The sequence below is a fragment of the Dendrobates tinctorius genome, unplaced genomic scaffold, assembly GCF_039654945.1.
Source record: "Dendrobates tinctorius isolate UK_male_01 unplaced genomic scaffold, ASM3965494v1 ptg000003l, whole genome shotgun sequence".
Classification (NCBI taxonomy): Eukaryota; Metazoa; Chordata; class Amphibia; order Anura; family Dendrobatidae; genus Dendrobates; species Dendrobates tinctorius.
Genome location: NW_027361671.1, coordinates 96,998,305 through 97,142,483, shown reverse-complemented (window position 1 = coordinate 97,142,483; position 144,179 = coordinate 96,998,305).

Genomic DNA, 144,179 nt, shown 5'->3' with positions numbered 1-144,179 from the left:
TGTCTTTGGTAATCCTTATTGATCTCCATGACGACGACCCTGATGACGACGACCCTGAAGACCACACCAAAGAAGACCAGAAATATGACCCTAAATAATAAGACCAAGAGGACAAAGAACATGAAGACAACCACCAAGATACAGAACAAAAGGCAGAAGAACAAGAAGCAGAAGAAGCAAAAGCAGAAGAACAGAAAGCAGAAGAACATTAAGCATAAGACTAAAAATCAGCATAGAAGAAATCAAAATTATAAGCAGAAGAAGACTAAGCAGTAAATGGGGGTGAGTCCGCTCCTCCTCGTGGTGCCCCTGGAAAATGCCTGCTGCTGCAGGCCAAACTGAACGCGGACAAATCCTGTTGTAAATCTTTAGTGACAGGCAGAACGTAAGGTGTAATCTTATATCTTTTATAGATAAGTACTACAGGAATGCCTGTCACCATAAGAAAATGAAGACAAAGAAGAATAGGAAGAAGATGAAGAAATAGCATATTAAAATTGATAATAGCTGAATAAGAAGAATATGAAGAATGGAAAAAAAAATTAATGGGAAGAAGATGAAGAAGAAGAAGATGAATATAGTGAAGAAAAAGTTGATGAAAAAAATGCTACTGCTGCGGATCATGAAGGAGAAAGTGTGGGAGAAGTACAAAAGAACGTGAAGAGCATGGAAGTTGTGAAACATACATATCTGACAAAATATAAAAAAGGTTAACATAGTCAATATCTTTTTAACTCCGAACGTACTGAAAAAAAAAATTGGAATTAATGCTATGCCATGTGATTTGAATAAACCACTATGCTTTTAATGTCTCCTCCATCTCCCACAATACATTCTACATGATTCTTATTTGTTTTCAATTATGTAGAATTAGCCAACAAGGAAATAAAGGGCTTTTTTTAATTCCGATACCGGAAGTCCCATTGACTTGAATGGGACTTCCGGTATCGGAATCGGCGATACCCGATATTTTTTTCGTATCGGGCGATACCATCCGATACGATATTTTTGGGTATAAAACGGTATCGCTCAACACTATTTATAGATGATATTTTTTGCATATGGGAGGGTCCACTACATACCTTGGAGGAATTTCATAACACACTGAATACAGCCTGGTAGGGTTTATCTTTCACCATCACCAGTGATCTATGCGAAGTGAGTTTCCTTGATACAAAGGTTATCAAGAATGGGGAGGGTCATTTAAGTACTGACCTTTTTATCAAAAGCACAGACAGAAATAGCCTCTTACACTATAAGAGTCTACATCCTCTCTCTACTAAAAGATCCATACCCTCTTCACAATTTAAGAGGGTAGAACGGATACTCTCTGATTCGACTATCAGTAAAACTAGAGTCAATGAGATGTACAATAAATTTAAGGATAGAGGCTATCCCACTGACTTATTGGACAGTGCATTACATCCTCCTACCTCCACATGCAATTCAGTGAAAGGACGAATTCCTTTTGTCCACACGTTCCACCCTTATGCTCATATCTTACATCGATCCATAAGGAAACACTGGGGACTTTTGAGGGAGGCACATCCAGAGGTCACTGAATTCCGCCAAGATTTCTTACCCTGTTACAAGCGTCCCAAGAATATTAGGGACACTCTGATCAAGGCCGACACTGGCTCGGGTGCAAGATCGTCCACACAAAGATTTCTCTCAACCCCCAAAACGGGCACCCATCCATGCTTACATTGTAATCAGTGTGGTAATGTATTGAAGGGTGATCACTTCTATCACACACGCTCAGGCAAACGATATTAGATCAAAGACTTTACCACCTGTGATACTTCGCATGTGGTATACCAGAATAAATGCTCATGCAGGCTCCTACATATCAGTGAAACTACTCAACCTTTAAGGGACCGCATCAGTAAGCATAAGTCCACAATTAGATGCGGCAATACATTATTGCCATTACCGCAACATTTTATTACAGCTGGACATACTATCCCACAATTAAAATTTTTAGTCATTGAACATGTCCCTTCCCCCCGGAGAGGTGGTAATCGTGTCCAACTACTCAAACAGAGAGAGGCATTTTGGATACACGAGTTACAAACACTAACACCAAAGGGCCTCAATAGGGAATATGACCTTTTATCATTTTTATAATTTGCTCTCCATATTTAAGGGGGAATGTATTTAGGTTGACAGTTTCTCTATATAGTTTGTGGTATCCGCTGCGTGTTTGTTTACTGGACTTGAACGTATACAATTGGATTAGGGCTATGGTTATGATGGGTTACTGTATTTGTCATTAAATATGTGATCTATACAATATGATTCTAATATATTGACTTATCTTCACACAGCCGTTTATATTGATCGTCGCGCAAATGTCACTCCTGGTCTCCTTTTTACCCCTCGGACTCTCCCTTCCTGCCTCCCTCTGTTCTGATATATTTTTTCGAATATTTTTGAATATTTTTGTCTATTAATAATTCCTTATATTTTTTCATTTTTTCAATTTTTCTTTTTCTATAATTTTTCTGAAACCCCCCCTTTTTTAATGAGTATATACTTCATTTATAGGATGGCATCTGATTAGCAATAACATGGGCACTTCTACTTTGATGCAGGCCAGCGTCTCAGTTGTTATAAGATATATACAACGTTGACATAACAAAGACACTTTTTGACACCGCCCCCATTAGACGTCAGACATAAACAATGCCTCCCATGTGCAGCTCCATTACACAGGCTCATAGGGCGATGACGCTACTAAGCACCGCCCCTGCCTGATGTCACAGACAGACAACCCCTCCCATGGGTTGCCAGGTTACACAGACTCACAGGAAGATGAGGCGTGCTCCAGCGTCACTTCCTGTGACACTGTCCTATCAATCTGGGCGATAGTCCCACCCATAGTCTATTTAGACCACAGCAATGCTGACCACTAACACCTGCGGCACTAGCGGTGAATACTGCGTTCCTCCAGGCCACACAGAGCCACCACTCACCAACGGTAAGCTGGCTCATTCACACACTTATACATGTTACAGCGGTATTAACCCCTGTGTTACTTTTACCTTACAGACCGCTATCCACACACTACCAAAGCTGTCACCTTCCAATAGCTGATATAAATATATTAATCCCATGTGTGAGATTGGTAAGTCTCAACATCATGCTCTTTCTGGCAGATCATAAATCAATACTTATGGTGTTTGTTTTTTTTCCCTCCATTAGACCTTTCAAGGGATTCCACTTTATAATACATACTGATGTCCATTCTTCTAATTTTCTGCCCAGGTCAGTTTAGCATTTATTGAACCCAGATGACATTCATTAAATCGGTTCCTATGCCTAATGACACATTATTTGTATTTAGATCTCCAGAACTTTTGTGGACATTTTGGCCCATATTTTTCTTATGAGTGGTGCTTCATTCAAGTGAGTTATATAGACCTAGCCCAGATTGATGTTAAATACATTCTTTCACTTATGACTACAACGGCAACTTATACTTGCACATTCTTATCTTATCCTAGATATTCAATGATTCTTTGAACGTGAGCAGTCTTGGTAGGTCTGCATGTTTTTCTTTTTCCTTTGCCTCTTTTTTTTTTTTAAATCCCTCCCTCCAATACCTTCAATCTGCCCTGCCTAATCACTTGTGCACTGATTTTAGTTTCTTTCTTTGGATTACTATTGATTAAAAAAAAAAATGTTCTTGTATTTCTGTGCTACAAGTAGTGTCTGATTTGTTTGCATGTATGTATTTTGTCAAATTTGCAGTGTACTGATGAAGGCTTATTGTCATAGCCGAAACGTCTAATACTTGTGACTGCAAATAAAATCCTTCACATATCGCAAAAGTTGAGTGCCAAAAATTTTTTCAATGAAAGATTTTAATGACCAGCTAGTTTTTGGCTTTCTTCATTTTAGCAGTCATCAAATTGTATTTTTTCATTGATTTCAAATTTTAAAGGCTCTTAAAAACTACTGTTCATGATTCACGCTAAGTAACCAGAATAACTGATTATGGTCATGTGAATACATAACATTGGTATTCAGTGATTTTGATGCCAACACTGTCTGAATGGTCTTATATTAAGTTTTTGGTGCCGATTAACCCCCAAGGGTTACAATTCTGACCACTGTCCCTTTGTGAGGTAATAACTCTGGAACGCTTCCATGGATCCCAGTGATTCTGACATTGTTTTTTCGAGACATATTGTACTTCATGCTAGTGGTAAAATTTCATTGATATAACTTGCGTTTATTTGTGAAAAAAATGGAAATTTGGCAAAAACTTTGAAAATGTTGTAATTTTCCAATTTTGAATTTTTATGCCCTTAAATCAGAGATATGGCACACAAAATACTTAATATGTAATGTTTCCCATATGTTTACTTTACATCAGTACAATTTTGGAACCAATATTTTTTTTATTAGGAAGTTATAAGGGTTAAAAGTTGACTAGCGATTTCTCATTTTTGCAATACCATTTTATTGTTACAAACCACATCACATTTGAAGTCACTTTGAGGGGTCTGTATGATAGAAAATACCCAAAAGTGACACCATTCTAGAAACTGCACCCCTCACGGTGCTCAAAACCACATTCAAGAAGTTAATTAACCCTTCATGTGCTTCACAGGAATTTTTTGAATGTTTAAAAAAAAATGAACATTTATCTTTTTCTCACAAAAAAATTATTCAGGTCCAATTTTTTTTATTTTACCAAGGGTAACAGGAGAAAATGGACGCAAAAGTTATTGTGCAATTTGTCCTGAGTACGCTGATACCTGATATGTGGGGGGAACCACTGTGTCGGCACATGGCAGAGCTCAGAAGGGAAGGAGCACAGTTTGACTTTTTCAATGCAAAATTGGCTGGAATTCAGATCGGACGCCATGTCACGTTTGGAGAGCCCCTGATGTACCTAAACAGTGGAAACCCCCCACAAGTGACCCCATTTTAGAAACTAGCCCCCCCACGGAAAGTATCAAGATATGTGGTGAGAGCTTTGAACCCCCAAGGGCTTCACAGAAGTTTATAACGTACAGTCGTACAATTAAAAAATCATGTTTTTTCCACAAAAATGATCTTTTCACCCTCAATTTTTATTTTTCCAAGGGTAACATGACACAAAAATTATTGTGCAATTTGTCCTGAGTAAGCTGATACCCTGTTATTGTGCAATTTATCCTGAGTACGCTGATACCCCATATGTGGGGGTAGCCACTATTTGGGTGCATGGCAGAGATCGGAAGGGAAGCAGCACCATTTGACTTTTTTGGCTGGAATTAAGATCGGACGCCAAGCCGCATTTGGAAAGCCCCTGATGTGTCTAAACAGTGGACACCCCCCACAAATGACACCATTTTGGAAACTAGACTCCCCAAGGAACTTATCTAGATGTGTGGTGAGCACTTTGAACAGCCCAGTGCTTCACAGAAGTTTATAACGCCTGGGCGTGAAAAGAACAAAATCATATTTTTTCCACAAACATGATCTTTTAGTTCCCAATTTTTTTATTTTCCCAAGGTTAACAGGAGAAAATGGATGCCAAGATTTGTTGTAAAATTTGTCCTGAGTGCACTGATACCCCATATGTGGGAGAAAACTATTGGAAGGGAAGGGAAGTAGTGACGTTTTGGAATGCAGACTTTGATGGAATGGTCTGCGGGTGTCATGTCACGTTTGGAGAGCTTCTGATGTGCGTAAACTGTTGAAACCCACCAGAAGTGACCCCATTTTGGAAACAAGACACCCAAGGAACTTATCTAGATGTGTGGTGAGCACTTTGAACCCCCCAGTGCTTCACAGAAGTTTATAACGCCCGGGCATGAAAATAAAAAAATCATATTTTTTCCACAGACATGATATTTTAGTCCCCAATTTTTTTATTTTTCCAAGGGTAACAGGAAAAATTGGACACAAAAGTTGTTGTCCAATTTGGCTTGAGTACGCTGATATACCATATGTGGGGGTAAAACACTGTTTGGGTGCATGGCAGAGCTTGGAAGGGAAGGAGCACCGTTTGAATTTTTGCTCTGCAGTCACTGAGGAAGCCACCTCCCTGCAGGCCCCTGAAGGCCCCTGTGGCCATATTGGATCCGGGGACCTGCAGGGAAGGAGGCCCCCAGAGCAGCTGTCCAATTACCATGGACATAGACAGTTGAGAAAATGGAGAAGAAATTAAGTTCTCCATACCTGTGATACGATTCTCATGTTAGAGAATCAGATCATAGGAAGATAACACACAGCTCAAACTCTGACTGCATTATCGGCCTGATTCACTTGCATGAGAGAATCAATGGCCGTGTGACCCGAGGCTAATAGTGCAGATATGAATACTGAAACCTCTACTGGTTTATCCCCAGCTATATCTGTGAGTTGAAACCTGACCCACTTCTGTCAAATTAGAGAAGCGTTAGGCTGCGTTGCCATGGAACGTATTTTCTGACGTCTGGCAGTGGAGGTCCCATAGTGATAGGTTCCACTATGGATAATATTGTGAAAAACGGCAAAAATTTTAGACATTTTCGCACTGTGGGAGATTAGTCTTAATTCGGCAACACAGAAAGATGTTTCTGCAAACTTAGAACATGCACCAACCACAATAGAAAGTGCAGTCAAAACACAGCTGGACGTCTTTAAGGAACTGATAATCTAGAAGTCTTTCTCAATGTTGTACCTTAATCACAAAGAACAAACACCTCTGTATAAAGCTCCCTAGATATCAAAGATATCACACTTAGATTTTGCCTTTCTCTCCTTTACTTTTTACCGAACTGTCCAATTGGTCCATAAAACACTGCAGGTCTTACTTCTTCATAAAGCGATGCCTGCTTGAAAATTAAGACTTTTTCACAGCCTGTCAGCTCCCCAGTTGTAAAAATGGAAGCTGGTGGAGGAGGCTGATGGACAGATTTGATATGCTCTTTTATTAACTGCCATTTTTGAAACAGATGCTCTATGCAGTCAGTGAAGAAGATTGTGCAGAACTTGTATTACTGGTATACAGTTGTGGTGAACAATATCTGTATCTTGATTGTTTATTCTAAAAAGCCAATATGCTTAGAATTCAATATGATATCATTAAAATATTATATTTTAGTAGCATGTTCAAAAAATATTTAACAGAAAAGTTAACCTGCAGTAATTTTAAAACGGTATTAAGGGTACTTGGCTGCACAGCCTGTGACAACAGTGGCAGCCTGTAAACCTTTTTCTGCTCTTGCACTTGTTTGCTGGGAGTTTCTTCAATTAGATTGAGATCTGATCTCTTTGCTGGCCAGTTTAAAACAGTACATTTTTATTTTCTTTACCATTCTTGCATACTTTTGGATGTGCCTTTGAATATCCTGCTGTAGCGCCAATTTTGTGAGATTCAAAACCTACATTCAAACCTACATTTTTACGCTTGGATGTACATTTTGCTTTAGTTTGCTCTTACTACAACACATTTATGGTCTCTAGTTCAAGAGACCGTACATGTTAGAAAATTAAGCTTCTCTTTTTTATGTTTTCATTCAGTTGGGTTCTCTTTGTCCTCCCAAAACCCCCTATTTTGCATATTGTGCGGCCTATAGCACAAGTGAAATTCCTCACTCCAGATATTTCCGGCTCAGCATTATATTCTTTGGATGATGTATATGGTTGCTTTGCCACATTTTAAGTTAACTGTTGTATGTCTCTCTCCACAATTTTCCTCTTTCCATGAAGTTCTGGAATGTTCTTGCTTTTGGATATAATCTTGTACAGTATTGTAGTATTCAACCACTATGTGGAGGTAATATGTGGTCTGGTCATGGTGTGGCGGTATTTGTCCCTTATATGTGATATAATAATATCACTATGGTCACTATGAGGTGGAAATATGTGGTCTGGCCATGGTTTCGTGGTATTTGTTCCTTGTATGTGGTATTATTTGGTCACTATGTGGTGGTATGGTCATGGAGTGGTGGTATTATTGGTCATTTTAAAAAATTTATGTGAGACATCGCCTTAAAGAAAAGTAAATAAAAATATATCTAAAAAGAGTATTGGGTATAATAACAAATATTTAATAGATTAAAGTAGGGCCCTATCAGAAGAGTCTTTGTCGTGGTGGCAGGTTTAAAAAAATCTTTTGACCAAAACAAAAGTTGATCACTACACACATAGTCAAAATTCTTGGTACCCCTCGTTTAATGACAGAAAAACCCACAATGGTCACAGAAATAATAATACATCAAAAATCTATGAAAATGAACAAATGAAATTCAGACATTGCTTTTCAACCATGCTTTCACAGAATTTAAAAAAAAATAAAATTCATGAAATAGGCCTGGACAGAAATGATGGTACTCTTAACTTAATGTTTTGTTGCACAAACTTTTGAGGCAATCTCTGCAATCAAACAATTCCTGTAACTGTCAATGAGACTTCTGCACCTCTTGACAGGAATTTTTGCCCACTCCTCAAGAGTAAACGGCTCCACTTGTCTCGTGTTTGAAGGTTGCCATTTCCAGATGGCATATTTCAGCTCTTTGCAAAGATCCTCAATAGGATTTTGGTGAGGGCTCATTGAAGGCCACTTCAAAATAGTCCAATGTTTTCCTCTTAGCCATTCTTGGGTGTTTTTAGCTGTGTGTTTTGGATCATAATCCTGTTGCAAGACCCATGACCTGCGACTGAGACCAAGCTTTCTGACACTGGGCAGCACATTTCTCTCTAGAATCCCTTGATAATCTTGAGAGTTCATTGTACCCTGCACAGATTTTAGACACCCTGTGTCAGATGCAGCAAAGCCGCCCCAGAACATAACAGAACCTCCTCCATATTTCACAGTAGGGACAGTTTTCTTTTCTTGATATGCTTAATTTTTTCATATGTGAACATAGAGCTGTTGTGCCTTGCCACAAAGTTCTGTTATTAGTCTCATGTGTCCATAGGACATTCTCCCAGAAGCTTTGTAGCTGGTCATCATGTAATTTGGCAAATTCCAGTCTGGCTTTTTTTTTTTCATTTTTTTCAACAATGATGTCCTCCTTGGTCGTCTCCCATGAAGTCCACCTTGACTCATACAACGATGGATGGTGCTATTTGAAGTTTTTTGGGGCTCTTTTGTTACCACTCATTTTATCCGTCTCTTTGATTTGTCATCAATTTTTAACCTGCGGTCACATTCAGGGAGGTTGGCTACAGTCCCATGGAGCTTAAATTTCTGAATAATATGTGCAACTGTAGTCACAGGAACATCAAGCTGCTTTGAGATGGTCTTATAAATTTTACCTTTAATATGTTTGTCTATAATTTTCTTTCTAATCTCCTGAGACAACTCTTTCCTTCGCTTCCTCTGGTCCATGTTGAGTGTGATACACACCATGTCACCAAACAGCACAGTGAATATCTGTAGCCCTTTATACAGGCCCACTCACTGATTCCATGATTGTAGACACCTGTGATGCTAATTAGTGGACACACCTTGATTTAACATGTCCCTTTTGTCACTTTATTTTCAGGGGTACCATCATTTCTGTCCAGGCCTATTTCATGAGTTTATTTTTTTTTTTTTAAATTCTGTGCAAGCATGGTTGAAAAGTAATGTCTGACTTTCATTTGTTCATTTTCATAGATTTTTGATTTATTACTTTTGTCAGATTCAAGTTATTTCTGTGACCATGGTGGGTTTTTCTGTCATTTAACGAGGGGTACTAACAATTTTGACCGTGTGTATGTATGTAATATGGTGTTCAATTGGAACTGTTATTGTGTGATTGGTGAGAACGTGATGCAGAAGGGGAATTTTTCCAAAAATAGTCAGTGACACTGTGGAAGGTATGCTGACTGGAGGCGGAGCTGGGTTGGAGCCTGGCCGGAGTCTCAAGAGGGCCTTAAAATTTTGTCAGCATGGAGCCCTGAAACCCCTGGTGGCAGCCCTGATGCTGAACATCCCTGTGTTAGCCTGTGCCACACAAAATATGTCCCCAACATCTTTGTTAAAGTAAAGATATAAGTCCTAATTCATTGAGGCCCCAATTCATTAAGACCCGCATTTCATGAGCTGGTCTTTATAAGGGGAGTGCAGCAATAAGGTACTTGAATTTCATTAAGGGGTTCAAGCCTATGTGTGACTTCCCAGAAATGTAATTCCATTCAGGGACTTGAGTAACATTTTTGGTGTAAGAAACACTGCCAAATTTAATTAATTTGATTGGTGCAGCATAGCTCAGCCACGTGCTGCCCCATCTCAGCTTATTTTTTCAAGCTTCTTTTATCTGGCGTGAAAAGATCAAAAGTCCATATTGTGCAAAATGTTTCTACTATTCAAAGTATTTGACACTAGAATTCTGGTGTAAGCACTTTGATGTATCATCTCCCAAATTGTTCAACCAAGGTAACATTTTAGCCTTGGTTTACATCATTAGCTGTAGTAGGACAGACAGACGCAGACTTGTGCCTACTGAGGAATGTATTGATATTTTCTGAAAGAAAAAAAAGTAAATAACGTAATGCCAGAGAAAATAATATAATAGTTTCTGAATTTTGGGATAATTTGCTGTAGAAGATTGTTTTGAACTGATGCATAAAATTTTACTGCTTACTCAGCAGCAGCAGTAATATAAGATTTTTATTTCATAAGAAAATATCAGACAGAAGTGATTTTAAAGGCAAGACAGATCTAGTCTTTCTGGCTAAGAAAAACAACATTCAGATAGTCTGAGGATTATATCTCTTCATAAAGCAGTGTCCTTTTCTGCGAGGAACACATGAAAACAAACATGCCTGAGAACACAAGCGAAGCCTATCTATATGCTATAGTTTTCTCCGGAGGTTATGTTTGCAAAAACACCTTTTTGTTTTTACCTCCTCTGCTGGAAACTTCTGGATTATGAACTGAGCTGGATATAAATATCTGTAAATAAAAGGGACTAGATGGTGTTTTCATGGTATCTTCATACTTCAGTGTCTTTTAAGACCCTTGCTAGTACTTAAATGTTTCTACTCTGTCATTGTGCACCTTTTCAAGCATGCATTTGAGAATGGAAACTGTATGGCCAGATATTTCAAAAAATAATTTTACTATTTGAAATCTAAAAAAAGTACATTGCCCTCATTAAAGTTTATGACATTCAAATTGATACCTTTTAATAAATGTTAAGGTTTAAAAGGATAGTAAAACAACAAATATTTGCAAGATAGATACATTTACACAATTGATTTTTCTGCCATATTTTTCAAATGTTTGCATTCATTTTTTTTCAAAAATACTTATTGTATATAAAACTAAAGTAAATAAACACCATTATAAGGGGAGCATCTAGGGGGGGACAAGTGAGGTATTTTCCCTAAGAGCCACCAGCAAAGAGGACGTCGTCGACCTGCTCAATGCGGCGGTCTGAGATGTCTCCCAGGCGGCATTTTCCAGTCCCCCACAGGAGTGGGATTCCACCATTATCCTTGCTGGCTGTTAGGGCTCCATTACACACAACGATATTGTGAACGATATCGTTGCAACGTCACCAGTTTGGTGACGTTGCAGCGATGTCAAAACGACATTGTTGCGTTTGACATGTAGCAACGATCAGTTGGCTGATTGTTAATCGTTGCCTAACGGTCTGGGCCATAATTCTATCGTTGGTCTCCCACTGGGCAGCACACATCGCTGCGTGTGACAGCGAGAGACCAATGATCAGTGACGCTGGGAGCTGGTATCCAGGGTAAACAGCGGGTAACTAAGAGCCGCGTGGCTCTTAGATACCCGCTGTTTACCCTGGATACCAGCTTGCTCGCTGGTCCTGATGGCTGGTGAGTCTGTCTGTGACAGCTATGTCCCAGCGATCCTAAAATCCCAGCCTTCTTGGAGAAGATGCATTATGCTGGCTCCCTGCACTCAGTTGTACTTGTGTCTTTCAGGAATGAGTATAATTGAAACTCTGACCACACTTTCAGGGTTATGTTGAGGTCAGCAGCATGATTCAGTCATCTGATCACACTGATGATGTCATGCATGCGCTGAAGAAGAGCACTAGGACAAATTAAGTGCTGCAATGGAGCTGAACAAACAGTTTTATTGGATGGGGTGGAATCTTGTGAGGGGGACACTATGGGGGAAATAGTGTGAGGTGATAGTTTAATGACCAGGCCGAATGTTCCCTGCTATCCACCCCCACATGGTGTCCGCAGCCGAAGGAATTATGACACACACCGGTCTCGGGGATAACAGTTGCTTTTACTTCAGCAGGAACAGGAATTATAACTGGGAACAAATAAGAAGCAGTCTCTCATGGGTCGTCCACGGCAATTACAGTTCACACCTATATGCTGAGATGTGATTGGGGTCTGGAGCTTTAAGAGCACTGGATAATGTCTTTTGGTATTTTACAGTGGGAGGTAGACGCAGCAATTAGAGGTTACAGACCTGTACTTGGGGTTATCTCCACAGTGTGTCATGGCATATGCACAAGTACTTATAGGTGAACGCAGAAACTGAGGTGAATCCTGTCATAAAGACTTTAGATGTGTTGAATCCTGTCAGCAAGTCTTTAGATGTGGTGAATCCTGTCAACAATACTAGAGAGATGTGGTGAATCCTGTCAGCAATAGAATGATTTCTGTACATGTTAGAGGGAGCTCAGGCTTTTATGCCTGCAAGAGATCTTGAGGTAAAAACCTCCTCCACGTGTGTTCTGCTCTCCCTGAATGCATTCCTCAGACTACCGAACATTCTAGACTTGCCTGGAAAAACAGCTCCTCCTATTGACCATGTGACTAGGAGCTAGCCAATAGGAGACCAAATTCACATCTCAGATCCTTACAAAACAATAATTCAGTCATTGTACACTTTCACCATTAGATGGTGACAGAACACAGCAAACGAGAAATGCATTGCATCTAAAATGAAGGTGACTAGAAATGGATAATTACAGCTCACAAATAATGTAAAGAGCCAGATAGAGTGAGCAGTAGTGTACAGAAGCTACTCACAATTCAGTATTACTTAAAGGGACAGATACACTCTGGACTGGGTCACTACATACTTCCCCTCTGATGATAAGCCGTCCTCGGCGACTGTGCGAGTGGCGGACTACTAAAGTAGGAAATATATAGGTAATGTAAAGCAACACCAAGGCAATCATGCTCAGATATATGGGAGAACAATATGCAATAAACAGCTGCAAAACATGAAGGTGGAACTGCCAGTGTGAAATAGAGTGTTAGTCGTCAGGTTTCTGCTTCTGCTCTGCAGGTATCCAGAGCCTCACATTCTGCGGTCTCCTGCTGTCTATCTACCACAGAGGAGATTGCTTTGCAGCAGATTGCTCCAGAGACTAAGTCCCTCTGTTTTCCTACTGGGCATTTTCATGAGACGAACTCCCATTGGAGATCGGGAGTCATGTGCCCAGGTCCTGCTCCAGATCTCATTGGTCCATCTCTGAGATCTGCCAGAGAATATGGGAAGCAAGATGTGCCACAGTCCGCGCTGCTGAATCCACAAAATCACCTGGGATGCAAGATGTAGTAACAAAGTACTTCTTTATTCCTTCCTACGCGTTTCGGCGCCCTTCCTGAGGAAGGTGCCAGGAAGGGCGCCGAAACGCGTAGGAAGGAATAAAGAAGTACTTTGTTACTACATCTTGCATCCCAGGTGATTTTGTGGATTCAGCAGCGCGGACTGTGGCACATCTTGCTTCCCATATTCTCTGGCAGTTTTTCCACTTTGGAGTGGTCGGTGGAGGTCCTGCAGCAGCTGATACTGTGTTATGTCTTCAAGCCAGTTGTGGGTCACACAACTGGAATAGGTGAGTGGAACTGCATTACACCACTCACATCGTAGTGTCACTAGTGATAGGGCACTATTGCGCCTCTTGTTCCCCCACCCTTTTTGTATTGATATCTCTGAGATCTGGAAGCTTCCAGAAGGTCCCGGCTATAAAAAGCGCGCATGACAGTTCGGCCATGCACTAGTATAGTCTCTAGTTGCTACTGTGTGAATGATGATGATGGATGTATGAACCTGCGAATGACTCATTAAGATCCACTTCCTCTGATATTATGAATGTGTACAGGGACTTAGATTAGAGTCAGCGCCAGCGGGTGGCAAGCCTCAAGCCACTACAGCATCATCCACAGTGCTAACATCCGACATTGCGCCTGCTTCCTTGCTTTGTCGACTAGCGGCAGTGTTCTATGCTGCGCTGCAGTTGCAGGCCTCTTTAGCGTCCGCAGTAGCAACGCCGCATGCACGGTAGGTCTAGATGGACGCAGCTCCTCTGTCTTGGGTCCTGCTCCTGTGACCAGATACCGTGTGTGCATTTACCTGAGACCTGTGACACTAACAGGCTCAGCTTTTGTGTTTACCTCTGCTGACAACTCTCTGAGAAAACAGAGATTGCTTACCATACTTGGGTGACGTTCAACCCGCGTCCACATTTCCACCATATTGCTCGTCTCTCACTACTTAGCTGCAGTGTTCACATCTACTGCATGGTGGACCCGAGCGGTGAACGCATTTTATTTATTTTTATTTAGTGCGTTCCGCCGTTCCTAACATAGAGTCTCTTTCCGCAATATACTATCGTCCATATGAAAGGCTCTGGAAAGGCAATTTAGTGGCAACCACCAGTCCATAATAAGTCCACGGCTGCATAGGAAAATAATGCAAACAATAAGCAAAGTGCATGGTATTATCTAGGTGCAGAGGCATAAACATTACTAAACTGACTAGCTAACTAAATATACGTATGAAACAGGATATTATTTTTTTTTTAGTCTCTGTAGTGGGCTGGAAGTGTTCCCTTTGTGCTTCGCTTTGAACGCCTCAACCTTTCATCTTCCTCTTGAGCAGGAATGAAACAGTCTGCTGGTTCAGGTGGGATTGGCAAAGGAGCAACAACTGGAGCAGGAATCGAGACGGGGACATATTGATAGCATGGGAGGATAAATTGATAGTTGAAAGGAGACTCTTCCACCGTGGGTTGTCTGGGTGGTGGCTCCAAGTTAGGATTTGGTGTGCAAACCGGCATGATTTGTGGAGGAGATGAGGACATCACCAGTGGATCCTCTTTTGTACATAACTTCATGCAGTTTCTGTGCACCGTCTGTAGGTCCATTCCGGGTTTCTTCACTTCATATACATCGGACTCCGGATATATGATAGCTGTAATTGTGTAGGGCTCTGCTTCCCTGAGTGAATTGAGTTTCCCTGTACGATTGCACTTCTTTAGTCACACTTTGTCTCCAAGGTGAAGTGGGGAAGCATTAGCTCTTTGATTGTAGCTCTCTTCCTGTTGAAGGTGAGCTTCACCCATGCGGTGATCAATGATCTGCTGGGCTTCATGCATTCTTCGCTAATGCTCTGAGACCCAATCAGTTTTAGGCAGGGGATTGATCACATCGGGAACCTGGTTTCCCAAAGCATGATCTTTTGGGAGTTGACATGTCTTCCAAACATCAAGTAATATGGCGAGTAGCCGGTAGAACAATGGATAGTATTGTTGTTGGTTTCCACTACCTCTTCAAGTAGTTGAGGCCATTCGGCTTGTTTGGTAACAGATGCTGTTCGCAGCATACTGATGAAGGTCTGGTTGACTTTCTAACAAAGGCCATTCCCTTGTGGATGATAGGCAGTGGTTCTTAGCTTCTTGCACCCATGGAATTGGCAGAGTACTTGAAATAGTTGGGACTCAAAGGCAGGTCCACGGTCTGTGAGGACTGCTTCAGGGCAACCGTAATGTCCCACATATTCGTGGTAGAAGGTGATAGCTGTAGTTCGAGCTGTAAGGTCTTTCACTGGTATAACGGCAACCCACTTAGTATAGTGGTCCACCATGGTAAGGGCATACGTGTAGCCCGAACGAGTTGGAGCTAGCTTCACGTGATCAAGAGCAACTAATTTGTTCAGTTTCTGAGAATGGATTGGATGAAGAGAAGCTCTGGTATCTTTCTTTCCAGCTTTAGTGAGATTGCAAGCTGAACATGCGCTACACCAATTCTCTATATCTGAACGCATCCCAATCCAATATTAGCGTTGGCGTATGGTAGCTTCAGTTTTGTGTATGCTAAAGTGCCCAGACTGGTCATGGTAGGCATCGAGAACAATTCTGGCATCTTGCCGTGGGATTAGAATCTCAAGTAATCTTCCACCTGAAACAGGGTCCAGGGAATTGTGCAAGATCAAGCCCTTTTGAATGAAGAGTCTTTTGCGCTGTCTCCATAGACGATTAAGCTCAATAACTGGATATCATCTGCGTAGTCGGGCAATTATTCTCCCAGTAGTCAGGTATTCATAGATCTCTCCTAGGACACGAGACTCCTTTTGAAGGGTTTGTCATCTCAATGAATCTTGGGATGAATCCAGTTTCGGTTGAGAGATTGCATCAGTTTGTGCAGCAGCAGTGGTGTTCTTTGTAGCAAATCTTTGATAGAAGGGAGGCATCTCGACTTCTTCCCACAGATCTTCCTCAGGAGGCTCTTCTCCTATGGGCAAACAAGATAACAGATCTGCATTGATGTTGATCTTGCCACTGCGATGCTTAATGTCAAAGCAAAAACTCGCCAATCTTGAAGACCATCTCTGCTCCAGAGCACCTAGCTGTGCAGTATTAAGGTGAGCGAGAGGATTATTGTCCATGTAAATGGTGAAGGGGGTAGCTGCAAGGTAATCTTTGAACCTTTTGGTGACGGCCCACACAAGAGCTAGCAACTCTAACTTGAATGAGCTGTACAGTCATGGCCAAAAGTTTTGAGAATGACACAAATATTAATTTTTACAAAGTCTACTGCTTCATTTTTTCTAATGGCAATTTGCATATACTCCAGAATGTTATAAAGAGTGATCAGCTTAACAGCAATTACTTGCAAAGTCAATATTTGCCTAGAAAATGAACTTTATCCCCCAAAACACATTTCAACATCATTGCAGCCCTGCCTTAAAAGGACCAGCTAACATCGTTTCAGTGATTGCTCCATTAACACAGGTGTGGGTGTTGATGAGGACAGGGCTGGAGATCAATCTGTCATGATTAAGTAAGAATGACACCACTGGACACTTTAAAAGGAGGCTGGTGCTTAGCATCATTGTTTCTCTTTTGTTAACCATGGTTATCTCTAAAGAAACACGTGCAGTCATCATTGTACTGCACAAAAATGGCCTAACAGGGAAGAGTATCGCAGCTAGAAAGATTGCACCTCAGTCAGCAATCTATCGCATCATCAAGAACTTCAAGGAGAGAGGTTCCCTTGTTGCCAAAAAGGCTCCAGGGCACCCAAGAAAGACCAGCAAGCGCCAAGACCGTCTCTTAAAAGTGTTTCAGCTGCGGGATCGGGCTACCAGCAGTGCAGAGCTTGCTCAGGAATGGCAGCAGGCAGGTGTGAGTGCATCTGCACGCACTGTGAGGCGGAGACTCTTGGATCGAGGCCTGGTCTCAAGGAGGGCAGCAAAGAAGCCACTTCTTTCCAGGAAAAACATCATGGACAGACTGATATTCTGCAAGAGGTACAGGGAATGGACTGCTGAGGACTGGGGTAAAGTCATTTTCTCTGATGAATCCCCTTTTCGATTGTTTGGGACATCTGGAAAACGGCTTATTCGGAGAAGTCGAGGTGAGCGCTACCACCAGTCTTGTCTCATGCCAACTGTCAAGCATCCTGAAACCATTCATGTGTGGGGTTGCTTCTCAGCCAAGGGAATGGGCTCTCTCTCAGTCTTGCCTAAAAACACAGCCATGAATAAAGAATGGTACCAGAATGTCCTGCGAGAGCAACTTCTCCCAACCGTCCAAGAGCAGTTTGGCGATCAACAATGCCTTTTTCAACATGATGGAGCACCTTGCCATAAAGCAAAGGTGATAACTAAATGGCTCAGGGAATAAAACATAGAGATTTTGGGACCATGGCCTGGAAACTCCCCAGATCTTAATCCCATTGAGAACTTGTGGTCAATCATCAAGAGATGGGTGGACAAACAAAAACCTTCAAATTCAGACAAAATAAAAGCACTGATTTTGCAAGAATGGACTGCTATCAGTCAGGATTTGATCCAGAAGTTGATTAAGAGCATGCCAGGGAGAATTGCAGAGGTCCTGAAGAAGAAGGGTCAACACTGCAAATATTGACTTGCTGCATTAACTCATTCTAACTGTCAATATAACCTTTTGTTACTCATAATATGATTGCAATTATATTTCTGTATGTGATAAAAACATCTGACAAACACACATAAAAACCAGAGGGCAGCAGATGATGTGAAAATATAATATTTGTGTCATTCTCAAAACTTTTGGCCATGACTGTATTTGTTATCGTTCCTCTCAGCACCTCTCAAGCTTTGGCTAGCATAGGCAATGACTCTGTTTGCCATTCTGGACTTGTGATAGTACCGCCCCAGGGGAAGCTGCTTTAAGCAAGATACGCGTGGGGTTGCTCCTCACACCCCTGCTCCATGTCTTCATCCCTGTGTTAGCTTTATTTTGGATGCCTATGGGCATTATTCCCTTGGCTATCCACAGACTTCATGGGTGCCTGGCCATCCACCAGCACATCATCTGGCAATATTGAGCTGGCTTTCAGGGTTTTTGCTCATTAGGTGGTTCAGTGAGTATGTAGCTACAACTTCTCTTTCATTTCAACAGCCTTATTTGTTTGCAGGCTCCTGAATTGTGGTCCTGGAAAGTTTGTACATTGGGCTGGTATATAGGAATCAATTTGGAGACTACATATGTCTCAGAAAAAAACTCTGCACACATGGTGTATTGTGATGGCTTTTCATTGTCTGTACTCTTAGGCTACTTTCACACTTGCGTTTTTTTGCGCTGCGTGCGCAGTGCAAACGCACATAAAAAATGCATCATGCGTTTTTATGAGTTGTTTTGTGTTTTTGCGCATGGTTTTTTAAAAAAATATGCATGCTTTTTTTGCGCTGACGTGCGCATTACCATGCGCACGTCAGCGCTCCCATAGACTATAATGTGTTTTTGGGTGAATTTTGTGCGCATTGCGTACACATGCGTTTTTTTGAGCCAGGTCAGATGCACAAAAAATGCAACAGGATGCATTTTGTGCGCCCGGGCGCACACTACAAAAAAACGCATGCTCATACAAACGCGTACAAACGCATGTCTATGCGCACCCATGTTAAGTATAGGAAAAAAAATGCATGCTTTTTTTTGTGCAAAAACACAGTGCAAAAAAACGCAAGTGTGAAACCAGCCTTAATGATACAAAAAGGGCTCTATACCTATTATGGCTGTATGTGATTATTTTATGCAGGGGTGTTACATGGACTTCCTTTGTCCTTTTTAATTGTTTTTAACACGAGTGTTGTGTTTTCCAATAAAGCATTTTTCTACGGTTATTATGTGTTATCAGATTTAATTGGCGTGCAGGCCATTCTTTGCTTGGTCTTTTTTCTCTTACATTTCATGGTTCTCTCCATGCAAGGCTTTTGCACCCTCATATATAGAACCCATTGATTGTTTGGTGCACCCCACACCTTTTTATACAACAGTAGTCAGGATACGCCAGAATTAGAGGGGAAGTTAGTAAGCTTTTCAGCATCTGAAAGGCAGTTTCTTGTCGTTCAGACCAATCAATTGGAAATCTTCTGTTGTAGTGTTCTCTAGGGCAACCTAGTAGCAGTTCTGTAAGGGTTTCTGCTATTTGCGCAAAATGAGGAATGAAGCGGCGGTAGTAGCCTGCAAACCCTAGGAAACTCTTGACTTCTTTAACAGTTCTTGGAGTATCCCAGTCATTCACAGCTGATATTTTGTCAGGATCAGGCTGGATACCTTCGGCACTTACAACATGACCCAGGTATTTGACCTTCGGCTTGAGCAGATGGCACTTTGATGGTTTTAGTTTCAGGCCATGTAAAATGAGTACCTGGAATGCTTCTACAAGATGGCATAAGTGTTCTTCACAGGTACGGGAATACAAGATCACATCATCGAGATATAACACAACACTTTGGAAGTTGAGGTAACCAAGACATATCTCCATGAGTCGCTGAAATGTAGCAGGGGCAGTGCATAACCCAAAGGGCATACCGTCGGGGTGCCGAAGGCTGTCTTCTCTCTATCTTCAGGAGCCATGGGTACCTGCTAATAGTCACTGGTCAAGTCAAGAGTGGAGAACTATGCAGCTCAGCCAAGAGCCATGATGAATTCTTCAATCCATGGAAGAGGGTAGGCGTCTTTGTGCGTAACGCTGTTCAACTTTCTGTAGTCGACACAAAGCCTGATGTTACCAACCTTCTTCTTCACCAGGACGATTGGTGCAGCCCATGGGCTTTGACTTTCTCGAATAACTTTAGAATCTTTCATCTCATTTAATGGCGTCTTTACTTGCTGATAGTTAGCAGGAGGTACTGGACGGTGTCTTTCCTTGATAGGAGGATGATCCCCTGTTTGAATTTTGTGTTGCATCAGGGATGTCCTGCCAAAGTCAAGTGGGTGCTTGCTAAAAGCTTGGCTGTGTCGTTTAGCAACTTTGGTGACACCCTGGATGTGTTTGATGGGAGTGTTAGCATCCCCGACATTAAGTTCATTCAACCAGAAGGTAGTGGGTGTATTAGAACCTTTGGCAGTGGCTTTCATTGACTTTTGATGAGCGAGCATCTCGTCATCTAGGATGTCTTCAGGATCAAGGCTGTACAGTTGAGCAACTGAATTAAACTTGTATAGCTCGATGGGTGCATCATTCAGGTTGATTAGCCGTACTGGTACTCTACCATTTGAGACAGTGATGATACTTCTGGCAGCTTTTATCAGGGGCTGTCCTTCAATTGGGATGGAGTCGAGAAGTGCTTCATAGTCTTCATTGTTAATTCCTGGTCGGGCTTGGCACCAGACTAAAGTCTCCTGTTAGCCGACAAGGCAACTGGTCATGCGTCGGTGATACGCACATGGCAGATCTCACCTTTACAGTTTGCAGACTTCTGTTGGGCGCAGAGCACTTTGATGGTCCGTTGAACAGCTTTCCTGTAAGGGGAAGAAGCAGAAGGGAGAGAAGCATGCAAGGCAGCGAACAATTCAGGAAACACATGACGCATAAAATTCATGCCTAGCACTACTGCTGTTGTATCTCTCTTAGCCTCAGTAACAATTACACCTTGACCTGGTAACTTACGATACCCAATTTGGATGATGGGTTCCCAGTAGCCAAGCTGAGGAACAGATTGACCATTACTTGCAATCACATGTAACTTCGCTTTGCCCACTGTATTCAGAATATCATAGTCCCAATTCTTCTCAAAAGTTCGGTGGTCAATAGTGGTAACTAGAGTTGAGTGAAACTAGGTCGGTCAGATTGAAAAGTCGCCGACTTTCGCCAAAGTCGGGTTCCATGAAACGAAACCCGACCACAGTGTGAAGTCGGCCATGCGGTCGGCGACCCAAGCGCCAAAGTCGGGTTTCGCCGCATGCTTGCACGTGACTTTTTTCAGCCAATGAGAGAAGCGTAGCGGGTGCGTAGCAGGAGCATAGCTGGAGTGGGAGTGGGAGGAAGAGAGAGATTTTGCCGCCTCTAGGGTTAAAATTCATGCCAGGTGTGTTTACAGTACTCCACTCACTGCCGACTTTTCTCCCCATTGACTTGCATTGGGTTTCATGTTTCACGACTTTTCACGACTTTTCCCTATAGTCGGCCGATTTCATTCGACTCGACTTTTGAGAAAGTCGGGTTTCATGAAACCCGACTCGACCCTAAAAAAAGGCAAAGTCGCTCATCTCTAGTGGTAACTTGTGAACCAGTGTCTAACAAAGCTTCCAAGGGTACACCATCAATCCATATGGTTATAATACGGGCATTTGGAGACAAACCGGGAGACCCATTGTGACGGTCCTTCTGGGCCTTTGGATTCACCTCCCGAGGGGCGGTCTTCGGCCCGAGGGGAGACCCATTTAACTTATAGCATTGATACTTATAGTGCCCAGGACGCTCACAATAAGTACAGTAGACACAATCTCCAGATGGAAACCCTCCAGCACCTGGGCGACTAGAACATGGTTTTCGTGGTCCGTTGAACAGCTTTCCTGTAAGGGGAAGAAGCAGAAGGGAGAGAAGCATGCAAGGCAGCGTGCAATTCAGGAAACACATGACGCATAACATTCATGCCTAGCACTACTGCTGTTGTATCTCTCTTAGCCTCAGTAACAATTACACCTTGACCTGGTAACTTACGATCCCCAATTTTTTATGATGGGTACCCAGTAGCCTAGCTGGGGAACAGATTGACCATTACTTGCAATCACATGTAACTTCGCTTTGTCCACTGTATTCAAATATCATAGTCCCAATTCTTCTCAAAAATTTGGTGGTCAATGGTGGTAACTAGACTTGAGTGAAACTAGGTAGGTCAGATTGAAAAGTCGCCGACTTTCACCAAAGTCGGGTTTCATGAAACGAAACCCGACCAGTGTGAAATCGGCCATGTGGTCGGTGACCCAAGCGCCAAAGTCGGGTTTCGCCGAATGTTTGCACATGACTTTTTTCAGCCAATGAGAGAAGCGTAGCAGGAGCGTAGCTCGAGTGGGAGAGGGAGTGGGAGAGGGATAGAAGAGAGAGAGATTTTGCCGCCTCTAGGGTTAAAATTCATGCCAGGTGTGTTTACAGTACTCCACTCACTGCTAACTTTTCTCCCCATTGACTTGCATTGGGTTTCATGTTTCACGACTTTTCACGGCTTTTCCCTATAGTCGGCCAATTTCGTTCGACTCGACTTTTGAGAAAGTCGGGTTTCATGAAACCCGACTCGACCCTAAAAAAGGTAAAGTCGCTCATCTCTAGTGGTAACTTGTGAACCAGTGTCTAACAAAGCTTCCAAGGGTTCACCATCAATCCATATGGTTATATACAGGCATTTGGAGACAAACCGGGAGACCCGTTGTGACGGTCCCTCTGGGCCTTTGGATTCAGGTCCCAAGGGGCGGCCTTTGGCCTGAGGGGTGACCCGTTTAACTTTTAGCATTGATACTTATAGTGCCCAGGATGCTCACAATAAGTACAGTAGACACAATCTCCAGATGGAAACCCTCCAGCACCTGGGCGACTAGAACGTGGTTTTGGGGACACAGCCTGACTTACGGATGACTTGCGTGGTGCAGGGGATTGGCTTTTTAGTTCCTTTAAGGCTTTCCATACAGAGTCAAGGACCTGGACAAGTGCATCTGTGGTAATAAGAGTATGACCGAGAGTAGGGGCTGACACGTACTGTGTGGCCTGCATAGATGGAGCAGGTGAAGGTGGAGATACAGTGGATATTCCAGCAGCCAGATCTAGAGAACAAGGAGCAGGAGCATAGTTGGGACCAGGTGAGTCATTACCCACTACCCACAAGGCTAGAGCTTTAAAGTCTAAGAAAGTCATGCTGGTGTTTTGTGCTGCTAGCATGCGGAGTTGACTTTGTACAAGTCTGGAATCCACACCTTCTATGAATCTTTCAGTGATTATGTTTTCTGTAACAGCAGGATCTATTTTTGTCTATATTTGCTGTAAAGCCCTGTATGCAGACTGAAGGGCTAGTTCGTAGTCCTGGAGGGTCTCGCCTAGTTCCTGATGTCGGTTGTAAAATTTTAGACGAACCTCAGTAGGCGACTGGCGCTCAAATTCTCTTCTCAGGCGGATGAGGATCTGTTCTATGCTGGTCTTTTCAGTAGATGGCCATGAACGGACATCTTCACCCGCTTGACCATGTAGTATGTATGTACAGTGGGGAAAAAAAGTATTTAGTCAGTCAGCAATAGTGCAAGTTCCACCACTTAAAAAGATGAGAGGCGTCTGTAATTTACATCATAGGTAGACCTCAACTATGGGAGACAAACTGAGAAAAAAAATCCAGAAAATCACATTGTCTGTTTTTTTTTCATTTTATTTGCATATTATGGTGGAAAATAAGTATTTGGTCAGAAACAAGCAATCAAGATTTCTGGCTCTCACAGACCTGTAACTTCTTCTTTAAGAGTCTCCTCTTTCCTCCACTCATTACCTGTAGTAATGGCACCTGTTTAAACTTGTTATCAGTATAAAAAGACACCTGTGCACACCCTCAAACTGTCTGACTCCAAACTCCACTATGGTGAAGACCAAAGAGCTGTCAAAGGACACCAGAAACAAAATTGTAGCCCTGCACCAGGCTGGGAAGACTGAATCTGCAATAGCCAACCAGCTTGGAGTGAAGAAATCAACTGTGGGAGCAATAATTAGAAAATGGAAGACATACAAGACCACTGATAATCTCCCTCGATCTGGTGCTCCACGCAAAATCCCACCCCGTGGGGTCAGAATGATCACAAGAACGGTGAGCAAAAATCCCAGAACCACACGGGGGGACCTAGTGAATGAACTGCAGAGAGCTGGGACCAATGTAACAAGGCCTACCATAAGTAACACACTACGCCACCATGGACTCAGATCCTGCAGTGCCAGACGTGTCCCACTGCTTAAGCCTGTACATGTCCGGGCCCGTCTGAAGTTTGCTAGAGAGCATTTGGATGATCCAGAGGAGTTTTGGGAGAATGTCCTATGGTCTGATGAAACCAAACTGGAACTGTTTGGTAGAAACACAACTTGTCGTGTTTGGAGGAAAAAGAATACTGAGTTGCATCCATCAAACACCATACCTACTGTAAAGCATGGTGGTGGAAACATCATGCTTTGGGGCTGTTTCTCTGCAAAGGGGCCAGGACGACTGATCCGGGTACATGAAAGAATGAATGGGGCCATGTATCGTGAGATTTTGAGTGCAAACCTCCTTCCATCAGCAAGGGCATTGAAGATGAAACGTGGCTGGGTCTTTCAACATGACAATGATCCAAAGCACACCGCCAGGGCAATGAAGGAGTGGCTTCGTAAGAAGCATTTCAAGGTCCTGGAGTGGCCTAGCCAGTCTCCAGATCTCAACCCTATAGAAAACCTTTGGAGGGAGTTGAAAGTCCGTGTTGCCAAGCGAAAAGCCAAAAACATCACTGCTCTAGAGGAGATCTGCATGGAGGAATGGGCCAACATACCAACAACAGTGTGTGGCAACCTTGTGAAGACTTACAGAAAACGTTTGACCTCTGTCATTGCCAACAAAGGATATATCACAAAGTATTGAGATGAAATTTTGTTTCTGACCAAATACTTATTTTCCACCATAATATGCAAATAAAATGAAAAAAAAAACAGACAATGTGATTTTCTGGATTTTTTTTTCTCAGTTTGTCTCCCATAGTTGAGGTCTACCTATGATGTAAATTACAGACGCCTCTCATCTTTTTAAGTGGTGGAACTTGCACTATTGCTGACTGACTAAATACTTTTTTCCCCACTGTATGTAGTATGTATATATGTAGTATGTAGTATATATGTATGTAGTATGTATGTAGTGTATATATATATATATATATAGTATGTATGTAGTATGTATGTAGTATGTTTTTTTTTTTTTTTTACATTCAACACGTTAGCGGGATGATGAGACTACTACTCTCCCATCATTGGCTAATGTGTCAATCACTGTCAGTGTAGCAGGCATCGCCCGATGGGACTTGCAGACACACAAGACCCCCGGCAGGCCCGCACAGACCACCGGCAGCTGGCACAAGCCCCCCGGCAGGCCCGCACAGACCCCCGTCAGGCCCGCACAGACCCCAGGCAGTCGGCACAGGCACCCGGCAGTCGGCACAGACCCCCGGGAGGCCCGTACAGACCACCGGCAGTCGGCACAGACCCCCCGCAGTCGGCACAGACCGCACATCATGATGACGTCATTTCAGCAGCCAATCACAGCCATGCCAATAGTTAACATGCCTAACAGGATGTGCCCACACTTCTGAGGATTCCCATTGGCTGAATCAAATCGAGCAGGCTGATAGCTTTATGGGAACTTCCGATTCCAGTATCCGATACGAAGAAAGTATCGGAAGTCAGTATCGGAATTCCGATACCGCAAGTATCGGCCGATATTAGCTGTATCGGAAAGCTCAACACTAGTGGTGACGCAAAGTCAGGCCCATTCCATCCCTTGTTCATTTTTATAAGAGTCAGCCTGTCTGCATTTTCTGTAGAAAGGCGAATGTGCTTATCTGTGATAATGCTACCAGCAGCACTAAAAACGCGCTTGGACAAAACGCTAGCAGCAGGAGAGGCCAGGACCTCCAAGGCGTAGAGAGTCAGCTCATGCCACGTGTCCAGCTTTGATACCCATTACTTAAAAGGCACAGAGGAATCATGGAGGATGTTGGTACAGTCAGCAAGGTACTTCCTCAGCATCATAGAAAAGATTGCATTCCTAGTGAGATTACCCCACGCCTCAATGCATGGGCGATGGGAGGGTCTTAGAAAACTGTCCCAGAACTTTGCCAGTGTTCCCCTGCCTCTGCTGGAGTGGACTTGTGTCTGTGTCGCCTGTCCTGCTTGGTTAGCCAATGAAATGTTATCTCTGCCGCCTGCGTTTTGAGAAGGGAATTTTTTTAATAATTCTGCAACAATGGCCTCATTTTGGTACACCTCTGAAACAAGAGATTGAAAGTTATCCTTGTAGCCTTTGTCTAACAGTGTCACTAGCCAGTAATGACTGTTACCCAACATTTTGACAATACAAGACATCCATGCTGAACAGATGGTATGACAGTTGTGGTTGTAGTCCCGTCTGTAGCACATGAAAGTAGTTCCTGTTCTTCCTCCTCCTCCTCTTCCTCATTGTCAACCAATCCACATTGAGATGACATGAGGCTGTGCTGTGTGTAATCACCTTGTATGGTTCCTTGATCCATGTCCTCATGCTCCGACTGCAATGCATCCTCTTTCATTGTGAGCTGAGAGCTTTTCAGAATGCAGATGAGCAGGATAGTGACATTAATTATGGCATCATCGCCACTCACCATCTTGGTGGACTCCTCAAAGTTTTGGAAGATGCTACATATGTCTGACATCCTGATTTGGGAACTCCACAATATATAAAAAAACAAATGTTTTATTGGTTCAAGACACATATACAACACAGCAAGACATTAAAAACATTTAAAAATGAAAGAATGCAATCATGTCAAAATCATACAATAATGATATAATGACTCTCTCACAACAAAAACCCCATATAATGAAGGTCAAAGAGTAATGAATAGATAGCCAACAGATCAATTTAAATGCATAGATAATCACACAATGTGTGCATAGAACAATGTCTTCAGCATCCAGGGACACCTCTTCAATCATTTTGTCCAATGGATGCTTCCCCCTATGATGACTTGTTTGGACAATCGACAATTGCACTCCTGAACTTTTTAGCGTTCTTTGGGATCTATTCTGGGATTCATTCTGCGATATATCTCACATTATGGGTCCATATATATCTATTGGTTCCTTTCAGTACCATTTTTTTTTTATTGGTGCTATGTGGAGCTTGTCCCCAAGTTTACCAAAATGTTGACCGATGGATGCTTTTTTGATGATGACTAGTGTTGAGCATTCCGATACCGCAAGTATCGGGTATCGGCCGATACTTGCTGTATCGGAATTCCAATACCGACTTCCGATATTTTTTCAATATCGGAATTCGGCATCGGAATCGGAAGTTCAGTTGATTGACGGCCTGACGTCATCATGATGCGCGGTGTGTGCGCATCATGATGCGCCGTCATTTCGGGCCTTCCGGGGGTCTCTGCCGGCCTGCCGGGGGGCTGTGCCGGCCTGCCGGTGGTCTGTGCACCCTGTGGGGGTCTGTAACGGCCTGCCGGGGGGCTGTGCCGGCCTGCCGGGGGGCTGTGCTGATGTCCGGGGGTCTGTGCAAGCATCGTCCGATGGGACTACAAGTCCCATCGGGCGATGCCTGCTACCATGACAGTGATTGACACATTAGCCAATGATGGGACAGTAGTAGTTCCATCATCCGGCTAATGTGTTAAATGTTAAAAAAAAAAAAAAAAAAAAATACTACATACATACTACATGCATGCTACATACATACTACATGCTACATACATACTACATATATACTACATACATACTACATACATGCTACATACATACTACATATATACTACATGCTACATACATACTACATGCATGCTACATACATGCTACATACATACTACATGCATGCTACATACATACTACATACATACTACATACATGCTACATACATACTGCATGCTACATACATACTACATGCATGCTACATACATGCTACATACATGCTACATACATACTGCATGCTACATACATACTACATACATACTACATGCATGCTACATGCATGCTACATGCATGCTACATACATACTACATATATACTACATGCATGCTACATACATACTACATACATACCACATATATACTACATACATACAATACATACATAGACATACAGTACATATAACATAGAGTAACATACTTACCAATACTTGTCACATTGTTCCCCGAAGCCATTGTCTTTCCGGAATTTCCCACACAGCAATGGCATAAAGTGAGACTAGGGACTTTTTTTTTTTTTTTAAGTGGCGGAGGAATACAGTGCGGAAGGATACCTACCTTCCGTCATTGGATTCCTGCAGCCCGTAGAGAACGGCAGCATCATCTGATGCTGCCGTTCTCTACCCAAGATCGACGTGGGACACACTCGTGGACTGCTTCGGATCGTGGGTGAGTATTTTTGTGGTTTGTTATGTTAATATTTATTCCGGAAAGACAATGGCTTCGGGGAACAATGTGACAAGTATTGGTAAGTATGTTACTCTATGTTATATGTACTGTATGTCTATGTATGTATTGTATGAATGTATTGTATGCATGTAGTATATATGTAGTATGTATGTAGCATGTAGTATGTATGTAGCATGCATGTAGTATATATGTAGTATGTATGTAGCATGCATGTAGTATGTATGTAGCATGCATGTAGTATGTATATGGTATGTATGTAGCATGTAGTATGTATGTAGCATGCATGTAGTATATATGTGTTATGTATGTGGTATGTATGTAGCATGCATGTAGCATGCATGTAGTATGTATGTAGTATGTATGTAGTATATATGTAGCATGTAGTATGTATGTAGTATGTATGTAGTATGTATGTAGCATGTAGTATGCATGTAGTATGTATGTAGCATGTAGTATGTATGTAGTATGTATGTAGTATATATGTAGTATGTATGTAGCATGTAGTATGTATGTAGTATGTATGTAGCATGCATGTAGCATGCAGTATGTATGTAGCATGCATGTAGTATATATGTAGTATGTATGTAGCATGTAGTATGTAGCATGCATGTAGTATATATGTAGTATGTAGCATGTAGTATGTATGTAGCATGCATGTAGTATATATGTGTTCTGTATGTAGCATGCATGTAGCATGCATGTAGTATGTATGTAGTATATATGTAGTATGTATGTAGCATGCATGTAGTATATATGTAGTATGTATGTAGCATGCATGTAGTATGTATGTAGCATGCATGTAGTATGTATATGGTATGTATGTAGCATGTAGTATGTATGTAGCATGCATGTAGTATATATGTGTTATGTATGTGGTATGTATGTAGCATGCATGTAGCATGCATGTAGTATGTATGTAGTATGTATGTAGTATATATGTAGCATGTAGTATGTATGTAGTATGTATGTAGTATGTATGTAGCATGTAGTATGCATGTAGTATGTATGTAGCATGTAGTATGTATGTAGTATGTATGTAGTATATATGTAGTATGTATGTAGCATGTAGTATGTATGTAGTATGTATGTAGCATGCATGTAGCATGCAGTATGTATGTAGCATGCATGTAGTATATATGTAGTATGTATGTAGTATGTAGCATGCATGTAGTATATATGTAGTATGTAGCATGTAGTATGTATGTAGCATGCATGTAGTATATATGTGTTCTGTATGTAGCATGCATGTAGCATGCATGTAGTATGTATGTAGTATATATGTAGTATGTATGTAGTATGTATGTAGCATGCAGTATGTATGTAGCATGCATGTAGTATATATGTAGTATGTATGTAGTATGAATGTAGCATGTATGTAGTATGAATGTAGTATTTATGTAGTATGCATGTTGTATGTATGTAGCATGTAATTTTTTTTTTTTTTTTTTTACATTTAACACATTAGCCGGATGATGGGACTACTACTGTCCCATCATTAGCTAATGTGTCAATCACTGTCATGGTAGCAGGCATCGCCCGATGGGACTTGTAGTCCCATCGGACGATGCCTGCACAGACCCCCGGAGCCTGCACAGACCACCGGCAGGCCGGCACAGCCCCCCGGAGCCTGCACAGCCCCCCGGCAGGCCGGCACAGCCCCCCGGCAGGCCGGCACAGCCCCCCGGAGCCTGCACAGACCACCGGCAGGCCGGCACAGACCACCGGAGCCTGCACAGCCCCCCGGCAGGCCGGCACAGCCCCCCGGAGCCTGCACAGACCACCGGCAGGCCGGCACAGACCACCGGAGCCTGCACAGACCCCCTGGCAGGCCGGCACAGCCCCCCGAAAGGCCCGTACAGACCCCAGAGAGGCTGTACAAGGGCAGGAAAGGGTTTTTCTTATTCCGATACCGGAAGTCCCATAGACTTGAATGGGACTTCCGGTATCGGAATCGGCGATACCGATACTTTTTTTAAAGATCGGCCGATACCATCCGATACGATACTTTGAAGTATCGGACGGTATCGCTCAACTCTAATGATGACCTCTTTTTGATTATTTGTACTGGGATTATAATCATTCCGTTATGTTTCCATCTGGAATGTTTAGTAACCATCCATTGACAAATCTAATATTATGCGCTCAAAAATTTTTTTTAGCCTGTTCTGGCATCATGTGACATTCCAAATTAACACCGCACAGCTTTTCGCTGTGTCTAGGATCACTATCTGATTATGGGTCTTCTTTTGGGGATGGCTTTCTTTATTTCCCTCATTTTAGGGAATTCTGTATATTCACATCTCCATGTGCATCTTTTTGGAAACCTGTTTTGTTTAACATAGAATGATTTGCTCATTTTTACTATTCATAGCACCTTGTTATATATTTCCTGTATCCTCTGTAATAAATCATTGAGATTATGTCAAATTGTCTCTTAGCTTATATCTAGAGAATCCATTGTCCTTTGATTTCCACCAATAAATAATTACTGTGTGATATATTATGCTTGTATCCTACATTCTTACGGTGTCTTGAAAACAACATAGAAGTCTATTTGAGGCCATTTTAGGCATTGTAGCTCTCTATGCACCATATGTATGTATTGCTCAGATAGCTTACATCATGTGCATGTGCCAATGGTCTGTTTGTATATCTTGGGAGGCACTGTGCATATTTGCCCTTTATACATCATTTTCTGTCAATCTTTTTCTGCCTTCTTTTTGGACCATACCCACGCTTCTTGCGACTTTATATGCGTTTGTTGCATTTAGGCATTTTTCTAACTATCATATTTGAGTTAGGTATTTTAAGCTGTACTAGTTGCCCTGAATGGTTGTTTTCAACCGCAGGAGCTTATTGTCAATATTCAAATTATATTTACTTTGTTTTTTCGCTTTAATCGCGTCGATGCTTCCCAATCAGTTTTTCATGTTTCAATATCTGTGGCTAAACTTATCTATAAATTGCCGGTCACGCAAGTGTGGCGCCCCTGAGGCTTCAGTCGCCACAGAGGTACTGCACCTTCTCCTAAGGTGTAGTGCCCCACCATCCAGGTAGGCTGGGGACTCCTTTCCGCATTCCAACACCTGCACCCCACACACAGGATAGTTCAGCAGGGACCCATCCCTGCTTTATGCTGGAAAGCTCATAGGGTGCCTTTTGTGGTCCCTGGCTTCGTAACACAAGAGGTGCTGGGGAGGCGGGTGGAGTTAGATATAAAAGAGTGGGAAGAGTGAGAGTTAGTGGTTAGTTGGTTAGAGGAGAGAGGATAGAGAATCCTATCCTGCCTGGAGGTTGGCTGGAGCCCTGACCTGGAGAACACGATACGGAGACAGGCAGTTGAGTGAACTGCAAACAGTGAGTAAAGCTTTGGAACTGCATACTCGGGTGTCCTCCAGTTATTCCCGCACCACTACACCTGGGTACCAGCATCTATACCATTCTGCACCTCTCCACATCCATTGCACCTACACTGCCCTGGGACTACAGCTCCATCTGTGGGGAGCTACACCATCTTTGCTGCACCACACCATCAGTCCCAGCGGATCTGCATGCAGCGTTGGCTCAACATCATACTTGCCAAACATCACGGGTGGCGTCATGAACTATTCTAATAAACTTTAACACCATTAACATCACCGCCATTGATATTGGGCGCCCAGGGCCACGGACCGGGTCACTGCTGCTGTGACACATTCCCACCTAGACACCGGCCCGGTACCGAGTACCCCGCTGCCCTGGGTGTGCGAGGGCGACCCAATTTTGGTGTCACGAACAGGATGACGAGACCCGATGCCATCGGGTTCTGTGTGCCTTGGATTTACAACTTTTGAAAATGTGCAGAAGACCAAATTTAATAGACTGTAAAATGGACATTAGAAATGGCCGCTAGACTGTAAAATGGACATTAGAAATGGCCGCTGGCGCGGAGAAGAAGGGCGTGAAGAGATGGGAGGTCCTAAGAAAAGACCGCAAAGAGTCTTGGGCCATCCCTGCCTGAATTACTATGTGACCGATGCATGGCCCACCCCCCGAGGGGTTCATATACTGGCTTAGTATGGAGGCGCTGGAAAAAGACGCCGCCCCCGGAAGGAGGGGCAGAGGAAGCCAGTGGAGAGCAGAAGGGCGGAGCAGGGAGAAGAACGCCAGAATGCCATGATGAAAGCAGATGAGAAGACAGAAGAACAAGGGGGAGAAGCCACTCACCTCTAGGCCACCCCTGTGGAGGCTGCGACCGCTGATTCATCCTCAGCTGCGTCTGCCACCGCCTCACAACCGATACTGTCATTGGGTGAGCCCCGTCCGGGGGAGATACATGAGGGCTCTGGAACAGAATGGAGGACCAGAACCGCGTCTCCGCCTGGACCGGGTGCAGTGGCACCGACCTCCGCCGTCAACCCCAGCTGAGACCAGCCTGATCCTGGCACGGATCCAACTGTGGCCTACTCCACCAGTCACTCCGGGAGTTGCGGCTGTTGCCATCTACCACCAGGCTGGCGGCCTCGGGCTGTGGCACCATCTCCTGAACTTCCTATGGAACTGGAGGGACCCATATCCCCGCAGACAGTAGAAATCTCCATGGCCCTTTCCTTGGGCCCCACCAGTCCCTATCCCTCTCTATGGGAGAATGAATATATGTGGCTAGCAAGTAATCAACGGGACGAAGATACCACCTCTGAGAACAATTCCAGTTCAGCTTCCAGAACCCCAGGAGGGGATAACCAGTAGAAGAATTATAATTTTCCAAATCTCGTTACCCAGGAAGGTTTGTTGCACTAGTTGTGCCTTTGCCTTTTTGTTCATCATGGTGCCCAGTTTTTGATTGGCAGCGTTGTTTTTGAAATGGAACTGTGGAGATCATAGACGCTGATTGATCCAAAACTTTTATTGTAAATAGTTGCACATCTTTAAGTGCCCTTTCTTGGTTTTACATATAAAGACACTTTGCGAAGATAATGTTTTTGCATGGACACTTTTCGAAGAATGATGTCTACCTCAAGGGACACTGAAAGAAAGCCCGGCTGGGAGCAGTGTTCAGCACCTTACAAGAATTTTGAATGTTTTATGATAATGTATTTGATAATGTTGTGTCTTGTGAAAAGTAAATGTCTTTTATAGAATATTTGATACAGCGATTTAAATATTTTTTTGAGATAGAATGTGATAATTGAATAAAGACTGAAGAATTGAAAGTGACAGGCCAAGTACAGATGGTCAGTGTCTTGCGTCCAGTAGAAGAAAGAAAGAAAAAGAGAATAATTGATAGAAAATGTAATAAAGAAAATGTGAGTATAGCACTTTGAATTAAGAATTGCACTTAAGTAAATTTTTGATACTAAGATAGGAAGTTAACCTGTTTGTAACATTTAAGAAATGTGCCTCCTACATTAGGAAGATTAGATAAGTATTGTTGAATAGCATTTAAAAAATTTTTGTGTGTTCCTGTATTGTACCTTTTGTCTTGCAGCCCGCGGACATGCTGTGTTTAACAGGGGGGTATGTGGCGCCCCTGAGGCTTCAGTCGCCACAGAGGTACTGCACCTTCTCCTAAGGTGTAGTGCCCCACCATCCAGGTAGGCTGGGAACTCCTTTCCGCATTCCAACACCTGCACCCCACACACAGGATAGTTCAGCAGGGACCCATCCATGCTTTATGCTGGAAAGGTCATAGGGTGCCTTTTGTGGTCCCTGGCTACGTAACACGAGAGGTGCTGGGGAGGCGGGTGGAGTTAGATATAAGAGTGGGAGGAGTGAGAGTTAGTGGTTAGTTGGTTAGAGGAGAGAGAAGAGAGAAGATGGGTGTCTGAGGGACGTGCTGCAGCAGGTCCCAGTGATCTGGGCTGCTGGCACGAGAAAGACCAGAGAAAGAGACTGATAAGATTGATAACCTAACCTTCCATAAGAGAGAGAGAGAACAGATCGTAACGAAGGAGAATAGAAGGACGGTGGGAAGCTGGTTGAAGAAAGATAGAGAACCCTTCCAGTCCAGAGAGCGCAAAGGCCGGGGCCTGGTCCCCGAGGTTGATTGGATATTTATGTCCGGCAACAGACACCGGAGGAGTAGTGAGCCACTAACGCCTTGCTCCCATCATAGACTTGGGACACAACATCAACTGAATAGAGAGCCGGGACGCAGTGAGGAGTCCCCGAAGCAGGCTACAGCTGTCTGTCATACAAGTAAAGACTAGGAACACCTAGAGAGAGGCATTCCAGGGTAACTAAGTACTGGAGTGCTTTGCACCTAAAGGCGCATTGAAGGAGTCGTTCAGTAAGGTACATGTTGGCGGAGTGTGGAGGGGAGAATCCTATCCTGCCTGGAGGTTGGCTGGAGCCCTGACCTGGAGAACACGATACGGAGACAGGCAGTTGAGTGAACTGCAAACAGTGAGTAAAGCTTTGGAACTGCATACTCGGGTGTCCTCCAGTTATTCCCGCACCACTACACCTGGGTACCAGCATCTATACCATTCTGCACCTCTCCACATCCATTGCACCTACACTGCCCTGGGACTACAGCTCCATCTGTGGGGAGCTACACCATCTTTGCTGCACCACACCATCAGTCCCAGTGGATCTGCATGCAGCGTTGGCTCAACATCTTACTTGCCAAACACCACGGGTGGCGTCACAAACTATTCTAATAAACTTTAACACCATTAACATCACCGCCATCGATATTGGGCGCCCAGGGCCACGGACCGGGTCACTGCTGCTGTGACACATTCCCACCTAGACACCAGCCCGGTACCGAGTACCCCGCTGCCCTGGGTGTGCGAGGGTGACCCACAAGCATTTTGTATTCGGCAGTGCTATCTTTATTTGCCTTCAAATATATCTTTCTGCCAACTGTAATCATACAATGACCGACATATTTTGAACGCATGAGCTATAGCCTTTTTTCTTGCTGGATTATGTAGGTGTCACCCTATTCAGTGATGTCATTAACGATATATGGGTCTACTACATATACTTTGAAATACATCTATTGTTTATTCTTGTAGCGCCACCTTCATTTGGTAGCACCATTTGTATTTGCCTTCAAATATGTTTTCGTGTCAGTTGCGATTATACAATGATTGACATATATTGGACGCATGTGCTACAGCTCTTTTGTTTCCAATGTGTAGGTGTCACCTTATTTGTTGAGATCATCAACGGTTTATTGTCCACATCACAAATTGCATCGATTTTGTATTTGTTTACATTGCGCAGGCGCCTGCAATTCAATTATGTGTATGTATCTGCGGCTGGATTTATTAACAAATTCGCTCCTTGCTCAAGCGCTCTGTCTCTGATAACGCTATCTATACTATACACTGATTGATGTGAATTGGACGCATGCGCTATAGTCATTATGCCTCCTTGCTTTCCACTGTGCAGGCGCCATCCTGCTTAATGATGTCACCATGTGAATTGGACGCATGCGCTATAGTTATTATGCCTCCTTGCTTTCCATTGCGTAGGCGCCATTCTGCATAATGATGTCACTATGATTGAATAACTTTATTCACCTATTAACAATGCCGACAAGATGGCCATGACCATGCCTCGCTCTCTACCTTGTGGGTCAGAATTTATCTAATTATTTACCAGGTGTGATTGTTCTATATATAGTCAGGACATGTGTACCTCTTCAGCGCTTTATTCTCCCTTGAAGAAGCCACTCAGAGTGTGGCGATACGCGTGGGGCCTTGCTCCCCCCACTCTTTTACCCCACAGGTCATCTTCAGCATCCATTTGGCATTCCACATTTTTTGTCATACTGGATACAACTGTGCTCTTTGGTGATCCATTGTTTTAGGGGTTGGTATGCCTTCATCTTCATTTCAGGGCTTCCATATTTTGGTTTTTGAACGTTTCTGGGGCTTATTACATTCTCAACCACCCCTTTGGTGTACATGGTGCTGTGAATAGTATATATTTTTTCAATTGCCATTATCAGGCTGCTTCATTCACCTATGACATTGTTCTATGCACACATTGTGTGATTATAGTGATGGAGATTATAAGATAAAACGTGTTTAGGGACAGAAGGAAATGACTGATTTATCTAAATAACTAGCATCTTCGTCCAGACACGAGTCCTGCAGACTAGCATGTCTGCGTGGTTTAACTAGAATAGATTTTGCTCTCTCCTTCAAGTCATTTAATGAATATAAATCCCTTTTGCACATTCGATGTGTTCCAAATAGTGATATATGGATTGTGGACTGGAAATCTGTAAATATAAATACAATTAATCATGTCTGTATGTATGGCACATTACCCAGAAACACTTGACTGTGCTTTCTTCTCTGATGCTATCTGCTCACCATGTCTGAACAAGCGAAGCGAAATGATATATATCCCAATGTTCTGAACAAACTGCACATTGTCGTTGAATTATTAACTTGAAAATAAAGACAAAGAATCATGGGACGTGTTGTACAGAGCTGCTGGAAATGCTTTTCTGCTGGTGGCTTGGCACTGAATGCATAACTGCTGAAGGTTTCATAACCCCACTGGAAGAAAACTCGTAAAAAGAGAAGGCAATAATTAGTTGAGTGGTACACCTCAACATAAATAAATAATTGCCAGTTGTAGCCGAGATAAGTACTTCATTTGGCAAACTATCATCTTTTAAAGTATAATTTATGATTTTGTATTTAAAGTTAATAAAGTAATTTTCTATAAGACTTCAATTTATAAATAATGGCAAATTTAAATGTCTTTCACCCTATAATTAGGTTATACATTGAATTATGTTTAATGTCAGAACATTCTCTTATATCTCTGATTTTTTGTTTAGCATCATATTCGGGGTGTTTAAATAATCAACCCACCTATGTAGTTACTAGATGTTAACACAGTGAATGGGGAGGATAGATTTAGAATGTGTCAAACTTTCACATGGGTTTTTCCCATCCAGGACATTTATGGTATATTCACAGGATGCTATAGTTTCTGACTGACCACTTTCTTACCTTGACGCCCCCAGAAGAAGCTAATGTGAAACGCGCGTTGGGGTGGAGGAGGCAGCGCCATGCACAGTCATCAGCATCTTTTTCTCACAGGTACAGTCTATCCTGAATTTCTTTAGGCTTGCTGATTTTGGCATTAATATTGCAAACCTTTAGGCTCTGACAAACACAATTATTTGAGATACTAGGCTATTTATTGTATTGTTTGATTGCCTTTATCCTTCTAAATCCTGTTTTAGATATCTTGTATATTTATGGAGATGATATACTCCTTTTATTATAACTAATATATATCTAAATGTTATATCCAGGATTTATGTTTGGATGCACTATTGCATGGCTTATGTGACTACATTATTTATTGGTGTTTGAGCGCCTCCTGCTGGGCATTTTGTTATTTTAAACTTCTTTTAATAATATTCAATAAAATATATTTTATTCAAGTACTGGATCTCTTCATGTTTTTCGGTTCCATCTTGTGATATAGATCTGAAAACCTTTGTTTTGACATTGTTTGGAAATGCCAGATATTGTATATTTTTGGACTAATTTTGGCATATACACTTTCTTACATTGTACAAAAAGAAGAACCTTGCCATCTGTAGAAAAATCATATTTCTGCATGACAATGCATCACTTCATGCTACAAAAATTATGCACATTAAAAGAGCATATCTGAGAGACTAGTCTGATATACTACAAATAAATTCAATATGAAAACAAAAAATAGTCAAAAATAAGCATATATAAATTATAATAAATACTGAAGAAAATAACTTCAATCCAAAAAATAAGGCCAAGGCCTAACAATAATAAGAAAAGGAAATGCTCCCATTAGGAATAAACACAGAAAAAATGGAGCAGAGAACAACATCCAATAAAAAACAATAATTTATTGATTCAAGTAATTAACAATACAAAAGTATACATATCAATAATGGCTTATATAGTAAAAAGGAAAAGGAGGAGTACAAAGGCCAAAACACAAAGGTACACATAGTGATCCTGTGACCAAGGGTTATAAGATATATAAAGCGACAATATGATATAACATGATAAATCCCAGGCAAAATACCCATATAGAGTGTAGTTAATATTGTCTAGAGCATTTAAACAAGTCAAATGCCCCTCAGTATCTAAATAGTATCACTTACTCATGATCGCCAGTATGCCAAAGTGCACCTCTGTGACCCCCTGATGCGCGTTTCGCGTTGAATGCGTTCTCAAAAGGGGTACCCTGTACCCTAAGAGACAGTCATCTCAAAGAAAGATTACTGAGAGAGGAAGACATGACTTTAGAGAAATGCATGCAAATCTGCAGGGCTGCTGAACTGACAAAACACAGCCTGAAGATGATGGCAGGCTCCAGTGATAATGATGATGATAAGGTACATGCAGTATCTATGAAAGGAAAGACAAGACCAAGCTCCCCTATAAGCACTGTCCACTGCAAGTATTGTGGGAAAAGACATGAGCGAGATAAAACCAAGTGTTCAGCATATGGTGAAACCTGCAGATTGTGTGGAAAGAAGAATCATTTCTCAGCTGTCTGCAGGCAAGGAACAGGCAAGCAGTACAGACAGCTCCACACTGTGACACCAGACACTGACAGTGCAGAGGACATTACATGGCTACAACTGCAGCCTGCAGCAGAGAAAGTCAATGTAGTCAGGCAGTCAGTAGGCAAGGATGCCAAGCAGCTTTATGCAACATTCTTGTTGGATGAGAAGCCCATTAGATTTCAGCTGGATTGTGGAGCAAGCTGCAATGTAATTCCATCTGCTCTGCTGAAAAAACAAGTTTCTATTGAGCCAACTGACAAGGTACTGGTGATGTACAACAAAAGTGTTCTGAAACCGATGGGGACATGTAAGCTCAAAATACGGAACCCATGTAACAGAAAGAGTTAGAGTTGAATTTACCATGTTGCGTGGTGGTAACCATGTACCATTATTGGGAGTAAAAGCTGTTCAGGCAATGGACTTAATAAAAGTACAGTCACAGAATATTATGTCTGTTGAAGTTTCCCAGGATATACCAAATCCCAAACTAAATGCAGAGCACAACTTGGATATTCAGAAAATAAAAATGATGTATGCTGATTTATTTGAAGGTGATGGGTGCTTTGAAGGTAAATATAGGCTAGAAATTGACACCACCGTGCAGCCTACCAGATTACCTACAAGGAGAGTGTCTGTAGTTTTGATGCAACCACTGGAAGTAGAACTGCAAGATTTACAGAGAAGAGGCATGATAGCACCAGTCCATAAGAGCACAGATTGGATCAGCAGTTTGGTCATAGTGCAGAAACCATCGGGCAAGTTAAGAATATGCATTGATCCTAAGCCACTCAACAAGGCGCTGAAAAGAAATCATTACCCCATGCCGACATTAGATGATGTTCTACCAGATATATCAAAAGCTAAAATATTTTCTGTATGTGATGTGAAAAATGGATTTTGGCATGTGGCACTGACTGAAGAATCAAGTTTATTGACAACATTTTCTTCACCATTTGGACGTTTTAAATGGCTGAGAATGCCCATGGGACTAAAACCTGCTCCAGAGGTGTTCCAGCAGACATTAATGCAGGCTTTGGAAGGACTTCCTGGAGTGAAGACAATAGCAGATGATATACTAATAGTGGGAGAAGGTGAAGATATGGAATCTGCAATCAAGGATCACGATCAGAAGATGATACAATTTTTAGACAGATGCAGAGCAAAACACATAAAGCTGAACTTGGACAAATTCAAACTGAAAATGATAGAAGTTGCCTATATTGGACATCGTCTGACTTCAAACGGTGTAAAAGTGGATCCTGAAAAGGTGAGAGCAATACAAGATTTGCCTACCCCTACTGATGTTTGTGGAGTACAACGATTTTTGGGCATGGTAAATTATCTCTCCAAATTTTGCAGTCATCTGTCAGACATGTGTGAGCCACTGAGACAGCTAATCCACAAAGATGTGCTCTGGGAATGGACGGAAATCCAGGAGACTGCTTTCCAATCAGTAAAGAAAGCTATTGCAGATGCAGCAACCCTAAAGTATTTTGATCCAGATCAAGAAGTAGTGGTACAATGTGATGCTTCAGAAAAAGGCCTCGGAGCTACATTAATGCAGAACAAACAGCCACTTACATTTGCAAGCAGAGCCCTTACACAACAGAGCAGGGATATGCTCAGATTGAGAAGGAACTACTGGCTGTGGTATTTGGGTTGGAGAAGTTTCACCAATACACCTATGGTCGACAGGTAAGAGTACAGTCGGATCACAAACCTTTGGAGAGCATTACAAAGAAACCACTACTGAATGCCCCAAAGAGACTACAGCGCATGCTGTTACGACTTCTGAAATATGATTTTGACATTGGGTGCTGTCCAGGAAAAGACTTACTGATTGCAGATACGCTAAGCAGAGCTTACCTTCCTATCACAAATGATGAGGAGAAAGACATTGAAACCATCAATATGTATAACTATCTTGCAGTGTCAAAAGAAAAGTTGAAGAAAATCCAGACTTTCACAGAGAAGGATAAAAGTCTCCAGAGTTTAAAGACAGTCATCTTGCAGGGCTGGCCAAAATAAAAGCAACATGCTCCAAGGGAAGTTTCAACATTCTTCCACATAAGAGATGAATTGTCAGTGCAGCAAGGAATCATCTTTAACCCCATTCACCCCCAAGGGTGGTTTGCACGTTCATGACCAGGCCAATTTTTACAATTCTGACCACTGTACCTTTATGAGGTCATAACTCTGGAACGCTTCCATGGATCCCGGTGATTCTGACAATGTTTTCTCATGACATATTGTACTTCATGATAGTGGTAAAATTTCATTCAAATAACTTGCGTTTATTTGTGAGAAAAACTGAAATTTGGCGAAAATTTTGAAAATTTCGCAATTTTCCAACTTTTAATTTTTATGCCCTTAAATCACAGAGATATGGCACCCAAAAAACTTGATAACTAACATTTCCCACATGTTTACTTTACATCAGCACAGTTTTGGAACCAAAATTTTTTTTGTTAGGAAGTTATAAGGGTTAAAAGTTGACCAGCGATTTCTCATTTTTACAACACCATTTTATTTTTACGGACCACATCACATTTGAAGCCACTTTGAGGGGTCTATATGATAGAAAATACCCAAAAGTGATTCCATTCTAAAAACTGCACCCCTTAAGGTGCTCAAAACCACATTCAAGAAGTTTATTAACCCTTTAGGTGCGTCACAGGAATTATTTTGAATATTTAAAAAAAAAATGAACATCTAACTTTTTTTCACAAAAAAAGTACTTCAGGTTCAATTTTTTTTATTTTACCAAGGGTAACAGGAGAAATTGGACTGCAAAAGTTATTGTGAAATTTGTCCTGAGTACGCTGATACCTGATATGTGTGGGGGAACGACTGTTTCGGCGCATGGCAGAGCTCAGAATTGAAGGAGCGCCGTTTGACTTTTTCAATGCAAAATTGTCTGGAATTCAGATCGGACGCCATGTCACGTTTGGAGAGTCCCTGATGTACCTAAACAGTGGAAACCCCCTACAAGTGACCCCATTTTGGAAACTAGACCCCCCAAGGAACTTATCTAGATATGTGGTGAGAACTTTGAACCCACAAGGGCTTTACAGAAGTTTATAACGTACAGCAGTACAATTAAAAAATCATATTTTTTCCACAAAAATGATCGTTTCACCCCAATTTTTATTTTCCCAAGGGTAACAGGACCCTAAAAGTTATTGTGCAATTTGTCCTAAGTAGGTTGATACCCCACATGTGGGGGTAAATCACTATTTGGGCGCATGGCAGAGCTCGGAAGGGAAGCAGCGCCATTTGACGTTTTTGGCTGGAATTGAGATTGGACACCATGTCGCGATTGGAAAACCCCTGATGTACCAAAACAGTGGAAACCCCCCACAAATAACACCATTTTGGAAACTAGACCCCCTAAGGAACTTATCTAGATGTGTGGTGAGAACTTTGAACCCCCAAGGGCTTCACAGAAGTTTATAACGCCCGGGCGTGAAAATAAAAAATTCGTATTTTTTCCACAAACATGATCTTTTAGCCACCATTTTTTTATTTTCCCAAGGGTACCAGGAGAAATTGGACCCCAAAAGTTGTTGTCCAATTTGTCCTGACTATGCTGATACCCCATATGTGGGAGAAAACTACTGTATGGGCATACGGCGGGGCTCGTAAGGGAAGTAGTGACGTTTTGGAATGCAGACTTTGATGGAATGGTCTGCGGGTGTCATGTTGCCTTTGGAGAGCCCCTAATGTACCTAAACAGTGGAAACCCCCCACAAATGACCCCATTTTGAAAACTAGACCCCCTAAGGAACTTATCTAGATGTGAGTTGAGCACTTTGAACCCCCAAGGGCTTCACAGAAGTTTATAATGCCCGGGCATGAAAATAAAAAAATCGTATTTTTTCCACAAACATGATCAATTAGTCCCCAATTTTTTCATTTTCCCAAGGGTAACAGGAGAAATTGGACCCCAAAAGTTGTTGTCCTATTTGTCATGAGTACGCAGACACCCCATATGTGGAAGGAAACTACTGTATGGACACACGTCGGGGCTCGGAAGGGAAGTAGTGACGTTTTGGAATGCAGACTTTGATGGGATGGTCTGCGGGTGTCATGTGCGTTTGGAGAGCCCCTGATGTACCTAAACTATTGAAACTCCCCACAAGTGACCCCATTTTGGACACTAGACCCACCACAGAACTTATCTAGATGTGTGGTGAGTACTTTGAACCCCCAAGTGCTTCACAGAATTTTATAACGCTCGGACGTGAAAATAAAAAAATCATTTTTTTCCACAAAAATGATATTTTTGCCCCCAATTTTTTATTTTCCTAAGGGTAACAGGAGAAATTGGACCCCAAAAATTGTTTTGCAATTTGTCCTGAGTAGGCTGATACCCTACATGTGGGGGTAAAACACTGTTTGGGCGCATGTCAGAGCTTGGAAGGGAAGGAGCACCATTTGACTTTTTCAACTCAGAATTGGCTGGAATTGAAATCAGACGCCATGTTGCATTTGGAGAGCCCCTGATGTGCCCAAACAGTGGAAACTCCCAATTCTAACTCCAACCCGAACCCCAACACACCCCTAACCCTAATCTCAGCCCTAACCCTTACCCTTGCCCTAACCCTAGCCCTAACCCTAGCCCTAACCCTAACCCTAGCCCTAACCCTAACCCTAACCGTAATGGAAAAATGGAAATAAATGCATTTTTTTAATTTTATTATTTTTCCCTAACTAAGGGGGTGATAACGGGGGGTTTGATTTACTATTTATGGCGGTTTTTATGTTTGGCAGCTGTCGCACGCTAAAAGACGCTTTTTATTGTAAAAATAGTTTTTGCATCACCACATATTGAGTGGTATAATTTTTCCATATTTTGACCCACCGAGTCATGTGAGGTCTTATTTTTTGCGGGACGAGTTGACATTTTTATTGGTACCATTTTCGGGCACGTGACATTTTTTGATTGCTTTTTATTCCGATTTTTGGGGCGCAGAATGAACAAAAACCAGCGTTTCATGAATTTCTTTTGGGGGGGTGCGTTTACACCGTTCCGCGTGCGGTAAAATTGATAAAGCGGTTTTATTCTTCAGGTCAGTATGGTTACAGCGATACCTCATTTAGGTCTTTTTTTATTTTTTGTCGGTTTTATGCAATGAAAACTATTTTATATAAAAAATAATTATTTTTGCATCGCTTTATTCTGCGAGCTATAACTTTTTTATTTTTTCGCTGATGATGCTGTGTGGTGGCTCGTTTTTTGTGGGACAAGATGACGTTTTCAGCAGTACCATGGATATTTATATGCGTCTTTTTGATCGCGCGTTATTACACTTTTTGTTTGGTGGCATGATAATAAATCATTATTTTTTGCTTCGTTTTTTATTTTTATTTTTTAAGGGGTTCGCTAAAGGGGTTAACTAATGGGACAGTTTTATAGGGCGGGTCGTTACGGACGCAGCGATACCTAATATGTGTACTTTTATTGTTTTGGCTTTTTTTATTTTTAAAAAATGGATTTATTTGGGGGAATATTTTTTTTTTTGTAATTTATTTGGCGATTTTTTTTAAATTATTTTAACCCTTTATTTTTATTTTTTTACTTTATTAAATAGTCTCAGGTGGGACATCACTGTTCTGTGACAGATCGCTGATCTGTCACATCATAGATCACTGTGACAGATCAGCGATCTGTCACAGGCAGTGCAGAAGACTTCCTCATGCCTGCGCTTTGCAGGCACTGAGGAAGCCAGCTTCCTGCAGGCCCCCGAAGGCCCCCGTCACCATCTTGGATTCGGGGGCCTGCAGGAAAGGAGCCCCCGTCAGCAGCGCTGCACATTGCGCTGCCGTGGGGGGCTCAGGGAAGCACGGAGGGAGCCCCCACCCTGCAGATGCTTCCCTTTAACCCCTGGTACATGATCGCGGTGTGCAAGGGGTTAACGTGTCGGGGGTGGTCCGTGACCGCCCCTGACACATTGTGCCGAGTGTCAGCTGTGATAATCAGCTGACACCCGGCCGCGATCAGCGGCGCTCACCACGTGGGCGCCGCTGATCGCGGTAGACGTACTATCCCATCCATGGGCATAGGGGCCTGGGTCCCATGGACGGGATAGTACGTCAGATGTCAGGAAGGGGTTAAAGGAGACAAGGCAGTTATACCAGAAGTTCTCAGAAGAGACATACTGAAAACATTGCACTTTTCCCACTTAGGCATGGAAGGATGTCTACATCGAGCGCGAGAATCTGTTTATTGGCCAGGTATGAATGACCACATTAAAAATTATATAGCACAATGTGAAATATGTGCATTCTGCAGTGATAACCAACCAAAGGAGACATTGCAACCACATGAAATTCTACATAGGCCATGGTCAAAAATAGGAATGAACTTGTTCACATGGAATGACAAAGAATACCTGATTACAGTGGACTATTTCTCTATCTTCTGGGAGGTTGATTTGTTGCAGGACACAAGGGCAGGAACAGTGATTAAAAAACTCAAGGCCAATTTTGCCAGGTATGGCATTCCAGATGTCGTTTTCTCGGACAATGCGGCGCAGTTTACTTCAGAAGAGTTCAAAACCTTCAGCAAGAAATGGGAATTTGAACACCAGACGTCTTCTCCCAGGTATCCTCAGAGTAATGGGAAAGCAGAGTCAGCAGTAAAAACAGCCAAAAGACTCATGCAGAAAGCAAAACAAGCAGGTACTGATGTATATCTGTCTATACTGGATCATAGAAACACACCACTCAAGGCCTAGACAGCAGTCCGGCACAGAGGCTCATGAATAGGCGTACAAAGACACTCTTACCAACTGCTAGTCATCTGTTAAAGCCAAAGTTGCTGGGAAACATCAAAGCTAAATTACAGAAGAATCAAGATAGGCAAGCTTTCTATTACAATAAATCTGCAAAGGATCTGCCTGAGCTCCAGAGAAATGACAACATTCAGCTGCAGCCAAGCAGCTCATTTGACAAACACTGGCAAAAGGCAAAAGTTGTCCAGAAACTAGAACCTCTGTCCTACGAAATTATAACAGAGGAAGGAAGAAGACAAAGGAGAAATCGGAGATACCTGAGGAAATCACAAGAAAGAGAATTCATTTTCATGGCCTTTTGAGCAGTATCCTGACACCCAAGACAACGAGGCAGCAAGTACAAGTCAAGTGCCAACAGTGACAGCTGACCATCAGGGTGAGGATTCTGGCCAGAGACAGATAATATCAGAAGGCATATTACCAGAATCAGAAGAACTACCAGATGTAGGCAGTGATACATCTTATGTTACTAGAGCTGGCAGAATTATCAGAAAGCCGGCACACCTCAAGGATTATATCTAACTGGACTTATTATGTTATAGCTCTAACTTGGTCATGGTGTACATTGTTTATTAATTTTATTGTTCTTTCAGTTAAAAGAGAAAGGATGTAGCAATATGTTATATGTTGATGTGGCCTCTAGGGGTCTCACTACTTTGATGTGTGTACTATAGAGTGTAAGAACTTGTTGGTTAGTTGTTGTTAGCAGATATCTTGTAATGGAGGAATGTATCACAAGTCTCATATAATAAACAAGCCTGGAAATATCCAAGGAGTGTGATCCTTGACCGGAAATACATAACAGAACAAATATCTCTAAGTTCCGGACTGTCATTGCACAGACCAGTGCTATGGGAGCGTATATTACAGTAATCGAGAGGGGCTCATGGTAACAGTCAAATTGGTAGTAAAGGTCCAGGAGCCGAGAAACAAATGGAGGAGGATGAGTAGGAAAATGTGATAGGCGTGCAATAGTCAGGAGATGAATAGGTTAATGATCCCCACTCTGTCGTCCGTGGTTGGTGGGAGGGGGCGTAGAAAGTAAGCTTGAGTGTTACCCTGCCACCACCACATCATGGACTTGGACCTCATGGAAACGCCCAACATATGAGCGCCTTCTTGCTACACTTTCTGCAATATGATGCCCGTATTATTAGGATTAGAAATAGTACTGGGCTGCCACGGTACAAGAGTAAATTTTGCAAGATTCTTCCCTCTGGAAAGGGACACACGCATGCTGGAGTATCGAAACATGCTTGTACACAATATTATAAGTGGTTTTCTCCAAGACAGCAGTGAGGCACACGGTGTGCATCGCAGTTATAGACTTCCAACCCCGGGAACTTTGGGTTGTCAACTCAAAAACATTAGCAACAGTAGCAATGTAAGTGGCATAAAGCAATTTCAGACATTTTTTAGACCAGCCCGTGCACCAGCAGAACTGTGTACAAGTCTGACACATTATGAATGACTGGAGTGGATGGTGCAGGAGTATTTCACGCTCAATATCAATGCCAACAGGGGGAATTTTTACCCTTTTGCAGTTTGGTCTTCAAATTTCAAAGAGTGACCAGAGCTCGCCTGTCACACATTGGAGGTTTTGTCATGTCCGGCAGCCAGAGTTCTCTCAGAACGTTTATTCAATTCTTCTGTGCCATTAAAAATGATCTACTGTGAGTCAATTGATCAGTCAACTACAAGTGTTACAATCCTTATGTTTTCCTACTAACAGTATTCTACAAAACTGATGTTTGTGCCACCTGAGTGTGCCTGGTAAAGAAAACAGTTTGAGCTGTGGCATGAGGAATTAGGGCTCCCTGCAAAGAAGGCTTACACTGCTCCCTCACCCACCTCGTCCTAATTGAAACATTTTTGCCACATGATTTATCTATAAAATCTCACTTAAAATTTTATTCTTCCACTTTTTGTATTTGGTGAAACTAATAAAAACTTATGAAACTAACACTAATCGTTTGTTACGGTTGACACATTAAACAAATTGTACAGTATATGCTTTTTTTATTAAAGGAGTTGTCCATATTTTGAAAAAAAGACTTTTACTTAAATGCATGCAATCAGGCAAAAAATTAGTAAAAATGTACGATCTTTGATTCCTTGCACATTGAACTTTGATGTGGTCTGTGGAATGAGCTCCCAAAAAGACAAATAAATGAGTTGCATACTCCCTGTCAGACCTTTATGGAAAGCAGACCAATTCTTAGTTAACTCACTCTGCAGCCAGAAAAAGAATGCAACACAGAGGCTATAGGAAGGTAAAGGGTGCAAAATTAAACCCAACTGCAAAAATAAGTCTTGGACTACATGAACACTATCAGTATTTGGTCAGTTTTTTACCTCAGTTTGTAAGCCAAAATCAGGAGTGGAAAAATTGGAGGAAAAGTATAATAGAAACACATCACCACTTCTGTATTTTTTGTCCTGGTTTTGGCTTACAAATACAGAGGTAAAAAAAAACACCAAATACTCTGTGTGTGTACATGGCCTTAAACTCTTACATCAATTTGAGTAAAATACAAATGTTTCCAAAGGTGGACCACCCTTTTAAGCAATGATTTGTTTGCTCATCTTCAAGGTTGCTATTTCTATTCCCTAATTCATTTTCCAAGTTAACAGAAACTGTGAATCTTTGTTATATGTTGTGACAAAACAGATTAGTAATAAAGAATGCTGCTGAAAAGCCTGACTCCTACATTGCATTGTGCCAACATTCCTAAAGTCCAATGTGATATGAGCTGACATCTTACAGCAAAATAGAGAACAGAATGTCAGAACTTGTAAAGAAATTTGGATATCTACAATTGCACCAGTGATAAGAAAGAGCACGCTGGCCCTTTATTACCAGTGGCTTCCGTAGTTTAAGGCTGTGTGCCCAGACTGCATTTTTTAAGCATTTCCGCAGCGGTTTTGCCACTGCGGAAACGCTTAAAAAACGCTAACAAAATGCATCACATTGATTTTTAATGCAATGTGCAATTGCTGTGCCCATGCTGCGGATTTTTCTGTTGTGAAATCGCATTGTGGAAAAATCTGCAGCGTGTCCATTTTTTTTTCTGAATTGTGTCGATTCCGCCACCATAGGATTGCATTGAAACGCTCACTTTACGCATGTGGCCATGCCAACCATGCGAAAAGTGAGCGTTTAATGTGCGGATGGTACCCAAAGTCTGGAGGAGAGGAGACTCTCCTCCATGCCTTGGGTACCATAATCCCATAAAAAAATACAATTAAATTAAAAAATAGGGATATACTTACCCTCCCGGCCCTCAGCGGCACTGCCAGCAAGTTCCGTTCCCAAGGATGCATTGTGCAAATGACCTCTAATGACATCGCGGTGATGCCGACAGAGCAAAAGTATATCCCTATTTTTAATTTTTTAAATTATTTTTAACATTCTATCTTTTACTATTGCATAGGCAGCATCAATAGTAAAACGTTGGTCACCAACCTGTCAATCACTTTTCCAAGCGATGCTTCAAATCGCTTGGAAAAGCGCTAGCATTCTGCAAGCTAAAAGCACTTGCAAAACGCTTTTTTGCGGGAGAACGCATGCGAATTCCGCAAGCGTTTTACCCGTGGTGGGGAGTTGCGGAAATGCTGCGGACAATTCCACAGCATTTCTGCAACGTGGGCACATAGCATTAAAAAATAGCCTTAGAATATGGTTGTTATCTGTCTGCTAAACACATACCTTAATGAATAGCATTCTCTGTTGTCATATATATCCTTCCAGGTACAGTAGTTTATGGTTTAATAAAGTTTTTACTGAACATCAAAAAACTTGAAATAAGGTAAGGCATATTTCACTAAGTACCGTACCTTTGTAGTTAGTCAACATTAAAATAAAATAGACATTTAACCATAACAGTCTGTAATCTAACCATGAAAAAGGGAAAGACGTAATACCCATTAGAAATTCAACAGAATCTAGCCTAAGGCTAGGTTCTCATTGCGTTAACGCTACTCCATAACGCGATCGCATTATGCAATCGCGCAAGCGCAGCCTCTCCATTTGCGCTAGCAGTGACGAACCCCCTGAACACTGCAGACCGCGTGCGAAGGTCCGTCAGAATGACGGCACATCGCTAGCGCATGCCGCTTATGAAATGCGTTAGGCTGGTTTCACATTCGCGCTTTTTAAGCGCACGCACGGCCGGGGGTAGCTCCGCCCCCGAGCCGGCTCTCTGCCCGGCGTGCCCGCCCCTTCCTTGTAGCGCCGCCTCCTAGCGCACAGCGGCGCCTGCGATTGGCGCACCCTATCTTTAGCATAGGGTGCGCAGATCGTGCGCAGGCCGTGCGCTAGTTGCGCTTTGACCTGCCCTGCGCACTTTTGACGGTGCGCCGTGCGCGCCAAAATCAGAAAAGTTTGATTTTGGCGCGCACGGCGCACCGTCAAAAGTGCGCAGCGCAGGTCAAAGCGCAACTAGCGCACGGCCTGCGCACGATCTGCGCACCCTATGCTAAAGATAGGGTGCGCCGATCGCAGGCGCCGCTGTGCGCTAGGAGGCGGCGCTACAAGGAAGGGGCGGGCACGCCGGGCAGAGAGCCGGCTCGGGGGCGGAGCTACCCCCGGCCGTGCGTGCGCTTAAAAAGCGCGAATGTGAAACCAGCCTTAGCGGTGTGCTCGGTAATGGCAGCTTATGGCAGCGTTATTGGATGCATTACATTGCGTTATGCCGCTGTGTAACGCAATCCGTTAAACAGACTGCCTAAACGCAATGTGAATCCAGCCTAAGGATCAGCGCTCCAAAGCTGTCTATATAGGCATGCAGGTCATAGAAAGCGGAATAAAATTATATCTTGATATCTGTGATTCAATGTCTTATTCCAGAGAAATCCACATTTTTTCTTATATGTAAATGAGCTGTAAAGATATATGTGTAGATTCCCTAGAATCTTCCTCCAGAGCTTATTTTAAATTAAAAAAGAGCACCTACGCTGAGCAATATACTTTCCCCAGCTATTTTCCAGGTAGAAAACAAAATTTGCAGTCCACATAACTTTCCCTTAAAGGATTTTATAAATGCGGGCATACAGTCATATGTAAAAGTTTGGGCACCCCTATTAATGTTAACCTTTTTTCTTTATAACAATTTTGGTTTTTGCAACAGGTATTTCAGTTTCATATATCTAATAACTGATGGACTCAGTTATATTTCTGGATTCAAATGAGGTTTATTGTACTAACAGAAAATGTGCAATCTGCATTTAAACAAAATTTCACCGGTGCAAAAGTATGGGCACCCTTATCATTTTCTTGATTTGAACACTCCTAACTACTTTTTACTGACTTCCTGAAGCACTAAATTGGTTTTGTAACCTCATTGAGCTTTGATCTTCATAGCCAGGTGTATCAAATCATGAGAAAAGGTATTTAAAGTGGCCACTTGCAAGTAGTTCTCCTATTTGATTCTCCTATGAAGAGTGGCATCATGGGCTCCTCAAAACAACTCTCAAATGATCTGAAAACAAAGATTATTCAACATAGCTTTTCAGGGGAAGGATACAAAAAGTTGTCTCAGAGATTTAACCTGTCAGTTTCCACTGTGAGGAACATAGTAAGGAAATGGAAGAACACAGGTACAGTTCTTGTTAAGCCCAGAAGTGGCAGGCCAAGAAAAATATCAGAAAGGCAGAGAAGAAGAATGGTGAGAATAGTCAAGGACAATCCACAGACCACCTCCAAAGACCTGCAGCATCATCTTGCTGCAGATGGTGTCACTGTGCATCGGTCAACAATACAGCGCACTTTGCACAAGGAGAAGCTGTATGGGAGAGTGATGCGAAAGAAGCCGTTTCTGCAAGCACGCCACAAACAGAGTCGCCTGAGGTATGCAAAAGCACATTTGGACAAGCCAGTTACATTTTGGAAGAAGGTCCTGTGGACTGATGAAACAAAGATTGAGTTGTTTGGTCATACAAAAAGGCATTATACATGCGCTGTATTGTTGACCGATGCACAGTGACACCATCTGCAGCAAGATGATGCTGCAGGTCTTTGGAGGTGGTCTGTGGATTGTCCTTGACTGTTCTCACCATTCTTCTTCTCTGCCTTTCTGATATTTTTCTTGGCCTGCCACTTCTGGGCTTAACAAGAACTGTACCTGTGTTCTTCCATTTCCTTACTATGTTCCTCACAGTGGAAACTGACAGGTTAAATCTCTGAGACAACTTTTTGTATCCTTCCCCTGAAAAGCTATGTTGAATAATCTTTGTTTTCAGATCATTTGAGAGTTGTTTTGAGGAGCCCATGATGCCACTCTTCATAGGAGAATCAAATAGGAGAACTACTTGCAAGTGGCCACTTTAAATACCTTTTCTCATGATTTGATACACCTGGCTATGAAGTTCAAAGCTCAATAAGGTTACAAAACTAAATTAGTGCTTCAGGAAGTCAGTAAAAAGTAGTTAGGAGTGTTCAAATCAAGAAAATGATAAGGGTGCCCATACTTTTGCACCGGTCAAATTTTGTTTAAATGCAGATTGCACATTTTCTGTTAGTACAATAAACCTCATTTGAATCCAGAAATATAACTGAGTCCATCAGTTATTAGATATATAAAACTGAAATAGCTGTTGCAAAAACCAAAATTGTTATAAAGAAAAAAGGTTAACATTAATAGGGGTGCCCAAACTTTTACATATGACTGTACATCATGCAAGGCATTCATTCATGCAGATAACAGTAAACACAAATTTAAATCAAATATTACTAATCAGGAATTTTCAATACATAGTTTTTTTAACTGTAAAATGACAGGAGTTATCTGCTTGATCGAATGTGTGGAATGTAACATACAACATTAGGAGGCATTTATCCGATGCTGTGGTGTGGTTAATACTTTGGCAGTCACTAAACACTTTTCCCAGAAACACCAAGGTAATACTAATTCTTCAAAATTCTCTGGCATTGAAAAGGTATTCAATCCCAGGAGAGGAGGTGTTCTTAAATGAAAGATATTAAATAGGGAATCATTTTGAATTTTTAAATTACAACCCAGAGTCCCTTTTGGTATGAATATGAGACAATGAACCTGTGTGTAATCTAAGTGTCACATGGTCTGTCAGTTTATACACATCTTTTCCGAAAAGCCACAAATCCACAAAGGCTGCAACACCAGTAAGCAAGAGGCACCTTTAACCAAACAACACCATGAAGACAAAGGGGAGCTCCAAATAAGTCAAGTTGTTAAGAAGTACAAGTATGGGTTGGGTTATAAAAAAAAAAAATCCCAATCTGATCCCCGGGAGCACCATCAAATCCATTATCATCAAATGGAAAGGATATGGTACCACAACAAACCTGTCAAGAGAGCATCACTCTCCAAAATGTTCATCCCATACAAAGAGGGCATTAATGAGAGAGGCAGTACCTTCACGTACACACTTCTTAGCACATGACACGGGGTGAGCCTGCAAGGCTTAATTTTATCTCCTCTCACTTAGTCCAACACTTCACCTCTGTTTTGGGCTATAAAGTGAGCATAAATCACACCCCAACACAGTCCGCACACCCCGATTTCTTAACACGCTGCCGCTCATTAAACACATGGTGTGATGAATCCCCAAAATATGTTACTATCAGACAAAAGGTCACACGTTCTCTCAAAGGCTATGGATTCTTGAGAGCATAGATGGATCAAACTTATTAAAGATTTTAAGCTTTAATATAAAAATATACAGTGCTTACAATAAAATATATAAAAAGATAAAAATAAAACAACAGAAATATGCAAAACTGTTATAAAATAAAAAGCGAGAAGTAACAGACAAATCTAAATATTTCTGTTTACAGCTGTCCTCTGTTTCCTTGAGGGAAGGAGAAATGAATTATGGATCACATCAGCGTACGCAGCCCTCACATGTGAACAACTCTTTATGCCAACCAGCTTTTTATAGTCCTGACCATAGGCTCATATTTCCAGGATGAACTGGACAGGCCCATTTAAAAGTTGCTGTTTGTGAATGGACGATGGGCTCAGTTGTAGCATTTCAAATACCCTGTGTCTCCCACCCCCTTTTCTCTATACAATCAATAGGAAATATTCTGCCCAGTTACAAACCATGAGCTATCCATTTAAAGCTCAGTATCCATTAGCTAAGTTTGACACCTCTCAGTATTCAAGGAGACCACAGTTGTAGTTTTGAGTTCCTGCAATAAGAGTAGACAGATATTATGTCCTTAGAGACAGTCATGTGAATGCAGCCTTAACTAGTTACATTACTGATATTACAGTTTCCCTTACAATTCTATGTTTCCTTCACAAGCACACAGACCAAAGGTAACACTGAAGGTGCAGAGTTCAAAGAGACTGGAGTATCTGTCCATATGACCACAATAATCCGAACACTTCATAGAGCTGGCCTTTATGGAAGAGTGAGCAGAAAAAGCATTTACTTGCACAAAAAAATTGGAAGGCTCATCTTAAATTTGCCAAAAGACATGTAGTAGACTCCGCAAATGTAAGGTAAGTAAGGTGTTGTGGTTGGATGAAACCAAAATTGACCTTTTTGGTCACCAATGTAAATGCTATGTCTGGCTCCAAATCAAAACAGCTCATCACTAGAGATGAGTGAACTTGCTCTGAAAATGTTCACCAATCTCAAATTCAGCACAAAAGTGGCAAAGTTCGGGCACAGTTCAATAAATGATCACATTTCAAATAATGCTTTTGTTAGGACTTTGGTTAGGATAGTGGTGCTGAATGATGAGTGGGGGTGATGAGTTTAATGAGGGGAGAGAGTCGGGAAAAGTCAAAGAAGCGGTGGACTGTTATTCTTTTTTTTTTTTTTTTTTTTACTTAAATTAATGTGTGGAGAGTCCGGCAGCCAATTAGAGAGCAAAAAGCATCCACAATGTCCAGACTCAAGGGCTTCTGTGATTGGCTGCTGGAGTCACATATTCCTCTCCATATAAAAAGCAGACATGTTATTTTGGCACCATTTTGTAAGTGTAGAAGCGCAGAGAGGCTGCTCCTGCTCCTGCTGCAAGTAGTCAGATAGTTAGAAAGGCGGGTTTTTGTCAGCTAGTTCAGCTAGAGAGCATCCTGTGTGAGATCGACCTTCCAGCATTTAACTAATCTGTGCTAATATTATGGTGCATGCAGGAGGCCCCACATTTCCTAATCTAAATCGTTTGTGACAATATTGTGGTGCAGGCAGGAGGCAACATTTCCTAATCTAAATCATTTGTGTTAATATTGTGGTTCAGGCAGGAGGCCACATTTCCTAATCTAACTCGTTTGTAGAGATGGGTGGACCCCTGGATGTACGGGTCCAGTTGGTTCAGCCGCACAGTTAAAAAAAGTTTGGGTTCAGGTACCCGAACCTGGATCCCATTCACTTGAATGGGGGGTCCGAACATTGAGTGTTTGCCACGCTGTCATGTATATGACTGCGTGGCAAACACTGTGTAAGGACTTGGCCTGCATATCCGTTTCTCTGAAATCCTTGCCTTATGTCTGTCGCTCAGTTTCTGCTTTGCCCTTAGTTTAGTTCATTTTTGCCCTCATCCAAGATGGAGTCACGAGCCTCAACGGGGGCTATCTTATTTCCTGTGTTGATCTCTCTTGTTCCTGTCTGCTCTGTATATAAGGAGGCTCTGTATGATTACTCATTGCTTGAGTATACTTGTTCTTGGACTTGTTATCAAGCTGGAAGGACTGCTACCTAGCTCGTCTCTTCGTTACCTTGGGATACCCCGCCTGCCTGTGAATCTTGGTCTCATTGTAAAGACTTGTTTCTTCAGGATCAGCTCTGCACCCACCTCCACTTCAAGGACTGTTTCCTGCTAGCAGGCCTGGCCTGCTCTCCAGGTCTCTGGATCTGGCAACTTGGACTTCATACATCGCCACGGTCTGTACGTTTGCTCACTGCATTATTATCTTCATCTGCTTTTACCCTGCTGTGTCTTATCTGTAAACCTGCTTGATTCTGATAAATACTACAGAACTGAAAACCTATGAGCTCAGGCCTCTTTTCTGATCCACGTCACTGACCTCCATTACACAGAGTATATAAAGTTATAACACACTGTTTCTGTTCAGAGTTAAAATCATTACCGCTGGTCAGACAGTCATGGTTTCCACGCTGTCAAATGACGGCGCAAGCCTGCAGCTGTGATCGGAGGTAAAAAGTTTACCTCCGGTAACTGGCGTCAGCTGAATACTCCCATCAACCTACACCTGTTGCCACTAATAACAGTGAGAGCAGATGGCTGATGAGAGTATTCATCAGCTGGTATCTGTGCTTTAAATAAATAATTTAAAAAAAACAACGGCGTGGGTTCACCTGTATTTAGGATAACCAGCCAGAAAAAATGAGATCTGCAGGCGGCAACCTTCAGATGTTAGCTTTACAAGGTTGGTTATCAAGAATAGAGGGGTCCCCATGCTGTTTTTTTTAATTATTTAAATAAATAATTTAAAAAAACAGCTTGGAGTACCCCATTTTTGACAACCAACTTTGCTAAAGCAGACAACTGGGGGGGCTGGTATTCTCATGCCTCATGCTGGTAAGGGGCTATGATTATTGCTCCCCAGCATAAAAATAACAGCCCTCAGCTGCCCCAGAAAAGGCAAATCTATTAGATGTGCCAATTCTGGTGCTTTGCCCAGCTCTTCCCACTTGCCCTGTAGCATTGGCGACTGGGATAATACTCGTATTTGTGGGGTTGATGTCACTTTTGTAAGCCCATGGATTAGTAATGGAGAGGCATCTATAAGACACCTATTAATCAGTGATGATCGAATAGTGAAATATTTGGATTCAGGAAAATCGGCAAAAATAATTTCTAATATCCCTGTATTCGTACCGAATAATGAATCCAATGCAAGTCAATGGGAAAGCCCAATATTTTGCTGCTGAATCCAACAAACAGGTCTGGGGGCAAAACAAAAAAGTTGAAATTGGTGGAAAAGAGCTAAAACTAAATGGGAACAGCATGAAGAAGTTGCCCGCATGCCTTTCTGACTCACAAATTGTATCTGGGAATAATGTTGTCAGACAATTGCACTGGTTTTACATATCTTTAAAAAGACCTACCAAACCAAATTTTTTTTTTTTGTTTGGGGTGGAACTTAGCATTTAAAAGGCTCTCAGCGACGCTCATCGTGTGTGGGTAGATACTCTACCACTCTGTCCACATGTTTGTGTGTCTGCCTCTGCTTGAGCCTGTACACTTTGGCAGGCAGGTTGCACACTTATGCAGTTTCATACCCTTGGCTCTCTGCCTGAGTCTCTAGTCTGCTACATGCTTTGGGTGCTGGTCAGGCATGGGTTCAGTAGTGTCAGGACTGGGGTAACTAGCCGTTTGGCTTAGCATCTGTTTCGTTCTTGTGTGCGGTTAGCACAGTCCAGTTACAGAGCAAGCTCAACCCTTATGCTATACTTCTCATTGAAGGCAATTGGGTATCGGACCTAGCATCATAAAAGTTCTTTCTATTGGCTTAGCATCTGCTTCATTCGTCTGTGCGGTTAGCATAGTTTATTTGCAGAGCAAGCCTAATCCACGTGCTAATGTTCCTGTGATGTGAACAGGGTTTATCACTTTTAGCACACTTAGTGCAGTACCTCTCGGTGAAGTAACTGAGCTTGGTACTCGGTGTTCCGATCACACTGTGTGGCATTCATAGTAAGGTAACGCTTGCTGTCTTGTTCTGACATTAATCACATTAGCAGCAGGGTTCTTCTCTGCACGGTGGACCCCGGGTTGCGATTGCACTTTATTTTACATTTTATTTAGGGCAGTCCGCCAACCCTAACGGCTATTAAATACATAAAGTGGGTGAGAACAAGATACAAGGATCCTGGTTATGAAGAAAATTTTGACTGGGCAACACAGGGATAGTAAGATAAATGTGTTGAGGAGGTAGGCGGTTCATATGTTGGCAAGGCTTAGTGAGCAGCAGAAAGCAGTATCTGAATTCCAGCTTCTCAATGCCTGTCAGAGTAACACTCAGCCCCCACACATAACAACCGCTGAGTGGGTGTTGATCAATGACATTTCTGAGCTTCTTCAAAACTTTGAGTACTGCACCAAGATGGTGAGCGCTGATGATGCTATTGTCAGTGTAACAATATCGCTGCTCTATTAAAACATTCACTGCAGAATCTCAAAGAGGAAGCTTGGAATGCCGAGCAGGTGGCTATGGAGCAAAATTTTACAGTGGCTGATACCAGACAGCCCAGCCTCACACAATATTCTCAAGCCACATTGGGTGATGATGAGGAACAGGAGGAGGAGGCGGAACAGGAGTCTTTGGTCTGTGCTACAGAGGGGACCCCCAATCCCAGCTTCATGCCTGTCCAGAATGGATGGCCTGAAGAAGAGAAGCAGGAGGAGACTATGCATCGTGAGGAGATGATGGTTAGTGGTCTTCCTGGTGATGACACTTAACATTTGTCTCTTTATAGTCTGCCACACATGGCAGAGTTCATGTCCAGATGCCTTTCCCAAGACCATTGCATGAAACACATTTTGTCCAATATGAAATACTGGCTGCGCACCTTTCTTGACCCACGGTACAAGGATAAATTTGCTTCTCTCATGTCAGAGGCAGACCGGACATTTTCAGTGCATGTATGCCAGAGGGCCGTTGTGGAAAACTTGCTAAAAAGATTACCCTCAGACAAAGCTGCTGGCAGAGGTACCGGCTTTTTCACCCACAAGAACTACAGGGGAGGGCCACGCACACCAGGTGCAACTCACGGGGGCAATATCCATCAACTGACACCGTCACATCAGTAAGGGTTATCTGCGGGTATAACTATCACAAGGAGGGAGAAGTTGACCAAAATGTTGAAGGACTACTTAAGTTATCACACCAGAATTAGGGATGAGCGAGTACTGAAGTATTTGGACTCACTATTCTCGTACCGAGTATACCCTAATACTCGGGTATTCGGTACGAATAGTGAGTCCAATGAAAGTCAATGGAAAATGAGAGTAATTGTCTGCTGGACCCTACAAAGCGGTCTGGGGGCTGAGGAAAAGGCTAAAAAATGTGTAAATGTTAAAAAATGTATGCTGTAAACAAATGTATATAACATGGGGGCACCAGGTCAGGGGCTGCACTATTGTTTTTACACCACTTCTTCACTAGAATGTACAAACAATATTTGAAGTCCTGTGGGTTTTTGCCGGAAGAGCGGGACTCATATGCCACTAACGCAGTGCCAGTGATATATCAGAAGTGCCGTAAGAGCGACTGATGATGGAGGTGATCTTCTGACAGCTAAGTGTGTAAGTGGTGTAAGGAGAGCAATCTGCCCTAGGGGCTGTGTTATGGTTAACGCAGGAAGAAGCCACCCATCATCATCATCATCACAAGGGATTCACAATTATAAAGCTCAGACTACTGTCCTTGTTGTGCCACTGCCCAATGTGTAGGCATAGATATAGTGTCTTCAAAACATTAGCCCTAGGGGCTGTATCATGGTTGTTGAAGTAATCAAGGCAGGTCTGAAGGGCCAAACAATTATGATAAAGCCAGGACTGCAAGCATAGAGGTGGCCATGCCCAGTGTCCAGGTGTAGCAATAGTGTCTCCAAAAATTAGCCCAAGGGGCTGTATCATAGTTGATGAAGGAAGCAAGACAGGTCTGAAGGGCCAAACAATTATGATGAAGCTAGGACTGCTAGCATAGAGGTGGCTGTGCCCAGTGTCCAGGCATAGCAATAGTGTCTCCAAAAATTAGCCCAATGGGCTGTATCATAGTTGATGAAGGAAGCAAGACAAGTCTGAAGGGCCAAACAATTATGATGAAGCTAGGACTACTAGCATCGGGGTGGCAGTGTCCAGGCATAGCAATAGTGTCTCCAAAAATTAGCCCAAGGGGCATGATACCATGGTTGCTGAAGGAAGAAGCGTGTTACTCTCATCACAAGTGCCTCAGATGGGAAATATTAGTTAACGTAACATTGTTTTTAGCTTATTGACCATGAGGTACATGTGTCAGAAGCAAGTTTTGAAAACATGTGTAAGAAGAAAAGGGGCTTGTATGGGAAGGGATGGATGCGATCACCAATTTAAAAAAAAACGTGTTGGGTGACTTTAGGTTGGGATACTGTCATCTGGAGGGCTTAAATACTGTTGCAAAATCCAGTCCTTGTTAAATTTTATCAGTCAGCCTGTCTGCATTCTCTGTTGTCAACCGTTTGCGTGTATCTGTAATGATTGCCCCAGCGGCACTGAAAACACGCTCTGACATCACATTAGAAGCAGGGCAGGCCAGCACCTCCAAGGCATAGAAGGAGAGGTCGGGCCAACTATGCAGCTTGGATACCCATTAATTAAATGGCACAGAAGCGTCAGGAAGGGCGCAAGTATGATCACTTAAATAGTTGTTGACCATCTTGTTCAACTTCTCCCTCCTTGACATTGCTACTGTTCCAGCTAGTCCTTGATGATGAGCCACTTTAGTGAAGATAGCTCAGTTTGTGAACATTTTACCACCACCTCTTTTGGACCTGCTTGGTGTATCTCTCCCCATTAATGCATGCTGTTGCACAGAGCTGCTATCTCTGCTAGCAGTGGTGTCTGAGGGTGCTGTTGCCATCAAATGATCGACAACGGCCTTCTTGAAGGATTCCATTGTGAAACCCCTTGGTGACTGCAATAGTAGTGAAGGAAACTTGTCCTTGTACCATGGGTCTAGAAAGGTGGCCAACCAGTATAGGTTGCTATTGAAAATGTGGATTACGCGAGGGTCTTGGCACAGATGTGATGTCACTGGTGACTGGATACACCGCCTCCAGCAGGGCGAAGTTAAACAATGAAACGTACAGCCAGATACACCACCTCCACCAGGCAAATTTCAATAGTTACACGTGTATCTGGATACACCACCTCCAGCAGGGCGAGTTTACAGACATAAGGGAATCACCAGGGAAACCAATACAATGGAGGGCCCTGCAATAGGGAATGGGGACGTGGAGACCACCTGCACTCCCCTGAGTCAGTGTCTCTACACTCCTGATGATCCCTAGGTAGGTTCCGCACCTGGTGACGAGCAGGATACCTAAAAACACTAGCTCGCCCTGCACGTATCCCTTTCTAATGAATTGGACGGTGCGGAAACTAATCCCACCACTGCACTAAAACACACATAAGGAAAGTTTCAAACAGGGAAAACCCACTTAGCTTTGCTCTGTTGCTATCGCTCCCAGCAACAGAGTCTAGCACCTGAGTACAGCTTTCCTCCTGAATAGCTGCTACTTCACCAAAGCTCTGTCAGAGCTGCAATGAACTCCTCACTGTTGCTCCTTCCACACCAGGACTCTGACTGAACTGCAAGGAACTCTTCTCTAGCTCCTTCCTCCTCCAAGGATGGTTGGAAATGACCAATATCACCAACAGTGAGTGACCACCTGATTCTCCTTTATAGGCAAGAGCCAGAGCCATCACATCTGCTAGTGATTCCCATGTAATAATGCTAGCCACCACCGGTGCAAAACTAGAACTAAAGACACCACTGTGTAATGGCCACCGAGGGCAAACCTAACTTTAACAGCTTAAAGGAAGAAAAAAAAAGGTTACATGTGCTTTTATCTGTCACAATCCAGCATGGATCGTGACAACAGACAGTCAGATATGAAGTGTGCCATGTGTGCCAAGCTGCAAAAGGGTAAATGTTCTGTAACCCCTGAAGGAGGAACAATACCCATCCTCTCCTCACACTGACTCTCCTCCTCCACCTCCTCCTCTTCTGTCCACCCTTGCTGGACAGACATGAAGCTGGGGTTGGGATTCCCCTCTGTAGCATGAGGTGTCCCCTCGGTACCACTGAAAAAGAAGTCCTCTCCCTCCTCATTTTCATCATCATCTTTATCCCTCAATGTTACCTGACGATATTGGCTGGGCTGGGTAGGATTACGCATTGTGAAATCTTGCTTCTTACCCAGCTGCCGGGCACGCAAAGATTCCATTTTTTGATTCTCCAGTGATTTTTTTCAGCAGACATAGCATATGGATGGTTATGCTGATAATAGCCTGATCACTGCTCACAAGCTTGGTGCAGTACTCAAAGTTAGAGTTGAGCGACTTTTGGTTTTTTAGGGTCAAGTTTCGTTTCGTGAAACCCGACTTTTCCAAAAGTCGGGTCGAGCAAGATCGGCCGATTATAGGGAAAAGTCGGGGTCGTCCCGAAACACGAAACCCAATGTAAGTCAATGGGGAATAAAAGTCGGCAGTGAGGAGGACAGGAAACACACCTACAGTGCCCATTTGAATGACTAAAGCATCAATTCTTCTTACTTAAGCATGTCAACCTTAATTAACTTCATAATACAAGTTACGCTCTGAAAAATGGGGGTTATTTGGCTAAAGTTGTATGGGTGTATGGGTGGACGACAAACTCACATTTAGTGGCCAGAGTCAAGCAGCTGCTGCAAAGGCAAATAAAATAATGGGATGCATTAAAAGAGGCATAGATGCTCATGAGGAGAACATAATTTTACCTCTATATAAGTCACTAGTGCGACCACACTTAGAATACTGTGTACAGTTCTGGTCTCCGATGTATAAGAAAGACATAGCTGAACTGGAGCCGGTGCAGAGAAGAGCGACCAAGGTTATTACGGAACTAGGGGGTCTGCAATACCAAGACAGGTTATTACGCTTGGGGTCATTTAGTTTGGAGAATCGAAGGCTTAGGGGTGATCTTATTACAATGTATAAATATATGTGGGGACAATACAAAGACCTTTCTAATGATCTTTTTACTCTTAGACCTGTGACGGGGACAAGGGGGCATCCTCTACGTCTGGAGGAAAGAAGGTTTAAGCATACTCACAGACGCGGATTCTTTACTGTAAGAGCAGTGAGACTATGGAACTCTCTGCCATATGATGTTGTAATGAGTGATTCACTACTAAAATTTAAGAAGGGACTGGATGCCTTTCTTGAAAAGTATAATATTACAGGGTATATACACTAGTCTCCTTAATATTGCGTTGATCCAGGGAGCTAGTCTGATTGCCGTATGTGGAGTCGGGAAGGAATTTTTTTCCCCAATGTGAAGCTTACTGTTGCCACATGGGGTTTTTTTGCCTTCCTCTGGATCAACATGTTAGGGCAAGTTAGGATAGGATATGGGTTGAACTAGATGGACTTAAAGTCTCCCTTCAACCTTAATTACTATGTTACTATGTTAAAGTTGTGGGGGGGTAGGGCTGGCTCCAGGTTTTCATGTGCCCTGGGCGAAAGAGCGCCCCTTTAACACATAATACCACAACTCATCATGCTCCGATATGGCAGAGAAATAGCGGTATAGTACAATGAAAAATACTTCACTTTTTACATCTCATGACGAGGCCCATCTATTTCTCCATACAGAATCATTGGTCCCATATAATGTTTGAAACAGTATATGATGAGCTCCACATAATGCTACAGTATATGTTGGTCCCCATGGATGAAGCTCCACTGTCTTATGGGCCCAAATAATGCTCCAAACATAATGGGCCCCATTTCTAATGCTCTAGTGTATAATGGGCCCTGTAAATGCTGCTCCAGTGTCTGATGTCCACCTTTGGAATGTTCCAGTGTATGGTGGGCCCCATCTATCATTCTCCAGAGTATAGTGCTCCCCAAAAATTGCTGTCCCAACATTGAAAACAATCAAATAAGTCTCCTCGCTAGGGAATCCCTGTACTAGTCTGGACTCCTCGTCGTCCCCATCTTCCATCTCACTGCACAGTATTTCAACCTTGCAAGTGCTGTGATCCTGAGCAAGCAGGGGGGGCCCACTCATTGGCGACGGCACTGGCACAGGGCCCCTGACAGTACGGTGGTGTGTCTGATGGCGGGTGGGCCGAACCTGCACTTTCATCTGCAGCTTCCTCTTTGTCACCGTGTCAGATGGAACTGTATATGGGAAGGGTAACCTGAGTTTCATCAGGGTCAGATTCAGGCCGTGTAGCGTGCAAGGGGAATGTAGTGGTCTGGGTCAATGTACCAGCAGATTCATCGAGCAGTGGCTGGGCATCAGTGCACTTGTGTCGCCCCCAGGAGTACGGTCGCCACAGTGGCATTACCTTCCTCCTAGGGAGTGTGATGTCATGCTTGGGAGCAACGAAGGATCTCTCTAGCAGGTTAAATGATTGGGCGGCGTTATTCCCACGAGTCATGACCCTCCAAACAGCGTTCTTGAAGGCAAAGTGTTTGTTTTACGTGGGCAGTATGGTTGCAAAGCTGAACCTTAAAGGAATGTCCAGAAGGGCACCACCAGGAGTGGAGCCTACGGTTAAATTCGACTCCACCTGGGAAACCTCAACCATGCCAGCTACAGAACAGATGCACACATTGCAAGCTTAATTCCGTTAACGAACGAGACTCCGTCATGCCCCGCGGTCCGAGTCCGGCTTACTAGAGGGACACGTGAGGCTCTGGCACATGAGATTGGCCAATAACTGGTGTGTCATGCCCTTACATGTCTGTGGCTGCATGTGCACTACACTGAAAAGGCCAGCGTTTGTCGCTTACAGGTGCAGATAACCCGCTGAACAACGTTAGTGATGGGGATCACTGATTACAATTATTACCCGCGAACGATGATTTCCCAGTAAGTGCAGGTCAACCGCAGTTCCGGAATTAGGCCTAACCGTCATTCCTGAAAAAATGAAAAACTTACGTGTGCAAACCACAGGTGCTGTAGCTTGCTTAACAGCTCGCCAGCCGTTCTCACACCCAGTATGGATTACACGTGATTGCACAAAGGTGAGAAAGGGTACCGTATCCCAGGATAACATGTATGGATAGCGTACACATTCAAAATATGTCTATACATCAGGAGGCAGGCTCAGACGGTGTCAGGCACAGTATGGATTTGACGGCCCAGACTACACAGCGGAGGAGCAGGGAGAGGTAAAGATTGCAAATGCTGGGGCCCTGCCCAAGCAAGGGGGGCCCATTCGTGGGCGTCGGTACTGGCACTGGGCCCCTCATAGTACGGCGGTGTGTCTGACGGCAGGTGTGCACCACCACCGTCAGACACTTGATTGACCTATGAGGGACCCAGTGCCCGCGCCCAAGAGTCGGCCTACCCACCTGTCCAGGGCAACGGCACTCGCACGGTGTCGTGCGCTAGGTGGTGACCCCGGCCATGGGGGGGGGGAGGCAGCACAGTTAGGTAGTTTTAGAAAGTGGCATATGTTGATGTTGGACATTCAGCTGATGCAAAAGGCGAAATAGGTGAAGTCCCAGGAAGAGGTGGACCAAAGCAAGCCATTTTTCTGTCACCCTATGTGTCATCAGGGGAAGGTGGGACAAAATCCTTGGAAACCCATGCATGGTTCATTTTAATGAAGGTTAGATCATCCACATTTTGGGTTGACAGACGGGTCCTTTTTTCTGTCAGGATTGATCCAGCTGCACTGAAGACTCTTTCCGATAGCACACTTGCAGCTGGGCAAGCGAGCTCCTGTAAGGCATATTGTGCCAATTCAGGCCAGGTGTCCAGTTTAGCGGCCCAATAGTCAAAGGGGAATGACCTGTGTGGGAGAACATCGATATGGGAGGAAAAGTAGTTTGTAACCATAGTTGACAACTGCTGTCTCCTGTCACTTTCCATCGATGCAGTATTACCAGTTGTGTGAGCGGTACTTGAAAAATCAGTCCACAACATTGTCATGAAACCCCTGTCTCCAACGCCACTTCTGCTGTGTGCACCATGAACACCTCTGCCAAGCTGCCCCCGGCCCGTACGGCTCGTGTGAGAACCATCACCGCTGCTGTGTGCTGGGAATGCCTCAAGCAACCGATTTACAAGAGTTGCTTGTTTATTTGCCAATACTAGGTCAAGGTTCTCCTGTGGCATGATGTTTTCTAATTTGCCTTTATAGCGTGGATCCAGGATGCTGGCCAACCAGTAGTCGTCATCGTTCATCATTTTGGCAATGCGGGGTTCCGTTTTTAGGATCTGCAGGCATAATCTGACATGTGGGCCAATGTTCCCGGTGTCAATGATGCACTGCGAGTGCTGGGTGGAGGAGCACTTTCTGGCAAATCCACATCCCTCCAGTCACGCACAAACCCTGTACCAGACCTTGCCACGCCAACATTTTCACTTGCCCCACGAGATGCATCCTCCTCCCCTAAGTAATCATCCCCATCATCATCCTCCTCCTCCTCTTCTTCCTCCACCTCGTCCAGGAGAGGTCCCTGAGCAGACAATGGCTGAATGTCATCAAGGATTCCCTCCTCCTCTTCCTCCTCATCAACATTGGCTGCAGACGCCTGCTCCTTAAGGTGCGTCAAAGTTTGCATGAGCAGACGCATAAGTGGGATGCTCATGCTTAGGATGGCATCGTCTGCGCTTACCAGCCGTGTGCATTCCTCAACACACTGAAGGACTTTACAGAGGTCTTTCAGCTTCGACCACTGCACACCTGTCAACTCCATGTCTGCTCTCAAAGTGCCTGGCCGTGTATCCTCCCACAAATGCATTATGGTCTGCCTCTGCTCGCACAGCCGCTCCACCATGTGCAGGGTGGAGTTCCACCTTGTTGCAATGTCGATAATGAGGCGGTGGTTGGGAAGGTGGAGCAATCGCTGCAGCTTCTGCATACGAACGGAGTGTACAGGCGACCGGCGGATGTGCGCGCACAGTCTTCGCACCTTCTGGAGCAGGGCTGTTAACTCCGGATAATTTTTGAGGAAGCACTGCACCACCAGGTTGAAGGTGTGAGCCAAGCAAGGTATATGGCTGAGTTTTGAAAGGGCTATGGCTGCCACAAAATTACAGCCATTATCACTAACTACCTTGCCTGCCTCAAGATGTACACTGCCCAGCCATGACTCAGTTTGTCGCTTCAAGTACTCGGCCAGCACCTCCGGTGTCTGTCGCCCAAACACATCATCTGCAACACAGCCTGCTGACGCTTTCCACTAGCTGCTCGATAGGGGGACACCTCGTGTGCAACAGTGGCAGCTGCAGATGGAGTGCTCGTACGACTGCGCTCTGTGGACGAGCTTTCGCTTCTGGAGGAGGAGGAGGGTCGAACGCCTACAGCCAACTGTTTCCTATACCGTGAGCTAGGCAGCACTGTCCCACCACCGCTGTCCCCTGTGGACCCTGCATCCACCACATTAACCCAGTGCGCAGTGATGGACACGTAACGGCCCTGGCCATGCCGACTGGACCATGCATCAGTTGTGAGGTGCACCTTTCCACTCACTGACTGCTTGAGTGCATGGACAATGCAGTCTTTTACATGATGGTGGAGGGCTGGGAAGGCTTTGCGAGAGAAGTGGCGACTGGGTAGGTCATAGTGTGGTACTGCATAGGCCATGAGTTGGCGGAAAGCTGCGCTTTCCACCAACCGATAGGGCATCATCTCAAACGAGATTAGTTTGGCAATGTGGGAGTTCAAACCCAGTGTACGCGGATGAGAGACTGAGTACTTTCTTGACCTACTCATAGTGTCTTGGAGGGTGAGCTGGACTTGAGAGCTGCATATGGTGGAAGTAGCGGTGGACAGGGCAGACTGAAAGAGGGTTGATGATGGTGATGGAGTTGGTGTTCTTTCTGATGGCCTAGAATCAGTCTTTCGTTGATATAACAGTGGGATTCCCTGACTGCTGTGGCCTTGCAACGACACCTCAACATTTGCTGCTGTGCTAACCGGTGGGCTTACAGTGGGGGAAACAATGTAGCGTTGCTGACTACCTTCTTTGTGATCAGTTGCACATGTGGCACTTGAGGTTTGGTGTTGTGACCACGCTTGCAAGTGCATGGTGGTTAAATGTCTAAGCATGCAACTGGTATTCAAATTTTTCAGATTTTTCCCTCCGGCTAAAGGTCTTTGCGCACTTCTTACAGATAACCTTGGCCTGATCATGAGGAGTTTGTTCAAAAAAGTGCCACACTGCACTCTTCCTACTTTGGCAGACATTTTGCGGCCTAGCACGCTGTGATCTTTTGACCCTCTGGACAAGCTGTCCAGCAACTCTTTTGATTTTTGGAACCTGTCTTTGGAGTGCTCCGGGCCTGCCAGATAACAGCTGTTGCGATGTCGATGTCTGCTGTGGATGCTCCTCATCTGAGCTATTGGAAGCAGCACCCTCTTCCCCCAATGGATGCCAATCTGGGTCAACAACTGGGTCATCCATCACCTCCTCTTCAATGTCATGTGCACCTTCCTCTGTGTCACCGTGTATGGTCGTATAGTGTGCGGGAAGGGGCACCTGAGTCTCATCAGGGTCAGAATCTGGCTCTGTACACTGCGAGGACAATGTAGTGCTCTGAGTGAATGTACCAGCAGAATCATCCATCAGCAGCTGTGCATCAGTGCACTCCATGTCAGATTCATCTTGGCCTGGGTAATTCACCATTTCACTTGATAATCCAGGCATGGTATGTGAAAACAGCTCCATGGAGTAATCAGTAGTATGGCCTGCGTCATCCTTCAATCTTGGTTGGGGTGAAGGACACAAGGAAAGGTGTGGTTCATGAACATGAGCCTCCAATGACGACTCAGTGCTTTTACTTTTTACAACTTCAGAAGAGGAGGCGATAGAGCTGGAGGCTGAGTCAGCAATGTAAGACAAAACTTTTTCCTGATGCTCTGGCGTTAAAAGCGGTTTGGCAACTCCTAGAAAACTAAGCCTTCGAAGCCTTATGGAGCCAGACGATGACGCAGGCTCAACACCTCCTGCATTCGGTCCTATTTTGCTCTTGCCACTACCATCAGATCCATCATTACCAGCTGCCAACCCCCGCCCAATTCCACGGCCTCTTCCACCAGCCTTCCTCATTTTTTGTAGAAATGTAGACAAAATCCAACCAACTATATAGTAATGTAAAACAAGGTACAAGGTGTCTATAGGACAGGGGAGATCTTGAATTTCTGCACACACTTGTGGACACTGAACACTTATGGATTGTGTGAGGCCCACTGAATATCACAGCGCTATGTCACAGACCCGATGGCACAGGTGTGAAAAAAGTGACTACAGGATCACAGAGATTTTGAATTTCTGCACACACTTGTGGACACTGGACACTTATGGATTGTGTGAGGCCCACTGAATATCAGAGCGCTATGTCACAGGCTCGATGGCACAGGTGTGAAAAAAGTGACTACAGGATAAGGGAGATTTTGAATTTCTACACACACTAGTGGACACTGGACACTTTTGGATTGTGAGGCCCACTGAATATCAGAGCGCTATGTCACAGGCTCGATGGCACAGGTGTGAAAAAAGTGACTACAGGATAAGGGAGATTTTGAATTTCTGCACACACTAGTGGACACTGGACACTTTTGGATTGTGAGGCCCACTGAATATCAGAGCGCTATGTCACAGGCAGAAATTGGCTAGTGTAATACAAACTACAAGGTGTATGTAGAATTGGGCAGAATAGGAATCTCCCTAGAGTGTAGGTCTGTAAGAACGGAACAAGTCCTCCACTTATCCTTCCACATTGACACACAGATAGCTTCACTGTGGCCGTGATAACAGCCGTTACACAGTACTGAGAGGAGCGTGCACGTACACGGCTGTCCAGTGTACGTAAAATTGTCAAGCTCCGTGTTTTTTAAGTATATGGACTGACACACGCTGTCTCTCTATAGTTTTGAATGTGATCAAACAGCAAATATATTTAACTGTTTGAAAGCTAGACAAAACTAGTAGGTGCAGGTCTGTAAGAACGGAACATGTCCTTGACTTATTCTCAGAGTGACACACAGCTTCACTGTGACTGTGATAACAGCTGTTACACGGTACTGTGTGAGGAGCGTACACCGCTGTATGGTGTGAAAAAATGCACGCTCAGTTCTTCAGCAGGACAAAAAAAAAATTGGGATTGCTTTTAAAAAAGCAGTTTGCAGAGCAGTGGGTAAACAGCAATGCAGCTGTCAGGAAGCCTTAGAAGGCAGCCTAACAACCAACACCGCTGATCCACCACAATATAGCCTCCCCTTGCACTGCACACACAGTGACTGGTGTGTTGTACAGGCAAAATCGCTAGCAGCAGAAGCAGTTTTTTTTTTCTTCCCTGCCTAACGCTCTCCCTACAGAATCAGCAGCAACCTCTCCCTATGCTAAGATCGGCAGAAGTAAGATGGCGGTCGGCGTGCACGCCCATTTATAACCCCTGTGATGCCCACCAAAGCAAGCCAATCACTTGCATGCCCTTCTGAAAGATGGTGGTGACCCCTGCCTATGTCATCACGTTGCCCACAGTGTCCGTTGATCCTGATTGGCTGAAAAAGAGCGCAAAACAAACTTTTGAAACGCGACTTTGGCGCGTAAGTCGCCGACCTCGTGGCCGACCTCATCCTAGGGTCGGGTTTCGTTTCATGAAACCCGACTTTGCCAAAAGTCGGCGACTTTTGAAATTTTTCGACCCGTTTCGCTCAACTCTACTCAAAGTTATCAAGCACCTCACAAATATCAGCGATCCACACCCACTCGACAGTTATGTGCCTTGGCTGAGTCTCAGTGTGATGGGCATGTTTAGGCTGGTATTCAGAAAGTGCCCTCTGCTGCTCACTTACCCTTGCCAACATATGATATGTTGAGTTCCACCGTGTTGGCATGTTGCAAATGAGTCTGTGGTTTGGCAAATTAAATTGCTTTTGAAGTGCTGCAAGACCGGCAACAGCGGTTGAGGAGTGGCGGAAATGGGCACAAATACGGCACACCTCGTAGGTATGGTAAGTCAGGGTATGATTTTATAAATTTCTGCACCACTAGGTTCAGCACGTGAGCCATGCATAACACGTGTACCAGCTTCCCGAGCTTTAAAGCCACCACCAGGTTACGCCCATTGTCGCAGACAACCAGACCAGGTTGGAGTTGCAGTGGGGAGAGCCACTGATCAGTCTTTTGTTTTATTCCTTGCCACAGCTCTGCTGCAGTGTGTGGTGTTTCACCTAAGCAGATCAGCTTCAGCAGAGCATTTTGCCGCTTTGCCGATGCGCTGCTGTGCAGTTCCCAACTTGGGAGTGATGTGGAGGGTAATTCAGCATAGGATGACGAGGCGGAGGAGGAGGAAGAGGGGAGACTGACGTATATGATGAGGCAGAAACCCTGACTGAGGTTGGGCCCGCTATTCGTGGCATGGGCAGGATATGTGTTGATGGTCCAGTTTGAGACTTTGTCCCACCCTCCACCAGGTTGAGCCAGTGTGCCGTGACAGATGTATCGTCCCTGGCCACAAGAACTTGTCCACGAGTCTGTTGTAAGATGGACCTTCCCGGTTACGGCGTTGGTGAGAGCCCGCTTTAGATTGTTTAAGATGTGCTGGTGTAGCGTAGGGACAGCACAATGGAAAAAATAGTGCCAGCTGTGAACCGAGTATCATGGGGCAGCCACAGCCAAGAGAACATGGAAAGACTGTGTCCCCACAAGCCTAAACAGCAACATCTCCACGGCTAGCAACTTGGCAATGTGCGCATTCAGCATTTGTGCTTGTAGGTGTGTAGGTGTGTAGGTGTAGGTGCTTGTAGGTGTGTAGCTTTGGTGTTCTTGGTGTCCTTTCATACGTCTGAGGCACGGACAATTGGATGCTTTCCTGGGACAAACAAGTGGATGAGCTTGTGACCTGTGTCTGTGCAACCGCAGCTTGTGAGCAAGAGGTATGATGACCACCAGCTTCCTGCCCAGCAGATTGGAAAGGACATATCACAGGCGACATGGCAGTAGTTTGACCCGCAGTTGCAGACACTGATTTGGTACCCTGTTGTTCAGCCCACCAACTAGGGTGCTTGGCTGCCATGTGTTTCCGCATACTGGTGGTGCTTTGGTTGCCTTTGCCCTGGCCTCTGCTCAATTTTCTATGGCAGATGCTACAGATGACATTTGGTTCAGAAGGACTATCGGAAAAAAATTTCCAGACAGAGGCTGAACGCACCCTTGCCTTGACTTGGGGCACAGAGGGATTGCTCTTGGCAACAGTTGACACAGTTCGCACTCTGCTCAAACCAGTAGCCATTGGTGCCTTTGTTGGTGCTACGTATCCACCTTCATCCTCTGTGCTGCTGTGCTGGCTATGTGTGCCAACGGTCCAGGTCGGATCGGTAGTCTCATCATCGACCACCTCATCGTCCATGTCATCCTCCTTCTGTGTTGATATTGGCGACTGGCCAGATGGCAACTGTGTCATCACCATCAGCCTCCACCTCTTCACCCGGTATATCACGTGGATGAAAGTGGCTTTCTTCTGAACGTGGGGTTTCAAATATTTGACCATCTTCAACAGACGATACCCCGGCACGTTCCTCTTCAATGTCGCGCGGTGAGAGGCCAGAGGCAATGCAAGGAAATGGATCAAACAGATCCTTGGAGTGACCAAGGATGGGGTCAAATGTTTCCTGTGACTCCTGATCGGGTGATGAACTAGGAACAGGTTGAGAATAGGATGACCCAGCGTTATCTGTATGGACAGTAGACTGTTTTGTCATGGACTATTGGGTGCTACTAGAATATTTCGTTGAGGCCTTATCAGCCATCCAAGACAGTATCTGCTCTTGTTCTTCTGGCTTCCAAGCCCGTTTATGTTCCAGAGCGGGAAATTTCGCCAGGAACCTAGATGCATCAACCTTCTTCGATCTCCCAGACTCTGTGCCTTGTTGGGGAACAACGACCCCACATCCATGTCCCTGTCCCTTCACAACAGCCTTTTTAGGAATTTTGGATTTTTCTGCCATAGTTGCAGATGTTCAGATGCAGATATTGGGGAACAAGGAGCAGTTAGTGCTTTGTGGAAGGTAGCACTACAGCCTAGTACTGCTTTGTGTTTTACAAACAGCACCGCAGCAGCAGAAAAAAATTGCTCTGAGGTTTAAGGCAAGAATACGCAGCCCAGACACCACACAAGACAGCGGTTCTGGCTACGTGTCAGTTGTGCAGTACCGTGCGTGCTATTCGCTGTGTGAACATAGCACGGCAATAGCACAAAAAATGCCCTGAGGTTTAAGGCAAGAATACGCAGCCCAGACACGACACAAGACAGCGGTGCTGGCTGCGTGTCAGTTGTGCTGTACCGCGCGTGCATCCTATTCATTGTGAACACAGTATCGCAACTGCACAAAAATCCTGCCCTGCAGAGGTAAATGTGACCTAAAAAAAAAGCTGGGAAAATGGTCACTATTCAGTCCCACCCTGACCTTATACTTTCAGTTCTGAAAAGAGCTTTTGGGTTTCACAGAGGATTTCTGGCTGATTTGAACCATAAAACACAACTCTCCTTTAGCAGCTGCTCACACTCTCCCTACATTATCTGTGTTCTGCATGCAATGTGCAGAAAATGGCGGCGGCAGGGCTTAGTGCCAGACTATGATGACTAATAGGACGCTGGGTGGCCAGCCAATCATAGTAATGCCGCCCACAACCCAAGAAGGCTGCGGCATTACTGTGATTGGCAACTGCTGGGTGGGAGAACCGAATAGCGAGGCGAGTAGTGAAATACTCTCTATTTTCCGAGTACCGCATTACTCGCCGAGTAAGGAGTACCCATGAATATGCTCGTTCATCCCTAACCAGCATCCTTCCTTATTCTTCAGTGTCTTTTAACTATTGGTTGCTCAAGCCCCAGATTTGGCTCGACTTCTCCTTCTACACCTTGGATGTGCTGCAATGCCCTGCTTCAAGTGTGCTGTCTGAGCGGCTTTTTAGTTTGGCTGGTGCAATCATAATGCATAGAGGCACATGCCTGTCAACAGAAAATGCAGACAGGCTGACTCTTGAAAAAGGTTGTATTTCTGGCTACTTTGTAAGCCCTAAGGATGACAACAACGCAATGTAAAAGCAGCCCAAATGTTTTGCTTGGGAAGTTGTCTTAACTATAGATGGGCGGACTCGTGGATGTTCGGGTCTGGCGGGTTCAGCCAAACAGTTACAAAAAGTTTGGGTTTGGGTACCAGAATAGTGCCTGGACCCGAACCCCAATCCAGACCCTATTCACTTGAATGGGGAACCCGAACATCCAGTGTTTGTCACGCTGTCATGTGCATAACAGCGTGGTAAGCACCGCTTCTGATCGGCGGTGAAATCATCCCTGCCGATCAGAGAGCGATGGTTCCCACGCTGTCAAAAGACAGTGAGTGCTCAGCTGTGATCAGAGGTATAAAATTTACCTCTGGTCACTGGTGTCTGTTGATGGAGCAACCGCTCCCTTCATCCGACACCTGCAGCCGCTAATAGCAGTGAGAGCAGAAGCGGCGGATGGGGGTATACATCAGCCGTTCCTGTACTGTAAAGAAATAATTTTTTAAAAAATCCACGTAGGTCCCACCATATTTTTAATAACCAGCCAGGCAAAACTCACAGCTGGGGACTGCCACCCTCAGCTGTCAGCTCCATCAAGGTTGGTTATCAAAAATAGAGTGGTCCTCATGCTGTTTTTTAATTATTTAAATAAATCATTTTCAAAAAGGGTATGGGGTCTCCCCCATATTTGACAAGCAGCCTTGCTAAATTGGACAGCTGGGGGCTGGTATTCTCAGGCTGGTAAGGGGCTATGGTTATTGCCCCCCAGCCTAAAAATAGCAACCCACATCTGCACAGAAAAGGCACATCCATTAGATGCACCAATTCTGGAGCTTTGCTAGGCTCTTCCCACTTGCCCTGTAGCGGTAGCAAGTGGGGTTCATATTTTAGGGTTGATGTCACTTTTGTATTGTCAGGTGACATCAAGCCCATGGATTAGTAATGGAAAGGTGTCTGTAAGTGATCTAGTCATTACTAATCCTATAGTTGCATTGTAAATAAACACCCAGCCAGAATAAAGACCTTTATTAGAAATAAAACAAAACACTTTTATTTAAAAATAGCAAACACAGTTATACTCACCTAACGCCTAATTCCACTGAAGCACTTGATCTCCTGTAATAAAACAAAAATAAAAAAACAACAATATACCATACCTGTCTGTCATTCTGTCCCACGCCGTAATCCATGTCTGGGGGGAGAAACAGTTTTCAACCTGGACGGTGCCAAGATGTTACCGTCCAGGCTGAAATCCACTGGTGAATGAGCTGCTAGGAACACGGCGTCAGTGACCGGTAGTGACATCATCAAGGTTACCTCCAGTCACTGAGGCTGCGTTCCCCGCTGGGCTGAACTGCCATGACCTTAGTGAGATCCCAATAGCACCGTGAGAAAAACTTTTGGGTTTTCAATGGCTGTAAGCCATAATCATCAACAGAAATTAACACTTGAAATAGATCACTCTGTTTGTAATGACGCTATATAATATGATATTCACTTTTTGCATTGAAAAAATGAAGTAAATTAGTTTTTGATGATATTCTAATTTAGTGTGAAGCACTTGTATGTAAAATCGCTTATGATAAAATGGAAAGGTTTTTAACTCAGTTATTATACAAAGGAGTAACTTCATAAAATCATGTAGCCCTTTGACCAGACCAGTTGGTATTTACTGGAAGACTTAGGTGGAACCTTGGAGGAAGTTAAAATAATTGATCTGAATGTGGAAGGAAAAGGGGGCAGAGATACAGGCTAAGAGAATATTGTATAGAGATTAAATAAGGAAGTGCAACATTTGAGGGGTTACTTTGGTCAAGAGAATAATAGAATAGAAGTGAACACTTTTAATATAAATAGTATATTAAGCACGTCAAGGTGAGGGACGTAGTTGAGGAATTATGTTTTTTATTCTATTTTTCAGTTACTCTTTTTGTGATCCTTTCATTTTGAAAATGGAAAAAAGGAAACTGTATCTGAAAGTTTGTAAACTAAGTGTACACTGTGTTCCAAATTATTATGCAAAAAATATTTCCTCATATTTTCTCTAAATTACCTATATGAATTGCAGTCATTGTTATTTTTCAGTCATCTAATATTCTAGTATAATTGCAATGTTTTTGAACAAACTGCCTATGAAAACAGCATACTTTTAAAAATAATAAACACTCAAAATGCATGTTGCAAATTATTATGCACAGCAGAGTTTTCAACCTTTTTATTTTTATTTTGAACAAAAAAATGGTCAATTGTGAAATTATAAGCATTATCAGCTTATTACAAAATGAAATCAAACAGTTTTCAAGTCAAAACTTTATTCTAGGTGATGTTACATTTGCACATAGGACCCCTTGTTCGAAAGAAGCTTCTGAACTCTCTCGTCCATTGAATTTTGTCAGTTTTTGGATGGTTTGTGCTTCAATTGTTTTGCATGTGGACAGAATACCCTCCCAGAGCTGTTGCTTAGAAGTGAACTTCCTCCCGCCATCATAGACCCTCCTTTTGATGATGCTCCAGAGGTTCTCAATGGGGTTGAGGTCAGGGGAAGATGGTGGCCACACCACAAGTTTGTCCTCTTTTATGCCCATAGCAGCCAGAGATGCAGATGTGTTATTTGCAGCATGAGACGGTGCATTATCATGCATGAAAATGATCTTGCTGCAGAAAGCACGGTTCTTCCTCTTGAACCATGGCAGGAAGTGCTGTTTTAGAAACTCCACTTAGATTATGGAGTTCATCTTTACCCCTTCAGGGATCCTAAAGGGGCTGACAATCTCTCTACCCATGATTCCAGCCCAAAACATTACTCCACCTCCTCCTTGTTGGTGCCTTAGCCGTGTTTTCATGGGGTGTCCATCAACCAGCCATCCTCCACTCCATCGATCTGGACCATCGAGCGTTGCACGGCACTCATCGGTGAACAAAACAGTTTGGAAGTCAGTCTTCATGTATTGTTTGGCCCACTGGAGCCGTTTCTGCTTGTGTGCAGTGGATAGAGGTGGTCGACAGGATGGCTTACGCACATCTGCAAACCTCTGAAGGACCCTACATCTTGTTGTTCGGGGGACGTTGTAGGCACCAGCAGCTTCAAAAACTTGTCTGTCGCTATGACAAGGCATTTTTGCAGCTGCTCTTTTAACCTGACGCAATTGCTTGTTGGAAAGAGTCCTCAATTTTTCTTTATCAGCACGCACACTTATGTGCTGGGAGTCAGCTACATACTTCTTGATTGTGCGATGATCACGATGAAGTGTCTTGGCAATGTTGATTGTAGTCATGCCTTGACCTAAATACTCCACAATTTGTTGCTTCTCAGCAGCCGACATCCCTTTTCTTTCCCATTTTGGCAAAAAATGTAGGCTGCTTAATAATGTGGAACAGCCTTCTTAAGTAGTCTTGCCTTTATTTGGACACACCTGCCAAACTAATTTGCACAGGTATCTGCAATTGCTTTCAGTGATATAAGGAGCCCTGACACACATCACCATCAATGAGTTTAAATGACAAACAAAAAAATTCTAACCTTATCACTCCTAAACTCTTTTTGCATAATAATTTGGAACACAGTTTATATAATTTTATTGTGTAATCATAGATGTTAAAAATTAATAAAAAGTATTGTTAAAAACAAAACATAAAAAATCAGTATCAGAATAGATACATTACAAGGATGTTGAGGCATAAAGGGTTGGTTACCTGTCATTTACCATGAGAGTTGTAGAAGAATGCAGGTATTGGTAAATCATCATAATTGCCTGGTTATTTCTTGTCCTAGCATGCAGCTAGAAATTTGATAACGGTAACTGCATATTTGTCACATTGCATGTTCTAAAAATGAACTATTCATCCACTTTTGAAACAGCAGAGTGACAATTAGATGTCAGTCTTTGTCATTACTGGAAAGTGCTAAGAGCAACAAAAACACTTTCATGGCTGTAGGCATCTGTTGGCACCAAGATTTCACACTCAATCACAAAAGGAGGCGAAAGCAAGGATTTTCCTTTAGAATACAGCAAAATGAACCTGAAACGCATTTAAGTCTTCAAGTTTCACTCGTCAGAGTCCTGCAGTGAAGTGATGAAGAATATTCAAGCAAAAAGGAAGCAGCCGGTTGTGTATTTGATTGTAGTAGTTATAACTCATTTGCTTGCAATTAGCGTTGGGCGAATCCGAGCAGTAAAGTTTGGCATCCGTACCGAACACCTACTGTTTGAGCACGGACACCGAACACAGACTTCACCAGGAAGTCCGTGTTACTGTTCAGGTTCGGCTTCCCGACACCGGGTGTTTGTCGTGCTGTCATGTGCATGACAGCATGGCAAACACCGCTTCTGAACGGCAGAGAAATCATCCCCACTGGTCAGAGAGCCCTGGTTCCCACTCTGTAAAAAGACAGCAGGAGCGCTGACCTGTGATCAGAGTTATAAACTTTACCTTCGGTCACTGGTGTCAGCTGATGGGACTACAAGAGTTCCCATCATCTGACACCTGCTACCGCTAACTACAGTGAGAGCAGGAATGGCGGATGGGAGTTTTCATTAGCCGCTCCTGCGCTGTAAATAAATAATTTAAAAAATCCCGGCGTGGGTTCCCCTGTATTTTTGCTAACCAGCCAAACAAAACTCACAACTGGGGGCTGCAACCCTCAGCTGTCAGCTTCAGCAAGGCTAGTTGGCAAGAATACATGGGTCCCCATGCTATGTTTTTAATTATTTAAATAATTTAAAAAAGCAGCGTGGGGTCCCCCCCATTTTTGACAATCAACCTTGTCAAAGCAGACAGCTGGGGGCTGGTATTCTCTGGCTGGTAAGGGGCCATGGATATTGCCCCCCAGCCTAAAACTAGCAGCCCAGAAAATGCACATTTATTACATGCGCCAATTCTGACACTTTGCCTGGCTCTTCCCACTTGCCCTGTAGCGGTGGCAAGTGGGGTAATATTTGAGGGGTTGATGTCACCTTTGTATTTTCCGGTGACATCAAGCCCACGGCTTAGTAAAGGAGATGTCTATAAGGCTCCTATCCATTACTAATCCTATAGTTTTATTGTTTGTAAATAAAGACAGTCAGAATAAAGTCTTTTACTTCAAATAAGACTAAACACAGTTTTTCATTTTTATTTACTTGCCTAATCCCAGCAAAGCCCTCAATATCCTGTAATAAAAGTAAAATAAAAAAACAACAATATGCCATACCTGTCCGTCGTTCTGTCCCACACCGTAATCCATATCTGGGGGATAAACAGTTTTCAACCTGGACGGTGCCAAGATGCGTCCAACCAGACTTTAAACCACTGGTGACTGAACAGCTGTGAGTGCAGCCTCAGAAACCGGTGGTAACATCATTGAGGTTGCATCCGGTCACTGAGCCTGTTCCCAGCCAGGCTGAACTGTGATGACCTTGGTGACATCTCCGCTAGCACCATGAGAGTTTTTCTCACCGACTTTCTCAATTTAATGCTAATATCAGTACATTTTCTACATCAGTACTTATCACTGTGGATTTCACTGCATCATCTCCTGCAATGGAAATGCTCGTTGTTTAAAGATCACGGTAAATTCAGAGAACGCCTCAAAAACGGGTTTTATCAATATGGCAACAAGAGTAGCAAATTAACGGCGAGAATCATCAACCCCCGTTTATCAAGCACCTACATTCCTTACATCAAAAATAAAGAGGGGAAGAAGGTACACAGCATGAAGGATATATTGTCAAGCTTTAGCGATTATTATAGGGAGCTCTATAACATTGGTGGCCACTATAAAGATCTGCCAATCAACTCACTCCGGGATAAAATTAAACCATATCTGCAACAAACTAATATACCTGTAATTTCTGAGGACAGATTGTTGGACTGTCTGAGACCATCAAGGAATTGAAACAGGGGAAGAGCCCAGGCCCCGATGGATATACTGCAGGATTTTATAAACATTTCTCTGCCTTATTGAGCCCAATACTTCACTTCTCAATATGTGCAATTACATTTCATCAGGAGATTCTTTTCCTCAACACTCCCTGGCTGCTCATATTATGGTTATTCCTAAACCTGGGAAGGACCAGTCTATGTGCAGCAGCTACCGTCCAATCTCTCTGATAAATCTAGATATTAAATTGTACGCAAAAATGATTGCAAAAAGACTGTCCACTGTTGCCGAGCCAGATTATTCAGGCCAGATGGGGTTCGTTCCAGGACGAGAAGCCAGGGACAATACCATACGGACTATTTCTTTGATACACAGGGCCACTAGGGAGGGGGATCCCATTTGCATACTGTCGATTGATGCCGAGAAGGCTTTCGACAGGCTGCACTGGGAGTTCATGTTCCAGACATTGGAGGGACTGGGTCTGAAAGAAAACATGCTCCATAGGATCTCTGCCTTGTATACATCCCCAAGTGCACAAGTTAAAACCAATGGCGCATTATCAAACAATTTCCCTATTCGGAACGGTACAAGGCAGGGCTACCCCCTTTCACCCTTACTCTACATACTAATGATGGAACATTTAGCAGCCACAATTCTTAATAATTCATCAATTAAAGGCCCAGAATTGCAATTAGGTGAACACAAACTGGCACTCTTCGCAGATGATGTTCCCTATATATCTCCTCCCCCGATTACAAGCCTTCCAAATATTATTAAAGAGCTATATAGATTTGGTCGCGTAAGTAACTTTAAAATCAATTCTCATAAATCCGAGATCTTAAACATATCCCTGAAACCACCTATGATAGAGCAGCTGAGTGCCTCATTTCCTTTTCGCTGGCGCTTTGACTTTCTCACTTACTTGGGTGTCAAAATCACAGCCAAGACGTTGCAATTATATGATGCCGATTTTAAGGTTGTCTTTCACAAAGCCGAGTTAGACTTAGAAAGATGGCATAGACTACAGCTTTCATGGTTGGCCCGGGTCAATGTGATAAAGATGGACTTGTTGCCTCGTCTCCTGTACTACTTCCAAGCAATCCCTATGTGTCTACCTGCCTCTTTCTTCTCACACCTTAAAAGAGCGATTACTAGATTTATATGGTCACACAACCGAGCTCGCATTTCCTATTTTCTGTTCCAGATTTTTCTTTGTATAGTCACGCATCGATTGGAACATGCATTTTGGACCTTTTCCATAGTAAAGGACATAAAGTGGGTAGTATTAGAAAATGATCTCAATGGCCGTGACTCCCAAATAATTATTTGTTGCCCAAGAAAGGACGGTGAGCGCAACATACTCCTACCTTTTCTTACCAGGAACATAGCGGCTTTTCTCATTCGAGGAGGCCGAATATTAGAGATCTCTTCATCCTCTGGCCCTTTAACTCCCATCTACGATAATCCGTATTTTCCGGGGGGACTACATAGGAAAAAATGTTTAAATAAGATAAAAGCTCTCACCCCATAGTCTATGACTACGTGACTCGATCAGGGATGAAGTCGATACAGGATATTTTCCCAGATGAGGAACCTCCGACGGACTCCTGATTCTTTTTTGAACAAGTGAGAAGTTTTATAATAAAATTGGTTAATTGGACTAATCTTTTTAGAGCATTAACACCCTTTGAGACCCTCTGCCTGTCTAAGAGCCCTCCGGATCATACCGTATCCCTGCTGTACAAACTTTTTCAAGATGGGCAAACCCCTCTCCACGACTTTCCTCCATTCTTCTCTAAATGGGAGACTGACCAGGGAAGATCTTTATCGACCGAAGACAGATCAAAGATCCTTCTCTTTATGTTTAGATCTTAACTATGTTCTACATCACAGGAGAGGAGCTACAAGATTCTTACAAGATGGTATAGATGCCCTTCCGCTTTCCACACTATATTCCCGGTAGTCCCGGATACCTGTTGAAGATGCCTACAGGAGGAGGGCACATTTACTCAAATATGGTGGTACTGTCCGTCCATCAAAAACTTGTGGTAAGCAATTTTTGACCTACACAATAGATTGTCCATTACCAATATTAGACCCACATTGGAAGCTGCATTATAGTCCTTGAGTGATATTTCAATTTCCAAATTCAAAAAAGGCCTTCTTAGGCATTTTCTTACAGCCACCAGGAACTTGATCCCCAGGTATTGGAAACAGGTAAAGTCACCTTCTCATTCTCAGTTTGTCACTGAGCTTAATGATATCTATAGAATGAAGCAAATAATAGGCCAAATAGTTGGAGATACGGACAGAGTTTATAACACTTGGACTCCCTGGCTTGTTTTTAGAGAGACCCCTGGGTTTGAAGTATGGGTATCGGGACACTGATGATATTCTTCAATACATGAACACCCCTTTGATTTGACTGGATGGTTTTCGGGGCACCCTGGGTTCCTGGATGGTCATCCCGGATCTTGACTCCTATCGGAGTGGCCGAGGGATTTATGGCCTTCCGGGTCTAGGGAATGGCTGAATCCCATTTCTAATTTGTCATTTCTATTTCATATGATCATCTAATCCCCTCCCTTCCCCTCTCTTTTCTTCATTTCTCTTCTTTCCCTCTTGATTCCTTTTCTCCTTTCTTCTAATCTTCTTGTTAAGGTTGCTTAAATAACTTCACTTCACAAGCATTCTATACATGTTAATAATCTTTTATTGACTACTCTGTAAACTCATCAATATACTGACTGTTGTCAGTTTAGCAAGTTTAATTACAATAGAAATGACACAGCTATCATTTATATTCTTCAGTTGATAATTTCATACTGATATGGATTATAGGCATTCTTATATACTTTACAATTTGCTTGGATTGTGTATTGTATCATTTCAATAAACTTGATTTACACAAAGATCATGGTAAACTCACTACAAAAGTCAAAGGTAAATTACAATGTTCGCAAGGCCAACCATGTCAGAATTGTTAGATTGCTATAGAACTTCTCCCTTTCCAATGGGGAACAGTCTCTTGGAATCGATTATACCACATTTTAATACCATTCAAAATAAAATTCAGAACAATGAGACATCTGGCTGCTGAATTAATTTTAAACTGAAACAACCAAAAAATATAGTCCAGTTTTTGGTTTAGCCATAATGCAGCTTATTTCAATTTTTATGATTTTTTTTATTACTAGCAAAAGCTAAATTCCGGATTGTAAAAAGATGAGAAGAAAACTGGTATCACTATCACGCGTAATATTTTTGATCCAAGTCTATATTGGAAAACAAAACACCGTAGATCTGCTCTTTGTGTGAGTTTTGTTATTTTGCATGCACATCTTTAATATTCAGTACCTGGAGGACTTTCAAACCATATTGGTATTGCAGAAATATAAATTCTGTTGTGTATTTATTTTGGAATTTTCCATTTCATGGATACCTTACTGATTATTTTAGCTAGCTGGAAAGCTGAGGAGCAGGTGCTTATTTCTTCTACTGTGTGTTTGTAGTGAATGTTTATTCTTTGTTTAATTTGCTGATATAAAATCTATTTCACTGCCTTGCTCCGCTACTCTACTTCCATTATAAAGATTGTCCACAACAATGCTGTTTTTTACAGAATATTTCAACATGAAAGCTTCCAGTTTGTAAACTAAAGAGGCGAAACAGATTTATCTTAAAAGGATTCATCCATCTCAAAAGTCATAACTAGGATATGCAATCACCTTCTATTTTATTGGGGTCCAATATGCTGGCAATGAAGGGTTCAAAGATTGTTTTAGCTCTCTTAAATATTTTCCTCCAGGGCAGTGTTTCTAGCCACCAGATGATACTGCAGCATGGCCCCAGTTCAATAGTGTCATAAAGCACCATTACACAATAATAAAGCTTAATGTGAACATACGTACATAAACACAAATATTTTTATTCCTTGTTGCTTAAATATAATTAGTCAATAAGATCATCCCTACGAAACTGCATGTATGGGCATCTAGGTCTTATACCTAAATGCACGGACACCTTTATATCTTTTATTTGTTGCTGCATTATGGAGAAATCAATTGTCTATTGACGAGTTTAGTGCTCAGGGCGTGATGGAGCACTTCACAAACATATGCTTCCCTAATTGTTTTCACGACAAGCACCAGCCTCTTTAGCTTGATTGATAGCTCTCTGATTTCCTTGCCTGGAGCCTGCCATCACACACACATAAAGCTATTAATCAAGCTAAGGAGGCTGGTGCTAGGAACAGCAGCACCGACATCGTCGAAGAGGTGAGTATACATTGTTTATATTTTCTATGGGGTCCTGAATTGGTTAATCAGGTGTTATTTAGTAGTGGATAACCCCTTTAACCCCTTCACTACCAAGGGTGGTTTGCACATTAACTCCCGGGCCAATTTTTACAATTCTGACCACTGTCCCTTTATGAGGTAATAACTCTGAAACGCTTCCATGGATCTCGGTGATTCTGACATTGTTTTCTCGTGACATATTGTACTTAATGTCAGTGGTAAAATTTCATTCAAATAACTTGTGTTTATTTGTGAAAAAAACAGAAATTTAGCAAAAATTTTGAAAATTTCGCAATTTTCCAACTTTGAATTTTTATGCTCTTAAATCACAGAGATACGGCACACAAAAACTTAATAACTAACATTTCCCACATATTTACTTTACATCAGCACAATTTTGGAATCAACATTTTTTTGTTAGGAAGTTATAAGGGTTAAAAGTTGACCTGCGATTTCTCATTTTTGCCCCACCATTTTATTTTTACGGACCACATCACATTTGAAGCCACTTTGAGGGGGTCTATATGATAGAAAATACCCAAAAGTGACACCATTCTAAAAACTGCACCCCTTACGGTGCTCAAAATCACATTCAAGAAGTTTATTAACCCTTCAGGTGCTTCACAGGAATTTTTTGAATATTTAAAAAAAAAGAACATTTAACTTTTTTTCACAAAAAAAATACTTCAGGTTCAATTTTTTTTATTTTACCATGGGAAACAGGAGAAATTGGACTGCAAAAGTTATTGTGCAATTTGTCCTGAGTACGCTGATACCTGATATGTGGGGGGGACCACTGTTTCGGTGCATGGCAGAGCTCAGAAGGGAAGGAGCGCCGTTTGACTTTTTCAATGCTAAATTGGCTGGAATTCAGATCGGACACCATGTCATGTTTGGAGAGCCCCTGATGTACCTAAACAGTGGAAACCCCCCACAAGAGACCCCATTTTGGAAACTAGACCCACCAAGGAACTTATCTAGATGTGCAGCGAGAACTTTGAACCCCCAAGGGCTTCACAGAAGTTTATAATGTACAGCAGTACAATTAAAAAATCATATTTTTTCCACAAAAATGATCTTTTCACCCTCAATTCTTATTTTTCCAAGGGTAACAGGACCCTAAAAGTTACATGAACTTTTAGTCCCCATTTTTTATTTTGCCAAGGGTACCAGGAGAAATTGGACACCAAAAGTTGTTGTCCAATTTGTCCTGAGTACACCGATACCCCATGTGGGAGAAAACTACTGTATGGGCACACGTCAGGGCTTGGAAGGGAAGTAGTGACGTTTTGGAATGCAGACTTTGATGGAATAGTCTGCGGGTGTCATGTTGCCTTTGGAGAGCCCCTGATGTACCTAAACAGTGGAAACCCCCCACAAATGACACCATTTTGGAAACTAGACCCCCTAAGGAACTCATCTAGATGTGTGGTGACCACTTTGAACCCCCAAGGTCTTCACAGAAGTTTATAATGCCCGGGCGTGAAAATAAAAAAATCGTATTTTTTCCACAAACATGATCATTTAGTCCCCAATTTTTTTTATTTTCCCAAGGGTACCAGGAGAAATTGGACCCCAAAAGTTGTTGGCCTATTTGTCCTGAGTATGCTGATACCTCAGATGTGGGAGAAAACTACTGTATGGGCACACGTCGGGGCTCGGAAAGGAAGGAGTGACGTTTTGGAATGCAGACTTTGATGGAATCGTCTGCGGGTGTCATGTGCGTTTGGAGAGCCTCTGATATGCCTAAACTATTCAAACTCCCCACAAGTGACCCCATTTTGGAAACTAGACCTCCCACGGAACTTATTTAGATGTGTGGTGAGCACTTTGAACCCCCAAGGGCTTCACAGAAGTTTATAACGCCCGGGTGTGAAAATTAAAAAATCATATTTTTTTCCACAAAAATGATATTTTTGCCCCCAAGTTTTTATTTTCCTAAGGGCAACAGGAGAAATTGGATCCCAAAAGTTGTTTTGCAATTTGTCCTGAGTAGGCTGATATCCCATATGTGGGGGTAAAACACTGTTTGGGCGCATGGCAGAGCTTGGAAGGTAAGTAGCACCATTTCACTTTTACAACGCAGAATTGGCTGGAATTGAGATCAGACGCCATGTTGCATTTGGAGAGCACCTGATGTGCCCAAACAGTGGAAAACCCCCAATTCTAACTCCAACCCTAACCCCAACACACCCCTAGCCCTAACCCTAGCCCTAGCCCTAGCCCTAACCCTAACACTAATGGGAAAATGGAAATAAATACATTTTTTTATTTTATTATTTTTCCCTAACTAAGGGGATGATAACGGGGGGTTTGATTTACTATTTCTGGCGGTTTTTATATTTGGCAGCTGTCACACGCTAAAAGACGCTTTTTATTGTAAAAATAGTTTTTGCATCACCACATATTGAGAGCTATAATTTTTCCATATTTTGACCCACTGAGTCATGTGAGGTCTTATTTTTTGCGGGACGAGTTGACACTTTTATTGATACCATTTTCGGGCACGTGACAACTTTAATCGCTTTTTATTCCAATTTTTGTGACGCAGAATGAACAAAAAACAGCATTTCATGAATTTCTTCTGGGGGGGTGCGTTTACACCGTTCTGCGTGCGGTAAAATTGATAAAGCGGTTTTATTCTTCGGGTCAGTACGGTTACAGCGATACCTCATTTAGGTCTTTTTTTGTGTTTTATCGCTTTTATGCAATGAAAACAATTCTATATAAAAAATAATTATTTTTGCATCACTTTATTCTGCGAGCTGTAACTTTTTTTATTTTTTGCTGATGATGCTGTGTGGTGGCTCGTTTTTTGCGGGATAAGATGACATTTTCAGCGGTACCATGGATATTTATAAGCGTCTTTTTGATCGTGCATTGTTGCACTTTTTGTTCGGCAGTATGATAATAAATCATTATTTTTTGCTTCGTTTTTTTATTTTTATTTTCTAAGGGGTTTGCTAAAGGGGTTAACTAATGTGACAGTTTTATAGGGCGGGTCGTTATGGACGCGGCGATACCAAATATGTGTACTTTTATTGGTTTTTTTTATTTCCAAAAAATGAATTTATTAGTGAATATTTTTTTTTTTTTAATTTACCGTATTTAGCGATTTTTTTTTTATATTTTTTTTTTTTTTTAAATTATTTTTACACTTTTTTTTTTAACTTTATTAGGTTGTCCCAGGGGGGACATCACTGTCTTGTGACAGATCGCTGATCTGTCACATCACAGATCACTGTGACAGGTCAGCGATCTGTCACAGGCATAGACGCAGACTTCCTCATGCCTGCGCTTTGCAGGCACTGAGAAAGTCAGCTCCCTACAGGCCCCCGAAGGTCCCCGTCACCATCTTGGATCCGGGGACCTGTAGGGAAAGAGACCCCTGCAGCAGCGCTGCACATTGCTCTGCTGTGGGGGCTCAGGGAAGCATGGAGGGAGCCCCCTCCCTGCCGATGCTTCCCTTTAACCCCGATACACCGCAATCGTGTTTGATCGCGGTGTGCAAGGGGTTAACATTTCGGGGGCGGTCTGTGACTGCCCCTGACACATTGTGCCGGATGTCAGCTGTGATAATCAGCTGACACCCGGCTGCGATCAGCGGCGCTCACCAGGTCAGCGCCGCTGATCGCACTAGACATACTATTCCGTCCTTGGGACTTAGGTCCCAGGTCACATGGATGAAATAGTACGTCCATTGAAGGAAAGGGGTTAATATATTAAGAAATTGATCCTTTGTATTTTAGCCTCTGAATAACCATATCAGCATTTAACTGTAGACTAAGTCATCACTTTTTGGTAAACATGTTGTTCGGTATAAAACTACAAGTCTGCAGTCACTCTATGTGACTGCAGACTTGTGTGAATTCTCACATTGTGTGCACTGTGCACAAGTGAGGATTCTCCAGTGCTGGCACCAGGATTGGCGGTTATGTGACTGCAAGTATGCAATTTGCCTTCTTCCGGCCATATTCCGACCACACTCTGACCAAACTGTTTCTAGCCGTGCTCAGTACACTTGCAGTAAGCAATGCCACCCCCCTTCTAGTTATATTGTCGCTGGGAGTATGCATGTCACATACTTGCATACTGCCGGTCTCTACGCCAACCCCAGCACCAGGGCTGGAGAATCCTCACAGCACGCAACGTGTGCGATGTGAGGATTCATAACCCTGAATTCACATAGAGTGACTGCAGACTTGTATTTTTAGACCAGGCAACCCCTTTAAGAGCAGATAAGTCACACACTCTCCCCACCACACACTACTTACTGTATATGCTAAAGATCCATTACATGGTATGCATTTATATTAAGATCCCTCAGCGCAGCACAGACTAAAAACACAAAAGCTCTGCTAATTAAACCAAACTATCTTGAACTTACCTCTCAACATTTTTATTCCCTAGGCCTATTAATATAGATTGCTGCAATTACTCATTTTACACAGTGATACATCTCCCTCTGAACTGCCTTACCAGACCTTTAAAGTCAAATAAATGATTTAATAAACTTGGAATATTGTTCTCCTGAAGCTGAAGCACTGTATTATTAAATGATGGAAAATGCAAAGCAGAGCACAGCTTATTTAATAACCATTTGCATGATATTACTTTGTTAGGACACAGGCATATTTTGTAATTACTCTCTATCCTGATTAACTTTTTGTTTATTTCTTAATTAGGATCCAGTGTCTAGCGGTGGGGAAATAATTATTTGATTGATGTGTTTGATTTCCATTTTCCATTTAACTCTTGAATATCTTTAGGACCAATTAAGTAGATTATAGAGCAGTAAATACTTGAATAACCATTTTAGTCCATTATTGAAATAACTCAACTATTGATTGGTGATAATGCTTTAAAAGTAATTCATATATGTCAGATTAGGTTACAGTGGAGAAGTGCCCTGTAATCCACTGTGCTTGGTAAATGAAGTACATTTTTATTTCTACCCCCTGCAATATATTAGTTATGGACGTAAGCCAGAAAATGCTGTTCTTTTTTTTAATGCAATTGAATTACATCATTCTAGGGCTTACTCTGAAATACACTCAACATGGTTTTTTCCAAACAATGATGTGTTTTCTACTATTTCTTGCTATTTTTTTCAGGCTATGTTCACCCTTGTTTTATGGCTTTCATTTAAAAGTTACAAGACCTTGTCAGATCCATTGTGTGAATGCCCCCATTGGCTGACCCTCTCCGCCGAACTAATAATGGGGCTCTCAGCTCCTGTCTTGGTCGTTTATCTTGATATCAACAATAGTGATGCGTGCAGGTTAAATGTAACAGAATTTGTGACTGAGAAGTTGATTTTGTCATATTTCTAGAAAATTATTCTTATCCATGTTTCAGCCATACTTTCCCAACTGCCATCAAATTTAGAAATAATGCAAACGCAAATGGAAATAATAGTGATTTTCTGATTGAAGCACAATGAGGAAAAATAAATGACTTTAAAACAAATGAAATGTATAAGAAATACACAGATCATAAAAAAATAGTAATTCTTCTAACAAATACTACATTTCTTTTATGCTGCCCCACAGCCATGTTCAACCTTTGCCTTGGCAACAAATATGCAGGCATTCCAAGGTTGCAGCTATATCACAGCAATGCAAAACAAATCTTAGGGTACCAGTACACTTAAAGATGCACCAGCGATCCCGACAACGATACGACCTTGTCAGGATCGCTGGTGCATCGCAGCACCAGCGAGGACGCTGGTATCTAAGGTAAATATCGGCTTACTAAGCGGCGCGCGTCACTTAGTTACCCAATGTGTACCTTAGAAACCTGCATGCTCGCGCCGGGAGCTGCGAGCACGCAGGTTTCTAAGGTGCACATCGGGTAACTAAGTGACGGGTGCCGCTTAGTAACCTGATATTTACCTTAGATACCAGCTCCCAGCGCCTGCTTAGAGCGCTGGGAGCCTCGCTGATCGTTGGCTCCAGTTGCCACATGCAGCGATGCACGCTGGCCAGCGGGAGAGCAACGATGAAAAAATGGCCCAAGACGATGCTGCACGATCAGCGATACCTGGCAGGGGGCCTGGTCGCTGATGTGTGTCACACACAGCGAGATCGCTGGCGAGATCGCTGTGGCGTCACAAAATCAGCAATCTCACTGTGTGTGACGGGGCCTTAAAGGTAGAATAAATGATAGACACCATGATGAAAACCAAACAAACCTCATTATAAGCAAAGGGATCCCTTGGGCACCTTTATTAGCTATTACGTGAGAGATCTGGCTTAGCAGTGAATTCCTTTTTATGCTGATAAACCACCTAGAGAAATTATTTCTGCAGATGTGAACCTAGCCTTAGACAGGTAAAGTAATTCCACAATAAGAAACATCTAAGAATATCTATTTCTAGATTGTAAACTCATATACTTTGTGCTCCCACCAGAGTTAAGTAAAACGATTCTCAGGACCCTGGTCCTGCGGCCTAAGTGATAGTCCATTGCTGCAGGACCAGATGTCTGCAAACCTTCTCCAATCTGCTGGCAGCACTGCCTCCTCTTCTGATTAGTAAGCCCAGATTGATGGTATTGTTGCAGTGTAACATACACATGATGCTGTGACCATAACCTAGAAAAGGCGCTAGAGATGCTGACAGGTAGGAGGAGGTTTGTCGGGTTCTGGACCAGTGGCTGTGGATTACCAACCTTGCTATTTTTTGCTCAATCTTAGGTGTTACTATTGTATATATATATTGATATTGTTCACATCTCCCTTTTGCAATTGTTATAACTTCTTATTCCAGGAGTAAGCTACGTAAAACATTATGGAAGCTGAAAGCACCATGTAATTAAATGATAATATTGTGAGTGGTTTTTCATCAACGACTATAAAGTTATTGCAAATAGCAGCCTGAAATTATGATTTATTATATAGGTCATTGTGTTAGGATACACATATTAAACATTTCATTCAAGTTTTTCATTCAGACCCGTTGCCTTAGATGTATAACATCCAGCCCCAGCCATGCAGTCTGCCTTTACTAACATTTGTGAAAGAATGGGTTGTTCTAAAGAGCTCACAGAATTGGAAAATCACATTTTAATATGATTCCACAATGGTATCAAGTGAGTTTGTGACATTTCTTCCCTCCTAAATATTCAATGATCAACTGTTATTGCTATTATTTAAAAGTGGAACCACAGCCACTCAGCCATAAAGTGGCAGGCCACATAAAGTTATTAAGCAGGCAAATACTGTAGTACATAAAAGTCACCAATATTCTGATGCCGAGCATCAGATGGAGTGGGGTGAAGCTCACTCACTTCTGGGACAGTACTGGATACGCATTGTATGGATTAATGAATGATGCTTCTCCATCTGTAAGTCTGACGAACAAAACTGGGTTTTGTGAACGCAAGAAGAACATTATCTGGCTGCTTGCATTGTTGCATTTTGCTAACTGCAAAGTTTTGTGGAGGAGGGATAATGCTCTGAGGTTGATTTCATGTGGTTGGCTTTTGCCCCTTGATTCCAGTGAAGGGAAATCTTAATGCTGCAGCATACCAAGACAATTTGGACAATTGCAGTTGAAACCAGAAGTATACATACACTATATAAAAAGACACATCTGCATGTTTTCTAAATATCTGACATGAAATCAGAATAACTCTTTCACATTTTAGGTCAACTGGACTACCATAATTATTAATATTTGCCAAATGCCAGAATAATGAGTGAGAAGAAGGTTTTAAGGCATTTTTATTACTTATTGCAAAGTCAAAAGTTTGCATACACTAAGATTACTATGTCTTTAAACAATTCTGGACTGCCCATATGTTGATGTTGTAAGCAGGTTGCGGGATGCAGTGACAAACAGAAGGCACAGCAAGGGTTAACCAAATGTAACAATTTAATAGAGCAGGGTATTCACTCCTCACAGGGAGGTAAATGGTTAAAGAATGGTTAATAATAATAATGAAAGTAAGACAAAAGCAGTCCAGCTTTTAAGCTACTTATCATGTCCTTTATGCTCCTCCACAGCAGGTGGTCCCGCAGAGGTCGTAGCACCGGCAGCGTCCAGGGGGAGATGTCCTCAGATGGGGTCCTTTAAAGGATGGTCTGTCTTCTGGCAGCAACGGTTGGTCTCCGGTACCTTACGCTGAGCCTCTAGTCCATAAATACGTGCGGCTGAAGCAAACAGGGCGACAGACTTCCAGTGTCAAATGGGAATGGGCGCACTGGCAGGGAAGGCCACACGATTCTGTCCAGTGCTCTGCTTTCTCTCCTCTACTCGTGCATGGTACTTTCAATCACCGAGCGCACAGTACCTCTCTCCTCAGCGGTCCCGCTGGAGACAGCAGGGACCAACCAATGCAGCCTGTCACAATGCTGGAACCCAGGGACGGAGCACGCTGCCCACCCGGCTGCACACTTCTGCTACTTCATGCAAAACAGCCGTCTGCTGCGCGCGCTTTTGCTTTTATCTTGCCCCATCTACATGGGTCTTGAGGTTGGTCTGGCTCCTCATTCTTTCCCCTTGGCAACAAGGGAGGCAGCCTCAACAGTTCTGGACCCAACTTGGTACAGGTACCCGCAGCCCGGTCTTCCTCCTTACAATGTCATGTGTTTGGAAGCTTCTGACAGTTTTTTGTCAACAACTGAGTTAATTAGAGAAACACTTTTGGATGTATTTTAATGTACACCTGAAACACACTGCTTCTTTGTAGCATCATATGAAAGTCTCAAGAAATCTGCCAAGATATCAGGAAGAAAATTGTGGACTTGCACAATTCTGGCTCATCCTTGGGTACAATTTCAAGATACCTGAAGGTGCCTTGTTTTTCTCTGCAAACAATTATATACAAGTGCAAACAAGATTGGAATGTCCAGACCTCATACTTCTCAGGAGGGAGATGGGTTCTGTGTCCCAGAGATAAATGTGCTTTAGTTTGACATGTGCATATCAACCCAAGGACAAAAGCAAAAGACCTTGTGAAGATGATGACGGAAGCTGGTAAGATTGTGTCAGTATCCACAGTGAAACGAGTACTGTATCAACATGGGCTGAAAGGCCACTCTTCCAGGAAAAAGCCATTACTCCAAGACAGATTAATGTTTGGAATACACACAGGAAAAAAGGCCCTAATTTTTGGAGGCATGTCCTGTGGTCTGATTTTACTGTTTTTTAACTGTGAGCACAGGCACCAGCTGATGAGACTACATCTCCCATCAGCATCACCTGCTGTCACTGTTATCAGTGACAGCAAATGTAGCCCAATGGGAGCAGTAGTCTCATCAGCCCATGCCTGCTGACCTGCGGTAAACTTTTAACTGCAGGTCACAGCTTTGGGTCATAGTCACAGCTGCAAGGTCACGCTGACATCTGACAACATGACCTCGCAGCGCTCTGACTGCCAGTCTTACTGGCGATAGCGTTACCACGGGTCACAGTCACAGCTGCAGGGTCATGCTGACATCTGACAGCGTTACCCCACAGCGCTTTGACCGACGGTCTTACAGGCGGTAGCGTTACTGCAGATAAGAACTTCCGTGCCGGTGTTTCCCATGTTGTCACACAGATGACAGCATGGGAAACACCATAGGAAGTTGGTAAGATGCAAACAAAAGCTCAGCAAATCCGCAAACATTTTTATACTTGCGTTTTTGCTGCAGATTTAAATGACTCAGTTGAAGTCAATGGGTGAAAAACGCTGCAGAAACGCATAAAGAATTGACATGCTGCAGAAAAAAATGCACTGTGTTGTGCAAATACAGTAAAGGAAATTTACTGATCATGTGCACAATACTTCAGAATTGTCATTGAACTAGCTTGCATAAGGATTCCATGGCATTTGTGGCCCATTTCCGCATGTAAAAACAGCTGTGAAAATGCATCAATAGTGCGCAGTTATTACACAGCCTTATTATGATTTCATGTCTGATATTGAGAAAAACATGCATATGTATCTTTTTATATAGTGTATGTAAACTTCTGGTATCAACTGTATATGTTTCAACCTTTGTGGGAACAGTTTAGGTAAGGATGTTTTCTGTTCCAGCATGACTGTACCCCAGCACACAAAGCAAGGTCCATGAAGACATGATTGGGTGAGTATGGTATTGAGGTGTAAGGAAGTGACTCATACAACAGGAATCTGGTATGAAGCATGTGTGAGCGGTAGTTGCCATTTAATGACCAGAGGTAATAGTGAAGGAACCAAAAATTACATAGGAACCGAACATAGGAAGGCTGTTTGAACAGGGGGATGGGAAAAGCCAGATGCACAGAGGGACATGTGATCTTCTGTGATGCAGCAAGAAAATACAGAAGTCACAAGGGGCAGATCAGGAGCTCAGTCATAACCTGGATGTGAAATAACTATCTTGAGGAGCAAGGTCTGCACTGGCTTTCAGCCAAACCCCAGAATGTGTCCGGAAATGCATAGCTATCATCGGAGGTGGAAGAACTGAGGGGTGCAGAGCCTTACTGGAGAATAAGGAATTCTGCATGACTGGTCAATGGGACTGTATTTTGGTCATGTGAGCTGAGGTCTGGTTAAAGGGGCGGTATCCAAGTCGTGTGAGCAGAGGCCTGGTTAAAGGGATGGTATCTGTCAAGTGAGCAGAGGCCTTATTAAAGAGATGGTTTCTTGGTTGTGTGAGCAGAGGCCTGGTTAAAGGTGCAGATTGTTGATCGAGTGAGCACTAAGGGACATGGGCTGCTTCTTAAGAATTGAGGACAACTGGAACAGGTTGATTACAAAAGGAACAGTGATTTGCGGCCTAGCAGGAGTGCATAGTGTAGTTCCTGTTAGGACCTGGAGATGTATCTGCTATTGGAAGGTAAAGAGGCCAGGAGACAGCCTCTACAGAGTCAGATGGGACTCTGATGGTTAACGGGTCAGTGTGTCTTTTGTATTAGTGTTCAGTGTATAATACTGCCAAAGATCGTAAATTGGTTTGTCTCATATGCTATATTATGAATTCTGACAGACCGTAGTTATTTGTGTTAGGGAATGTTAGAGATATGTAGTCGGCGACCAGTGTCACATTCTAAGTGCGGTAATGCAAGGATTATTATTTTATCAAGCAGTGGTTAGGGTAACAGACAGAGTTGGGGACAGACAGTAGCCACTAGGTCAAGAGAGGCAGCAAGAACTGTGTTGTATTGTTTCTCATTGTCACCAATTTATGAATTGCCATCTTTTTGCCTTAGCATCTTGTCTTGCTAAACTTGTGTGTGTGTATATATATATATATATATATATATATATATATATATATATATATAATAAATAACAACTTGTTTTACTATAACACTGAGTCTACGTTCTATTTGCCGCTGCAATCCTGCACCTTTTTTCAGAGGAACTTGACTAGCCTGCGCAGAGCCATGAACATAACGCCACCGACCGCTATTGGGATGATCTAGAATGGTATTACGAGCCAAACCCTCTCACCCAACATCAGGGTCTGACCTTAAAAGTGCTCTTCTGAATGAATAGACAAAAAATCCCACAGAAACACTCCAAACTCTTGTAGAAACCCGTCTCAGAAGACAGGAAGCTATCCTGTAAGTATAATGCGCAGGTGTCCTGATACTGTTGTCCATATACTATATACAAAATCAATATTTTGTTTTTGTACTTTGTTTTTGTATCACAATGATAAAATCAAAGGAATAACAAAGTAAATATGGTCCCACAACCATGAAGTATAACTATGACTAGATAATCCGTAATTACAATATCCCACGTTTATTGGTTTGCACGGTATATATTGTTAGCATTACTTTAATATTAAAACAAATTGATCTTGGAGATGATTAAAGGAGGAAAGAAATAAAATAATAACTAGAGAAGTATGTATAACAGTCTTGTCAACATGCTTCCATGTACTCATTACGCCGCTATTGACTGTCGTCAAGGTTGCATCAGTGTCATCCAGTCTACAACTGAGCAGTTTACATAATTAGATAAGGATCAGGGGTCGTATCAGGATGCAAATGTGATCTGTATGCCATGCTGCCTACTTGGCTACTTAAAAAGGAAATCTAATCTATTGCACATGGTACACAAAATATAAGCTGGTTGAAGGACACTGTATAGCCTTCTTACATGGGGTTGACAACTACAGAACCATCACACACAAAACACGCATTATAACCTATGAATTTAAGAAGTGTATACATCATTTTTGCAGTTTTGTGAGTTTATAGAGTGAAGAGACTGTTTCTTTAGAAAACACTATGCACTACACTGCGTAGAAATATTATGTTATTTTCTTTTATGATGCCATTTTTCTTCATTAACCCCTTTACCTCCGAGGGTGGTTTGCACGTTAATGACCAGGCCAATTATTGCAATTCTGACCACTGTCAATTTATGAGGTTATAACTCTGGAACGCTTGAACGGATCCCGGTGATTCTGTACCTGTTTTTCATGACATATTGTACTTCATTATAGTTTTAAAATTTCTTCGGTATGACTTGCGATTATTTGTGAAAAAAAAATGGAAATTTGGCGTAAATTTGGAAATTTTCACAATTTTCAAACTTTGAATTATCATGCCCTTAAATCACAAAGATATATCACACAAAATAGTTAATAAATAACATTTCCCACATATCTACTTTACATCAGCACAATTTTGGAACCAAAATTTATTTTGTTAGGAAGTTATAAGGGTTAAGAGATGACCAGTGATTTCTCATTTTTCCAACAAAATTAACAAAACCATTTTTTAGGGACCACATCACATTTGAAGTCACTTTGAGGGGTCTATATGAAAGAAGATAAAAGTGACACCATTCTAAATACTGCACTCCTCAAGGTGCTCAAAACTGCATTCAAGAAGTTTATCAACCCTTCAGGTGCTTCACAGGAATTTTTTGAAAAAAAATAACATTTAACTTTTTTTGACAAAAAAATTGACTTCAGATCCATTTTTTTATTTTGTCAAGGGTTACAGGAAAAATTAGACCCCAAAATTTGTTGTGTAATGTTTCCTGAGAATGCCGATACCCTATATGAGGGAGAAAACCACTATTTGGGTGCATGGCAGAGCTCGGAAGGGAAATAGCGCCATGTGACTTTTTGAATACAAAATTTGCCGGAACAATTGGAGGACGCAATGTCGTGTTTGGAGAGCCGCTGATGTGCCTAAACAGTGAAAATCCCCCACAAGTGACACCATTTTGGAAACTAGACCCCTTAGGGAACTGATCTAGATGTGTGGTGAGAACATTGAGCCCTCAGGTGCGTCACGGAAGTTTATAATGTTGAGCCGTAAAAATTAAAAAAAATCAAATTTTCCCACAAATTTGTTTTTGGCAAAAAATATTGCATTTTCATAAGGGTACCAGGAAAAATTGCACCATACAATTTGTTGTGCAATTTCTCTTGACTATGCTGACACCCAATATGAAGGTAGAAAAATGCTGTTTGGGTGCACGGCAAGGCTCAGGAGGGAAGGAGTGTCATTTGACTTTTTGAATGTAAAATTTCCTGGAATCATTAGCAGATGTCATGTCCCACGTGCAGAGCCCCTGATGTGCCCAAAGAGTGGACACCCCGCACAAGTGGTCCCATTTTGGAAAATAGACCCCTCAAGGATGCATGGTAAGAACCTTGAACCCCCAGATGCTTCACAGAGGTTTATAACATTTTCCTCACAAAAATGTTGTTTCAGCCTCAAGTTTTTAATTTTTCTGAGGGGTAATAGGATTTTTTTTAACAACAAACTGAGGTCCATTTTTTCCTGAGTGCGCCCATGCCCCACATGTAATCAGGAAATATTTTTCAGGCACAGTGCAAAGCTCAGAAGATAAGGAGCGCCAGATTTTACTGTAAGGCCAGGGTCACACTGGTGAGGAATACGGACGAGTGAGAGGCGTTAAAAGCACGCATTACACACTGACAAATTATTCTCTATGGGTTTGCTCCCAACAGCCGTATATTTCTCGGGCGTATCCTACGGTCCGTGCCAATCGCAGCATGCTGCGATTGTCAGCGTACTGCGCCCGTAATACGCCAATGCAAGTCTATGGGTGTGCAAAAAATACGGATTACACACGGATTATACGGATTATACACATGGAATATACGGATTATACACATGTGACTTGCGAGAAATACGCACCCGGTGTTTTTTAGAAAAGCCGGCAATTCAGTGCGCTATACAATATACTCACACTGACAGGTTTAATAACGAAAGAAAGAATAGATATATACACATATAATACATATATATATGACATGTGACTATACACATACATGTGACATATACACATGTGTGAGACATGTGACTATACACATATAATACATATATATATGACATGTGACTTGCGAGAAATACGCACCCGGTGTCTTTTAGAAAAGCCGGCAATTCAGTGCGCTATACAATAAACTCACACTGACAGGTTTTAATAACGAAACCTGTAGTTTCCACCTATAGTGGTGGCGAGTGGGTTAGTCTAACAAAGGGTTAATGTCACCATTCGATTGTAAGGTGACATTAACCCTTTGTTAGATTAACCCATTCGCCACCGCTACAGCGCAATGGGAAGCCCACACATTTTTTAGCAACGAATTAACCCCTTAAAATAACAACTACAACTCCCAAATTTTGCACACAAACCCTCATCTAATTATTAGTCGTGGAAATATAAAAAAACATGAAATGAAATGCTTTGCTGAATGTAAGCCATGTGTCATTTCATGTCGGGTTGGGGAATGATTTGATAGAAGCCGGCAATTTAATTAGCGGCTATTCTGCTATGGAGAACTCTGTGAAATATAAATATATATATATGTTTGTCACAATGACATGTATGTATGTGTATATATGTATGTGTGTATGTGTGTGTGTGTATATAATATATATATATATATATATATATATATATATATATGTGTGTCTATATCTATTATTCCATTTCTGTTAGAAACCCTGATATAGGGCTCCATTATATGTCCATTTTGCAAGGCGGCGAGAAAATATCGCCAGACGGATTGCATTCGGATGGCATACGGATTACAAACGGATGCTTACATGCCCAAAATACGCAACCACACCTTGCTTACGGATGACATAGGGAGCACTATTTAGGGGTCAGTCATCCGTATTATGCTTGTAAACTATGGACCGTATTTTACATCGGTTAGTGTGACCCCGGCCTTATGGTTAGCAGATACCATCACCCAATGGGAGAGCTCATGAGGTGTCCAGAACAGCAGAAACCCCCAAAAGCGACCCCATTTTACAAACTACACCTCTCAATGAATTAATCTAGGGGTGCAGTGATCATATTGACACCACGGGTGTGTCACAGAATTTTATACCACTGAGCAGTGGAGAAAACTAACTACATTTTTACCACCAAAATTTGTACCACAATTTCTACTGAACGTGATAATACCCTATATGAGGCCGTACAATACTATTTAGCCATATAGAGACACCCGGGAGGGACGGAGGGCTATTTGCCTCCTGGAGCGCAAATTTTCCTAGAACAGCTTGCGGACTCCATATACAAATCCCCTAAGAGCAGAATCCCCCCTCAAGTGACCCCATTTTGGAAATTATACCCCTTTGGGAATTTATCTATAGGTGTAGAGCTAATTTTGAGTCCATGGGTATTTTCCAGAAACAAGCAGCAATGAATATGCCAAGTGAAAATTTGAAACTGCTGTTGTAATGACCAGTACGCTATAGTGACCAGTATGTTGCCATCACCAGTACATTATGCCCAGCCCATGCTTCTGGAAACATACACCCATAAATTAGGTGGGCTCTCATCTCATGGTTTAGACACACTGTGGCGCAGAGAAGGGGGGGCAATTGGATTTGGGAGCACAGAATTTGCTGAATTTCTTTTGGCGGGTGAGGAGTCATTTCGCTTTTCCAGAGCATTTGCACTACCAGGAAAGTGGAAGCCCGTATGTATCCGTCAACAGATGACAGACCTGAGTGAGGACTTGATTTTTTTGTGGTGAGTTGAAGCTTTTAGGGTGGTTTCACATTTGCGTTTAAGGCCGCAGCGTCGGCCTGTGCACGGCCGCCGCTAAGCCCCGCCCCCTGCTGTGCCTCTGCCAGTAGCTCCGCCTATGGATGCATGACGCTGCATGCATCCTGCGTCCCCTATCTTTAGCACTGGGGACGCAGGCCATGCGCAGGTATGCATTTGGTGGCGCATGCGTCCTTTTGACGCTGCGCCAAGCGCACCAAATTGCAACCTGTTGTGTTTGGCGCTGGTCGGCGCAGCGTCAAAAGGACGCATGCGCCGCCAAACGCATACCTGCGCATGGCCTGCGTCCCCAGTGCTAAAGATAGGGGACGCATGCAGCGTCATGCACCCGTAGGCGGAGCTACAGGCGGAGGCACCTGCAGAGGGCGGGGCTTAGTGGCAGCCGTGCGCAGGCCGGCGCTGCGGCCTTAAACGCAAATGTGAAACCACCCTTAAAGGGAAGATTTTACATAACGTTTGGTGTCACATTTAACTGGCGCTCTACTCTGACCACTTAATTGAGGCTTCCATCTAAATCTCTGAGTGATGTGATTCAGATGAAACCCCCGAGGAATTCATACACTATAATGAAGCAGCAGAGTTACTCTGGACACCGTCTGGCCTCTTTAACAGTGTCCTTCCTTTCAGAAGTGCACAAAACTGTGGCAGACAACACTTTTATGCAATCCTTAAAAAGTAGACACCGCTGGATGACAGGTCAGATGGCATCCACAGTGCCTCCATCTGCCTCATTATAGAGAATCTTCCACCAGAGGTTCCGTCTGACTCACGTATTTCAAAGATTTACAAGGAAACCTCGGTGTAAGGGCTCAACGCAGAGAGCAGGATAAATGTGCACCGAGCCTTATTTCGATCTTTGGGCGGCAGAATGAAAAAATTAACATTAGATGAAAAAGTGATTAGGTGACTTTATTCTTCAGTTTGTGATTACAGCGATACCAGATTTATATCGGGTTTTTATGTTTGGCTGCTGTCACACACTAAAAGATGCTTTTATTGCAAAAAATTGTTTTTGCATCACCACATTTTGAGAGCTATATTTTTTCCATATTTTGGCTGACAGTCATGTTATGGCTTGTTTTTTTGAAGGAGGAGTTGACGTTTTTATTGGTACCATTTTTGGGCAGTAATAAAAGAAGAAATGATCCAGCTGAAGTGCTCTGGTGATTTATTGAGTGCTGTTCAGACAACAGAACATTGTTTACGCGTTTCTGGCTAATGTTCTGTTGTCTGAACAGCACTCAATAAATCACCAGAGCACTTCAGCTGGATCATTTCTTCTTTTATTACTGCTGTGCGGCCAGGGCAGGGCCGGATCCGAGTCTGAGGTGCGGTGAGGTCAGACGTGGGTGAGCTGGTCTTTCAAACCAATTACCATTTTTGGGCACATGACTTTTTTGATCGCATTCTATTCTAATTTTTGGGAGGCAGAATGAAAAAAACAGCAATTTAGGGGTATGCCATTGAGTGTGTGGTAAAATTGATAAGGCAGTTTTATTGTTTGGGTCAGTACAATTACAGCAATATCTCATTTTTTTATGTTTTGGCGCTTTTACACAATAAAAAATATTTTATAAAATTATTTTTGCATCCTTTTATTTTGAGAGCTTTTACTTTTTCATTTTTTTGCTGAAGGAGCTGTATGGTGGCTTGTTTTTTGCGGGACAAGATGGCATTTTCAGCGGTATCATGTTTATTTATATCCGTCTTTTTGATTGTGTTTTATTCCACTTTCTGTTCGGCGATGTGATGATAAAGCATTGTTTTTTGTCTTGTTTTTTATTTATTTTTATAGTGTTCACTAAAGGGGTTAAATAGTAAGACAGTTTTATAGGTCAGGTCGCTGCAAGCGTGGCGATACCAAAAATGCCACGGGGTCTCCAATCCAAAGGCAGAGGGACTGTCAGCCCTCTGCCGCCACCCAGAATGCTGCGATCATGTTCGACGTCTGTGTTCGATGTCTGTGACTGCTCCTGGCACTTAGTGCCGGGTGTCAGCTGTCAGAATCAGCTGACACCTGGGGGCAATCGCCATCATACCACCCGTGTGCATGGGCAATCGCTCAGACGTAATAATCCATCCGTGGTCAAACAGGCCCATGTCACATAGACGCATTATTACATCTGATATCAGAAAGGAGTAAAAGACAAAGTTAAAAAGTTTTTAGAAAAAAGTATGCACAAAAAGATCACACTGATATTGACATACTTAGCTTATTTTATTAATATAATGATTTCACTTTGGATGTACTACAATTGCAAATACAGGCTGAATATTCAAAAGTCCAAAAAAATGAAGGGAAAATATGTATTTCTTGCTACACTACTGATAACTAAGTGAACATCTAAAGACTGTCTGCAGCCTCAATTTGTTTGACTTTTGAGGCCCACTGAAAAGCAACCCATTAGAAATGAGCAAAACAATGTCATGAAAATCAAATTTGTGTCAAATGTTATGAAATTCACATGTCCATGAAAATTTGAAAGCAATTTGCAATTTGATTCGAGTGACTCACACCTAAAAAAATGCCCACGACCATTTAACACAATGCGAAAGATTGCACCAGCACAGAAGGCACACATTATCTCATGGGCTTCAAAATAATGACTTTCAGTTATTACATGACATAGTATAATGCAGCCAACCATGAGGGACTATCATAGCCTGTATAAAAGCTGAAACAGGGAATTATGCAGCCATTTTAAGGTGATTCGGGGTAATGAGAGGATGTCAGAGTGCAGAGCTTAGCCATAGGCACATATACGACTTGAAGTGGTCTGCAAATAATATAGAGATTAAATTGATAGAGGATGGGAGAGATAGGAGAGGTGCCAGCTGCAGCAGTGTGATTGATCAATGACATGGTATATCTGGTACTTGCACTGTATTTTTGCTTTATTCTTAGTGCAGTAGAAAACAGCTACAAGCCAGCACAATATTTTTTCAGAAAAAAAACATGATAGTGTCAGTAACAGAAAGTGTGCTTGTTTGTCATAAGCAGCTGTTCTGAGTTTTCCATTTCTTGTGCAATCCTTTTTGAGAAGGGGGAAAATTGTATTTTCAAAACACATAAGAAAATTCTCCAAAATCAAGACATTTAAAGACAATGGTCTACTTCACACAGTGTGATTGTGTGCATGTGTGCCAAAACTATTTTTTTTTTCCATAACTGTATTAATAGTCAAATTTTACATCCATACAAACCATGCCAATGCAATGGCCTGTTGTACATTATGCTATTTGATCAGGTGCTTACCTACCTATCTATGTATCTATGTACCAACCTAGAATTATCTTTGGGTCATCTAGTAGTAGTAGTACAATTCTGTTAAAAAACTATATATGTACAGTGTGTATGTGTGTGTGTGTGTGTATATATATATATATATATATATATATATATATACAGTATATATAAAAGCTTTGAATCTATATATAGATTGAGAAAAATCTGCATCCAAAACCGAGACGTCGCCACGTGGGCCAATAAAGAGCACCGTTTAACTGCTACATGGAGTGCTGTTTCAACTTTTTTTGAATCTATTTATATAAGTGCCTTATAAAGTTTTCATTTCCTGTTCTGTCCAGATGTCACTCACACTCACACACACTCACGAAGTCACACACACTCACGAAGTCACACACACACACTCACACACTCACATTCACACTCACACACTCAGTCACACTTACACACTCACACTAACACTCACACATACATGCTCACACTGACACTCACACTCACACACTCACACCACTCTATCTATTGCGCACTGCTTGTTCAGGCCAAACTCCATGCGACTGCAAGCGCTTTGCTCGTTAAGCTGTCCCTTCTACCCGGGTCATGAGGTCGGTCCGGCTCCTCATTCTTGCTCCAAGGCAACAAGGGGGGCAGCCTCAACAGTTCCGGACCCGGCTCGGTACAGTTACACACTGCCCGGTCTTCCCCCTTACATACTGTATGTATGTTTTTACATTTGTTTACCTAATCTGAGATGCATACACACCACACCAGCACTGTGGACTGCTGTTGGATTAGGCTTTTTGGATGTGTACCACCCAGAATTTCTTGTTTCATTCTTTTTGGGGAAGAATTTTGAAAAAAAAAATCTAAGCATTTAACTTTGCATGACTGTTTTTGCACACTCATTATACTAGTCAAATTTGACAATCATACATGCCATACCAATACTGTGGCCTGTTATTACATTTTGTTAACTGGAATTTTGGTCCACTCTTCTTTGTAACTTGTTTCAGGTCTCTCATATTTGAAGAGTACCTTCTCCCAACAGCAACTTTAAGATATCTCCACAGCTGTTCAATGGGATTTAGATCCGGACAAACTGCTTGCCACTCAAGAACTCTCCAGTGCTTTTTTTTTCCATCCAGTTTTTTTTTCAATGGTTTTTTTATTAAAAGCATAACAAGTACATAAACATGAAATGAAGACAGAATGCAGCAAATATATCTTTACATTACGAGTCACAAATATTTAACTAGGTTTGACCTAAATACTGCAATACAGGGTAGGTCTACATTATGGAATAAAAGACAGTAGTTTGATAATCTTCTTAAGTCAAAAATGTCATTATGCGTCAGACTCGCAATTGAACAATACGACTTCGAATTGCTGCAACTATCAAGATATCAATCTGATTAGAATTTTAATAAGAAAGGAAACAGATTAAGAAGTATATATATAAAAAAGAGTACATGGGAGGATAAGTAGAGGGAGGGGGGGCACATGTATTTCCAAGCTTTATTTTTGCAAATAAATAATGCTACAATAGTCCTGTATGTGTCTATAAACGGATCTAAATTGGGTCCATGGGCGCCAAATTTCTTCAAATGCCGGTTGAATGCAGTTTACTGAGGCAACAAGTTTAGCTACATGATATAATAAATCTACTTTTTTGAATGGTTAAGTGGAAGGAACAGTTGTTGATTTCCAAAACATAGTGATTAATAATTTCGCTGCCGTCAATATGTGCTGCACCAGATGAGAGATGCGTTTATGTTCAGGCCAAGTCGGAAAATTCATTAACACTATTTCAGGTGTCAGGTTGATTGTTTTATTTAACACATTGTGAATGAACTTCTCCACACGGCACCAGAATTGAGACAGTGTACAGCACGACCACCACACATGTAAATATATGCCATTAGCGTCCTCACATCTCCAGCATTTAGTTGACGTGCCCGCCCACCAATGGTTACTTTGCTTCGGAGAAATGTACCATCTAGAAATTATTTTAAAAGAGTTCTCCTGTGCTCTGACACATTGCGTCGGGCCTTGTGAGTGATTGTAAATGTAAGATATTTGAGTTGGCGTGAACTTAATGCCCAAATCATTTTCTCATTGTGTTATAAAAGCTCTTTTGAGGCAACAATCTACAGTGTTTAATATTTGGTATATAGTAAGCATTATTTTCTTGGGTTTATGGACTGACGCACATAAGGTTTCAAAAGCCATTAGAGGGCATGTAAGATCAGTCGTTTAAAGAAAGCATTTCAATGAATCCCTAATAGAGCCATACTGAATAAAGCTCAAGCTCGAGAGGCCAGCAGTGAAGGGAGCGTCCCACACAGCAAGAGCTGATAAACAGGTATATTCGCTAAGCTTCTAGATTCCCCAGTATTATTACCTCGGGCATGGAAAGAGTGTGGCAAAGTATAAGTAAGGGAGACAAAGATGGGGCGAATGCTCTGGCAGACTCCAACCACACTTGCGGCATGGCTTTGGTATGTATATTGTGTAGAGGAATAGTTGATTTTGCTTGAGAACACGTCAAGAGGATGGATCGGAGAGGGCAGGGGGCAAGGGCCTCCTCTACTTCAATCCACTGCTTTTCGTTAGATCCTCGCAATAGGTCAACTATGCTAGATAGCATTGCAGCTCGATAATATCTCCCTATATCAGGTGCACTCATCCCTCCTTTAGATTTAGGCAAGGCCAAAGTCTGATAGGAAAGGCAAGGTTTCTGTTTCCGCCAGATGTAACTGCAAAATAAAAAATTAATTTTGAAAAGAAAGGATTTTGGGATAGTTATGGGGAGCATTTGAAACATGTATGTGAATCTGGGCAGAATCAGACTTTTCAACAAATTCTTCCTCCCCATCCACGAAATATGAATCCTTCCATATTTATATGAAGGATTCCACCAAAACTATCAAGGGAGGGAAATTTAGCTGAAATAGATCATTATATGTTCTACCCAGCTTCACTCCCAAGTAAGTAATATATTGTTTGGGCCAAGTGAAGGGGTATAGGCTTTTCAGTTTTTTCAGGGTATTAGGGGGTATGTATAGATCTAATGCTTCGGATTTGAACACATACACCTTGAAATTTGAAAGGCTCCCATATCGCTCCAATAGTTCTACCAAAGCCGGTATTCCAGTCAAAGGCTTGGTCATTAGGACTAAGAGGTCATCAGCAGATGCTGCAGTTTTATAATGCGACTTATTAATTCTGATGCCCTCTATTTCTGAATGGTGCTGTATTGCACTTAGAAACGGTTCCATCCTGAGCACAAATAACAGAGGTGATTTTGGGCAGCCCTGCCAAGTACCATTTTTAATCGTAAATGTGTCCGTCATGAAGTCATTAATCCTAATTCGAGCCATGGCATTACTATACATCGCCATTAGAGCTGATATTATCGTACTTGGAAACTCAAAACTAGCTTGCACCTCCCTCAAGTAAACCCAGTCTACCCCGACGAAGGCCTTTTCTGCATCTGTTCCGAGAAGGACCAATGGAATTTTGCAATGTTTTGCATAATGCAGGAGGTGTAGTACTTTATGAGTATTATCCTTCCCCTTTCTCCCCCCCCCCCCACGAAACCAGTCTGGTTCAACTATATCATATTAGGTAAAAATGTGGCAATCCTTCTTGCCATTAAACTTGACAGAGGCTTCAAGTCAACATTTAAAAGGGATATCGGCCTGTAGCTACTACATAGCTCCAGGTCCTTTCCCTCTTTATGGATTAATGATATTCTAGCTTCCAGCATTTGATTCGGCAGCAGGTATCCTTCCATTACTGCATTGCATACATTCAATAGACGCGGAAGTAAGAGAGCGGAGAAGGATTTATATTACATGGCTGAGAACCCATCCGGGCCAGGTGCTTTCCCAGCAGGGCACTTCGACAGGGCAGATCTCAATTCACTCAGAATGAAAGGCCTAACAAGTTGCTGTTTTTTGGGGTCCAGTAAAGTCGGAAGTTTCAAACTACTTAAAAAGGATTTTATATCTAACTATTTTTTAAGTGCGTCTTCAGTTGTTTCCTCTGGACGCAAGTTGTATAACTGTTTGTAATAATCAAAGAAAGCTGATTCTATGTATCTGGGGTTTTGCGACCTCTCACCTCGATCATTTATGATCGAGATAATTCATGTACGGGCCTGCCTTTTTCTCAAATTAGATAATAGTAATTTGGAAGCTTTATCCCCGTGCACAAACATTCTATTTTTCCATGAGGCGTAAAATTTTGCAGACCTTGTATTAAGTATGTCTTTAAGTTGTTGTCTTTTTTTGCAGTATATCTAAAGTTTGTTGGTCAGTTTTATGTTTGTGTTGAAGCTCAAGCATTGCTATGTCTTCATATAAATCATGGATTTCCTTATGCCGTTTTTTATTTAAAAAAGAAGTAATAGATATCAATTCACCCGTTGCTTCTGATTTATGGGCTTCCCATAATATCTGTGGAGCAATTTCCTGCGTGGAATTTTGTTCAAAGTATTGAGATATTTTGCTCATTTGTGATTGGACTTCAGAAATTCCCATCACGGACTCGTTGAGTCGCCATGTTCTACACCGAGGATATGATTTAGATAATGAGCTTCTAAGGACACTGCAGAATGGTCAGAGTAAATATTTTGAATTATTTTTGACCGTTTCATATTCGGAAGCATTATTTTGGGAACGAAAATATAACCTAACTGGTGATAAGATCAGTGTGAGTGAGAATAAACATAAAAGTTTCTCTTGTTGAGCTTTTACCTATAGAATTACATCAGATATGGAAAATCTGTATATAAAAAGGCAAGCAGAGGAAACATACAAAAAACACATGTAATCCGCACATAACTGTATCAATAAATTTTTGTCAAACCCAAATTCCAAGAGGTGTCAAAAACAAAAGAGTTTTATTTAAAGGGAATCTGTCACCCCTTTTTTGAGATATCATATAATGATGTCATTCAAATGTGTGTCACATAAGGATTCTCTTAGTACTTTTGTTTCCCCTGACCCCGCACCTTTCATGCATAAATACCTTTTTTATATCGGTTCAGATGTATGTAAACTGCCGCTGTCCGGTCCGCTGGGCGGGGCTTATTCACCTGCTCCCCCTCCCTATCTTGCTCTGCGCATTTCTTCTTGTGTAGAGCAAGACAGGGAGGGGGGGAGCAGGTGAATAAGCCCCGCCTATCGGACCGGACCGCGGCAGTTTACATACATCTGAACCGATATAAAAAAGGTATTTATGCATGAAAGGTGCGGGGTCAGGGGGAAGCAAAAGTACTAAGAGAATCCTTATGTGACACACAATTGAATGATATCATTATATGATATCTCAAAAAAGGGGTGACAGATTCCCTTTAAAACATGACAGACCAAATGGAGACAACAAAAAAACGCAGCTTCAAAAATGTGATAAAAGCGCATGTAAAACACATCACAAAAAATACTATTTAGTTTATAGGTGCAGAAATTCTGCAACCTCAAAAACTCACCAAAATACTTATCGTAGGAACTTAGCTCAAGACTTCTCAACCTCCTGTGTGCTGAGAAGGCTCAAAATGACAAATAGGAGTAATTTCCAAAGCACTGCTAGGAATCAAGGCAACAGAAATTTTGGTAAAGTGGATCTATAAAAAAAAGTTAGAATGAATCTTAATCATTATAAATTTCAGCTGCTGCAGTAATATCCTATATCACTCAAGTAGAGCAAGTTTTTTTTACTTTACACTACTTTCCTTTATCTGTTTAAATAAAATAGCTGGAAGCGGAAGCACTTTAGGAACAAAATAAATGTCATTTTGATGGGAATACTTTCCATTTCCATTATGACTTAATATAAGGTGCCCTTTTCTTTTGTGTTTACTCTGATGGTATAATGCAATTAAAGCTAGTGTCAGGTGAAGATATATTTCATAAGCCTTTAAGCTGGAATGAATTGACTGAATTTCTTCTTAAATACTGTGGATAGTGCAGAGAAATATACAGTATATGTGCCTATAATACATCATTATTTAATAATTTATGAAACTTTATAGTATAGTAGTATGGAAGCCATACACATTGGTCTTCATATACTCAGAAAACACATTGATCTTCATATACAGAAATGTCATAAAGTCTTAAAGAGAATCTGTCATCCTTTTTTTGGCCTATCAGCTGCCGGCATTGACATCAGGGGCTTATCTACAGCATTCTGTAATGCTGTAGATAAGCCCCTGATGTAACCTGAAAGATAAGAAAAACACGCAAGATTATACTCACTGGAGGGGGTGGCCCGGTCCGATGGGTGTCGAGGTCCGGTCTGGCGCCTCCTATCGTTATATGATGCCGTCCTCTTCTTCCCTTCCTGTAGTGGCTCCGACTCCGGTGCACTGCTCTGCCCTGTTGAGGGCAGAGCAGAATACTGCAGTGTGCAGGCGCTAGACTTCTCCCGACGCCTGTGCACTGCAGGACTCTGCTCTGCCCTCAACAGGGCAGAGCAGTGCGCCTACGCCAGAGCCACAACAGGAAGGGAAGAAGAGGACGGCATCGTATGAAGATGGGAGGCGCCAGACCGGACCGTGACATCCATTGGACCGGACCGCCCCCTCCGGTGAGTATAATCTAGCATGTTTTTCTTATCTTTCAGGTTACATCAGGGGCTTATCTACAGCATAACAGAATGCTGTATATAAGCCCCTGATGTCAATGCCGGCAGCTGATAGGCCAAAAAAAGTGTGACAGATTCCCTTTAAAGGGTTTGTTCATCATTGAACATACATTTGTAGTTTTATACATGCAATTCATCTACATAAAAAGTTGGGTGATTTTGTGAATGCATTACTTATATTTTAGTAGCCTTGAATTGCAAGCAACATGATTAGTGTTGAGCATTCCGATACTGCAAATATCGGGTATTGGCCGATATTCGCTGTATCGGAATTCCGATACCGAGTACTGATATTTTTTCAATATCGGATACCGGAATCGGAAGTCCTCATAATGCAATGAGCCACTATTGTGGCTGTGATTGGCTGCTGAAATGATGTCATCACGATGCGCAGTCTGTACACATCATGATGCGCGGTCTGTGCCGACAGCTGGGGGTCTGTACGGGCCTGCCGGGGGCCTGTGCCGGCTGCCGGGGGTCTGTACAGGCCTGCCGGGGGCTTGTGCCAGCTGCCGGGGGTCTGTGCGGGCCTGCTGGGGGTCTTGTGTGTGTGCAGGCATTGTCCGATGGGACTACAAGTCCCATCGGGCAATGCCTGCTACAATGACAGTAATTGACACATTAGCCAATGATGGAACAGTAGTAGTCCCATCATCCGGCTAATGTGTTGAATGTAAAAAAAATATATATATATATACAACATTCATACATACTAAATACATACTACATATATACAACATTCATACAACATACATATATACTACATTCATACATACTACATACATACTACATTCATACAACATACATACTGCATATATACTACATTTATACTACATACATACTACATATATACTACATTAATACAACATACATATATACATACTACATATATACTACATTCATACATGCTACATACATACTACATTCATACAACATACATACATTCATACATACTACATACATACTACATATATACTACATTCATACATACTACATACATACTACATTCATACAACATACATACTGCATATATACTACATTTATACTACATACATACTACATATATACTACATTAATACAACATACATATATACATACTACATATATACTACATTCATACATGCTACATACATACTACATTCATACAACATACATACATTCATACATACATTCATACATACTACATATATACTACATACATACATACTACATATATTCAACATACATACATACTACATACATACTTCATATATTCAACATACATACATACTACATACATACTTCATATATACTACATTCATACATACATACTACATACAACATGCTACAGACATACAACATACATACTGCATACAATACATTCATACATTCATACAATACATACATACTACATACAATACATTCATACATTCATACATTACATACATATAGACATACAGTACATATAATATAGAGTACATACTCACAAATACTTGTCACTTTGATCCCTGAAGCCAGTGTCATCTGTGGAAAAATATGAAAATAACAAACAAACAATATACTCCCTGATCCGCAGAAATCCATGCGTGCCCCATGCCGATCTCCCGTGGAGAACAGCAGCATCAGCTGATGTGACTGCTCTCTACGGGGCTCCAGGAATCCAATGATGGGAGGTAGGTATCCTTCCACACTGTATTCCTCCGCCACTGTAAAAAAATAGTCCCTGGTCTCACTTTATGGCAAAAGCTGCCTGGGAACTTTCTCACACAGCAATGCCAAAAGTGAGACTATGGACTATTTTTTTACAGTGCCGGAGGAATACAGTGCGGAAGGATACCTACCTCCCGTCATTGGATTCCTGGAACCCCGTAGAGAGCGGTCGCATCAGCTGATGCTGCTGTTCTCCACGGGAGATCGGCGTGGGACACGCGTGGATTTCTGCGGATCAGGGAGTATATTGTTTGCTTGTTGTTTTCATATTTTTCCACAGATGACACTGGCTTCGGGGATCAAAGTGACAAGTATTGGCGAGTATGTACACTATGCTATATGTACTGTATGTCTATATGTATGTATTGAATGAATGTATGAATGTATTGTATGTAGTATGCATGTATTGTATGAATGTATGAATGTATTGTATGTAGTATGTATGTTGTATGTCTGTAGCATGTTGTATGTATGTAGTATGTATGTATGAATGTAGTATGTATGTAGTATGTATGTTGTATGAATGTTGTATGTCTGTTGTATGTCTGTAGCATGTTGTATGTATGCTGTACATATGTATGTAGTATGTAGTATGTATGTATGTTGTATGAATGTAGTATATATGTATGTAGTATGTATGTTGTATGAATGTAGTATATATGTATGTAGTATGTAAGTATGTATGTTAAATGAATGTAGTATACAGTGGGGCAAAAAAGTATTTAGTCAGTCAGCAATAGTGCAAGTTCCACCACTTAAAAAGATGAGAGGCGTCTGTAATTTACATCATAGGTAGACCTCAACTATGGGAGACAAACTGAGAAAAAAAAATCCAGAAAATCACATTGTCTGTTTTTTTTTCATTTTATTTGCATATTATGGTGGAAAATAAGTATTTGGTCAGAAACAAAATTTCATCTCAATACTTTGTGATATATCCTTTGTTGGCAATGACAGAGGTCAAACGTTTTCTGTAAGTCTTCACAAGGTTGCCACACACTGTTGTTGGTATGTTGGCCCATTCCTCCATGCAGATCTCCTCTAGAGCAGTGATGTTTTTGGATTTTCGCTTGGCAACACGGACTTTCAACTCCCTCCAAAGGTTTTCTATAGGGTTGAGATCTGGAGACTGGCTAGGCCACTCCAGGACCTTGAAATGCTTCTTACGAAGCCACTCCTTCGTAGCCCTGGCGGTGTTCTTTGGATCATTGTCATGTTGAAAGACCCAGCCACGTTTCATATTCAATGCCCTTGCTGATGGAAGGAGGTTTGCACTCAAAATCTCACGATACATGGCCCCATTCATTCTTTCATGTACCCGGATCAGTCGTCCTGGCCCCTTTGCAGAGAAACAGCCCCAAAGCATGATGTTTCCACCACCATGCTTTACAGTAGGTATTTTGTTTGATGGATGCAACTCAGTATTCTTTTTCCTCCAAACACGACAAGTTGTGTTTCTACCAAACAGTTCCAGTTTGGTTTCATCAGACCATAGGACATTCTCCCAAAACTCCTCTGGATCATCCAAATGCTCTCTAGCAAACTTCAGACGGGCCCGGACATGTACAGGCTTAAGCAGTGGGACACGTCTGGCACTGCAGGATCTGAGTCCATGGTGGCGTAGTGTGTTACTTATGGTAGGCCTTGTTACATTGGTCCCAGCTCTCTGCAGTTCATTCACTAGGTCCCCCCGCGTGGTTCTGGGATTTTTGCTCACCGTTCTTGTGATCATTCTGACCCCACGGGGTGGGATTTTGCGTGGAGCACCAGATCGAGGGAGATTATCAGTGGTCTTGTATGTCTTCCATTTTCTAATTATTGTTCCCACAGTTGATTTCTTCACTCCAAGCTGGTTGGCTATTGCAGATTCAGTCTTCCCAGCCTGGTGCAGGGCTACAATTTTGTTTCTGGTGTCCTTTGACAGCTCTTTGGTCTTCACCATAGTGGAGTTTGGAGTCAGACTGTTTGAGGGTGTGCACAGGTGTCTTTTTATACTGATAACAAGTTTAAACAGGTGCCATTACTACAGGTAATGAGTGGAGTAAAGAGGAGACTCTTAAAGAAGAAGTTACAGGTCTGTGAGAGCCAGAAATCTTGATTGCTTGTTTCTGACCAAATACTTATTTTCCACCATAATATGCAAATAAAATGAAAAAAAAACAGACAATGTGATTTTCTGGATTTTTTTTTTCTCAGTTTGTCTCCCATAGTTGAGGTCTACCTATGATGTAAATTACAGACGCCTCTCATCTTTTTAAGTGGTGGAACTTGCACTATTGCTGACTGACTAAATACTTTTTTGCCCCACTGTATATGTAGTATATATGTATGTTGCATGAATGTAGTATGTATGTAGTATGTATGTAGTATGTATGTTGTATGAATGTAGTATATATGTAGCATGTATGTATGTTGTATGAATTTTGTATATATGTAGTATATATGTATGTATGCTGTATGAATGTAGTATATATGTAGTATGTATGTTGTATGAATGTAGTATATATGTAGTATGTATGTTGTATGAATGTAGTATATATGTAGTATGTATGTTGTATGAATGTAGTATATATGAAGTATGTAAGTATGTTGTATGAATTTTGTATATATGTAGTATGTATGTAGTATGTATGTATGCTGTATGAATGTAGTATATATGTAGTATAAATGTTGTATGAATGTAGTGTATATGTAGTATGTATGTAGCATGTATGTATTCTGTATGAATGTAGTATATATGTAGTATGTATGTATGTTGTATGAATGTTGTATATATGTAGTATGTATGTAGTATGTATGTATGTATGTTTTTTTTTTTTTTTTACATTCAACACATTAGCCGGATGATGGGACTACTACTGTCCCATCATTGGCTAATGTGTCAATCACTGTCATTGTAGCAGGCATCGCCTGATGGGACTTGTAGTCCCATCGGACGATGCCTGCACACACACAAAACCCCCAGCAGGCCCGCACAGACCCCCGGCAGCCGGCACAAGCCCCCGGCAGGCCCGTACAGACCCCCGGCAGCCGGCACAAGCCCCCGGCAGGCCCGTACAGACCCCCGGCAGCCGGCACAAGCCCCCGGCAGGCCCGTACATACCCCCGACAGCCGGCACAAGCCCCCGGCAGGCCCGTACAGACCCCCGGCAGCGGGCACAGGCCCCCCGGCAGGCCCGTACAGACCCCCGGCAGGCCCGCACAGACACGCACAGTGTCCGCCCATGCACCGCCCACACTCTTCCCCCCTCCCGAACTGGATGTGCAAGTAAAGAAAGGGTTTTTTTAATTCCGATATTTCTGTCCCATTGACTTGAATGGGACTTCCAGTATCGGAATCGGTGATACCGATACTTTTTTGAGTATCGGGCCGATCCAATTCGATCCGATATTTCTCAATATCGGATGGTATCGCTCAACACTAAACGTGATATATAGTCAATAGCTAAATTTTCTACATGTACCCACTTGTGATTAGATAATTTCAAGTAGCATTTATTGCATATCATATAACCGGATTTTACACAAACTATGACTGGGAGGGACAGGTTTTAAAATGTTAGATGTGCAAACCACTGTAACAACTGGTTAGATATACAGTATCTTCTGCTTGGGAAGAACAGTGTGAGACAAGGTGGTCCAGCTGACCATATAAACTAAGAACACCTCAAACCGAGGCAACAGTGAAACAAAATTTGGGCAGCAATGTGGCTCAGTGGTTATGATTGTTGTTTTGCAGTGGGGCACTGGATTAAAATCCCACGAAGCACAACATATACAAGAAGTTTGTCTCCCTGTGTTTCCTCTGAGTACATCAGCTTCCTCCCACACTTCAAAAACATACTGATAGGATTTAGATTGCGAGCCCCAATGGGAACAGTGACAATGATGTCTGTAACGCACTGTGTAATATGATGGCACTATATAAGCAAAACATAAAATTTCTCAATGCCAATTGAAATCATATTAAGATGCAGGTAGGAAATTGAGATAGTGAGATTCATTAAAGAAGCATTCCTAATACTTTTAACCCCTTCATGACCCAGCCTATTTTGACCTTAATGACTTGGCCATTTTTGGCAATATTGACCAGTGTCCCTTTATGAGGTAATAACTCAGGAACGCTTCAACGGATCCTAGCGATTCTGAGATTGTTTTTTCGTGACATATTTGGCTTCATGTTAGTGGTAAACTTAGGTCAATAATGTTTTCAATTATTTGTGAAAAAAATGGAAATTTGGCGAAAATTTTGAAAATTTCGCAAATTTTCACATTTTTAATTTTTATTCCGTTAAACCAGAGAGTTATGTGACACAAAATAGTTAATAAATAACATTTCCCACATGTCTACTTTACATCAGCACAATTTTGGAAACAAAATTTTTTTTTGTTGGGAAGTTATAAGGGTTAAAAGTTGACCAGCGATTTCTCATTTTTACAACAAAATTTACAAAACCATTTTTTTTTAGGGACCACCTCACATTTGAAGTCACTTTGAGGGGTCTATATGGCAGAAAATACCCCAAAGTGACACCATTCTAAAAACTGCACCCCTCAAGCTACTCAAAACTATATTCAAGAAGATTATTAACCCTTCAGGTGCTTCACAGCTACTAAAGCAATGTGGAAGGAAAAAATGAACATTTTAATTTTTCCAATAAAAAATTTATTTTAGCATCAATTTTTTCATTTTCACATGGGCAACAGGATAAAATGGATCCTAAAATTTGTTGGGCAATTTCTCCTGAGTACACCGATACCTCATATGTGGTCATAAACCACTGTTTGGGCGCACGGCAGGGCTCAGAAGGGAAGGAGCGTCATTTGACTTTTTGAATGGAAAATATGCTGGAATATTTAGCGGTTGCCATGTCGCGTTTGGAGAGTCCCTGTGCACCTAAACATTGGAGCTCCCCCACAAGTGACCCCATTTTGGAAACTAGACTCTCCAAGGAACTTATTTAGATGCATAGTGAGCACTTTGAACCGCCAGGTGCTTCACAAATTGATCCATAAAAAAAAAAGGACTTTTTTTTCACAAAAATTTTCTTTTAGCCTCAGTTTTTTCATTTTCACATGGGCAGTGGGATAAAATGGATCCTAAAATTTGTTGGGCAATTTCTCCTGAGTGCACAGATACCTCATATGTGGTCATAAACCACTGTTTGGGCACACGGCAGGGTCCCGAAGGGAAGGAGCACCATTTGACTTTTTGAATGGAAAATTAGCTCCAATCGTTAGTGGACACCATGTCGTGTTTGGAGAGCCCCTGTGTGCCTAAACATTAGAGCTCCCCCACAAGTGACCCCATTTTGGAAACTAGACCACCCAAGGAACTTTTCTAGATGTGTGGTGAGGACTTTGAACCCACAAGTGCTTCACAGAAGTTTATGACGCAGAAAAGTGAAAATAAAAAAATAATTTTTTTTCCTCAAAAATGATTTTTTAGCACGCTATTTTTTATTTTCACAAAGCTAACAGGAGAAATTGGACCACAAAAGTTGTTGTGTAATTTGTCCTGAGTACACCGATACCCCATATGTCAGGGGAAACCACTGTTTGGGCGCATGGGAGAGCTCAGAAGGGAAGGAGCGCAATTTTGGAATGCAGACTGATGGGATGTTCTGCGGGCATCATGTTGCGTTTGCAGAGCCCCTGATGTGCCTAAACAGTAGAAACCCCCCACAAGTGACCCCATTTTGGAAACTAGACCCCCCCAAGGAGCTTATCTAGATGTGTAGTGAGCACTTTGAACCCCCAAGTGCTTCACAGAAGTTTATAAACGCAGAGCGATGAAAATAAAAAATCATTTTTTTTCCTCAAAAATGATTTTTTAGCCCGCTATTTTTTATTTTCACAAGGGTAACAGGATAAATTGGACCCCTAAAGTTGCTGTTCAGTTTCCTGAGTACGGTGGCACCCCATATGTTGGAGGGAACCACTGTTTGGGCGCACGGCAGGGCTCAGAAGGGAAGGAGCGCCATTTGACTTTTTGAATGGAAAATTAGCTCCAATCGTTAGCGGACACCATGTCGTGTTTGGAGAGGCCCTGTCTGCCTACACTTTGGAGCTCCCCCACATATCACCCCATTTTGGAAACTAGACCCCCTAAGGAAGTTATCTAGATGCATAGTGAGCACTTTGAACCCCCAGGTGCTTTACAGAAGTGTATAACGCAGAGCTGTGAAAATAAAAAAATCTTTTTTTTCCTCAAAAAATGATTTTTTAGCCCGCAATTTTTTATTTTCACAAGGTTAACAGGATAAATTCGACCCCAAAAGTTGTTTTACAGTTTGTCCTGAGTACGCTGGTACCCCATATGTGAGGGGGACCACTGTGTGGGCACACATCGGGGCTCGGAAGGGAAGTAGTGACGTTTTCAAATACCGACTTGATGGAATGATCTGCGGGCGTCATGTTACGTTTGCAGAGCCCCTGATGTGCCTAAACAGTGGAAACCCCCCACAAGTGACCCCATTTTGGAAACTAGACCCCCCAAGGAACTTATCTAGATGTTTGATGAGCACTTTGAACCCCCAAGTACTTCACCGAAGTTTATAACTCAGAGCCGTGAAAAAAAAAAAATCTTTTTTTTTCACAAAAATCATATTTTTTAGCCCCCAATTTTTTATTTTCCCAAGGGTAACAGGAGAAATTAGACTCCCAAAGTTGTTGTGCAATTTTTCCTGAGTACGCTGATACCCCATATGTGGGGGTAAACCACTGTTTGGACACACGTCGGGGCTCGGAATGGAGAGAGTGCTGTTTGACATTTTGAACGCAAAATTGGCTGGAATAAATCGTGGCGCCATGTCGCGCTCGGAGACCCCGTGATGTGCCTAAACAGTGGAAACCCCTCAATTCTAACTCCAACCCTAACCCCAACACACCCCTAACCCTAATCCCACCCTAATAATAACCCTAACCACAGCCCTAACGCCAACACAGCCCTAACCCTAATTCCAGCCCTAACCCTAATTCCAGCCCTAACCCTATCTGTAACCCTTATTCCAACCCTAACCCTAATTCCAACCCTAACCCTAGTTTGAACCCTAAATGGAAAAAAATATATTTTTTTTATTTTATTATTTGCACCTGGCTATGGGGGTGATAAAAGGGGGGTGTATTTACTTTTTTTTTCATTTTGATCACTGTGAGAGTGTATCACAGTGATCAAAATGAAAAATGAACGGGCAACCGGCAAATTCATGGGCGCCGCCATCTTGGACAATGGCAGGCGCACTGCGCATGCGCTCGCCATTTTGCAAGGTGGCGGCGCCCATGATCTGGACGCCGGGAGCCACGGCGGGACACCGGGAGCACGATCGGAGGTCCTGGGGGCATCGGAAGGTGGGAGGGAGCGATAGACAGGGGAGGGGGAGCAGATGATGACGGCGGCGAACGATCGCCGCCGTCCATCGGTGGCGGGGGCCGATCGGCCCCGCCAGTCGGTGTGTGGGGGGGTCGTGGGTCAGAGTCCAGCCATGTCCGATGCTATTGCAGCATCGGCCATGGCTGGATTGTAATATTTCACCAAATTTCATTGGTGAAATATTACAAATCACTCTGATTGGCTGTTTCACTTTTAACAGCCAATAAGAGCGATCGTAGGCACGTGGGGGCTAAGCCACGCCCCCAGGGATTAACTGTAGAGTGTCCTTTGTGTGCGGGTCGGGTGACCTTTCAGTGACCCCGGTCACCCGACCCGCAGGGGGGCTATTTATAGCATGACGCCTACGTAGGCGTCATAGGTCGTTTGGGCACGACTTTTCATGACGCCTACGTAGGCGTCATGGGTCGTGAAGGGGTTAAGTATCTAAACCGGTGTAAGTATGTATATGATGTACTGTAAATGTGTGTGATGCAGTGTAAATACAATGTTTAGCCATGCCAAGGGGGGACTAGCACCTGTACTTGGTTTGAGCAGTCATTGTGTGCCAACAGACTCCCATTAAATTTAATACAGTCTTCAACTAACACCTTCCCAGGTTTCCAGTGCTGCTTCAGACCTCTTCTCAGTCCTAATCTCGCAACACAGAAAAAGAGCAATGGTGGAAATCAGGAAAGATGGCAATCAATTAGTATATTACCACACTTACAATACACAACATTCACATTTACACAGGTTTAACTAATAAAAAAAATGATTGGGAGTGCTTCTTTAAAGCATCACTCCAGCAATTTGTTAGCATTTCACCACTAGAGTGGTGAAATTAATCTAAGTTCCCTGATCCTAATATTATAATTACTAGAGATGAGTGGATCACCCCCAGGTCTGTGGGATACTCGGTACCGGGCCGAGTATCAGAGGGACATATCAGAGGGATGTGTAGCAGCAGCAACGACCTGGTCCATGGCCCTGGGCGGCCAATGTAAAATGGGTGGAATGGAATAAAGTTTATAGTTTATAAGTAGGAAGTTCGTGACGCCACCTGTGGTGCTCGGCAATGAAGGTGTTAGGCCGACGCTGCGGTGCAGATCCTCTGAGACAGATGGTGGGGCGCAGCAAAGATGTAATAGCTCTCCACAGGTAGAGTTGTAGTCCCAGGGCAGTAGTAGAATAGATGTTGCGGTAGATGGTGTAGTGTTAGGCACAGTGATGTTGCAGTGTTGAGTGGGTTGCACAGGAAGAAGGGAGTGACACAGCTGAATGCAGTTCCAATTCTTTTACTCACGTTCTGGCACAGACAGGTGCCCGCTTCAATGCCGCAGCTTCCAGGTCAGGGACTCAGCCAACTCCCAGGCTGATGGAATTAACCCTTTCAGCACTCACTTCCAAATGTCTGAATGTCTCCACTCTAGTGCTAATCTAAAGTACTTGCAGTTCTGAATACACTCAAGTGCCTTTTCTGAATGTCTCCACTCTAGTGCTAATCTAAAGTACTTGCAGTTCTGAATACACTCAAGTGCCTTATTCTCGATGTTACTTAACCTCCACTCATATGAAAGGTGGCTGCAACCTGCTTTGGGGACTCCATCAATCATGTCCCGGCTCACACATAGGTTGCCACTGTGTCGTCGAGTCTTTGGTGGGAATAGAGTGGTCTCAACTCCTATTCCTCCAGTTTCTGCTGCAGGATCATTAGTATCACTAACAGCCTCGGATATCGGCGCCCGGCCTTGGTGCAATGAACTTAGGGAAAGGCTCTACTCTAGCTCTCGTCCCCAGTCGCTCTCGTCCCCAGTCTCTCTCCTCCTTACATTCCGTGCTTATCTATCTTCCTTCTGAACAACTGATCCTTCTTTCTTCCTCTTTCCTTGCAAACAGCTCCAGCTTACATGAGGCTGCTGCAAACACGTTCTCTCTCTATCACTCCACCGGCTATTATCAGAGTCGAGACTTCTCCTCTCCGCTCCCCCCTGCGGGAAACTTCTGCCTTCCTCCCCCTCTCAGGGGATTCTGCTCCAACTTCCTGTCAGTTTTCCCTTCTTAGTGTTTATAAGCTCCACCCACCACCCAGCACCCTTCATGAACCAAGGCAGCTGCCATAAAGAGTGCTCTGCTGTTCTAAGGTGTCTGTGCTGGATGCAGGTGCTGGAGTCTGGTCAGGTGTTATCATCTTACCTGGGAAGTGGGATACTACACCTCAGGAGAAGGTGCAGTAGCTCTGTGGCAACTGAACCCTCAGGGGTGCCGTATACCCCCCCGTTAACCGCAGCATGTCCGTGGGCAGTAAACAAATGAGAATGCAAGATATTACTGGAACATACAGAATTTTGCTTTTTAAATTAACTGGGTAAAACACTTCTCTTAAGGAGAGTACTATAACTTGAACGTTACTGAACATTTTAATTACAACATCCTATGCACTAAGTGCTATTTTATACTATGTTATACTAGTTTCTAAGTGCTATCTTAGTCTTGTCACATTGTCACAAAGTGCTACTGGGGTAACTGCTTCCACCTATCAGATTTGCTACCAGGTCTGGACATTCTCTTGTCCCTGTATCAATATACTTCTTTGTTACCACATCAATCTTATCATACCTATATACCTCACAAATATATCAAAACATTCCTATCTTACTATAAAGTGCTTTCCTCTTAAGTCTTAAGTGACAACCGCCAACTAAGGTTCGCCAATCGCCACTGCTATACCTAACTAACTATTTATGCACATTTACTTATCATATCAAAAATTCTATACCTATCAATATATATTTCCTACATATGGCTTAAGATTTACAGATATAATAACACTTTTATTAATTACAATGAAAAGCAGTAATTATCAATGATGAATGGCAGATACTGTCCCAGCCAGGGTATCTTCTAATGTCCTTGTACTGTGTGGAGGACCCGCGCTAAACCTCCAACGGTGGTCCTGGGTGGGCTGCAGGACATGCTGGTCTTCCCGCTTAGACCCTGTCTTCGGCCACACCCAATGGGTTTTTCTTCAGGTCTGAAAATTTTGTGAAATGATGATTTCTTATCCTTCTAAAGACTTATGCAAAACTAAGAGGGAGCACCTTAATAGGCACTAACTATGTACAAATGGAGTGTCCGGATCGCTCATTGTTCATGATCTCTGCAGTTCTTTATAACGGGAACATTTTTGCCAAAAACCCACCTGGGATAAAACTGTTTGCGAACTTTTCAAAAAGTGCACTGTAAACTTTGGTAAAAAACATAATAGAACTTGTAAAACCTTCCTGGGTAGCTATGTACATAATAAGAGATTCACTGGAGAATCAGTTCAGTCCTCCTGATTAGCATGGCTAAGCATCTGGGCTTGATCGCTTCCATAGCATGTCATAAGTACCCTTCTTGGTGGAGTGAAAGAGGCTGATGTTGTCTGCCAGTACTTGTTTGAGGGCCTCTGTCAACTGTTCAGTGGTGAGGCCTGTCGATCTTGGCACTGCAGAGGCCACTGGTGAAATTGCAGCCTGAGTTGGGGTTGCTGCTGCTGCCCCCTGCTGCATAGATTCCAGGCATGGTTTTGGTGCCCCCTGGTGGGCAGACAAGACTTTGCATGGGCTTGGTGACATGTCCGGTGGTCTGACTGTTGCAGGTTTAGAATTGTCATGCGCCCCCTGCTGGGCAAGTAACTCGGCGGGGATCCTGCGGATGTTGAGGGCATACCATCCCCTGTCTCCAAGATGACGTGTAAAAGATACATAGTCCCCCTCATACAAGTCACGCTCTGGGTGTCCGTGAACCAGATGGGCCTCCACGTCCCGCCGGTTTACAAAGAGATCAGGACCCCTCCTGGAGTCCTGGATAAAGCTGAATCCTAGGTTATTATCAAATCTTAGTACCAGTCCCCATCCCATAGGGTTACGGTGCTCTAGCTGCCCCCTCCATACTTGCTGCTGTGATAGAGGTCCCCCTCCGCCAGGGCCTGCTTCTGCCGCTGACGTTCCTTTTCTCCTGCTAGAATTTGAGGATCTGCTGCCTGCAGAACTCCTGAGTGGTCAAGGAGAAGATCAGGGACTCAGCCCTCTGTGCGGCTTCACTGCGGACCCCTGGCTTGCTACCCCTGGTGGTATGGGGCTGCACGATGGGAGCGGGTCCCCCCCCCCGGGCGCCATCCTCTGGTCCCATGTGATATCTATTATGGCCTGACCAGGCTTTGAGGTTGGTGGCACTGCACTGTGGCCTACCGGGGCCTCCCAGATCCCTGGGGCATCAGGAAAGACCTGCTCCTCCAGGGTTGCGGCTTTCCTCCTCAGCCTCCAATGACAGGGAGACTGAAGGGGCAACAAGTACCGGTGATGATGGTACCGGGGAAGTGCTGGTGGGTACCGGTGGTGATGGTACCTCTGGGTTGACTGTTGGTACCGGTGGTGAGGGTACCAAGATGGCGGACTCCTCCTGGGCAGCCTGGCGCTGTTGCTCCAACAGAGCCTGCTTGTCCTGGAGTTTCCTGTATAGCTCCGCGATTTCCTCCTTCAGCTGCGACAGGTTGGAAAGTGCTGAGCGTCCAGAGCCTGATTCTCCGGAGCTGGGAGATGCTGACTCTTCTCCGCTGCGCTCCACAGGCCTCCTGCTGTTCTCCATCATGGCCTCCTGGTACTGTGTCTTCTCCTTCTCTTCCGCTCCTTTTCCCGCCGTGGAGCTTCTCTCCACCCCCGAGGGGTGTTGTCTTTTTCCTTTGCCGCCATACCAGGCTAAGATCCTGACCCCTCTCTGGGTCGTCCATGACGCAGTAGCATAGAAGTACATGCAGGGGAGGTTCACATCATTTTGCTCTTTCTTGGGTGCCACCCACAAAGGCACACCTTACTTCACTGCCATGGTGGCCATCTTTACAGTCAAAGTCACAATTCAATAAATCAATTCCTTTACACATTTCAGGTTTAGCATTTCTCAAATCAGTCAAATCTTTGGCACACAGAACCCGATGGCACCGGGCTTCGTAATCCTGTTCGTGATGCCAAAAATTGGATCACCCCCAGGGCTGTGGGATACTCGGTACCGGGCCGGTGTCTCAGAGGGATGTGTCGCGGCGGCGACCCGTTCCATGGCCCTGGGCGGCCAATGTAAAATGGGTGGAATGGAATAAAGTTTATAGGTAGGCAGTTCGTGACACCACCTGGGGTGCCCGACAACCAAGGTGTTAGGCCGACGCTGTGGTGCATATCCTCTGGGACAGATGGTGGGGCGCAGCAAAGATGTAATAGCTCTCCACAGGTAGAGCTGTAGTCCCAGGGCAGTAGTAGAATAGATGTTGAGGTAAATAGTGTAGTGTTAGGCACAGAGATGTAACAGTGTTGAGTCGGTTGCACAGGACGAAGGCAGTGACACAACTGAATGCAGTTCCAATTCTTTTACTCACGTTCTGGCACAGACAGGTGCCCGCTTCAATGCCGCAGCTTCCAGGTCAGGGACTCGGCCAACTCCCAGGCAGATGGAATTAACCTTTCCAGCACTCCCTTCCAAATGTGCCTTTTCTGAATGTCTCCACTCTAGTGCTAATCTAAAGTACTTGCAGTTCTGAATTACACTCAAGTGCCTCCTTCTTGATGTTACTTAAACTCCACTTGAATGACAGGTGGCTGTAGCCTGCTTTGTGGACTCCATCAATCATATCCCGGCTCACACATAGGTTGCCACTGTGTCTTCGAGTCTTTGGTGGGAATAGAGCGGTCTCAACTCCTATTCTGCTGGTTTCTGCTGCAGGAACATTAGTATCACAAACAGCCTCGGATACCGGCGCCCGGCCTTGGCACAATGAACTTAGGGAATGGCTCTACTCTAGCCCTCGTCCCCAGTCTCTCTCCTCTTCACATTCTGTGCTTATCTATCTTCCTTCTGAACAACTGATCTTTCTTTCTTCCTCTTTCCTTGCAAACAGCTCCAGCTTACAGGAGGCTGCTGCAAACACATTCTCTCTCTATCACTCCACTAGGGATTATCACAGTCGAGAGTTCTCCTCTCCGTTCCCCCCTGCAGGGAACTTCTGCCTTCCTCCCCCTCTCAGGAGATTCTGCCCCAACTTCCTGTCAGCTTTCCCTTCTTAGTGTTTCTAAGCTCCACCCACCACCTAGCACCCTTCATGAACCAAAGCAGCTGCCATAAAGGGTGCTCTGCTGTTCTAAGGTGTCTGTGCTGGATGCAGGTGCTGGAGTCTGTTCAGGTGTTACCATCTTACCTGGGAAGTGGAATACTACACCTCAGGAGGAGGTGCAGTACCTTTGTGGCTACTGAACCCTCAGGGGCGCCACACGAGCAAACTTGTTAGGAAAATTTTTGCAAATCTCAAATTTGGTCACAGTTCAGTAAATCATTCCACTAATGCTTTTGTTTTCACTTTGTCTAGGATAGTGATGCTGTATGATTAGAGAGGGATGGTGATGGTGGACTGTTGTGAATTTGCTTTCTGGCCTGCCTCTGGTTACTACTGAAGGTAGTGAAGCTGGTCAAATTGACAGAGGGGTTGCGAGTTCTCTTTCTGGGCTCCCTCTGGTGGTTACTGAAGGTAATGGAGCTGATCTGATTAACAAAGGCTTGCCACCTGATAATGAGGATGGCGATTTGAGATCTGGGGTTTCAGACTGGATTTAAGACAGCCGACTCCCTCTATCCCTGCTGGTGATTTTATCATGCCTTCTGAGGTCTTAGTTTCCAGCTCAGTCCCTACATGCTCAGCTAAGTGTTCTTTTGCTATTCTGTTCACATTTGATCTGGTTTTGTCGATTTTCAGTTTTGTGTGGGTCAGCCAGCTCCGGCTGGGGCTGTGCTGAATCACCATCCATATGTTACTGCTTGTGCCAGTTTGTTTTTGTCCCTTATTAGATTGGCCTCTTTTTGCTCTGCTTTCAGAATATACCAGAGTGCTGATATAGTGGGCGAAGTTGTGGGACTTCAGTATTTTTGCATCAGATGTGTTGGACTATTTTGCAGGGTTTTTTGCATGATTGCAGACAGAGTCTTTCCTTTCCTGTCCTGTCTAGTCAGTGTGGGCTCCATCATTTGCTCAGTCTATTTTCCTACCTGCTTTTGCGTTTTTATCTTGTCTCACCGTCAATATATGTTTGGGGGCTATCTATTCCTTTGGGGTCTGCTCTGGGGCAGTTTAGATTTCCCCTTTCTTGCTTTAGGCTTAGTTAGCTCTCCGGCTGCGCCGAGGCGTCTAGGATCATCGTAGGTACGCTCCATGGCTACTGCTAGTTGTGTGGATAGGATCAGGGGTCTGCAATCCGCTTAGATACCAACCTCTCTGGTTTTCTGTGGCTTAGCTTTGGCTTGTTCTCCTCCTCGGTTACCCAATCATAACAGTGGACATGTTTTATGAGGGGAGGGGGTGTGGAGATGTAAAGGAGCGGTGGACTGTTTATTTTCTTAATTTAATGTGTGTACATTCCGGCAGCCAATCAGGGTGCAGAAACCATCCACATCATGACACAAGGTCTTCTGTGATTGAGTGCCGAAGTCACATATCCCTGTCCATAAAAAAGCGGAGATCTTGTTTTGCTGTTGACATTTTCTCAGTGTCACAGTACAGATAAGACATTCCTGCTAGTAATGCTGCTGAAAGTGAACTTGTTTTCAGCCAGGAGTCCCTATTTGCTATTCCAAATATTTTGGTATAAAACTGTGCTGCAGTGAGGAATCAGAAGGCCAGATTTCCTCTTAAAAATCATTAGGTCTAATATAGCGGTTCAGCAAGGAGGCTGTTTTTGCTCATCAAAAGCGTTAGGTATAACAGTGTTGTTCAGGCACACTAATAAAATTAATTGTGATTGTTCATTTAGTGACAGGTGACTAATCTATATGTGAGCCTAAAGTTGTGAAGCAGCAGGTTAAAAGAGGGGAAGGGTACATACAAAAATGAGTGGGAAAAAGTGAGGTCGTGGTTAAAGAGGGAATAGGATTTAAGTTCAACGTGTACATGGGCTTGGTGTTAATCTTAATGAAAGCTCATCTGAACAAACACCGTCTTGTCCTATCCAAAGACCACTGACAACATTTGTTACTGGATAGGCAACCTGACTCCCTATCTCTGGCAGTCACGCAGAGGTATGTCTTGTAGATGAGGCTCAGAAAGAGCATGTGCTACAGTGGATGGCAAGTTCTGCATCAAGTGGCCTCTCCTCCTTTTCCCCCACCTTAACATCACACACAGTACAATCCTTAGATTGCACCCTTGTTTCCTCCTATTTCACAAATTTCCAACGATCGAACCACGTGTTTACCCTCTACAGTTGGGGTGAGTCAGAGCCCATCTGCTGTTATTGAATTCGAGATGCCTGCTGTTTTTGTGTCACCTAGCTCAACACATCTTTCTCAATCCACCATAATATCTACATTTGCATCTCACTCACAGTCCAGCAGTTTGTCCTGTTCACTCTACTCCATCCTCTCACATCACAGCATCCAGCCCTCAGCCCCTCAGCTGTGGTCACTTAACTAAAACTACCGATGGAGTCATTTTGACTCCTCGCATTTTTTATGTCTCTTCTGTGATTACATTTTTCTGAATTCTGGCTTGAGACTCGGTGACTTTTACTCATTTAGGCTGCAAAACATATTTTGTGACAATAAATAATTTTTGAAAAAAAGAGTACCTTCCATGTGCACCCCGCAGGTCACCGACTTGCATCACTACAGAGGTGTTTCAGACTATCGGTTATTAGGTCAGTATGCAATGTGCCAACATGGTGGAATTCCACTCTGCACATGTTGCAGAGTGGCAGCAGGGATGAGCCCTGGTGCAGTATATCCTTTTGAGTAGCATGGGCCAACGAAGCATAGACGTGGTGCAAATCAAGCTTGCGGAGTGGGCACAGATGAATGACCTCTGCAACCTTCTGCACAGTTTTGAAATGGCTTCTAAGATGGTTAGCGCTGATGATGACATCATCTGCACTATTATTCCATTCATCTACATGGTGGAGCAAACTTTGAATAGTCTGTGGGAAGAGGTGGTGATCCCAGAGGAAGAGCTGGAAGTGAGGAGAATGCGGAAGGGATAACAATATCTCTAAGTTCCAGATTGTAGTTGCACAGGCATGTTGCATGGGAGGGTGGGTTACAGCAATCGAGAGAGGCTCATCATACCAGACAAACTAATAATGAAGGTGCAGAAGCCGATGAACAAATTGATGAGAATGAGAAGGAAGAGGTGATGGATGGGCAACAGTCAGCAGATGAAGAAGATTATGATCCCATCTCTGTTGTCGTTGGTTGGTGGGAGGGGTTGGAGAAAGCAACCTTGAGTGTTACCCAGCCACCAATACATCATGGACTTGGACCTCATGGAAGCGCCCGACACATCAGCAACTTCTTGCTGCACTATCTGCAACATGATGCCCGTATTCTTATGGTTAGAAATAGTGCTGACCACTGGGTTGGCACTCTGTTAGATACACTGTACAATAGTAAAATTTGCCAGATGCTTACCCCCCTGGAATTAGATGTGTGCATGCTAGAGTATTGAAAAACGCTTGCAGGCAATCTTAAGCATGGTTGTCCCCAAGACAGCAATGAGGCACAGAGTGTGCATTGCAGTTCTAGACTTTAAACCTCAGGAATGTCAAAATGTTATCATAAAAACATTAGCAATAGCAGAAGTGTAAGTTGCATAGGCAATTTCTGTGAGTGATTTCACATTTTTTTTAGAGAAGCCTGTGCACCAGCAGAACAGAGAACCAGTCTGACATCTTGTGAATGACTGGAGAGGATGGTGCAGGAGTATCTTCATCTCAATAGAAATGCCATCAGGGAAAATTTTCACCCTTTTGCATTTTTTGTCTTAAAAAATGGAAGAGTGACCTGAGCTTGCCTGTCACACCTTGGAGGTTTTGTAAAAATTGTTGAGATGGAAATTTCCAATTGTAAACTTTGTTGCGGGCAAAATCTTGCTGACCCCTTTGCTATTTGTTAGCGTTGGTGGTTTTTATTTGTTTTTATCCATCTCCTTATAGAATGACTCCATATTACTTTGAGAGATGGATTTTTTCAGTTGATCTTGTAGCTTATGCCTAATTCAATATGTGTAGAACTGTTTTTGTAAAATATTATTTCAAGGAAATTAGTGGAACAATTATTACATATTTGCTCCCACTGGGAACTGAACCCTGTGTCTTCTTTTCCGTAGGAAGGAAAGACCTGGACACTGAGGCCTCGTGGGCTCAGTTTTTTATCAATGTAATTCTCTAAAGTTATTTTATTCCACCATATCTTAATGCGATGATGAAACAATAGCTTTTATGCCTGCTTAGACTCATGAATCACCCTTTGATCTCCCTTCATCCTGATGGGAAGTTTTTCTTTTAAAAATAGTAAGTGCTTGGGAGTGCCAACTTGCTTCTTTGGCACATAAATCCATTTAAAATGGAACAGTAAAATTACAGGAAATAGATTAGCATACACAATACATTCAAGATTGTCGTATGACCATTCCGATACAGAAACCTATAGATGTGAAACACATATAGTAGATAAAATTTAAATATTTATTGATATATTCATATAAAAACATGTAAACATAATAATTAATAGTCCACAATTTGAGAAAATAGATATCCGGCACCGTTGTGTGGAAAAATACTCTGAATGTCTGCACATATATTTTTCACATTAATAAAAAACACCTTAATCCCACTTGGAATGGGTGCTCAATCCCATCTTGAAAAAACAGAACACTTCGTTGTGGAGAAAGACCTGTTGAAGCGTATTGAGCGCAAAACTGCTGTTGTCCGTCTTCCAGCACATTGCTCCCGTGCCTATGCCTTGTGTATGTGAAATAAAGTGATTTGATTCACATGAACGGTGAGTGCCATCCAGCTTTTTCTCTTTCTCCACACCATAATAATGAATAGAACTCTCAACAGGAAAAAAGTGCAGAAGATGAGGGTAACATACATTTGATTTACCGGTAATCATCATACATTACAGTATATAGCAGCATAATAGAATCAGAATTTTATAAAAGAGTACTGCCCAAATTTAATGAAAATCAGCTTGGAGGGGTGTGTGTAGAAGTAATAAATAATATAAGAAAAAAACTAGGGAATAACAATTTATTTAATTAATTTAAGACTAAATATAACAGCTAACTATGGATGAAATGAGGGCTGGTGTCCGAGTACACCAAATAGAGTGTACATCACCCTTTCCCCTTGATCTATGGATAATGGCTTGAAGCACAACAGTTGTGAACAATAAAAAGGGGATATTCCTCTGTATCAAGCCATCTAAGAGATGTAAAGAACCATAGACTCTTTACAAAACCACAGCCAGGAACAATCTGCACAATAACTGCCAGTTCATGGCTCCATCAAGAGGTACACAGATTTGACATTTTACAGATGCCAGCTTAGGGGGCCATGACCCAGATGAAAGAATACTGATCTGCTCCATTGACCATCACTGAACCCATGCATACGTTTGGGGTAGTCAGGATTTGGACCCGTCGGTCACCTGAGCTCCATAGATATGTTTGGAAAAGCAAAGATTGGGACCCAATAGTCACCTGGCTCTATCATGGAGATGTGCAGAGAAGCCAGGTTGTGACCCTCTCGTCACCTGGCCTTGTACCTCAATGGACTGTCAGATTCCTAATCTTGTCATTACCTCCTCACTGTGAGTGCCACAGGTGGGGAGTAGTCTGCCCTGGAAGCTCTGATGTTACAGCTGCTCTTATCCCGGCAAGTCAGCAGAAGGGAAAAACTGTAATTTTGCATATCTTTCATATTTTGCTGGGACTGTGGTATTGCCACACTGTTTTGCCCTTACCTTGTGTTGTCTGAGTAGTATTATGCTTATGGTAAAGGGAGAGCGAGTGTTTGATGGGATGAGCTCTTGTCGTTGTGGTTTTTGGGCTAGCAGACTAAAGCATCCACTGATCCCTGTATCGCCACATTTTGATGGCAGCAGTGGAATACTACTTAGATCATAATTTTAATATCATCCCTTCAGCTGTGGGCTTTCCCTCTGCTGCTTATGAAAATCATGGGGGACCCCATGCCAATTTTTTCATTTATTTTTTAATTTATTAACAAGAACAGTAAGGTCACATCATTACCAATGTGACTGCTGGCCAAATCATCCAGAGGGATAGTATGGATTATCATCATGTCGGACAGGTGGGAGATTTGTTTGTTTATTATTTTTCTTCTTTTCCAGGGACATGGGCATTTGTAGATTAGGCATAATGTGAGTATATGTTTAATTATTTTTTGTTTTTTACAGACGACAATGGCTTCAATGTTTTTTCATTTTTATTACAAATAAAGGAGATTGTGTCATTATTTCAACTAAAGGATTTTATTCTAGCTCTATTTTTTTTTACAATCTAACTATAGGGTTAGTAATGGCGACTTCTTATAGATTCCTCTCCATTACTAATCCCTGGGCTTGATGTCAGTGGCCATAAAACAGCTGATATCAACCCAACAATCATTACATCACTTGCCACTGTACCAGGGTAATAGATGAGCCTCTTCTGAGATGGTTGTGGGATGCTATTTTTAGGCTGGGTGAGACCAATATCCATGGCCCCTAACCAGTCTGAGAATACCATCCCCAGCTGTCTACTTTAGCTTGGCTGGTTGTCAAAAATAGGGGGGACCCTACACAATTTATAACAATTATTTAAATTAAGAAACACAGCGTAGGACCCCTCTATTCTTGATAACCAGTTGTGATAAACCTGACAGCTGAGGGTTGCGAGTTTTACCTGCATTGATTATCAAAGGCAGAAGAGACTCAATATATTTTAAAAATTTATTTATTTATAGCACAGGCACCAGCTGGTGAATACTCCCATCAGCAGCTATGACTATGGCTATGACTAAGAACATTTTTGTTCGAAACGCGTAATCCCCTGGATTTACAATTTTAACAGTATGTTTTTAAAGGCATTACAATAAAGATGAAGTTTTAATGTCAATTCAACAATCTGATTTGGATGTTTGTCGCTGGAACTCTTTTGTGTGATTACCACAGCCGCTTTTTCCGAGCACCATCCTGGAGTCCACACCCAAAGCCACAGAAATTCATCTAATGGTGAGCTGAATACCTTTTTTATTCTTCTATATTCCCACCAGCAGTGCCTGCTCTTGCTGCTATCAGTGACAGCAGGTGTAAGCTGATAGGAGTGGAACTCTATCATTAGCCAACGCCTGTGATGGAGGTAACCTTTTAACCACTGCTGGCTCATGCTGTCATCTGAAAACGTGAGAACCGCAGCTCCCTCAATGGTGGTGATGTTCTTACCGCCACTGTCATGCAGCATGGCAAACAATGGGTTTTCCAGCCCCCATTCATCTGAGTATAAGCTGAGGCACCTAATTTTGCCATTGAAAACTAGGTAACTTTATTGATTCGAGTATAAGTGGGGTATGCATTGTCCCCTCATTCCTGCTTTGTGTGGCTCCCCATCCTGTTCTGCTTTGTGTGGCTCCCCCATCCTGTTCTGCTTTGTGTGGCTCCCCCATCCTGTCCTGCTTTGTGTGGCTCCCCCATCCTATCCTGCTATGTGTGGCTCCCCCGTCTTGTCCTGCTATGTGTGGCTCCCCCATCCTGTCATGTCCTGCTATGTGTGGCTCCCCCATCCTGTCCTGCTATGTGTGGCTCCCCCATCCTGTCCTGCTATGTTTGGCTTCCCCTGTTGTATGCATGGCTCAAAACCCCCTGCATGGCTCACAACCCTCTGTATGGCTTACACCCCCCATCTACTCACCCTCCCTCGCTGTTTCTTCATCCCTGCATCTCTGTCCTAGCGCTGGCAGCTCCTTCTTGTATTCAGCGGTCACATGGTACCATTCATTAAGGTAATGAACATGCGATCCACGCCTATGGGAGTGGAGATGCATGCATATTCATTACCTTAATGAGCGGACGGAGGGTGAGTATTGATGTCTTCTAGAAGCCCCCGCTGGCTTTCTGGGACAATGACTCGTGTATAAGCCGAGGGGGACTTTTCAGCACACAAAAATGTGCTTATACATGTGTAAATACGGTATATTTTTGAGTAAAACATAAATTGCTCTTTTATTCTATAAACTACTGACAACATGTCTTCGAATTTCCATTTTGTATTTATTTTCAGAAAATGAGAAATGGTCAAAATAACAAAAAAATGCAGTGCTTGCAGACCTCAAATAACACTAAGAAAAGAAGTTCATAATCATATAGAAACAACAATACTAATGTTTTAACTCAGGAAGAGTTCAGAAATCAATATTTTGTGGAATAACCATGATTTTTAATCACAGTTTTCATGCGTCTTGGCATGCTTTCCACCAGTCTTTCAATCTGCTTTTGGGTGACCTCATGCCACTCCTGGTACAAAAATTTAAGCATTTCTTCTTTGTTTGATGGCTTGTGGTCTGGAGATTGGACTGGCCATGACAGGGATTTTATGTGGTGGTCCTTCATCCACACATTGATTGACCTAGCTGTGTGGCATGGTGCATTGTCCTGCTAGAAAAATCAGTCCTCAGAGTTGGAGAACATTGCCTGAGCAGAAGGAATCAACTGTTTTTCCAGGATAACCTTGTATGCAGCTTGATTCATATGTCCTTCACAAAGATTAACCTGCTCAATTCCAGCCTTGCTGAAGCATCCCCAGATCATCACCGATCCTCCACCTAATTCCACAGTGAGTGCAAGACACTTTGGATTGTACGACTCTCCAGGTCTTCGTCTAACCATTAGACGACCAGGTGTTGAGCAGTGCTGAAAATTACACTGATCAAAGAAGATTACCTTACTCCAGTCCTCTATGGTCCAATCCTTATGGTCTTTGGCATGCTACAGCCTGGTTCTCATTTGCTTCTTATTAATGAAAGGCTTTTTCCTAGCTTTACATAACTTGAACCCTGCCTCTAGGAGCTTGTTACGAACTATTATTGCCGTGCACTTCACCCCAGCTGCCATTTGCCATAACATAACAATAAACAGTCCCATAGACGGTATGGCTCACCCATTTAAATCTCAGCCCTTTCATCTCTGGCATAGCCTGAGCAGCAAATAACAGATCTTCTTCCCTTCACTCTGAGACACAGGTAACATAGTTCTTTCCACCTCTACTCCCATGCACTGCTCCTTGATCAGTTTTGGTATGCAACAAACTGATACCCCCCCCACACACACACACACAGCATACTTCCTGGTTTTATATAAAACACTGCAGGTGCATTCTAGTCAAGACCTGCAGAGCTAGGATTGCATGTAAGAAAAAGTTTATTGACACCTTTAATATTATACATTTTAGACAGTTTAATCAATTTGGTAATAAATTCTAAAATGAAATGCATTCTCTACATTGAAAATAAATATCAGAGAAATACACCTGAATAGTAATGTGCTTTATTCTTCCCATTCTTACCTCTGTCTGCACTGTAATATAGAATTACACATATCAAGCTGGGAGAAAAACAAAAAGTTATATCCGACTGAGTCAAGTATAAAGAATTTCATATTTAATTTTTGTGCACTATATTCATTTATACAGTGAGGGGCAAAAAAAGTCTGTAGCACACTGTTCTGACCTTCAAGGCATTGTCCATGTACTCTGCTGGACAGTTCATTCACACCACAGTCACTGCAAGTAATGAAACCATAGATTTTCTTGCCTGTGTTCATTAAATTACACTTTAATTTTTTTCTTCTCTTTTAACCTAACAAGTTGCATGGTAACAAGAAAAGATGAGCCCACAAATGCTATTTTCACAGTATGAATTGAATTCCAGCAGCCAATGTCCTCAGCTATATCATTACCAGCTTCAGCAAACTTTAATTAGAATATTTTTATTTTTCCTGGGAGATTTATACTGCAGACTGGCATTTGTAACCTTGCCTCTGGGTGAGGTCTGCGACGGCTGTCACTGCTTCACATGGACAGAGCTGCTGATGGGAGCAAATAGAAGCACATTGATTTCATTTTTACTCTTTACCATGTTCTGTACCCAGTGTTCCAACTTCACATGGTTTCAAAGAAAGGGCAGGGGAAAAATACAGAAAAGCAATAGGTGCAGAAACAGTGTCAGCGGTAGTGAGCTGGGAATATTTCATAAGGGGATACAGAGTTAAATGTACTTGCTCATTTTTCCTCCTTTGTACAGCAATTCAAGTATTTAGCAAGTGAAAATGTCAGCAGAGATATGAATGACACATTTGCTAAATGCTGTGGAGTCAGCTGACTAATGCCTTTTAATGATATGCTGCCCTTTGAGGAGTAATTTCTGGCTTAATAGATATGATGAAAGGTAATACACAAGGAAAGGGCACCGTTTGCAGTTGAGAAAAAGGCCATGGTACCTTCTTATGTTTACCTAAAACACACCTTGACAAAGTCATTCTTCTAAATACCCTCAAAATAACAAAAAAAAGAATAGAAGCATTTTTCTTGTTGAAACATAGTAAACAAAACATTTTTCTTTTGACTAAAATCAAAAGGTTGGTAAAAAAATAAATAAAAATAAATTGCACTTTTGGCAATCAGTGGAAAATAAAATTTGGGAACATTTATTCATACCCACTTTACTTAGAAATATGTAGCAGCAGAAGAGGTTAGTCATGCTGAGGCTATGTTCAAATGAGCATATTTTCGGACGTGTGCAATACATGTGTGCAACGCTCTTGATAGAGACAGCACACAGATAACTGTTAAATTATGTGCTAGTACTAGTGTGCATATTTCTGATTTATGGAGCAGACTAGTGCATGGAAATAGTAAGCATTTCCTGCATCATCCACTGGAGCTGGATTTGGAACCAGTCCTGTCTACAATTTGTGGACGTTTATGGTTTGCAAATTTCAACTCTCGTCTGAACTTTGTCTAAAACTTCATGCCTGCAGCAGCATTGTGATTCGGTACAAGCATCAAGATGTATTAAGCCATCAAACGAAGATACCCATAGAAGTCTCTTGATCATTTGTATTACTGCAATTTCAGATTTAAGGAACCCATCAGAAAAAATAGGGCACTCTAATGAAATGCTGTATTTGCAATGTAGTGCCAAGCAAAAAAATAACCAGTTCCAAAATAAATATTTTTATAAATAAAATAAAAATAATAATGCTGATGAGTACCAGACTGTAGAGGACTCTCAAGCAGGAGTCATGTCTAAATGTTCATATTGTGGGATCCCAGCTTCCCGCAACCCCCAAGGCAAAATACCAAATCAGAACATGAGATCACAAAATTTTGGCTAAACCAGAGCTGTCTGCAGAATCAAACGAGCACTTACCCATTAGAAACTGCTGCAATAATGCTACTAAGAGCTCATCCTCTCACTGAAAACCGAGTTTTCGGGTCTCCTGGGGAACCTCCTTGCATGCTGCTATCTGAAAATCAGTAACTTTGCACCCATTTACCATGAGGAGAGCGTCTTATCCATTCAGATAATCATAAGTTTTATTCAGTTTTTTTTTTTCAAAATAAACTTATTAATTTTGGAACTGGTTATTGTTTTGTAAATATAAATGGGCAACGCCTTTTGATGATATGATGTTTAAGGTGGTGTTGATAGTAGTTGGTGGCTGAAGGCAGGTGGTTCTTAGTTACAGCAAAAGGAGGGGGGTCTATGTTTTTGCCTTCAAAAAATTCATAAAAAAAGGGACAATTCATTAAATCTTTTATGTTATGATGTAAAACGCTTAGAAAAATTTCAACATTTTTGTGCAATAAAAAGTTGCAAAACCATATTGCGAATTTTGATGTTTTCACACCAGATTGAAACAGCTGAACCAAGGTGGAGAGCTGGGGAGGAGCCAGGGCAAGATGAGATATCACTACACTTGAATGTCAAATTCAGCAAAAGTGACAGCACCTCTTACTCTACAAATGCTACTCTGGTCCCTAACTAGAGTATAATATCTGATACAGTGCTTGGAGGTGCACACCACTGAAAAGTTGTGCTGAAATCAATAAAAGTCATGCACCTCTTAATGAATTCAGAGCATCGTCATCCAACGATCCCCCCATTAAGGCTGGTTTGCTCATTGTCAGTCTTAATGAAATGGCCCTTAAATCTATTATTGGATTTTCTTGACTTGTGATATCACTAGTTCATGTATTCTATAGTTGCTTATAGCAGTGTGCTATTCAATTTAATTTATTTGTTTAAAGGATAATTCCATCATTGATAGTTTGCATATTCGATTACTTTTGAAGTGATTATGGTCTGACTGTTGGGATCCTCGTCAATCCCATCAATAGGGCTCCCTACAGCAGAATTTATGCATTGCCACCATCTTATTTCATTCTCTGTGAAACTGAGGATACAGTTGAGTACCGAGTTTAATTTTTCCAGTAGTGAAAAAAAATATCAAGAAATGGATAATAAAAGTGACGTTTAATGAAACCTTACATTCAGTACATCATGAATATGGCTTAGTTTTGTTTTTGTTATCCTCCTGATTACCAGCTTTGTCCTCTTACTAAATAAGCACATTTTTTAATGATGTTTGCCAAAATGTAAAGGTTTAGTCCCATTTGACTAACTTCCACTTCAGGAGATGAACGGAGCAGCTGAAATCACATCTACTGATACTCGCCAGGAATCACCAGGTATTGTGCACCTGTCTCATTGATTCTCCAGCGCAGCAAAGGTAAAACTTCACTTACTTTGTGTGTAAAAAAATCACTTTTTCTACCACCTTCAATCCTCAATATCACAAAATCATATTCGTATTAAAAAAAAATATTTTCCAATCTTATATCAAGACAAAAACTCGCTAGTATTATGAAAAAATTCTGACATATGCTTTGTAGCGAAAAAAGCCCCCACATTGTGCGGTATTCTCTCACGCAGCCTTTTTCATGACAATAGTAAATCGGTTAACAATACATGGCTTTCATATAAAGAATTTTATAGTTGTGGAAACATTTGTTGTAAAACATGTAATCATGTAGAAAAATCTACAGTCTTTTCCTCTAATGTTACAGGACAAGAATTTCCCATGAGAAGCTTCATTAGTTGTAATACAACGGGCTTGGTAGACCTAGTACAATGCATTGCATTCAAACTCCAATATGTTGGAAGTACAGAACCCTTGAAAAAATGCATGAAACATGAGAAGACACCTTTCTGATGCAACTAGTTTAACAGCAATTAACACATTTGTGCTTTCTAGACACTGCATGCAGGTACATGGTGGTAACACCAATTGTCTCAAAGTTACAGGAATAGGAAAAATATTCAAGCACTGGAGACAAGGTGATCTTAGAAGCAAAATTCTTAACAGGGAATTTTATTGGATTTTTAATTACAAACTAGAGTTCCACAAGGTCTTAATAAGCAGCAAGATCTAAAACTACAATACAACTGACACAGCCTATTCCACTTGTCTCTCTTTGCATAATGTTACGTTTCTATATATGCTTTCGGAAAAAATAATGTGATGCTTTTCTTTGTAGCCGTTACCCATGGACATTATAGGGTTAATTGTTTTCCTTCCCTGATTAAATACTGGCACACCTGTTAGTTTAAGGGAATTATTTAAATCTTCACCTGAGAATATCACGATAGACCATGACTAAAGGCCCCGTCACACATAGCGAGATCGTTAGCGAGATTGCTGAAGCGTCACAGGTTTTGTGATGCAACAGCGATCTCGCTACATGTGACACATAGCGGCGACCCCCCCCCCGCTGGATATCGCTGATCATGCTTGAATGTCCTAGGCCATTTTTTGATCGCTGGTGTCCCGCTGGTCAGCATGCATCGCTGTGTTTGACACCGACGAGCAATCTCGTTGGCGACGCAGAACTCAGGAGCGCAGACGTAAGTCGTCAGAACAGCTGCTGTGTGACATTTTCCCAACTACTGCCGAGGTCGTTATATGGATTGCCACATCGTTGCTGCGTCATTGAGTAGATCTGCCTGTTTGACAGCTTACTAGCGACATGTAGCGACGAACCAGCGATCCTTACCAGGTCGTACCGTTGTCGGGATCGCTGGGCGTCGCTAGGTGTAACGGGATCCTAAGACTATCTAGTCGAAACGCGTCTGTCTTGCACCCCATGATTTTTTTCATTTGGTGTACCCAACATGTCTTTTTTTAATAAGCACAAAACCAAAGTGAAATTTTACCTCACCTCTTTCCATTTCTGTTCCAAGAAACGCCCAGGACCTGGGCGGCTCCGAGCGAGGACTCCATTCCTTGCCAGGAGCCTGCAACACGGTGAGCTGACTATTTCCCCCTCTTTGCAAGTCTCATCGATTAGAATGAGGCATGTGAATCGTCACTCTTTATACTGCATTGGCTATATAATTTCCACAAAAATGCGCTGATCACATCTTGTCCTGCTGCTGCCTCTGCAACCATCATTAATTATCAAAGGGAACAAAATAACAAGTATTCAGTTTCAATACAATGGAAATAAAGCAATTTTTCCTGGCACTGTATGGGAGAACGTATTAACAGTAAAAATGAAAGTCAATAAATTTAAACTATTTTTACATAAATTACTTTATTAGGGTATATTGTACTGTGTATGTAATAGGCTATATGTATTAGCATTCCATTCAATGTGTTCTGCTTGGACCACAGTATCTCTGCAAGCTTTCTTGTTTTATTATCATCCTATAGTTAGCTTTTACAAAATGACATTGCTTTCCACTGTTTTTATTAGGTACACAATGTGAGTTTGCAGCTGAGCTGCATGATGTTGATAAAAGGTATTAATATTGACCACAGCCACTGCTTTTGTTTAACTATGTTTATTTTATAGATAAGGAAAATGGTAAAATATGTGTTATGTATGTAACATTCTATTCCAGAGCATGCTTCAATGTCTCTCATATTCAGTACTGCTTCCCCCCCCTCTACATTTATAGCTTCTGTAGCTTTGCAGTCAATAAAATAGTCTTTATTTTCCTTCTAGGCAGATTTCTGCACTTAAATGCCACCGAGTGAACAAAAGAAATATTTTTTTCAAAAGTTTTAGGTGAGATGAAATAAACTTTTCATTTTTCCCTGCACAGTAACATAAATTCATGTATTTGTCTTAAAGAGAACCTGTCAGCATGATTTGGAATGTAAAGACATTGCTGCAGTGGCGCTGTAATACAGATTACATTGATACCTTTAGTGAAGAAATCTTCTTTGTTATTCTTCTTTAATTACCATTTGAAGTTTTCTGTTAATTAGATCTTGGTGCACTGGGGCTGGACTGTGCACTGGGTCTTCATTTCCCTAACTGTGATTCCTCAGCTCCTCTGCCTGACTCCAGTCTTTGAATGACAGATGACTACTGAGGTTTTAAACAGAGGAGGTAGACGGAGGGGCTGGGGAATCACAGACAGGGAGGAAAAGACCCTGCACAGTCCAAAATCTAATTACTAGAGATGAGTGACTTTGCCTTTTTTCGGGTCGAGTCGGGTTTCATGAAACCCGACTTTCGCAAAAGTCGGGTCGAACGAAATCGGCTGACTATAGGGAAACACGAAACCCAATGCAAGTCAATGGGGAGCAAAGTCGGCAGGGAGTAGAGGACAGGAAACACACCTACAGTGCCCATTTCAATGCCAAAAACATCAATTCTTATTACTGAAGCTTGTCAACCTTAATTTACTTCCTAATAATAGTTACGCATTGAAAACTGGGGCTTATTTGGCTAAAATTGTGGGGAGGTAGGGCTGGCTCCAGGTTTTCGGGTGCCCTGGGCCAAAGAGTGTCAGTGCGACCCTTTAACACTTACCACAACTCATGTTGCTCCGATACGGCACAGAAATATAGGTATAGTACAATGACAAATACTTGACTGCTTACATGACGTCACATGACTGACCTATTTTAAATTGTACAATAGCTCAAAAACAGGACAGTATATTACTCCATAAAGTATTATGGCCACCACATTGTGCGCCATACAGAATAATGAGCCCCATATATTTCTCCATACAGAATAATTGGTCACATATAATGTTCCATACAGTATATGATGAACTCCACATAATGCTACAGTATTTGGTGGTCCCCATGGACGATGCTCCAGTGTGTTATGGGCCAAAATAATGCTCCATATATAATGGGCCCCATTTCTAATGCTCCAGTGTATCATGTGCCCCATAGATGCTGCTCCAGTGTCTGATCTGCCCCATTTAGAATGCTCCAGTATATGACGTGCCTCATGGATGATGCTCCAGTGTATCATGGGCCCTAATAATGCTCCATATATAATGGGCCCCATTTCTAATGCTCCAGTGTATCATGTGCCCCATAGATGCTACTACAGTGTCTGATCTGCCCCATTTGGAGTGCTCCAGTATTTGATGGGCCTCATGGATGATGCTCCAGTGTATGATGGGCCCTAATAATGCTCCATATATAATGGGCCCTTTTTCTAATGCTCCAGTGTATAATGGGCCCCGTAAATGCTGCTCCAGTGTCTGATGTCCCCCATTTGGAATGCTCCAGTATAAGATGGGTCCCATTTTTAATTAACCCAGGCATGGTATGTGAAAAGAGCTCCATTGAGTTATCTGAAGTGTGGGCTGCCGCATCCTTCACTTTTGGTGTGGGTGAAGGACACAAGGAAAGGGGTTGCTCCTGACCATAAGCCTGCACTTAATGACTCAGTGCTTGCATTTTTTAAATTTCAGAAGAGGAGGCGATAGAGCTGGAGGCTGTTTCAGCAATGTAACCCAAAAACAGTTCCTGATGCTCCGGCTTTAAAAGCAGTCTACCTACTCCCAGAAAACGGAGTCTTACAGGCCTTCCAGAGCTACACCATGACGCAGGCTCAACACCACCTGCCTTAGCTGCTATTGTGTTTTTGGCACTACCAGCAGATGCACCACCACCACCATCAGTACCAGGTGGCCCCCCACGCCCAAGTCCGCGTCCTCTGCCACCATACTTACTCATGTTTTGGAAAATGGACCAAAAATACCAGCAGATATATATGGTACTGTATCAGAAGCATACAGCTCTACACAGTCTAGGAATAACAGTAAATCTCTGTATATATTTGATGAGTCATGCACAGATGCTCACAGGCTCAATATGGATTACCCAATAAAATAAAATGTTGAAAACGTGTACAGTATCACCAGATACAAGGTATATATAGTATAGTGTAAAGATTCTGAATCTCCGAATACATTTCAGAAGGCAGACACAAACACTCTCAGGCCCAGTATGGATTACACAAGAATATGAAAAGCTGTAAATGGGTAATGTAACACAAGCATACAGCTGTATACAGTGTTGGGGTAATCTTAAAGCTTCTAATATATTGCCGGAGTAACAGACATACTTTCACAGGCTCATTATGGATTACACCACGAATCTAAATAGCTAAAAAGGTTACTGTATCAGAAGCGTACAGCTGTATACAGTGTTGGCCAAATTTGAAATATCGGTATATATTTCCGGAGTCACCCTCAGACGCTCACTCAGTCTGGGTTTGACCATAATAAAAAATGTTGTAAAAAAGGTACTGGATAACAAGATAGCAAGTATATATATTATAGGGTACAATTGTAATCTCTGTATACATAGTCCCATAGTCACTCTCAGATGCTTACCCAGTATGGATTTGACCGCAATACTAAATGTCGAAGAAAGGTACTGTATGACAAGATACAAGCTGTATCGAGTATAGGTTAAAAATTGGTATCTCCGATTCACCGTATATATAGAAGGCGTAAACCTCACACGCTCACTCACTATGGATGATACCGTAATACAAAATTGTGAACAAAGGTACTGTATCAGCACATACCAGGTGTATCCAGTCTATTGGTAATTGTAAATTTCCGTATATACTTCCGTAGTCAGACACAGACACTCACAGGATCACTATGTATTACACCAGAATTTAAAAAGTAGAAAAAGGGAAAGGTAGTCGAAGCGTACAACAGTCTACAGTGTTGTGGTACTTTTAAATCTTAGTATATATTTCAATCTCAGTAAACCAGTCCAGACTCTCCGCCAATGGAAACTACATGGATACAAGTACAGACGGAAAGTCGAGTGTTAGCAGAAATTTTGGAATTACTCATCGCTACAGTTGAGCGAAACAGGTCGGTCACATTCAAAAATCGCCGACTTTCGCCAAAGTCCGGTTTCGCCGATCGAAACCCGACCCTAGCGTGAGGTCGGCCATGAGTTCGTCGATCAGAGCGCCAAAGTCGCGCTTCTAATGATGCCTTCAGCGCCTTTTCTCACTCAATGATGGAGGACGCACACTGTGGGCAACGCGATGACATGGCAGCGGCCAGCACCATCTTAAAGAAGGGCATTGAAGTGATTGGCTGGCTTTATGTGGCATCAAAGGTGGTATAAAAGGCTGTGAACGCCGACCGCCATCTTACTTCTGCCCATCTTACAATAGGGAGAGGTGCTGCTGCTGATTCTGAACAGGGAGAGCGTTAGGCAGGGAAGAAGAAAAAAAAACTGCTTCTGCTGATAGCGCTTTTCACTGTACAGTTAGTGTGCAGTGAAAGGGGAGGATTTTTGTTGTGTACAGCAGCGCTGGTGGTGATTAGGCTGCCTTTTAAGGCTACCTGCTAGCTGCATTGCTGTATGCACAATGCTGTTCAAACTGCTTTTTTCAAAGCACTCCAAATTTTATTATTTTGTCGTGGTGAGTTACTGAGCGTGCATTTTTTCACACACCATCTAGCAGTGTACGCTCCTCACACACTACTAAGAACCGGCTTGTATCACGGACAAATAGAAGCTATCTGGGTGTGACTCTGGAAGAAAAAGCCGCGGAGTTTGTCCGTTTTTCCAGACCTACACCTTAGAGTTGTGCCCATTTTTCAAACAGTTTCATATATCTGCTGTTTGATAACGGTCAAAACTAGACAGAGACAGCGTGTGTCAGTCTGTATACAAATACACGGAGCTTGACAATTTTCCATACAGACACCGTCTAGCGGTGTACGCTCCTCACAAACTACCGTGTATTCTGGCTGGTATCACAGACAAATAGAAGCTATGTGGGTGTGACTCTGGAAGAAAAAGCCGAGGAGTTTGTCCGGTTTTCCAGACCTACACCTTAAAGTCGTGTCCGTTGTTTAAACAGTTTCGTATATCTGCTGTTTGATGATGGTCAAAACTAGACAGAGACAGCGTGTGTCAGTCGGTATAAAATACACAGAGCTTGACAATTTTCCATACACACACCGTACAGTGGTGTACGCTCCTCACACAATACCGTGTACCGCCTTCTAGCACGGACAATAGACGCTACCTGTGTGTGACTCTGGAAAAAAAAGCTGAGGAGTTTTTCTGTTTTTCCAGACCTACACCTTAGAGTCCTGTCCATTTTTTAAACAGTTTCGTACATCTGCTGTTTGATAACGGTACACTACCGTGTACCACCTTCTAGCACAGACAAATAGAAGCTACCTGTGTATGACTCTGGAAAAAAAAGCCAAGG